The sequence below is a fragment of the Macrobrachium rosenbergii genome, chromosome 4 (assembly GCF_040412425.1).
Source record: "Macrobrachium rosenbergii isolate ZJJX-2024 chromosome 4, ASM4041242v1, whole genome shotgun sequence".
NCBI classification, from domain to species: Eukaryota; Metazoa; Arthropoda; class Malacostraca; order Decapoda; family Palaemonidae; genus Macrobrachium; species Macrobrachium rosenbergii.
In genome coordinates this window covers 19,063,936-19,165,000 of record NC_089744.1, presented here as the reverse complement: position 1 = coordinate 19,165,000, position 101,065 = coordinate 19,063,936, and the positions used below count along the sequence as shown (strand labels likewise).

The window sequence follows — 101,065 nt, the reverse complement described above, 5'->3', positions numbered from 1 at the left end:
ATCGCTCCGCTCGCTGACCAGAGGCGATACCTATGGAGGAGGCGTCAACAGTTGGATCAGTCGCTTTGGGGTGCCAGACAGCATTACTACGGACAGGGGCTCAGCATTCCTGTCAGAACTCTGGGTCCCCCTGGCACGCCTGATGGGTACGACACTTTGTAGCACGACAGCCTACCACCCCGCAGCAAACAGCGTGGTACAGAGGGCACACTGATCACTGAAGGCAGCTCTAATGGCACATTGCACTGATGAAAAATGGAAGGCCCAGCTCCCCTGGGTCTTGCTGGGCCTCCGCACCGCACCGAGGGCAGATGGCGACGTGATCCCCGCAGAAAAAGTCTACAGAGAAACACTAGCTGCTCCAGGGGAATTCTTCCCGCCATCAGCCAACGGCATAGACAACCCCCTCCCAAGGTTGAGGGAACTAGCACAGAAGTTCGCGTCCTGCCATAAGACCTTCATGGACAGAACCAACACCTACAGCCCGGTCAGCCTGGATTCCTGCACTTATGTCTTCGTCAGGATAGATACCTGTCGCCCGCCCTTGACCAAGCCCTACAGGGGCCCTTACTGAGTCATCGACAGGACCCCCAAGGCGTATCTCATCGACATCCACGGCCGGGAGGATTGGGTTTCCATTGACAGGCTGAAACCAGCATTCCTGTTAGACAGTGAAATCCGAGAGGAGGCAGGCAGACGTTCCAGGGTCACCCCTCAGAAAGCACCCGCAGACATACATGCCCCCCCCCCAAGGAGGGGCCATGGGTGCCCCAGAGTTCTCGAAGAGAAGGGGTTGCCTCCTGCTCCCCTAGCGCCTCCATGATTAATTTTCATGCCATCCAATAATTATCTCTGTAATCATTGCCTTGGGCGGGGAGTACTTGTAAAGGCGTCAAGAGAGGCCCTCCTCTCCACGTGGTGCAGAAACCGGATGGCTCCTGGAGACCTTGCGGCAACTACAGGCGGCTCAACCTCGCAACTGAACCTGATCATTACCCCCTACCGAACATGCAGGATCTCACGGCCTCCTTTCACGGGGCCAAGGTATTCTCTAAATTAGACCTTTTAAAGTCTTACTTTCAGGTTCCAGTTGCTCCAGAGGACATCCCGAAAACCACCATCATCACGCCCTTCAGGTCCTACGTGTTCGCCTTCTCCACCTTCGCCCTGAGGAACGCGGGGGCAACTTTCCAGAGTGTGATGGGTAGCATCCTGGGGGACCTGAACATCTGCGTCTGTTACATGGATGATATCCTCATATTTACCAGGTCCCACAAAGAGCACCAGAGGCACATCCAGGCGGTCCTGCAGCGCCTGCAGAACGGCCTCGTCGTCAGATTTGACAAGTGCACCTTCAGCGTCGAGAAAGCTGACTTCCTGGGCCATGAGATATCCCCGGATGGCGTCCGCCTGCTCGCATCAAAGGTCGTAGCCGTCACCAGGTTCCTCACCCCTACCTCCGTCAAGGCCGTCCAGGAGTTCCTCGGGATGGTAAATTACTGCAGGAGATTCATCCCCAGGATCGCACACACCATGGCCCCCCTGACAGAGATCCTGAAGGGCCAACCGAAATCCTTAGTGTGGGGACCCAGCCAGCAGCAGGCCTTCTCCCTGACAAAGGCTGCCCTCGCCGAGGCAACTGCCTTGGCCCACCAGGACCCTAGCGCTCCCCTCCAACTGACGACGGACGCCAGCAGTGTCGCCTGCGGAGCCGTCCTAGAGCAGATTGTCGACGGCGTCCCCCAGCCCATCGCCTTCTTCAGCAAAAAGTTCACCCCCGCAGAGGCCCGCTACAGCACCTTCGACAGGGAACTCTTTGCAGTGTATCGGGCGGTACAGCACTTCAAGTTCCTCCTGGAGGGTACGCCCTTCACAATCCGGACGGACCACCAGCCGCTGGTCCATGCCTTCACCAAGCAGGGGGACGCATGGTCTTCCAGGCAGCAGCGACACCTCGCAGCCATCGCGGAGTTCACCTGCTCAATCAAATACCTCCCCGGCAGGAAGAACCCTGTAGCAGACGCCCTCTCCAGAATCGAGCTCAACGCGGTGCAGCTCGAGATCAACTACACAAGCCTCACCCGGGAGCAGGCTGCCGACCCAGAGACTCTAGCCTACCACACCACCATCACGTCCCTAAAGTGGAAGGACGTGGCCCTCGCCCCCAGGGGCCAAAATTCCTGTGCAACGTCAGCACCAGCCAGCCTCGCCCCCTGGTGCCTGCCTCCCGCCGCCGTCTGGTATTTGACATCCACAGGGTGTCCCACCCCTCCGGCAGGACGATGGCCAAGCTGCTGACAGAGAAATTCATCTGGCACGGGATGCGGAAGGACGTGAGGACCTGGGCGAGACAGTGTAGCCGGTGCCAAACCAGCAAGATAGGGCGTCACACTGAGTCCGGGGTAGGCGAGTTTCCACAGCCGGGTAGGCGGTTTGGTCACATACACATCGATGTCGTCGGCCCTCTTCCTCTGTCAGGCGGGGCCAGATATCTCCTGACGGTCGTCGACCGCTCAACCTGATGGCCTGAAGCGACGCCCAATGAGGAAGCCACTGCCAGTGCATGCGCCGAGGCCCTTCTCTCCAGCTGGATCAGCCGGTTCAGCGTCCCGGACCACATAACCACCGACAGGGGCCCTGCCTTCCTGTCCGAGATGTGGTCCGCCCTGGCATGCCTGCTGGGGACATCTCGCCACACCTCCACTGCTTACAACCCCGCAGCCAACGGTTTGGTGGAGAGGTTCCACAGGTCCCTGAAAGCGTCCCTCATGGCCTCCTGCACCACCGAAGATTGGAAATTCCAGCTGCCTTGGGTCCTCCTCAGGTTGAGAACCACCTCCAGAGCCAACGGCGACCTGTCTGCAGCGGAGAAAATCTACGGGGAGCCCTCGTCGTCCCGGGCGAACTAGTCATGGAAGATCGGCACAACCCGTCAGTCCAGAGGCTTCGCGACAGTCGACAAGTTCGCCCCCTGTAAGCGGATGTACACCGACAGGTCAGTCGCCTTCATGCCTCCCAGCTTGTCCTCCATCACCGTCTTCTTCAGGGACGATGCCGTCCGCCCCCCACAACCAGTCCCTACAGGGGGCCCTTCAGCGTGCTTTGAGAGGACCAGCAAGGCTTTCCGCCTCGCCATGCATGGAAAGGATGACTGGGTGTCGATCGACCGCCTCAAGCCCGCCCTCCTGGAGGAAACAGCAGATGTCACCGCGGCAGCCCGGCTGCGGAGGCAACTGCTCTGGTGGAGGGCGCAGCGCGGTGACGTCTGCTGTTTCCTCCAGGAGGGCGGGCTTGAGGCGGTCGATCGACACCCAGTCATCCTTTCCGTGCAGGGCGAGGCGGAAAGCCTTGCTGTTCCTCTCAAGCATGCGGAAGGGGCCCCTGTAGGGCCTGGTTAGCGGGCGGCCCACACCCGTAGCCAGCCTCTCCCACACACGCCGCACCCCCCAGCTCACTTTGCGGAGCCACGGCATTCTTCAACGCCCCAGCAGGTACATGGACTGATCAGACGTTACCCACATCTTTGGTGGGGGGAGTATTTGTAAAGTCCCCGCTAAGCGGGTCTTCTATGATGATGATCTGTTTTCTATACCGCTCCCATAGTAGCGGGTCAAGAGGGAGCAGCCATGCTGAATTAACCAAACTGATCTATGTAAATTTATACTTGTTACTTATAATGCATATGTTTCTTTTGCACATGTATCAGATTGTTGTTAGCTTGATCATTGTTCATTTTTGTAACTCAAATTGTATTTATTCATTGTAATTATTGTCAAGAGTAATTGACCTCAGGTCACCCTGATTCTCATTGTATTCCTCGGCATGACATCAGTCCGCCACTATATAAACCGCCTGTGTCCTGAATAAATCAGCAGTAACTTTTCTTCTGCTCATTATTTAGCACCTTTAAATATATATATATATATAATGTTATGTTATATATATATAATATACTGTATACAGTATATATATATATACATGTATAGACTGTGAAATATTTTCTGTTAAAACAGAATTCCATCTAATAAAAGGAGCCCATAAAAACTCCAAAATGTAGAAAGCTAATGCTATATACTGTATTTCGGAGAACAACTGTCTCCCTTGACCAGCAAGTAATGAATGAAACAAGAATTACAGAAAACCAGTATTTCTACCAAGAACTCCAGAGGTCAGCCGATATGTCACTCCATTTGATAGCTTTTTAATCGCTGGTTGGAGGAAGATTTTATCTATAATATCTGAGTCTCAGGCTCTTTTGAGAGGTTCATCGTATTTCTTTGTATAATCAGTGCTGATTCTACCATTTGGCTTTTGAACCGACAACTGCTGCTATAAATTACACATGACAAATTCCAGTTTATTCTGTGATTATGGTTATTTGTGGTTAAAAACAGCTGAGCTTTATTGGCTGTACCTCTGGGGGAGTGATTTACCTGTAAAACTGATGTAAGACTGGTCGCAGTCAAGGCACGGGATTTCATATACTCCTGTGTCTTTGGGGCTGGCTGTTGTTGGGCATTAATTAGGGATATGGCTAAGGTATTTGGGTAGGTAAAGGCAAAAGGGTTAGAGTTTCCAAGTGTCAGTGTCTTAATACTGCCAGGTGTGGGATTTTGATTTTGTCAGGCATCTCACTAGTCTTGTTTGGAGGGGGACCGTAAAAGATATGTTTGCTTTATGGATCGCTTTCTCAATTATATGGTCACGGTACTTTAAAGATGGCAGCTGCTTACGGATTAGCTCAATTTCCTTTTCCAGGAAATCCGGGGAGCAAATCCATAAGGCTCGTAAGAATAAATTGCTGGCTACGTCAATCTTGAGAGAAATGTCATGATAACTAAATAGCGAATGTATGCAAGTGAAAATGTTGGTTTTCTGTATATGGTAAATTTGTATTCTGTCGTGTCTCTAATTATTAAAACATCAAGAAAAGGAATTTTGTTGAATGGGAAAGAGTGTTGTAGAGGATAACAAAATTATTTTGGTGCTTGAGCACCGAAAAGAACTGTGCATACTTCAAATTCACTTTCCATTGATGAAGACAATTTGAATGTTCCAGCTAATACTCAAACTTTATCACAAGCTAATTAACAAATACATCCTCTACTCTACCCATATCTACTGGACGTTGTGATTCTTCAGACTCCCAGTCCTAAACCCAGGTCTGGAGCAGTAAAGCATCCAGAATGATACAGGGGATTAAAGCTGGACATCCAATGACTTCTTTCCTTCTTTTTATTTGTACTGAAAAGGTTCAGCTTATGGAAAGTACATTATACGTTACACTTTAATTAATGAACAATGAAGCACTCATGGACTGACTTGGAGCCATTGGCTAAGGGTGAGAAGTGACAAAAAGAAGGAACTGGATATAAGTGTCGAACATCTGAAAAGTGATGAAGACAATGCTGCAATCTATGCAGGTGAATCACTAAAGTTGTGGACAGAGCAGTCTGACAGACACCCTTGGATCAAATTTTTCAGATTCCAATTAGCTCAAGTTATTTCACAAGTAACTGAATTGGCAGCGGATGTGCATAACGATATGCAAATGACACTGCAGGCAAACTCTTGGCCATCTCATCCATTGACTAAAAGTTATGCAGTCAATCATACTGCAACATATCCTGAACATGGACTACTGTATATTCAATGTTCAAAGGCCTCAGTCCACCTACATCATTATACAAACCCTGTAACAAGCATGGAGAGTCTCAACACATTTTAAAGTTTAATCATCGCCAAAGAACAGCAGAGGCAAGGTATTCAGTGCATAGAGACTGTACACACCTGCACTCACAAACACACATGATCAGTTCCCAGGCCTCCATTCCATTCATATGAGACCTAAGTGAGCAAGGCAATGGTGGGCCTTTGCACCCCCGAAAACCCCATTCCTGGGATACACGAACTGTGAGGTTGTGCTAGTGAACACATAACCAACTGTACGTGAGTCATCGGCAATACCGCCAAGTAGAGATAGCTAAATATCATGCAGGAAATGGAAGAGGCTGACTCTTTCCTACAAGTGGATGAAAAAATACTCAATTGACTATAAATTCATCACTTCTCATTATTTAGGAAAGGAAAAAAGATAAGGGCATTTTTTTAAGAAAAACTCATTCTGGCAAACACAGGACTGATGGACTGTAGGATAAAATTAAATGAACTCAAAAGTCCTGGTACTGTATTAATGAAATAGCAAAATTCAAATTGACTGGATTGAATAAAGATGGTAAGAAATAGGATAGCCTCTCCTCCTAATGACAAGCAGTTCATTTCACGATATTAATAATGAGTTACTTCAGGAGTTCAATCTGAGGTTTACCTCACACTGACTGCACAGCAGACCACCACTAGAACCTTTAATAGTATGTCAGAAGTTCTCTCTCTTGTCTTTCAATTATTTTACTTTCTCTCTTGTCTTTCAGTTATTTTAGTATATATCTCTCCCTTCTCTTTGACATTCCCTACAAAAAATCTTGGTAATATCTGAATTTCAGCTGGTAGAATTTGGAGACATTAACATAACTTTGTTTGAAAGCAATGGGAATGCCTGGTAATGTAAAATGGGTAATGAATAACATGGATGAGCTGTGAATTAGTTGCAGCCATACATACACACAGAGAGAAATAATGAACCACTGATTAATGCAAGCAGAAACACCAGACAAGAAGATTGGAGAGAGCTTAATGTGAATGATGATTATAATAATGATAGAGTAGTAAAACAACTGCCTTGACAAATGTGACTACAAGGCAACTTACTTAATCAAATGTTTTAAGCATACTTCTTTTTTATATTTTGATATTTTATTCACTGTCTTTCATGGGAATTGGAGGCAGGGTTGCCAAGTGCATCCATGTACTCTGAGTTTGACCAAGCATTTTTTATTATGTTTCTTTTTTGTGTTCTGATTATTTTTGTGATATCCTACACCAATCGAAAGTCTATATACTGTAACAGCAAGTAGTGCAAGTAAGCCTTAGGCCTGTTATTGAAGGTCCATGATGTAAGCTATCATACAATAAGAGTAGGGATAATCTCAAGCTTGAATTCCTTAACTGACAGCACCCCAAAACAGACCACTGAAATCACTATAAAGGAAAGCTACTGGCATCAACAGGGATTTATGATTCAGAGTTACTTCAACAACACAAACTGAAGGTAACCGACTGGTAACCAGAATGATTGTAAAAATGCAAATACCAGAAAATGAAGCTTTTAGAGAACAAAGCTCCACAGGGCTAAATAATATAATAAATTATATAACAGAATATAACAAATATGAAGTTTTCATAATAAAACTAATATTGTAATACTTACCTGCACACCTGAATTAGCCCTGGTCACTGACCAGCCCGAACTATATCCCCATAATTTCACCCACAAAGTGGGTAATTAACTGTCAGCGTTACCAATGCTACAGGCAAAATCTTGTCAAATGAGTTACCTTAGGTACCGTTGACAAAACTGCTGCAAATACCGGCCGACAGAAGCCGACATCCCCAATTGAGTCACTCACTATCAAATATTGAAGTGGGGAGGAGGGTGGGAATCATTCAGGTGTTCAGGTAAGTATTACAATATTAGTTTTATTATGAAAACTTCATATTGCAATACACTCCCTGAACACCTGAATTAGCCCGATTAACAAAATTTTAATGGAGGTGGGATCAATCATATGAACTTAGGTTTAGTACGTTTCAAGTATCTTAAAACGTACTACAGCCCGACCTGTCAATGGAGAATAAGCAGGTAACTCATTATCAACCTACTATGTATAAATGTATGCGTAAATGTGTGTCACCATATCAATCAATGCTTTTGGTGAAGAGACATGCTGGAGAGTACTTTGATCGAGAGTCAGGTCAGTACTGTCTCGGTCTGTCGACGCCCCATATGCTCTTCAGAACCTCTCTTGTATGGAGGAATACATTGAACCTCCCATGTGGCTATTCAGAGCCTCTCATGTATGGAGGAGTATGATGAACCTCCCATGTGGCTATTCAGAGCCTCTCATGTATGGAAGAGCACAATGAACCTCCCATGTGGCTATTCAGAGCCTCTCATGTATGGAGGGGAACGGAGCAGTGTGCTGAGCCACTGATCCTAAGGGTAACCCATCCAGGTTGTGGATAAGGCCGACGAATCAATGATTGACAAGCGAAGAAGTATCTCAGCGACGACGAAAGAGCCTAGCCTGCTAAAGAACCCCCTTGGACTCAAGTAGGGAAATTATCAAAGACTAAGATAATTAAAACGTACTAAACCTAAGTTCATGTGATTATGCTGTTACTGATGCCTAGGATTCTAAAGACTAAAATGAATTCCTCTGTTAACCTAAGAATTTCCTCACTAAGAGAATAACACCTCAGCTAAATGAACGCACCCTAGATAATAGAGTTAACTGCTACACACGGACTAAGAGAATTGAATGTCTCTTAGGTAAAAGGAAGTAAACGTTGAGAGGACTTCCAAGTAGCCGCCTCCAGAATAGAAGACACTGAACAATTCCTTAGAAATGAAGATGAAGTGGCCAACTCTGAATACTGTGAGCTCGGGGTAATACAGAGCTTGAAGACGACGAAGAACCACCCTGAGAAGCCTGGGAAATCATCTCCCTAAGAAAGTAACTAATCTCATTCTTTGACCACGTACGGGAAGGATTTCACAGAGAGACGAGAAGTGTACGTTGACATGGACAGAGTTTCTCAACCTTTGATAAATAGACTTTTAATGCTCGCAGCGGACATAAAGAACATCTCCGTTGGTTCGCCGGTAACAAACTCTTGCAGATAAAGAACCTTAACCAAATGAAGCAAAGAGTTAACCTTCGACTCTGTCTTCGCCACAAATTCCGGAGAAGAGACAAATACATATCATTTCCCGACTAGGAAACCAGCTTAGAAACTGCCTGAAGCTCGCCCACCCTTCTAGTTGTAGCTAAAGCCATAAGAAAAAGCACCTTCTTATTCAGCTGTCTCAACGTTAGAACTTCCGACAAATCCCACGGAGGAGCCCGAGTCGGCAGGACAGGACGTTTAATCTTAAAGGAACGCAATAAATCATGGATGATCTTACTACTAGAAATTTTCGGGAAGATGGAAACTACATGTACTGCTAAGCGTTGAGCGGCAGCCAGCAATAGCCGAATACGAAAGAACCTTGACTTTCCAAAGGAATAAAAGAAAACCAGCTATTTGGCTATGGAAGGTCTAGAGATGGAATGGCCTTCCTAATGACACCAACTTCTATATGTTGTCCAGCTGACCTGGTAAAGCTTACAAGTTAACTTTCTCATGCTGAAGGAAAACTGTCTAGACAAAGCTTTAGAGAGTCCAGTCTGTCTAGCTGCTCGCTCGGCAGTCGTCTTACAACTAGATTCAGCATGCAAGGGTTTGGATGATAAAGGTGAAAATGTAGTTGTCTGAAAAGATCTTCGCATGGGAAGGAACATCAGAACTTCCGTAAGGAGCTTTACGAGTTCCGGAAACCAAGGGTGATAGGGCCAGCAAGGAGCTAGAGTCAGAGATGTCTCGACACTTTCCTGCAATTTCCTGATTACCTGATGAGACCAAATGGTGGAAAGCATACACCTGCATGTGATTTCAATTTTGTTATGTCACAACGGTGCCTATCGACATGCGGTCCACCACTGGTGAGAAATAAACCGGAAGACGATGGTTTAATCTCATCGCGAAAAAGTCCACAGATGCTGGCCATTTCCAGAGAACCTGACATACTACTTCCTGAGCCAAAGTCCACTCTCCCCCCAATACCTGACGATAGCAACTTACAAGAGTTGGCCAGTACGTTGAGACTACCCAATACAAGTTGGGGAAGAAGAGACACTTTCCGTTCTTCGCACCTTCTCAGGACTCTATGTGTTATAGTACAGTATTGAGTTCTGTTGATCTTGTTCCCCCGGAGTTCTCAGATACGACTTGACAGTTATGTTGTCACAAAACAGAGCCATTACTCTGTTGCGCACTAGGTCTGAAAAACACCTGAGGGCTTCTTTTATAGCCCTCAGTTCCCGAAGATTATGACTCCTCTTGTTCCCAATCCCTCCAGAGGCCCAAAGCCTGGGTTTCCTCCAAGGTTACTCCCCAGCCTTGATCTGACGCATCTGAGTACAGATGAACGTCAGGAAGAAGGGAGTCAAAAAACCTTCCGGGTGTCAGATGCACTTCTGACCACCAAAGAAGATCCGACAGGCAAGAATTTCTCCAGACTATAACTGCGTTCTCGATGCAGAAGTCCCAGCGATTCCTGAGACATACCTAAAGAGAAACACATCCAGAGACGACCCTGGAATTAAAAGAGAGAGAGAGAGAGAGAGAAGACATTCTCCCTAAGAAGCTCTCCAAGCTGGTACTGTCGAAACTTCGACAAGAGAGATTGTACTTTTCCGCAAGTTGTGGTATAAGTTTTATGTATTCTCTTTACATTTACGTAAAGTGGAAATGCGTATTATGTAGAAGAAGGATATTATGTTCGTTGTTTGTATTTAGTAGTAAAAATGTTGTCTTAGTTGTTTCGTGTGTTTGACTGTAAGTATACTTGTAGTATTGCTTAACTACTGGATTGGTTGTCGCACAGTAGTTAGTTGAAGGCTTGATTTCGGTCAAAGAAAGCCGTGAAGGCAGTCGCTTCATAGCTTTAACGTAGAGTGGTTCGAGCTGGTGGGGGATTCAAGAATGCAGCCATAATTGTCGGTGTCTACAAATCCATTTAAGTATTCCTATTCATTTTAAAGTACATTTAGGGAAACTTTCTTTAGAAGATATGCATATCGAAATGTAAGGAGAATTTCTTGAGGTGTACTTTACATGAGGGTAGTGAAATAGAGACTGTGCTTACGCCAGTCCAACTGTACATCGAGCTAGGAACAATTGAATACCCCAATACTAAGTTCATATTGTTAGTTTAGTTAATATACAGAATGCAATGAATTAATATAATCACAATTTAAACTAACATAAAAGTGAAGTAACCCAGGTGTCGTAGCATAAGACTTAGGCTACAACTTGGGTCAGTACGTTTCAGATCGTTTAGGCTATACGACAACACTGATGATTTGAAATGCTACACTTATTCTGAATGAGTCGGAATAGGTACCGGCTGTTCCCTGTTGGACAGGAACATCCCTACTTGCTGAAGGACTGACTGGATCCTCTCCAGGATTGGGAAAAAAAACCTCAATGGAAGAGAGAGAATCCTCATCCCTGAAAGGTTATAGATTGTGTTGGAACCAGGCAACTCTTAGAAAGTTTAGACAAATTCCTAGTATCTTGCATAGACTCAATAAGAATTCCCTTGCCCTTACTAGCTCCTCTAGAGAGGAGGCAAGGATCAGCCAAGGGCTAGACACTTCAACATTCTGTACCCTCGACGATGCATAATTGCCGACACCGGAGACACGAGTTAGAAGCAACAAAGTTTGTCATACTGACCATATCACCTGAACCCTGAGCAGCCACACGAATCAAAGCCATTACTGCTGACGACGACGACATGAAATTGACCATGGAGAAGACATCCTCCTCTCTCAAAAGACTTTTGTAGAGCGCAAAAGGCGCCCTCAACAGAACCCTCTTATGTATGTCCAGATAGTGAGGCAGAAAATTATTTAAAAAGAAGTCCCTCCTCTTCTTGCCACAGAACATTGTACAGCCAGCCGAAATGTTAGCCTGGTATGCCAACCCCATCAAAACCGAAGTGATGAGGTTGTCAAACAGAACAGGATTGGAGGGAGTATATCAATCTTGTTTGAGAAAACCCCATCAACCCCGACAACATCCACACAGAATGGGACAAGGCCTCAGACTGGCTGAGAAAAGTGTCCTCCAAAATACAAACCTCACAAGATGTAACCGCTACCAAATGATTCGACGAAGAAACCTGAGAGAGAAGAGCCTCAAGAGATTCATTGAGAGGAACTCTGATATCGGCAGAAGGGTTACCCGCTACCCTATAGAACCCCTTCCGATTAGGAAGCAAAGTTGAATCCTGTCTACCCGACCTAGAGTCCGGCTCCATCAAAGCCTGCTCGACTCGGCCAAACCAGACCAGTTTACTTGATGTTTGGCAGACTACTGGTTTAGTTGCATACAACAATTCAAACATTGCTTGGTTTGGTTGTGTAAGTTCCTCAGGAACCTGGACTGCAGAGACAGAATGGATAAAGTCCACCATCCGCTTACACTCGCTTTCATTCGCTGGAGAAAAACCTATATCTGGTACTGGCTACTCTTCTTTGAAAGAGCATTCTCTGTCAGACTGGCCTGACTGAACCGGGACAGGAAAAGAGACAGACCGACCACCCGCAAGAGCTGCACCCGATAACCCAGAACTCGCTACATCTGGATGTGCGAGACCAACACCTGACATACCTGACCCCATCATACTGAGCCAACCGTAATCTGGTTGCACAAACCCTGTACCAACTAAAGCCGAGGACAAAACTCTTTGAGTCGGTCGCACTCGACTGTGCAAACCCCGCACCACCCAGTGACGAAGATGTAACACCTGGGCAACAAACGTCCACACCTATGAGCAGAGAGGCGGCAACACCCGATCCACCCAAACACCAGACGAACCAACGCTGCACCAGGACGGGTATCCGGAGCCGAAGTCACTCTGATTAAGGGAGAGGGAGGAAGAACTCCCTGATGACCCAGAACCCAAAGCTGAACCCACCTTGAACACCTTAGAAGGAAGAACAGAAATAGCTGCTGGAAAAGGTGAGAAAGAAGTAGAAGAAGGAGAAAAAAAGAAGCCAAACTCGGAGTAACCACCGGAGCACCTACTGCCGACGTTGGACGGGTGGAGAACACACTAACTGGTCCAGTACTGAAGACAAGCTGCGAGCTGTGGAACCAAGGACCGAAGAAGGAAAATTACCAGCTACTCTAGTGAAAGGAGGCTGAGGACACCATCAGTACTGATACGCTCAACGATGGCGCAGACGAAACACCAACTGCCATAGCATCTGCAAGAACCGCGGTGGACAAATTACGTTTTAAACCCAGTAAAGGATGAAAATACGGAGTTGCAGAAGACTCCGCAACCGCCTGTGAAGCACCTAGATCGGAAGCCTGAGAAAACTACATGACCCGGGTAAAGTGCTAAAGAAGACAGCCCCACCAAAGGTACTGTACACCTTACCTCAACCCCAAGGAGAGAGAGAGGGAGCCACCGAAACTCCAACATTACGGGATTGAACCAATGAAAAATTCTTTGCTCTGCTGAGTTAATGGCAAAGAAAAACAGGATGAGCGAGAGAAGACTCCGAAGAGCCCTCCGAAGAGTGACCCGATAAAGAAGAGTGTGTAAAGACATTGGAAGAAGGCATAGAAGAAACCGGGGAAAAAGGAAAACTCAGAAGAAGCAGAAGAGGCCATAGTTTTTAGCGAAAGAAAACTAGCCCGACTCTGTTTCCCCTTGATAATCTTGACAGACATATTAGCAAACTGAGAAAAATTCTTCAAGATGTGATTGTGAATATTGGAAAACCCAAAACTGAAAAATTGCCTAACTAGTAATTTATAATGCCATGACAAACCCCACAATTCTGCATTATATTGAGCCAAATTGAAAACCGATCAACAGAATTACCACCAATGAAAGACGAACCAAACTCATCCACCAAAGGAAAAGGAACTTTCGAAGACAAAGGACCATTTTTCAACACTTCAGAACCCGACAAACCCGAAACCACACCCGAACGACCAACCACAGACTTAGAAACCTTCTGTTGTAAAGAACTCGAAGCAGGAAATAAAACCAAAGATAGATCCAAAGACGAAGTCATCACACTAGAAATCACAATTGAACCCGAACCCAAAGAAGACAGCACCTTCCACTTCTCCCTGAACAATTCTTAACCTATTTTCCCTACTCGTCTGTGTCTTACCTAACTTTACATCAAACTCAGAACTTACGCCTTGAGTGGGAAGGGGGAATATGCTGCCAACACTGCCTGCTCCGCAGGGGGGGGAGAACCTACCTTCGAGGCTTGCAGTTCTCCATGACCCCCACCACCCATTAGGGCTGGTTTTGTAACAGGCACAGGGGCTGAAAAAGAACAATTAGAATCAAATATGCTATCACTATCACTATCTCTATTTTCTGTTAACTTACTCATCAGGCTAGAAATAGGCTAGACATACTGGATGATAACCTGTCCTCTAACTTCTTGAATAACTCTGAAAATCTAACGCTTCCTTAACTACTGATTGAAACCCTACTAGCTGGTCCTGACCTGTGCTTACTCTTCGAGGTAAAGGATTTTGTTTCATATAATCCTCCATTTGATCTACTGACCAAGACCTATGCTCGTCACATCTCTGACTGATACTACACTGAACCTTCCTACATAAAATACAAACAGAAAGTCGATCGTGTTTGAGGGTACTCATCCTATGCTTGCAGGACGTGCAGGACCGATGAGTGGCAGCATCTGCAGCAGTAGAAGGCTCGGTTGTCGAAGCTGTAGACAAAGTGGAAGCAGCAGCGCTAGCAGACAGCAATGTCTTCTTGTCTGACTTCTCCACATCGAGGCCAAAGTACCGATCCAAAGTCAAAACTGGGAGAGAAGTTCCAAATCCAGTCAATAAAGCATAAATCCAGGAGAAAAGGCGTTGAAAACAGTTCAAAGTCATAATCTGATATCCAAATTCTTTAAATGGGGGTCGGGCTAAATGACCAAAAGTTTGCCTGATGTAGGACACACCCACACAGCACGGCGAACAAATAACAATTGGGGATGTCGGCCTCTGTCGGCCAGTATTTGAGCAGTGTTGTCAACGGTACCTCAGGTAACTCATTTGACAAGAATTTGCCTGTAGCATTGGTAACACTGACAGCTAATTACCCACTTTGTGGGTAAAATTATGGGGATATAGTTCGGGCTGGTCAGTGACCAGGGCTAATTCAGGTGTTCAGGGAGTGTATTGCAATACAGTAATATAACCAATATAAAATAATATAACAAATATAACTGAAAAAATGCTCCCACATCCAGACTGTCTAGCCTACTTGTGGAATTATCTTAAACCAGGAGAACTCGAGAAGCTATAAAGTTTTAATTCTAGACTGCTGATAATCATCTCAGCTGCTTCTCTTGCAGTATTAATGTTCATCCAAAGTTAGAACCCTAAGCTGGTACTATGTACCTGCAACCCTGGAAGATGTGGGGGCTAAAATATCTAGGTTGTCTATTATTCCCTGCAGTTTTGGTTTAGATAGGTACTAATACCATGTACAACTGTCTTCAGTCATTGTTCACCTAAATCCTTCAGCCTAAGGGCTAGCATGTACGCAGCTTAACTCTTTGAAGGTAGAAGAATTTCCATGATTCTCTACTTGATAAGGAGTTTGCTCCCCCGCCCTACCCCCACTCAGATGTGCTATCTTTTCTTCTAATGTTTAAGGTATGCTAGATGACCAGTGCCTTGGAATGTAAAGGATCTACAGCAGCAATTTAATATGATGCCTGGTCAACATGTTGTAATGCCCTTATTTTCACCTTACTCTATGCCTGACTGTACTCAGTAATTCTGAATATTTGACAACACTTAGTTTTACCATTAATTCCAGGTAGCAAATGAAAAAATTTTCCATTTTAAGATATTGCACAATTCATTTATGTAAACTGATAATTTTTGCTTCCAGAAAGATGACAATTTACCATAAGGCTTTGTACAACCTTCTACCTAGACACAGTATAATAGAATCATTGCAACATACTACAGAATATTGTTTTCCTATCTGATTGCCAGTTGGTTCTCAGGATCTTTATTTTTCAGAGAAATTGCTCAAAGTGGTGGTTTCCTTTTTTGCCAACAATAGAAATTATAAGACCACCACCATCAGATTTCACTTTGACAATCTTTTCATAATTTCAAATTGAACAGAACACTCCCACTTTAGGCTCCTCATACCTTCTGTTAATTTATATATTGTCATCTAAAACCAAAACCCACTCGGCAGTATATCAAAAGTAAAACAAGGTTTGTAAACAACTAGAACACCTTTAATCTCCAAAACCCATCATGCACTTTGTATGACCTACAACTAATTCTCACAATAACAATATTGATACAATATTAAAATGTGACAAATTATCTCCATTTAAGCAGCATTTCATGATGATAAATTATTTACTTGAGTTGGCAAGAACCTAGCTTAATTCTTTTAAAGTAACACCACAAAAATAATGTATGGATATGGATAAATTAACACTACATAGTACCAGACTTTCTTAATTCATACAGAGTATTAAAACTTTCTTAGTAAAATGTTGAAACAAACCAGTTAACAAACTCAAATGGTTCTATATCATTGAAGATGTTCTATGGGAAAAAATATTACAATAATGTGCTGATTTCAACGGTAACAAATTTTCTCTAAGTAGCAGCAAAATTCTATTTGCATACAGGCTCAAGATCACGACATCTGTAAATGTAATTTACCCTTGGAACCAAATGTTTCATGATTTTTTGGTTTCTTGTGGACCACTTGATGCTTCTGACGAGCCTCCTCTGTTGTTCCATAATATTCTCCACAGGTCTTGCAAGGCACCATACACTCAAGAAAAACTTTCACTTCCCCACTAATGCCAAAATATTTCCTCCACTTTGAAATCAACATCTTTTCATTGTGCACATACTCTTCATGAGTTCTCTTTAGTATGGATTTCTGATTCTCATTCAATTTACAGGTATTATGCTCTAAGCAACAAAACTCACCTTCTTTTTCAGTAAAAATATGATTTAAAAAATCCCCCCAACTTGAACAATCAATACCACATGAAGTACAACTATATTTTTTTTCATATGGGCTAATAATAACCTCATTTTTCTTTTTTAACTTAATATATGCCTTCTTTTTCTTAGAACTTCCAATCTTGACCGTCTTCCCTGAATGGCCTCCTTCCTCTGGATGGTGGCCTCCTTCCCCTGGATGGTGGCCTCCTTCCTCTGGATGGTGGCCTCTTTCCCCTGGATGGTTTGACAAGCAATGCTTTTTAAGATTTCCTTGACACCAAAACGACAAACCACAATCGTGACATATAAACCAGCTGTCTTTTTCATGTACACTGATGTGAGAAACAAATGCCTGTCTATCGAAGGACAGATGACATGCTGGACACTTCAAAAACTCACTTTTGAACTTTAAGCCATCATCTCTGCTTTGACACAAACGTTCTGGAGATTTACTTGTGTAAATCCTCTTAGACCTTGCTTGATTACAGTCTACATATGCCTTACCTACAACAACATTCATATCTTTACCAGCACTTGTCACCGAGACAATTTTTGCAGTTGTCTCATTACCTCTCAAAGGTACCTCTTTCCTATTATTCTTCAACAAAACACTCTCTTTTGAATGACTTTTGGAGGTATTTCCGTCTACAGTTTTTGAATTACCTATTTCATATTCTGAAACTTTTTGTGTAGCTGGGATTTCTTGGGACTTTGTCATTAAGCAATCTATCAATTGGTTTGCACCTGAGGAATCATTATCAATATGTTTAGTAACCTGACTTTTGCTTGAAGAACTGCAATTATACACACCTTTTCCAGGCTCTTCAAATGATGACTTTGATTTAATATTGGTCATTACGTCAACAACATCCTTTTTGTAAGTCACAGAACCTCGACTTGACTGAGAATACTTTTTTGAACAGAAATCATCTGACTGACACACTGTTAGCCGGTCATCAAAATTTCTTTCTTTTTCTGAGTTGGAAAGTGGCGTATAAGTTTGTTTTACATTATTTGAATTTACTAAGAAAAAAATCTTCTTTGGGAGTGTCCTTGGGCTTATCTCGTCAATACACTGGAGCAAGGCTGCCTTTTCCCAGCTTTTATTATCTAGAGGCAGACTATAGGAAGCTGACTTTTGTAGTCTCTTGTGATCAACAAATTCCCTGAAATGACTTTCGAGGTGGCTAATAACTGCATCTAATATCTTGTAACTTTTCCCACATAGTCTGCAATACATATACTCACCAGAAGCCCATACAACCCATTTTTGTAGCTTTTCTTGTACACAATTTGTCAGTTTTTTGTCTAGTCGTTTATGTTCTATGTTGTGCTCTAATAACTGACACCAATGAAGGAAATACAAGCCACACAGCTGGCACCGAAGTGTCTTTCCTATTGCTTCACTGTTATACTCCTTGTGGGCCACAAAAGATTTGGAACTAAAACTTTTATAGCAATAAGGACAATAAAATTCCTTATGGGGGACCTGCACATGATTCTGAAACTCTACATCCCTTAAGAACTGATCGGTAGCTCTAAATGATGAAAGCTGCCTTCCCTTGTGACATCTTTCATGTTTTTTGAGAGCCGTGAGTGAAAGAAAGTTCTGACCGCAGAATGGACACATATGATTCAGCTCATTTCCATGTACTTTCATGTGAGTAAAAAAGTCCAGGTAAGAATTGCACACTGCACTACAAATCATACATTCATAATAATTTCCATCGTCTAACCAGCAAGATTTTACATGATAATCTAATATTCTTTTCTTGACAAATGATTTCAGACATTTGGGACACTTGTATAAAAGTTTATTGTAACATGCTATACGTTTTTTTTTTCCAAATAAGTCTATACCTAAAGTATGAAAGGTATTTTCTTCGTATTCTTTTAATAAATACAGAATCAATGAGCTTTGCTTTATGGAAACAACAAAATTGACTTTGCATAGTTTCTCCACAATGCATAATGACATGAGACTTTATGAAAAATGCAGTGCAATTTCTTTCTACTAAAGTTTCAAAAAATGGATAGATTAAAATACCAGATCAAAAAGTGAAAGATCCATAACTTCATCTAACATTAATAGCACCTATGTCCTTCTTAACCTAACGACAATAATTACAAGACTAATGGCTAGTCTTTTCATAACCAAATCCATATTTAGCAATGCGATAATTTTTCTACATTTCACAACTTGGCAAGCAATTTAGACTCATTACTCGTTCCATCCTGTGTCTCCTTATAACATGCCACAATGAATTCAGGCATTGATTTTACAGTATACTACAGAGGAAAGCACCTGGAGCAATATGTATGCTCTGAGGTTACATGAAAAAATTTCATAAATGTTGCATAATTCATCCCTAACTGACAATTGTTTGGTAAAACATTCTCGTAAACTGTTAAATACTTACTTACATTACCATGTGGTTTTCCCAGATGTGGTAGAAAGTCTTCCGACAAAGGGAATTGGGGGGGATGGCTTGTGCAAAGACAGGCCTATACTCTCTCACCTTTGTCTAAAATGAAACTAATTTTGCACACAAATTACAACAATGAACTTAGTCTGTGATTTGCATAAATATGGCATAGGATGTTATATATACAAACGACACCACAGAACTAGAAAACAAATCCATTACATGTACATTCGTTGAAGGTTAACAGTCGTTAAATTTGTTTTCCAAAAACCTTCACAAACTTCACTGGCACTTTCCAGTTATTTGAATTTACATCCATAAATAATGAAATCATGAGAGAGGTTTCATAGAGCTGCCTTATAAATCATACTGATATAAATCTATTTCTTTGGCTCAATATTCTACATTAAATATCGAATTGCTTTGACCAATAACCATCCAATCCAGCAAAGTACCTGTTGAAAACAGAAAAAGATCATGTTCATTAAATTTCCACATATGGCATTAAATAATAAGATTTTCCTACCAAAGAAAAAGCTAATTTCTCAGAAAATTACAAGTATTTCCCAATAATCTGAGATCATAAAATCTATTCAATCACTACTTAGAAGATATTTTGGGCAGTACGCACTCCCTACTTTTTCATTTAAAAGTAAGCCAAGTTCATGGCAAATCTGCTAAAGCAATAACCTCCCTTAAAATCAGCCTAGATCTGTCCAAGAGTCAGAACTGGTGTATAGAAAAGCATTAGTATTTTGAGTTCATTGCTACATGGTCCTGGAGTTATAGGGTCACTCAGGTAGACCAATAGGTCACTTGTATCTGGAGATGATAATTAAGTTTACCCACAGTTCTTGTGTAGTGCACAAATCTGCTAAACACTCACATTTGGTTGGAGGAGGAGGAGGAGGAGTAGTAGTCTTGAAAAATAACAACCTGACAAAGGTGTAGCAAACTGTTATAAACCTCCTGAATATAAATACTGTCTCACTTTAGGGACATTCTAAAATGCTGGCAAAAACAAATATCATTGGACAGACTTTTAGCGAGATACATACAATGCATCTCAAGATGAAAACAGTAGACAGAGACATTAAAGAGATTCAACCCCAGCACCACAGTCACCTTCCACTGTTATGGAAGCAGACTCCCCTTCTTAAAAATATATCTCCTCCTCTTCACCTTCCAAGTACACCAACAACTCTCTTAAGTACCGGGAGAGTGAGAGTAAATTTGTCTATATTTCAACTGTTTATTTTGTTGAGTTTCTTGTATAATGTCTGCATACTAGATTGTTAAACTGAAGTTAAAATGCTTTTCTTTTTTCTTATTTTTTTAAGGTCTGGAACAGATTAACCCAATTTACACTATTCCTTACAGAAAAAATGTTAGTATTCGAACATTTCAGCATTCAGACAGCCTTTGGGAACATGATAATTCTGAGTACTGTGATGCCAATATATTTAACAGATAAGTACTCAGCCTTCAGAACAGAATAAGCCTGAGTACTGTGGTACCAATATATTTACTTTATGAGAGAGGGAGAGAGAGCATCTAAATTTCCCTTTTAACAGACCCATTTTCTGAAGATTTTTGTGCTCTTCATTCTAATCATTTTCTCTGAACAGGCACGATGATATTTAATTTTTAACCATTACATTTTTCAACTGTAGAAACATCAGAAGTTTCAAATTAAATTTTTATTAGTTGTGTGTTCTTAATTATATTTTGTTTCTAAATAAACACCAAAATGTTTCCCAAATCTTCCAAAAATCCAGATGTCTGAAGTTTTACTGTACAATACTGGCTAGCTCCTATCATATAATCTTTGCATGGATAGGGATAAGAAATCGAAGGCAAATTTTGATGAGACTCCAAATTCAGATATTCGAACCACATTCACAGCTATACAAGAGATGTTCCAATTTTAAACAGTTTTCCAAATCCATCCTTTTTCAACTGACCAGTCCCTTTAATGCCTACTTTGGTAAGGCTCCTGCACGGTTCAAACCATTTAAGAGCTTCAATTAAATTGTAGGAAAGTATTTGAACTGCTGAATAAGGGAACTTCTTGAACAGTCATTTTAGAGAGCTTACATAAACTTAAAGAACTTCCAAAAATACCTCTTAATTTATGAATTGTGCTTTCCAAGTATCCTGAAAAAATAGAAATTCCTTTTCTTTCACTTGAGAGAGTAAGCACTTTCCAAAAGTGCCCAAGGCTGGAGAATTAAAAAACCAAATGCCTCATAATAGTGAGGACCTTGCCATGAACAAAAAAGGCAGTGAGGCAGTGCAACCACACCTCACTGTAAATCACCCTTACTCAATAATCATCACTAGTACCATAGCAAATCTAATTTCCCTCTAAAAAGCACATCAATCATGCTTAAAATTTTATGATTAAAATGTATTGTGTAAACACACTGGTTTGTAACTTGAAGCATATATCTTCCACCTACTACCATGATACATTTTCATAATGTTTACCATTTTCCCTGAAAAAATAACATTATTTACACAAACGTAAGATATACAACCCTGGTAAAAAAACAAGCATTGATACAAACATAACTAGTCTGAATTTTCTTAAATGCTGAATTATTCCTAATTTATGTATCCTTCCCTCACCTACCATGAGGCCCATTAATACCTTTAGAATTCTATCTCACTCTTAACCCTTCATTAGCCTTTCCCCGTAACCAGGGCTTCACAACAGAATTCAGCTGAAAAATAAAAATGCTAATGCACTACATATACAATACTTCCGATAACCATGATCCCACAATTCATTTAATGCCACGAATACAAATTCATATTAAAAAATATATGAACATTTTCCTTTTAATGCTTTTGAGAAAGATCTTGAGACTAATTCTGTGTAGTATCAATCAACCAATCACATAAAGCACAAAGATGAAATTTTTACTACTATTTTTACCTCCCATTATGACAAACCTCATGTTAAATATTGTGCTAGGAATCTGTAAAATAAATCTATGCCACCAGGAAAATTTACAATATTTATTCAAATCAATTTTATACAGTCAGTCAACAGAATAATTTTCATCTGAAAATTTGTCAAGAACACAGCATATGCATTGAGGATGACTTCAAAATCTACTGGCTCATACTTGTGGAAAATCAAATGCACCATCGACACTGCAAAATGTTGACTTACAGCATTTTTGTCAAAAATAAGTTCTTGTTACACTTCCTTCTCAAAATTCTGGAAACTTCCGCAATTTCAGAAATAGCCTGAACAAAAACAAAAGTTACACTAGCCAAAGATCACAAACTCTTTACTACTGCAATAGAGAACTGCAACCATTTGCATTTACACAACTTCCTGCTATTCCACAATGACGGCAGAACTTTGTTGTCAGCTGTTTGTATATTTTAACTCCTAAATACAATTTTTTTATGTTACAAATCTAAATACCATAGGAGAATGAACCCTAACCCTTCCTACTTTCTCATCTCATAATGATAATAAACATGTCGACTGTCCACCTCAAATTAAAAATGATTGTATTCACAGAAATAAAGAATGAATGCATTTACTGGCAAAATTAAGGAAAGCAATACCCTCTCAAGTAAAAAAATAATGCAATGAACTGAAATACTAATCTAGTTATGTGGGGAATTCGTCACGGAACCTGACATATTTACTGTTCTTTCACAGAGTTTTCACAACAAAACAGCATCCCGTGTAAAGAAAGTATTTCCTTTGGTCCATCTCCCTGTAGGAATTTGATAATAATGGTTATTTCTTGTTGTATCAAAGCCTGTCATCACAGAACATAAACACCATAAAAAATAGAAGTATGGATGTTCTGCATTAGATATACACAACAGTTGTTCAGTGTAATGGGATCTAAAGGCACAGTTTCTTTATGTTTAATCTTTTAACCTTGTTGAAAATCTTCCATATAAATTTAGATAATTAGGAATTCCCATTACTGTACTTCTTTACTACACTTGTTTCCTTTCATATGAACAGGAGCTCCACGGTAACATTTTTCACAGCTTCCATCTAAAGACAAACAGGCTTTCTACAGCAACTTTACACTAGAGGCCAACCTTAAGTCAAGATTTTTAACACAGTGATATTATAAAAGAACTACTTATTATCAATAAAGACAGACTTCTACATAACAGCTGTGACACACATACAAACTTCTCTTTACAATAAGTAACAAAATGCTGAAAATAAACACCTTTCAAGACAGATCTCAAGTTAAAGTAATATAACCCACTTTCTTAACTGTACCAATTTCTTAAGTCAAATATAAAGAAATGGGCTCTGATAGGCAATGATTTTTATTTCATATAAAATCCTTTCATTACAATCATTCTCACAATACCCTCCCAACTAGATGAAGAATTTCAACACTATTTGTAGTGAAACTAAAAGGCATTTTAGATCGACATAATCCCCTGATCAAATGTTGAATGGTTCCAAGAATACTGCTAATCTTTTCACCAACAGATAATACTAGTTACGCCAATAACCTCCAGTGTAATCATTTCACTTCACCTCCAACCACACACAAATTCTATCTGCCTAAATTTCATGATGCTGCCACTGTCTGGTATACATGAAAATAATGCTTCGTTTTTATAAACTATCAATTTTCATTATAATTTGCTCCAGCAAAGCCTTCGTTAATTCTTTCCCATTCAAGTCTCTTCACAAAACTAAGAGATTGTTTTCACAGGCGATTTACTTGAATACATTTCACCTCAAAAGCTATTCTTGAGATGTAATGAAAATGGCAACTTCATCTTAAAACTTACTGAATTATCAAAAACAGCACTTCAAGGCAAAACTGCATTGAAACAACATTGTTTTAACTAATGACTGTTCAAGAAATACACTAGTACTGAAATTATTGGTCTATAAACATAAACTGTATGCAAAAGACTGTGATTAACAGGGTTTACATTATGAAATTCCATTGTTTCAACTCACAACTGTTTATATTCCTGAAATAAGACTGATTGTTCGAATAAGATAAACAGTACCGTATTTAAATTTTTTAAATTTCACAAAATAAGATTATTACATCCTCAACTGAAAACTTTTTTCAAATTATTGAGATTAATGGTGTCTCAACTCGTTCACAAAATATTAATGGGCAACATGTTATTAGCACCCTTTGTCTTTAAAATGAAAATATTTCTACCATATTCCACGAACTGAGTTTCAAGCTGTCAATATTTTCAACCAATTCTTTGGTAATTTTTTCTTTCAGTACAGTATATAAAAATATTCACTTGACAATTTTACATACTAAGAAATTAACTACACTGTAACCATACTGAGCTTAATAAAATATGTGCATGAAACTAGTCTTAAATGAAGACCTAATGGACTATAACCAAAATTTTCAATGTTTATGACAGAACTGTTACCTGGAGGACAGGACCTCAAACAAATTATCAACATACTGTAATATGTACTATGTAATACAATCACTGTCATTTTTAAAAACCAATGAAATAAACACACTAAATACTTATGAAACTAAGAACTTTGCTTCTTTCCAACCTGAAGTAAAGACGTCAGTACACATGCACCTTTATATTCTTACACCACAAATCCTTACCCTCTCTGGCTTCAAAAAAAACTTTATGAAGATCCACACGTTTGACTAGAAAAAGGTCAAGATATTTTCCAGCAAAACCATCTTTGCTTATTCAAATTTCACAAGAACTTGACAATAAAGGCACAAACAATTAGCTCCCTTTCAAGATATCAATCAGGTACATTTTCAAAAATGTCTTTTGAAACACTGCCCAAAATTACTCCAAGTCGATGATATTTCTTGATGTGCTTATCAAGGGAAATTTTGAAAAAAAACTTGGAATCACAACTGAGGCACACAAATTTTTGTGCACTTGAACCCAATAACTTCTTACGATGGTACAATAAATTCGTCCGTTTCACGTTTTTTCGCAGCAACAAGTTTCTGTGAACATGCGAATTTTTACTGCAGAGGGGCCCTACCGATGACTTGAAAATACGAATATCTTTCTTATACACTACACGTTTGTGCAAGCGAGCATCTTGGAACTTGAATAATGAAGATTTCTTTGGATTCACAATGTTCTTTTCCCTTAAACTTATTGAGGATCTTTGCTTCTGAGACGAATGCAAAATTTTATGAGATAAAAGAAGTTTCATATTTTTGAAAGTCCTTAAACAAAGTGTACATTTAAATATTATCTTTTTCTTCTGCATTACATGGGTTGTAAGATGCTTCTCCAAGTCTGTCTTAGATGTACCATAATACATTCCACAAATGTTACATGGTGACATACGTTCAAGAGTTACTTTAACAGTCCTATTGATTCCATGACTATTCTTCAATTTCTCAGAGGTGAGACTATCATCATGTATCTTTCCATGATATTGCCTCTCATGTCTAAGTAAGTTACCCCTATCCCTGTAGCAATTACCACAATCGCCACAAATGCACCAGTTATCATTTTCATGCTGAAGTATATGCTGTTTAAAGGTTTCTTGACAAAGACACTTATCACCACAAACACTGCAAAGAAACTCCTTTACTTCACTTTCAACCAGGGAACCATTAGTTTCTTCAAAAGTATTTTCATCTGTGACCCAATGTTCACTATGCGCATACATCGAATGCTCTTTTAAGCCTTCCTTAAGCCAAAAGCAAAGACTGCAATCAACACATATATACCACTTGGACTTTTCATGTTTAACAACGTGAGCAGCAAAAACTTCTCTACTTTCAAATCTCCTTCGACAAACTGGGCACTTGTACAATTTATTTTTGTTCTTAACTTCTGCCTGACAAGAGAAACCACTTTCCACTTTACCAACCAGTTTCTTTTTCGAGCTATTATTACTTGATGTACTTTCTTCATCCATCTCACCACCTGCATCAACTGTAACATTCTGATTTTCATGGCTGACATATTTCTCCTTTAAGAAATTTCCATGTTTAACTTTCATACATTTGTGATACAGAAATTCATCTTCTGCACTAAATGCCTTCTCACAAACAATGCATGTAAACAACTGAGAATTCTTATGAGACTGCCAATGTAATTTCAACCTCCTCCTATCTATAAATTTCATATTACAAATCGAGCATTGTATCTCAATCAGTTTAAATTCTTCATCCAAACAAATTTTTTTATGACTTTCCAAATGGAGTTTAAGCACACTTTTACATCTGAATATTTGTCTACAATGCCTACATTCAAAATGGCCAGATTTATCATACACATCCGTCTGACTGTCACCATATTGTTTAGGTACATTCTTTCTGATTAATTTATTTGAAAAACTACCTGTTTTTCTAACAGGAACTAATTTTTCTTGTTCAAATTCAAAAACATATTCTCCAAAATGAGTTATTTCACAATGGCGCACAAGATTCCTTTCATTCCTGTAAGCAATTCCACACTTGTAGCATAGATACCAACCAGCATTTTCATGTAACTGCTTATGAGCCTCAAAGGCAGATTTGACAGTAAACACTTTGCCACACAATGTACAATAAGGATTATCTTTCAGATACGACTTACTAGATATCTCTTTACAAACATATTGCAACTTGTCTGATTCTCTAGTATTTTTAATGGTCCTTTTCAGAATTCCTTTTGAAACATTTACATTTTTTAAATCACAACCATTACCAGCTATTGTCCCATTTCGACCGCAATCATCCCCTACATTTTCGGAGAGTTGATTCTTAACATCACTAATACTAATATTACGGTTCTCTAATTTAATTGATAACGGCACAATATTTCTGGAATTTTCTAAGGACATTTCACTTTGTTGTAAACAGTCTTCTTCCTGCTTTTTAAAACATGTTTTAGCATGTGTACTTAGCTTGCAAAGAACCATAATTCCACAACTGGGACATTTTTTGTGAGCATTACGACCCTGCATCTTTCCTAGTTTCCGCTTTCTCGATAAACACCGCCTTTCTACCTTTACTTGAGGTTTTCCTGACTTCTGAATTGTTTTCTTATTTGGAAGCAAGTCTTTAACAACAGCACTACCACTACAATTACTAGCCTCTAGAGAATTGGCTAATGATGACATATAACTCTGTCCTGCAAATTCTGGTTTATTTTCTACATTATACTTTTCCCTTATTCTTGAAGAATGATTCTTTTCCGAATTCACTCCGAGTGTTCTTGACTCTTCAATACTTGTATTTTCCACGAAAGATGAATCCTTATTTGTAATACCTTGACTGACAGTACCTGAAAAAGACTTCTCTAATGAAACAACATTAACAGTATTATCACTTAATGCTGTCTGGGTTCTGTGCATTCCCTCAACTTTTCCATCTTTGCATGAAGGTAATCTAATATCTTTTTTCACATTTGTACCCTGGTTTACAACTTTATTCTCTGTGTCTATTTGGCTATCATTACTGCAAGAATGAAAGTGTTCTAAGCTCAAGTCTCCAACCATTGGGTTATTCATAAATGGATCAAATGACTTGAAATCTTCTCTGTGTTTTGAGCTATCCCTGGGAGCACTCTGGAAACTTGGAACACAATAACTCTCATCCTTGACAACCTCTCCACAAATGTCCTCCGGCACATCTCTTTCCTTTTTATTCAAAGCTTTTGTTTCTGTTTTATATAAGGAAATCCTATCTTTGGGACTATTCACTCTTTCTTCATTGTTTGATGATGGTTTTTCGTCACTCAAAATTAGCCTACATCGACTTAGATTATCGGAACCACACTTTCCACGACTAGCAATTGGTGATTTCACTACAATGCTACTTTTGTAGGTAGCAACATCTCCAAGGGTAGAAGAGACTAAGGGACACACTATCTCCAAACTGCATGGCTCAATTAATGGTTGTTTCATCTTGGATTCTCCAGTCTCTAAATTTTTCTGCGAAATTTCAGCCATCACTGCTTTATACTTAGAAAAAGTTAGACCATGATCTACTTTTGTCACAGAACCACCTTCATTTGAGGATAATGAGTACCCTGATAAAATTACTTTCTTTTCAATGCCTTTAGATGGACTACTGGGCAAATTTTCATGAACTTGAGAGTCATAGCTAGAATGAGGAAGACTTCTGGCGCTAAGATTAACTGAACGATAATTTCTATTCACCTTCAAAGCAATATCTTCCTTTAAATTATATTTTAAAGCTTCTTCCTGAGGTTTAAGGGAAAGCTGCATATCTGATTCTAATCTTGATTCTTTCATTTTTGTAGCATTAACCACTGCAACTATATCTAACTGTTTGGCTATCAAATTGCTCTTCATGTTTGAATTCAAATGTTTATCAAAACCCTGAAAATCATTCACTGGTTCTCTGCTAGTTTTACATACAGATGAAGCCACACTTCTGGTCATCCCAGACTTACTTTCGACATGCCTCTCTATGTGAACAAGAGTAGATGGGAAATCTTTAAATCTCTTTCCACAGATCATACATACATGATTGTAACCATAAATCAATGGGGCCTGAGATACAACCATTTCCGTACACTCAATATACTGGCAAAGATCAGCTTGAGTTCTACAAGTTTTAATATTTTCCAATGCTTCTATATGCTCTTTTTTGTGTTTCTCATACATACAAATATAATCAAAGTGTAATCCACATATTTTGCAAGGAGATACTTCATCAACCAACTCCTTATGAAAAATGTAATCTTTAGCTGAATAATCTTTACCACAATGAATACATAAACGCTTCCCACGGTATTTCATTTTTTCAACTACTTCTTCATGCATTCTTTTGTGTTTCTCATACTGACAAAGATATTCAAATCTTATACCACACTTCTTGCAAAGAGCACTTACTACCTCTGTATGACAGAAATAATCCTCACCAGAATACTCTTTCCCGCACTGAGCACATAACTGTTTACCACGGTGAACTTCCAGGTGGTTCTTTAAAATGCTTTTTTCAGCAAATACCTTACCACAAGTGAAACACAAATATCTTGGGGGTAAATGCACTAGCTCATGATCTGTGAGTCCACCAAGGGATACAAACTTCTTGTCACACTTTGTACACTGGTAAGGTTGTTCATTTGCATGCTGTTTTGTGTGATTTATAACGTCTGATTGGGAGTTAGACGTATAGTCACAAAAAAGGCATTTGTGCTTAGCATTACTTGGACAATTTTTTAAATGATTAACAACAGTTCTCTCACTTATAAATGACTTTTGGCACATTCCACAATAGTAGGCCTTCCTAAAGAAATTGCAAACATGATATTTTTTCCAACAAAATCTGTACCTAAAATTTAACAAATACTTTTTCGAATATTACTGATAAAAGTAATGTGACTAGTGTGTTTTGATTTATGTATCATATACTTAACACTGTTTCTGAAAATCTTTCCACACTGTATGCAAGTATGAGCATTTTGTGATACAGAGCTCACTAATTTTGTTACAGCCATTTACTGAAATGTGCACGAGTCATAGCATTAAAAGGGAGATGCATATCACCTTAAGACAACTACTCAATACTCTGGAGGTATGGCATCATGACTTATGTATCAGGTCCCTTTAATGGAACAGAAGTGCAATCATCCATCATCGTAAAGTTTCACCAATTCTTACTGCACTTCATAATTTCACAACCAAAGTATCAACAAAATTCAAACGGGTGAAGAATTTCACTTTTTTAACTCTTGTTGATAATGCTGCTCTCCTAATTTCCCTGCTGACTTCTTCACTTAGGGCTCCATCCATTTCTCTCATGAAGAGCCTGTTGGATGTAGGAGAACATCAATACAGTACTCTGCACCAGAAACCGAGATGAAGTTACACATCATTTTACACCTTAAGCAAGTTTCAAAGAAAATAAAACATAGCTGCCACATAAAATCAAGTTCAAGAGGATGAAATCTATTGAAAGAGTAAAAGGATGACTTTCCCCTTTATACAAAGCAAATCAAAGCATGTGCATTCATGTGAATTACCACAAATAATAATACAGTAATAAGAAAAAGAACTCAAGCAACTTGCAACTTTTGAAAACTTAAAGTTTCATACAAAGGCATGAATTCATCACTGACCCAAGAAGAGTATCCTGACTCACAGCAATGCCCATTTGGTTCTGGAAACAGTGACATATTGTGGTAAACCACACAAGTTTCAGCACATATTACTTGGTTACATGGTTTAAGGGCTACTGTATGCATAAAATCATAACATTTCCTTCAACTATCTGACCACTGACCTTACTGCGCAACACAATTGCTCTGACCTCAAAGATCTGTGAAAATACGAATTTTCTATTACAGCACCTTCATTCACAAAAGCTTTGTAACTTAAGTGTTAATTTTGTTTGCTAAAAGTTTTTCCTCGCATAAAAAAGTACATACTCTTGCTAAAATCTCTGGCATTCTATAAATATTACAAAATCATTAGTACTGTACTCTGTATGAACTCCAACTGACTACCTGGTGATCCACAGACAACCCTTCCTACAAATCTTAGTTTGCTGGCTGGCTTGCTATCCATGAAACCCTGCATGTTGAAGTATGCGAGACAACGCAACCAGATCTGACCTTTAATTAATTGGCTAGGCTAATGTTTATGTTCTCAAAATCAGCTGACTGAGCCTACTAGAGAAAGAATTAGGAGAAACTACTAGAGAAAGAATTAGGAGAAACTACTAGAGAAAGAATTAGGAGAAACTACTAGAGAAAGAATTGGGAGAATCATTTTATAGCTGCTAAAAGAAATGAATGTATTAAATGAATTATTATTTTTATCTTTGTACATAAATGGTAAAACGGTATACAAAGGTAAACTAGCATAATTTACATTAAAGTAAAATCCCTCTTAACCACAAAGCAGCTGTTATCCAACTTGTTTGTTTACATCTCAGTGTTGTTTATGTCAGGTCTTAGATAAGTGGTTGTTAATTATAAGTTATGGTTGTGAATTGTTACAACAGCCATAATTTGGTAAACTTGTTTGAAAAAGCCTAGCCTAGTACAATCTACTGAAAATGAAATTTAATCTACAAGCATAGCCTAGTACAGTATGATCTTCTGAAAATTAAATTCGTTCAGTTAATGAACTTTATTTTTTACCTGATGTTAGCTTAGCTTTGTATACCTGTTTTAAAATTATGTACAAAAATAAAAAATAATCATTCCAGTGACAGACTCTTTTCTTTTAGCAACTAAAAAATTTTGCTCTTAATTCTTTCATTAGTAGGCTCAAGCACCTGATTCTGAGAATGTAAATATCATCCTAGCCTATGTAAATGTATATGGCAGATGATCGGTTTTTTATGCATATTACGACGGTGATATAACATCATAAAGTAAAAGTGGATTCACCAAGTAAAATATCAGTTTCAATACCATTACCCTTACCTCAAGTACAGCTGTAATAGCCTAATTTGCTTAAGCAAATGGATACTATAGTACATTCACGACGCTCCTGATTGGCTAGTGGTCAGCCAATCACAGCGCTGGAAAATGGCCAGTGTTCAGTCTCTCTCAAAGCTCTGGAGAGTTAACTTCCATTAAGCCTCAGTTTTACCCAAAGAATAGTAGTGTTTCTCAGTTTCATCACTAAACATGTCAAGCCAATGGTTGAAGGATTATAATGATATATGAATTATTTACTTCAATAAACTTAATGGTAAGATATTTGGTAGTGAAATAAACAAGAAATTTTTAAAGATAAAATGTATTCTTTCATTCCTTACATGGCATCGCAGTGCATTCGTCATTTATCATTTTGTGTCTCATAAAATTTCATGGCTTAAATGTCATGGATGGCAATGCTACCTAAAAAGTATAGGTAGGGCTATCAATCAATATGAAAATAACAAGCAAGCAATTTTAAGAATATTAAAATGTGCGGGGATGCACGCAGACTATATATAGCCTATCCTGGGCAACCAGACAGCTCCTTACACATTCCTTACTTCTAGAGGAATCTCTTGCTTTCACTTGTTGTTATTTGGGGCCATACTTGAATGACGCTTGTATGTCAGATCTTGCATTCTAGTTCAATAAATGAGCCTAGGATTATGTAATGACTTGTCTATGGCTGTCTGCAATCACCTACACTACTAATATTGTGAGCTTCCTCACTCCACTACAAAAAAAACTACATACACATATCATACTTTTCTATGTATCTACATATGTATGCAGTCTATAATCATTCATTTACTCATTTTAATTATTTTCCGTATGACAGCCCCTGACAAGGCGCTACCATAGGCCTACTGTCAAGTGCAGCTGGTTGCACCCATGTAGAGAAGTTACCTCTTTATTCGGACGGCCATAGACGAGTCATTACATAATCCTAGGCTCGTTTATTGAACTAGAACTCAAGATCTGACATACAAGCGTCATTCAAGTATGGCCCCAAATAACAACAACTGAAAGCAAGAGATTCCTCTAGAAGTAAGGAATGTGTAAGGAGCTGGCTGGTTGCCCAGGATAGGCTATAGTCTGCATGCATCCCCGCACATTTTAATATTCTTAATTGCTTGCTTGTTGTTTTCATATTGATTGATAGCCCTACTCTTTAAAAATTTCTTGTTTATTTCACTACCAAATACCTTACCATTAAGTTTATTGAAGTAAATAATTCATATATCATTATAATCCTTCAACCATTGGCTTGACATGTTTAGTGATGAAATTGGGAAACACTACTGTTCTTTGGGTAAAACTGAGGTTTAATGGAAGTTATAACTTTTGAAAGACATGTTCCTCAGGTCTCAGAGCAGAGATGTTAACTCTCTGGAGCTTTGAGAGAGACTGAACACTGGCCATTTTCCAGCGCTGTGATTGGCTGACCACTAGCCAATCAGGAGCGTCATAAGGACAGCGCTAGGCCCCAAATGCACGGCTGATGTGAATGTACTATAGTGAGTGTAACACCTACTGCAAGTCAATAGTTCACACATACACACTGTGTATCTTGTGTACAGTACAGTAATACAATATGGTGACAGTACTGTAATACAAGAGCGAGAGAGAGAATTAAGGGTTGCATTTTTTCAAAGAATTTATGCTATTTAGTTTGCTAAAAGTATGATGGAAAAAGGCAGATAACTGATTTTGCACAAAATTTTCAATTTAAAGTGTGACGGGTGTTGTTTAGGTGAGGAAGAGTGGGATGCTATCCTTAAACACCCCTAGATTTTTATACTTGCCCTAATCAGGATTTCATCATTATCTGACAGGCACTTGGTTCTATTAATCATGATAATTGAAGCATTAAATTACATTACATTGTACACACACACACATGCATATATATATATATATATATATATATATATATATATATATATATATATATATATATATATATATATATATATATATATATATATATATATATATATATATATATATATATATATATATATATATATATATATATATATATATATATATATATATATATATATATATATATATAATATAATATATCTATATAATACTATATGTATATATATATAATATATTATAATAATAATTTATAATAATAATATATATATATATATAATTATAATTAATTATAATTATAATTATAATTATATATTTATATATATATAAATATATATATATATATATATATATATATATATATATATATATATATATAATATATCTATATAATATATCTATACATATATATATATATATATATAATTATATCTATATAATTATATTATAATTATAATACTATATCTATATTTATAATTATAATTATAATTTATAATTTATAATATATATACATACATACATACATACATACATACATACATAATACTATATCTATATCTATAATTATAATTATAATTAATTATAATTATAATTATAATTAAATTTATAATATATAAATATAACGGTTGTATATATATATATAGTACTGTTCCTGTAGTATGTATATATATTATGTGACTTCTATACTATGTATATCCTATATAATGGCTCTATATAATATATCTATACCTAATACTATATTTATATCTATAAAATATAATTAATTATAATAATAATTATAATTTATAATTTATAATATATATACATACATACATACATACATATATATATATATATATATATATATATATATATATATATATATATATATATATATGTGTGTGTGTGTATATATATATATATATATTGAGGGGATATATAGTCTCTATATATATATGTATATTATTAATACTGTTCCTGTAGTATATATATATATATATGACTTCTCATACTCTGTATCAGTCCTTATCAATGGCTTGGAAATAAATATATATACCGTCAGGACCTATACCCGTTTATTATTTTTCACCTGTATTAATGTATATATAAATGAATCATATATATATAATTAATATATATAATCATATATATATATATATATATATATATATATATATATATATATATATATATATATATATATTAATATCTAATATATATATATATATATATATATATATATATATATATATATATATATATATATATATATATATATATATATATATATATAAATCATCAACATATAATATATAACAGAAATAAATTTCTGACTCATATATATAACCCAGGTCTCTCATGTATATAATACAGTAAACCACCGTATTCACCTTCTCAAAATTCGCGGATTCACATATTCGCTGATTTCTCCGTGGAACGTATCTACTCATTATTCGCGGAAAATTCGTTCATTCGCTGTATTTTCACAGAGAAATATTCACTGATTACTGTAGTTTCATATCATTTCCATGACTAAATGCACTTTTTGTGATAAAACTATTAAAATACTTACATATAAGCATTTTTAGAGGTTTTTTCTTGTGTTTGAACTATCAAAATAGGCAGTTCTAAGTGTTTATATAAGGGTTTTGTTGTCCTTACTTAAGAGAGTGAAATTATTTTTCAATTATTGTGGAGAGAGAGAGAGAGAGAGAGAGAGAGAGAGAGAGAGAGAGAGAGAGAGAGAGAGAGAGAGAGAGAGAGAGAGAGAGAGAGAGAGAGAGAGAGAGAGAGTCCTTACTTGAAATATCAAGTTAAATTATTTAGGAATTATTACAGAGATGGAGAGAATAACATAATTGAGAGAGAGAGAGAGAGAGAGAGAGAGAGAGAGAGAGAGAGAGAGAGAGAGAGAGAGAGAGAGAGATATTTTAAACAAATATCATTTCCTGATCTTTCGTGTCAAAGGATTTCTGGTACTATCTATCTCTCTCTCTCTCTCTCTCTTCTTTCTTTATTTTTCCTTCATAAATCACGAATTTCCACCTTTCGATACCTAACGTAAGAATAACTTCTCTTTCTCTCTCATGTTATTCTCTGTGTCTCTGTAATAATTCATAAATAATTTAACTTGATATTTCAAGTAAGGACAATCTCTCTCTCTCTCTCTCTCTCTCTCTTCTCTCTCTCTCTCTCTCTCTCTCTCTCTCTCTCTCTTTCTTTTTCCTTCATAAATCATGAATTTCCATCTTTTGATATCTCTCTCATGTTATTCTCTCTGTCTCTGTATTAATTGATAACTAATTTCACTCTGAAGAACAGGTCTGCTTATGCACAGGTCTGAGTCTGACGGGTTAGGATAATGAGCTCACGTGAGCCCCCAAACCTCGACTGGGGGCTCTGGCTAAGCCAACCGAAATCGAAGATTTGGCTTAAAAAAGGCAACCCAAAATTTGTCCCTCTATTAATATTTTATCTTTATCCTGTCTCTAAGGATTTCTTTGATAGATATTAAATTATGTGTAGATTCTAGCACAAAATAACAATTATTTTGTACAATGCTTCATTTGCCAAAATTTCTTCTTGCAGTAAATGTCAGTGTGAAAACATTTTGCCTGGTCAAACAAGTTGTTAAAATATTGTCACCACAATGCCGAACAACTGCACAATTTTTGGCTGTTTTAACACAAAAAAGGAAAATCAACTCTTCAGGTTTAGGCATAAGTTTCTTTTGTTTTTTCGAGAGTTGAAAGTTTCAGAGATGCATGCATACAAGCATGTCGACGATTTGATAAACGTAACCCAGACCATGCTATGATTTGCTCTTCGCATTTTTGCAAGGATGAAAGTACTGGCAACATGAAATCAAGTTACAAGATGGAAGTTTTGTTCCTGATTCTTCCATTTGTCAGGGAAAGGCAGAATATGGCCTTTCTTATAAGTTGAACGGAAGTCATTTTAACTTGTTGGGCCAAGAGAAACAGCGTGTGAACTGGATAACAGTTGTTATCCAGTTCAACTGCAAGTGCAAATGACTACTTAGGTAAGAAAGGTCTCTTAAACAGCAACGATTTGGAAGAAACTGCTAATTTCATTTATGGTGTTGGTAAGTGGTTTGATATTAAGAATTCTTCTTCAGTATATGATGACAGTAACACGAAATACTTTTGGGATTAATTAAGAGGAGCAGAAAAAGGTAGATGCCATGAAAACCATGATAGTAGCAAACTCACAATTTAATTTCCTTTATAGATTTCAAAACTGAGAAATTCTGTCAAGTCTCGTATAGACCTTTACGAAATATTAAGTATATTATATAGCATTAAATTCATACCTACGAGACGATTAAAATCAAGACATGTTGCAATATTCTTTTGGTTGCATACGTCAAATGAATGGACCACATAAGCTAAATTCGGTGAATTTTCAACTTTGCTTGAGAGAGTATTTGTTAGGAAAAGACATTGCACTGTGAAGTGAAAGAAAAACTGCACTGAATGTAAAGACAAATTTGATTTTTAAATAAGTAGTTGTCATCTTTTGCTAGTTCACGGCAGTGAACGAACAGATATTATCAGTAGAAATGTCTCATTACCACTCTCTTTAAAAATCTAACCAGTGTACTTGAAATTGAAAATGAAGGCTTAAAGGGTGATGTTAGAGAAGAACAGAATCTGACTGAGAAAGAGGAAGGAAAACTTGAAAAAACAATTTCTGACGTAATAGAAGAAGTCTCTTTGTTACATTCATGGCTGCATCATAAAAAAATTTGCACCGAAATATCTTAATTTAGGAGTTTAAACAACAGACTGCAATTTATCAGAAAATTCATGGCTGAACACAATCAACATAAGCAGACTACGTCCACCTTCTGATGCTTTCACGTCTCAGTTATCTATTATGAGACATTTATTGCAACTCATGGAGAAACTTCACAGGAAGTTAAAGACTGCATCAAGTCGCTTGATTCTGAATTAGAATTGTCTGAAGCTGATGATCCCAAAGATGTAATATTTAGGATGAATTATCTAAATAAAATGACTGTAATAAAGAAAAGGAAAAAGAACGAGTGCCGAAGCATGAAAAGAAATTATATGAAACTAATAAACTAATACCGAATGGCTATCGAGAAGTTCTTTTTCTTATTTTGTTAAATGAATCTATACAATAATACTTACGATGAAGAGTTGTTTTTACCCTTCTTACTGGACATTTTTATCCTCTCGGACCTTTAGTGGCTCATGGCCTTAATGAATTTGTTTAGCATTAATGTGAAAAATAAGAAAAACTCTTAAATGAAGATAAGATTTACTAAAGGAAACATAAAAAAAAAAAAAAAAAAAAAAAAAAAAGACCGCATAAATGAGCGGTACCTGGACATACGAATCTCTAGCGGGGAGGGGCTCACAAGATTAACTGTGCACAAAAGGTCACACATTTTTTACAACTTATTATTTCTCAGTACGTCTTTACCTGTACAGTAGACAGTTTAAATTGATCTAATTTTACCTGTACCATCTACGAAGTGTAAATGCACTTGTGTGGAATATACGTCCTAAAACACAGACACATAAAAACTAAGCGCTGTATCAGTCAAAATAAAAAAAATGCTGTTTGTTCACGAAAAAGCATTTAAGAACAGAGAAGGAGACGTAGAATAAAGAAGTTATTAAAAAGATGTTGAGAAGACTTCTAAAAATAAGTAAGTTGGAAGGGGAGAGAGACAGAAGTTCTCTTCCAACTCTTATTTTCATGTCAACCATTTATTTCTTTTTTTTTACGGATAATGTATTAAGCTAACTTTTAAATGAAATTACAGCAACTATAATTACATTTAAAAGTTAGCTTAGTAATTTGGGAGTATGATTACCATCATATTTAGTGTTTAAACTTTAGAAATAAGCATTCATTAGCATTTTTAGAGACTGTGCCAAACTTTATATCTATATCATCTATATCTACATATATATATTTATCTGTACATCTATATATCTAACACACATATATATATATATATATATATATATATATATATATATATATATATATATATATATATATATATATATATATATATATATATATATATATATATATATATATGTATGTATGTATGTATATATTTATATATCTAAATATATATATATATATGTCTATGTGTCTATACATAAACATATATATATATATATATATATATATATATATATATATATATACATATATGTATATATTTAATATATATATATATATATATATATATATATATATATATATATATATATATATATATATATGTATATATATATATATATATCTGTCTATGTGTCTATACATAAACACATTATATATATATATACAGTATATATATATATATATATATATATATATATATATATATATATATATATATATATATATATATATATATATATATATATATATATATATATATATATATATATATATATATATATATATATATATATATATATATATATATATATATATATATATATATATATATATATATATATATATATATATATATATATATATATCTAAATATATCTATGTGTATATACATAAACACATATATATATATATATATATATATATATATATATATATATATATATATATATATATATATATATATATATATATATATATATATATTATATTTATATATCTAAATATATATATATATATATATATATATATATATATATATATATATATATATATATATATATATATATATATATATATATATATATATATATAAAAATATATATATATATACATTTGTAAACAAATCATATTAATGATATAAATATAGGAAAATAAATATAAAATTTTATTATATATATTTTTTAATATATATACATTTCTCCATTATTTTTAAGTACAGCTTTATAACCTATCTTGGCATTGAATATGCTAAATCTTATAAATATTGTATATCCATGTCTATATAATATATAAACTATATATGGCATCCTTCAATTTGGGAGGGACGTTTTCTCATCTGCTAGTGCCTTCAGTTTCCGTTTCATGTATGCCCAGCAATTTTCAATTGGGTTTAAATCTGGTGAATTGCCTGGCCAGTCCAATTTCTGAATATTAAATTCCTTAAGAAGGTTTGTGACCTTGTAAATCGGTGGCAAGGTGCTCCATCTTGCATAAATACACGTATGCCCAAAAGTTCCTTGTATATACTAATTCATTTTCCAAGACATTTTCATAAATCTCTCCATTCATTGTCGTATCTCTGGGAGAAAATATAATCCCCACTACCCCCATATCCGAGTTGAAACATCCCCATACCATCACATAAGCTGGATGTTTCACAGTCTTGATGTATTTTTGATGCAGAGGTTAGATCCTTGGAAACCCCAGAGCGGGTGTGAATAATGTGGAAGTTTTCATGATTCATCGCTAAAAAAAATGCTTTCCCAATCCTTTTAAAATCCACTTCAAATGCATTTGCAAAAAGCCATCCTTTTTTTTTCAAAGGCTTAGTGAGGATTTGATGTTTTAATGTGCAAAATACCTAGAAAAATGCATTTTCTGCAATCGATGTTGCAAAATCCTATCAAAATGCATTTCATAAGCAGATCAGGGTTTTGAGACTTCAAAAATTTTTATTTTTATTTTTGTACATGGATGTTCCATAACAATAACTTTTTTAAATTTATCACTTTTTGTAGTTTTTACAAGGCCTGTGATTTCTTCCATTTGATGAATCAAGGTACTGCACTGTTTGGAGATGATACCCAATGCAGAAAATGCTTGTTTAATGATTTGAAGCTCATTTATAAGTTTTCATGACATTGAACTGTAAAAGTTTTCCAAAATTTAAATTTATATTTCTTAACATAAATAAGGAAGTTTTAGCCATTTTCAAAGCTCTTTGTCACAAGGACTTTAAATGTAGCGGTGAGGTTGTTCAGTCACGCTCATTTGATAAAATGACAGCCGACCTTTGTGATAATATCAGAGTATCACTGAATAAGTGCAATTAGAAACTACTGGTTCACCTCGGAGAAAAGCTGACAATCAGGCTGCATGTAATTACAGCACGTTCAGTTGGTTGGGGACAAGATGTATACCCTTAGTTACTGCATTTTTCAAAGATGATACCCTGTAGAAAGTGTATTTAATTTTTAAGTTTTTTTGTTTTTAGGTGTAAAATCAGAATGGAAAATTTGTATTTATATATTTATATATATATATATAAACAAATATAGTATAGTTACTATATTATATATCTCTCTATATCTATCTCTCTCTCTCCCCTCTGTCTCTCTCTCTCTATCTATATTATATATATAGCGCTAAACATATATATTATAACTTATTATTTATATATATATCATTATATGTATATATATATATATATATTGATTGATTTTACCTATATATATGTATATATTATACATGCATGTATGTTTTCGATATTTATGGAATTGTATATATTTGTTGATGACATATATATATGCTATATGCAAAGAAAACGGCTTACTCATATGACAAATAAAATGGCATCCCATGAATTATAACATATATATATATATATATATATATATGCGCATATATTATAAATATTTAGTATATATTTATATCATATTTATTGTATTCCTTTATATAAGCTAAATTTTAAATAAAAATTTTATTTAAAATTTATGCTTATTACCCTAAAAAGGAATATATATAAATATTGACATTAAATATTGAGTACTGCAGTATATATAATATATTTACAGTAAGTGCATATATATACTAATGCTACCCCTAATTCATGGGATGCCGCTATTTTATCATTTATAGTAAACCGCTTTATATATATATATAAAACGTATATAGTCATTATTCCATAAAACATCGAAATATATGTATATAATGTTTTATATAGGTATATAGTTATAGGTAAAATTCAATCAATTTTAAAATTATATACTATATAGGTAATGACGACATATAATAATAATAATATTGTAAATATATATATTGATTTATATATATATATTTATATTAGATATAGATAGAGAGAGAGAGAGAGAGAGAGAGAGAGATATAGAGATATATAGAGATATATAGAGAGATATAGAGAGATATATATATAAATATAACTGTATATTTTTATATATATATTTATATATATAAATATATAAATACAAATTTTCCATTCTGATTTTACACCTAAAGACACGAAAACAAAAATTATACACATATTATATAGGGGTATCATCTTTGAAAAATTTAGATGGTATCACATCTTGTATTATATATACAACTGAATGTGCTGTAATTACATGCACATACAGATTGCACCAGCACTTTTCTCCTGAGGTGAACAGAGTAGTTTTTCACAGAATGACACTTATACAACTCCCTGCAGAGTTACATTTAATTTTAATTAAAGAATTCATTTTATCAAAATTAGAGCAACTGAACAAACTCTCATCTCAAAATCATTTCATTCCTTGTGACAAAGACTCTGCAAATGGAAAAATGCATTTCATGATATTTATGTACAGAAATATAAATATACAAATTTTCCATTTCGTTTTAATGTGCAAAATACCTATGAAAACTTATAAATTTCATTCTTTCATTAAAAAGCATTTTCTGCAAACGTGTCATCTTTGAAAAGTGCAAAATCTGTATCAAAAATTTATTATTTTTATTTTTGTAAATGCATAAATGAATGATGCAAAGAAATTTCAGCATCATATTTGTGTATTTACAAAATGTAAAATTACTACACTTTTGATACAGATTGTAGAAAATGCTTGTTTAATGTTTGAAATACATTTATAAGTTTTCATGATTTTAACTGAAAATCATGAAATGCATTTTTCAAGATTTATTTTCTGTACATAAAACATCAAATGTCCATTTTTCATACAGTTTTTACATAGAAGCATGAAATGCATTTTTCATACAGATTTTACACATAAAAGAATGAAATGCATTTTTCATACAGATTTTACACATAAAAGCATGAAATCTTGTAAAAATTAAACACCCACTTCTGCAGGGTTTCTCGAGAATTTTGTGTCTGTGAAAAAATCGCATATGCCCATTAGTTAGGTTCCAGTGAAAAGTTCGTGTGTGTGTGAATTCGCGCAACTCGAATTGTGTAAGATCGAAGTATTACTGTATATATATTTATCTCATTGGCAAGTTTCAAACTTACACTGTATATGTTGCTTTTCTTGTCCACTTACATACCTACATTGCTGTACTTGAATCCAAACCTTTCAAGGCCAAGGATAAGGCTGAGTTCATTCATCTAAGGTCAAAGCTTTGCCTCAATTTCTCACCATCCAAGGCTATGATAGAGTCTGAATCATCATAGCCATAGTCCAAAGTAGAAGTCTAACCCTTGGGTTCAATATTTGAATTTGCTTCTATGTTGACACCAAATGTTCAAAATCAAGGTCTAGATTTCTACTACAACCAATCAATACATCAAAATGATATATTCAGAAGAAATTCAACCCAAATAATCAAACAGAATACAGTATACACCGATTCTACTTGGGTTCTTATAAAATCACAGGGAATTAATAGTATCACTGTACTCTTTCATTCTTTAACTTCATAACCAAAAAAGCCACACATAATGTAATGTGTGGGTACTAAAAATGACAATTTTATGATAAAATGAAGTTTTATATACCCACCTAGTAATTACATCCCTATAGTTTCTACTCGCACGGCAGCTTGAATTTCGAAATTAGCAGTAACACTTCTTGCTTGAGTAGGTGACTAGACCCCGCCCAGGAGAGGAACAACTCAGCAAATGGCTTAAATTTGTAGACCAGGAGGGCTCTACTCATAATTACTGGGTAAGTATACTGTATATCAAAATTTATTTTGTCATAAAAATGTCATTTTTATATATTCAACTTACCCAGCAACTACATCACTGATTCCCACACTGACAGGAGGTGGGAATTCACAGACATATTCTATTCCAATACATGTTAGATTATGCTAGCATTGATACAATGCTTCTTGTCCCTTACCTGGTGAGAGAGCTACTGCAGGTAGATGCTGCCTCTGGTTGGTGCTCATCTCAAGCTGTAGTGGCGCAGGAGCAGAGCCAAGGAGCACCTCTACTGATGTGGGGACTTTACAGTGAAGAAGTACTCCGATGGCTGAGAAAGTATCAGAAGGAGCTTTGCAGCGAAGGATATTTCCAATGGCCGACGAAGTCCGAGTGTTTGCCCCTGCCTAGGGCACAGTACCACAATTAAAACACCAACCAAAAACACCTAGTTACCTACACCATTAAAATTAAGAGACCACCACCCAATTGCTAAAAAATGGTGGGTACTCAAGTACACAGTAACCCCCCAGACTTCCCTGGGACTCAACACCAAAGTCCAAGACGAAAGTAAAGGAGGCTGGAAGGGGAGCTCCCTACACTTCCTTCCCCAATATCATTCCAGCTGTGGATAAAGGTTGCAGGGTACTGCAATTATCGTATGTCGTTTCAACATCCGCAAACAGTGCATAGCAAATACTGACTTACATCACCAGCAGGTTGCTTGTAGTATAAAGGACAGGGACCAGTTCTGCTTAAAAGCTAACAAGGTGGCAACCGCCCTAATCTCGTGAGCTTTCACATTCATGGAAGGTAAAAAGTCTTCTCCAATCTGGGAGTGAGCTTCCAGGATGAGGTCCCTTATAAAGAACGAGATGGTGTTCTTTGTTGACAGTCGAAACCCTGTCAGGGCCAGAGTACTGTATATAAGTTTTGATAGAACCTCCTGAAGTGGAGCTGTCTGAGAAGCCCTGGTATCATAGGAAGGAGTCTCAGGAAGTCCACAAGTAGAGCCAGAAGGTCTGCAAACCACTCTTTCTGGGGCCATAAGGATGCTATCAAGGTCATTCTGATATTCAAGTTAGATTGAAACTTGTTCAGTACCTCCCTTATCATACTGAAAGGAGGGAAGACGTATAGAACTAGATTGGACCAGTCCTGCAGAAGGGCATCTGTTGCCCATGCATGAGAGTCCGGAAATGGGGGAGCAATAAAGAGGAATACGGTGGTTCCTGGGTGTCGCAAAGAGATCCAGGAGTGGTCTCCCCCCGTTTCCACAGGTCCTTGCAGACCCAACGGTCCAGGGTCCATCCCTCATGAGAATTTGTCAGTTTCAGCTCAACTTGTCCGCAAAGACATTCATTTTGCCTTGGATGAAACAAGTGATCAACTTCGTCCTGTTTTGGTCTGCTTAAATCAGGAGTGGCCTTGCTGTCTTGAACAGGGAAAAGGAGTGAGTTCCTACCAGTCAGCTGATGTACGCTAGGGCCATGGTGTTGCCCAAGTGTACTGTCACAACTTAGTCGCGGACTTCTTCCTCGAAGTGTAAGTCCCAAACGAATTGCTCTCAATTCCTTGTTGTTGGTGTGAAGAAGTCTCTCCTCTAGAGAACAAGAACCTGAAATTTCTTTGTCTCTTAGATGGGCTCCCCAACCCATGTCCGATGTGTCGCAGAAGTCTACATCTGGGTTCAATGGGAGAAGAGACTTCCCTTCTGCATACCTGTCTGCAGGCTGCCACCACCGAAGATCTGCTTTGATCTCTTCCGTTACTGGAAAGACGTAAGTGTCTGGGTAAATTTTTTGGTCCCAACTGATCAAGAAAAAATTATAGGACTCTCATGTGTAGTCTCCCTACCATAATGAACTGTTCTATCAACGACAGAGTTCCCAGCAGGGTCGTCCAATCTTTGGCTGAGCAGGTCTGGATTGAAAGGCAAGACTCTATGGTGGATTGGTGGACGGAAAAACCTGAAAACTCTGAGAGTCTATCTGAATCCCCAAATAATGAATCCTCTGAGAGGGAATCAGCTGAGATTTTTGTAGGTTTATAAGCAAGCCTAGTTCTTGAGTTGAAAGGAGGGTCCTCCAAAGATCCTCCATGCATTGTTCCTTTGTGGGTGAACGAATTAGCCAATCGTCCAGATAGAGCTTGTCTCGACTCCTATTATAATAGATGTAACCACTTGGCCAGCGGGGAGAGAACGCAGGTGAAGACTTGTGGGGCCAACGAAAGAACGAAGCACAGGGCTCAGAACTGGAAAACTTTGTTCTTGAAAACAAACCTCAGATACTTTCTCGATGAAGGATGGATGGGGATGTGAAAGTATGTGCCTTGCATGTCTAGGGAGATCATCCAATCTCCCTGCCAAATGGATGAAAGAACAGAGCGATCCATTTCCACTTTGAACCTTGTCTTCTCAACGAAGAGATTCAGCTCACTTACACTGAAGACCAGTCTCCATCCCCCTGTAGACTTGGGAACCACAAACAACCGACTGTAGAAGGCCATCGGCATGACATATCCTCAGCTACTTCTGTTGCCCCTTTTTTTGAGAAGTGATGAAAACTCCTCTGAGAGGGCCGAAACTTCTCTGAACCAGCAGATAGGCCATCAATGTGACCGGTTTGTTTACTAATGGTGGCCTTTCTTTGAAGGGGATTGAGTATCCCTCCTTCAAGACTTCTACTATCCAGGGTTCTGCCCCTCGTGCACTCCATCTCTCCCAAAAGAGGAGTCTGGCACCCACAGGTGCATGGAAGACTGTCTCCTCACTTCCAAATTGCAGGTTTTGAAGAGGATTGCTCAGAAGGAGAGGCGGACAGTGGCCTGAGGTCTAGAAACTGATCACTGTCTACCTCCTCAAAAGGGGGCTGTCTCTGCAGAGGTGAAGCTGATCTGGGTGTCTTGTGAATTGTGCCAAAAGGACCTGCGTTGAATTCTTCTGTAACTCCCGACGTAATCTTGTTGACACAGATTGTGGGAAAAGATGGTGATGGTCGAGAGTTGAGAAGAGAAGCGCTGACCTCTGCGACACTGTAACACTCTTAAGAGGTGAACGAGCACCAGAGCTCCCTCTTCTTCAGTATCCCCATGGTGAAAAATGAGGCTAATCTATGGAAACTGTCTCTGACAGCCTTATCACCACAGAAGATAACTCTCAGCCAATCTGACGTGCAATCTTCAAATAAGGGGGAGAAATCCTGAATCTTCTCTGCTAAGGCTCCCACGGACCAGGGAAGGAAGCTTAGCACTTCAAAAAACTTAAAAAGGTTTTTAAGATGGTCCAATTCGGTACAGAAAAACAACTTTCGCAAAGGAGAAGGCTGACCTGTGTGCCGAGTCTATAAGGCCTGAGAAGTCCCCACGGGAGGAGGCAGCCACTCCCAGGTAAGGACCTACTCCAGTGGCATAAGACTGGTATCTCATTTGAGAGAGACGAGAAGGCAAATACAAAAGGTGGCCTTCCCTTGATCCTTCTTTTCTGAAAGCCCAACATCAACTTCATCCACAGCTTTTCTCAAGGATGAAGAGAGGACCAATTTCTGGAGTCTGGTGTAATAGACAGGGTTACTCATCATAAACATTGACTGCGGAGCTGCAGGAGTCGCTGGAGAAAAGAAGTCCAGGAAGGACATCAGTAAATATCTTAAAAGGTCAGCATAGGCTGAGGGAGTCGACTGCTGGCCTAAATCCTCCTCTTCCAAGGACATCTGTGATGCTGAAGGGTCTGGGGGAGTATGGACTTCACTGACGACAGAGGCTTCTTGAAGAGATCCAAAATACTACTTAACTGACGTTGAGTGGGAGCTAGAGAAGGATCTAGCTCTTCCTCCACGAGAGAATTAGCCTTAGGCTTCGGGCTGTAAGAAGCTTGGAGATCTGGAATTGGCACTGGGCACCTGGAGGAATGAGTTGAGCAATCAGGGGCTGGCACCGAGCAGGAACGTGGGCGCTTGGGCACTAGTGGGCACTCTGCAGAAAAATATTGGCGCTCCCCGGAGGGCAGACGCTTGGAAGACGACGAAGAGCGCCTGTGAGATGTCGGAGAATGCTTAGGAGCCAAATCTGGTGGCCAGAAGGATGATCTGACGAAAAGCTCTCTGGGCTGTCACAAAAACTCCAAGATGGTTGGGGACTCCGGGAAAGTTCTCTAGACCTTTTGATGGGGAGCGGAGACATTTGATCCAAATACAATTAGCGCCTCTTTAACAGACGAGACTCCTTAGAGAAGCGCCACTGGCGCCTCTTGTCCAGACTGGGTGTTCTGGGACTAGAGGATAGGCAATGAAAGTCCGAGATGCCTTTCCAATGGATCTCCATCGTCACCTGGGACACCACAGGGTCGACCGAGGGGGCAACTACCCATGGGCAAGACCCCACCAACCTCCCTTGGGCCTCCAGTATACCTTCTCCCAGGGTTAGGGGAATTTGGCAGTGCCTTTGCCTAAGAGAGCCGGCAGGAAGGGTAGCCACCTCCTCCTTTATCACTTCACTGACACTTTTTTCATTCATCTTTTCCAACAGAAAATGCACGATTCCTCTAATTGGGACAGAGTGTTCACCATAAGACCAAACTTTTGGTCAATCCTGGTCTCGAGATTGGCGATGTGAATGGGTTCGGAAGCGTGGGAGCCAGGAGAGGGTGGTACATGAGGACTGCGACAAGAGATACATTGGATACAGGTGATAAAATAATAGGTAAATCAACACTTACCGACTTAGGAATCATATCCTGACTAACCAAGGATTTACTCTCTAGTTTTACAAGGTGAGAAGCTAGTCTTCCAAGCCTTTTCATTCCAATCTATGCACTCATTACAAGTGAGATTAATAGTGTATACCTGTCCTCTGCAAGATGTGCAAATAAAGTGAGAGTCATGCGAAGCTTTTTGTTAACCTGGTATTGCAGCCTTTACTGCAACACCAAAAATTTAACGAGCTAGGGTCAGACATCATCGAAAATCAGTCAAGTTACAAATAATCAGAGAAAAAACAAGTCTAAGAAAATCAACAGTTGTAATTCTCGTTAAGAGAACAACTGAACAACAGAAACATCCAACATTCGGCAATTCCCATCAGAGAAAAAGCCAGTCCACTCAAAGTCTCACTCGTTCAGTCTAAGTCTAGAAAAGTCAAATCTAAGTTCAGAATTATAAGATAAATGAACAGTCTCAAATAATAAACTTGCTAAAGGCAATCATAAGCAAAATACTTCACCAAAAAGTTAACAAGCAAAATCCAAAAACCAAGCTGCGCTCCTACAACCGTGTGTAGCCATAGGACGGCAGAAACAAATTGAAGCCATTTGCTGAGTTGTTCTTCTTCCCCAGAAAGTTGGTGGGGTCTAGTCACCTACTCAAGAAAGAAGTGTTACCGTGAATTTCGAAATTCATGCTGCCGTGCGAGTAGAAACTACAGCGATGTGATTACTGGGTCAGTTACAAACATAAAAATGTTACAGGATAGGTAAGCCATATGCTGACTTGGCATTACGTTAACATGTATGATTATTCGACAGTTTGTGATTTCAGCAACTTTATTCATATACTGCACATAATGCAAAGCTGAGAAACAACCGGGCCAAAAACGTTCATATACCCAAACACAACAGATCTAAATGTAACTTGTACAAAAAACGTCCTGGTACTACAATTTCATACTACTGTATCTTGCAAAATATGCAGAATATCATTGACTGTAACCTCATAATAAAAACTAACAGTGAGTTGTCCCTAATACTGATACACATTTTTCCCATGTACTATACACAGATGCACTTTATGAGATCAAAAATAATAACACACAGGCATTCCATGTTCAGAGTAATGGACACTGGCAACATTCGAACTATAAAATTAACACCCTAACAATTGGCATGATAATGAGTACTACACATTTCCACCTTCCTGTAACTGACACTAGAGTATAAAAATTGAATACTTTCCACACCTGTGTCTTGCCATTTCAGTTCCCATACACTGTAGTGTATATCACTAACTGGATATCCTAAAAATACATAAGCATGTGGTTCAATTCAAGAAGATAAGTAACAGCATAAATCCAACCTCTATCAAAAAATTTCCTGCCAAACAACAAAAATAATCTCTAAAGACACAATATATAAAAATTAAAGAAAATTATGCACAAGTCTTAAAATTAAGGTGGTTTGAGGTGGCCTCAGCCTAAGTCACAGGGAAAAGAGACAAGACCAAGTCTAAGGCTGAGCCACTGCATTTTTTGGCTGAGAACAAGACGACCTGACTTAAAAACACTGAACACTATTCAACAACAAGTATGGTAGCTATATTACACTTGAACAGCAAACAGCAAAATATTCTCTCTCATGATTTTGAATAAAAATTTACTAAATTATACTGTATTTACTTTATCATTATTAATAACTTTATTGGGAGCTAACCAAGCAAATGAACCTCAGTGCATTGTCTTTGAGTGTACCATAAGCTGAAGTAAGTCATAAGTTTATTATAAAACTTTTCAAGGATACTTGGAGGCAGAGGGTTGCTCTTACGTCCATTAAATTTCTATGCATAAACTGCTTCTTAGGCCAGAAGATCCTTCACTTAAAAATCCAAAAGATTAGTTACCCAAAGCCCAGATAAATGCATCCACGAACACTGGGACCTCAGGGTCTAGAAAAATGAGGAACTCATTGAAAATTCTCTTCCTGCTGCCAACAAACAAACTCCCATACCATCACAACTGTCATATGAACCAGGAGGTCCACCAACATGTACAATATCTTCCAACATCCTGCCAACTGCAGTTGAGGAAAGTGGATTCTGAAGTGGAGTTGGCCATAAGGCAAGGGCAACAATTAAATTTGATGGCCCTCTCAAGACACTGGATTCTGTCCTTGGACAGGCACAGAAGCTCCTGTAGGACACCAATTCACATCCCCACACACATGGCTTGTGTGGAAAGGGACAGGTGGGACATTTCTAGGTTGACCAGCGGACTCAAGGGCAGTCACATCCTGGAGATGAATACCAACACAATGAGCCCAGGCTGTTACCAGGCTGAATTCTAGTTAAGAACCAGTGTTCAGCAGACAAGCCAAAGCTGATAGTCTGAAATTGGAATACCTTCTCTTACACTAACTGAACTTCCTTGAGGACTGGTGGGCTACAATGTGGAAATATGAATCCCTCAGGTTAATCAAAGCAAGAAAATCCCCTTCCAAATCAATCTCTCCACCAAACCCACTATGAATCCCTCAGGTTAATCAAATCAAGAAAATCCCCTTCCAAATCAATCTCCCCACCAAACCCACTATCATCATCCAAAACAAAGTAAAGTCAAAAAATTTGTTGAGGGAGCTAAGGTTTACATTTGGTCTCCAGCATCATGATGCCTACACTAGTTGCTGTTGAACTCTCATAGTTGCAAGATCACCAAGCCAGAGGAACTCCCTTAGAGGAATGAAGTAAGCCATTACACAACTTCTTTACCCTTCATCCAGATATCAAGGAAAGGTTGGCTGCAAGAAATAGTCATTCGGACACTGAACTAAAAACTCGTCCAGAAGAAAAAGCCTGTGATGAACTTCTCTCACCCCCCGCAAGGTCATCCACTCCCATGAGAATGTAAAAGGAAGTTACTGCATCCTCAAGCCCCCATAGTCAAACTAGAAGCAGATACCGAAGGATGGACAAATGTTAGAAAACCACAGAAGGCTCCTCCCAGACACTTCTCCAACTACCAATCATCCTCCTACTACACCCTCCAAAATTTCAAGAGGCTGCTAAAGGGAATATGACTGCTTGTGCAGTGGTGGCAGAATTGGATATCACCAACCCAGAGTTGAAAATTCATGTAAAACCAAATCTGAAAGATATGATTAACGCCAAAAAATTTTATTTTCAAGATAAAATTAAGTTTCATATATATTTACCACGTAATTACATAGCTAACAGTTTCCCTTCCATGACAGCTTAAATTTTAAAAATCACGGCAGCGCTTCAATTCATTAGTGTAGGTGACCAGCCCCGCCCACTAACGAGAATATTAGGAACGACTTAGCAGACAGCCTCATTTTGTTTGTGCCTTTATGTCCATCAGAGGGGAGGAGGGCGGCTCTGATTCTGTAATTACTTGGTAAGTATATATGAAACTTAATTTTATCATGAAAATAACATTTCCATATAGGTAACTTACCAAGTAATTACATAGCTGAATCCCACATCAATGGGATGTGGGATACAGGGACATATTCTACTCCAAAACATTAAGTCATGGTAATAACTCTGAAACAGAAAAGTTGCTAGCATTGAACACAATGCTTGTCATTTCCTTATCTGGTAAGAGAACTACTGCAGGAGAATACAGTCTCTGGTTGGGGTTCATCTTAACCTGAAGTGGCATGGCGGTAAAGCCATGGGGCGCCTCTACTCTGGTGGGAGCTTTGCAGCGAAGGATATGACCAATGGCTACTAAAGCATGAAGGAATGCCCTTGCCCTGGGCGCAGTACCAATATAAAAGACAACCAGACAACGCTGTCACCTACACTGAAATAAAAACCACAACCCATCCACTAAGAGCAGTAGGTGCTCCAAGTACATTGTATCCCCTGGCTCCCCAAAACTCGATATCTTACTGCAAGTGAAGAGATAAGAGAAATTCCTATGCTTCCTCCCGCAATACCATGCCAGTTACTAATAATGGCCCACAGATACTGCAAATCTTCATACACTGTTTCAACTTTCATTTAAATAGTAGGACACGAAGATCGATTGCACTTCCAGTATGTCGATTGCAGAATGGAAGTAATGGACATATTGTGCCTGAAAGCTAATGAGAGGCTGCTTTGACGTCCTTAATTTTCACTTAAAAAGTCGGCAAAATGGTCTGAATCTGAGAGTGCGTCTCAGAAATTAAGTTCATTTAGGATGAAGGATAATGCATTCTTAGTCAGAGGGCGAGACGGGTTCTTGCCAAAACACCAGAGGTTATGGATGGCCCTCTGATCTTCAGGTCCTGCTCAGGTAATACTTGAAAGCTCTAACTGGACAGAGAGCTCTCTCTTCTTCCTCAGAGCTAAGGATGTCCATTAAGTTCCTAAGGGAGAAAGAACTTATCTAGGGCTTGGATGGGTCCTCATTCTTGGCTAAAAATCCAAGGGTAAACGAGCAAACCGTGTCTCCTTGTGAAAAACCTACTCTTAATCGATGGCTTGGATCTCGCTGATACATTTTAGCAGAAGCTTGCTTGGACGTATCAAAGGACTTGATGAGGTCTTTAAGAATTAGGAACGACAAAATATCTAGGTCTCCGTGCTTACACACTGAGTACGGGATAGTTTGATACCCCTTAATGGTGGAGGACAAGAGGTTCTAGATCTCCTCAGATAAAGGAGAAAATCTGCAATTTTGGTCACAGATGTCTCAGAAGAAGAGTAGTAGTGTCTGAGACACCAGCTTCCGAAATTTGCCTACTTAGTCTGGTACACGGAGCTAGAAGATTGACATCTGCATCTTGCAATAGCCTCTGCGGCACATCTTTAAAACCTTTTTCGTTCTAACAAGCTTCCAGACAGTCTGAAGCCTGTCCAGGGAAGAGCAGACCACCCTTGGTGGTATCTCTTGAAGCGAAGATGTCTGAGTAGACACAGCTGGGGAAGGAACTTGGGGAGTCCACCAACAACTGTAACAGTTTGGAAACCATTCTTACGTGGGTCAGAATGGGGGTATGGGGGTCATAGTAACGTTACAATGAGCCTGAAAATTGTTAGTGCTTCCTTGACCATCTTGAAGGGCAAAAGGGCGAAGAGACCCAAGTTGCAGCATGGAGTCTGTTGCCCATGCTCAGGGTCTGGGGCTGGAGAACAAACAAGAGAGAGGTGAAGGTTCCTTGCGGAGGCAAACAGGTCCAAAGTCGGTCTGCCCCACAGATTCCACAGACCTCAACAGACCAGGGGATCCTATATCCACCCAGTGGGAAGAACTAGTTCTCAGTTAGTTCGCCAGAACTTTTAATTGCCCTGAAAAAATCGAGTGACTAGAAAACTCAATTCTGATCTTGCTGTTTGGTGGAGAGAAAATGAGTAAGGGCCTCCTTGCTAATGTATATACTTTAGGGCCGTTGTCTTGTCTAAATGGACTACCACAGTCTAGTTGTGAACTAAGGTCAAAAAGCACTGAGGCCTTAATTTGCTTCCAGCTCTCTGAAAGTGAAGGTTCCGTTCTTTCGGGGACCATGTCCCCAAAACTTCCCGGTTCCCCAAGCGGGCTGCCCAACTTAGACTCAAGGCATTGAGAAGTCTAGATCTGGGCTCAGAGGATGAAGGGACTTCCCTTCCAAAAGTCTATTATCGGATAGCCTCCACTGCATGTCCGACTTTAATCTGGGGTTATGGGAAAAAAAAATGTGCCCGCCTGCGTTTCGCTGTCCCAGCTGATCTTGTGTTCGAAACCTTCGAGCACTTTTCCTTCGAAGGGAATCGAAGAAATCAGTCGTCCAGGTAAAGACTGATGTTTATGCCCAGAAAATGAAGTCAAATGCAAGAGGAGAGAGGACTTGAGTGAAGACTTGAAGTACTGTAGAGGCCGAAGCAGAGATCCCCAAACTGGAAGGCCCTGTCCCAGAAGACAGACCTGAGATACTCTCTGGAGTCTGGAGAGAGACATGGAAGAATGCTTCCTGCATACCCTAGGTTTCACCTAATCGCCCTGGAAAACGGATGACAGGACTGTCTGGTTTGTCTCCATCTTGAACTTTGCTTCTGTTCGAAGAGAAAAAAGGGGTTGCGGGCCATGCAGAGTCGATGACAACCAAGCAAACTTGCAGATCACTATGCAGGCTCACAGACAACTGTGCGGATTAGCTGCCGACCCTGCGGACTCTTTGACAGCCACGTGGATACCCTTGCGAACTCGACTTCTTATGTGGACTCAACAACACCTCGTACAGACCGAAGACATATGCAGAACTGTATGTGGCGGAAACTAATACCTGGTAAGCTTAGAGCAAGCTTGAAAAAGTCCATAAAAGCCACAAAAGCCTGGGCACAGACATAACAGCGGCCCTGTCAAAAAACCAGACTGTGACAAATTCTTCTGCAGAACAAACACAATTCTCAAAACTGTGTCTTGAGGGAAGAGGTGATGTAGGTCAGGAGGAGAAATAAACAGGCCTGATTTGCGACTGTGTGACTCCCTCAGCAGTAAAGGAGCACCAGAGCTCTCTCTCCTTGAGATTTCAAAAGTAAAGAGCAAAAATCTCTAAAAGCCATCACAATTGTCCTTGTCCGCACAGGACAGGACTCAAGAGACAATCTGAGGAGATGTCTCTCGATAAAACCTGGAAGTCCTTTATCTTCTTAGCCAGTGCTCCTACTGCCAGTCAAGAAAGCTAAGAGCTTCAAAAAACTTTGACAAGATCTTCGGCAAGGAGGTCTTGTTCCATTGAAGCATCAGAGGGATGAAAGTCAAAAGACACTTAGTCTTGCTCCCTTTATGCTGAAAACCAAACTATCAACTCCTTGAGAGACTTCTTGGAGGATGAAGAAAGAGCCAGAGGAGGGAGCTTTCTTCAACAAGCTTTAATCTCAGAACACAAATATCCTTGTCTGCACAGCAGAGGACTCCGAAACACTAACTGTTGCTTAAGAGGGGTCAACGTCAGCTCGTCTTGAACTATAGGAGAAAGTGGAACAGACTGAAAAGAGACAAAATGCTTGTTAGCGAGCCAAATGGTGCTCAGAGGCGGGAGTTAATACTGAAGGGTTGGTGCCAGGCGATCGGGGACTGGCGCTGGCCACTTGAAAACTGGAGCCAGGCAATCAAGAAAATACGACAGTGTGTTCTTTATAGAGCCGAGCGCTCAAGAACTGGCGTGGGGCGTTCGGGAATTGACGCCAGGAGCTCAGGAAGACGCAGAAAAAATTGTCAATGAGTGGGTACTAGGCATTCAGAGGAGGGAACCGAGAACTAGATAGATAATACTGAGTACTCAGGAACAGGCGCCAGGCATTCGGGAATTGGCGCCAGGCACTAGGAAGCTGGCGCCAGGAGCTCGCTGGATCCAGGCATTCGGGAATTGGCACAGCTCAGGAGCGCTGGTCTGAGAGGGTTCATGAAGCTTTCTCTTCTTGCTCGGAAGGCAAGTAAGGGTGCTCAGAAGAGAAGGTATCGCTGTTCCAATGGAAGCTGGACCGAGTAAGAGACAGCGGGAACAGCAGCAAAACTGCAGGAAGGCTGTGGGATGGGGCTAGACTCCTTCCGCTTGACAGGAGGCTGAGAATGGCAACCATCATCTGCATGCATCTTCAGCGGCAGTGAATAACCAAAAAACGTTATGGCGCTTTCTGTCTGTGCCAGAATCCTCGGAACTGGATGATAACTGGAGGTAGAATTGCAAAACTCTCATAAGATGTCTGCCTAACCTGACTAACGTCTCGGTGGATGACATTTGTGGATGAGCCTACTGGGGCTTCCCCAGTAGGCTCATCCACTAATGTTCTGAGCAAGAACAAAAAGGGCTAGAAACCTGCAGACTGTCTGAAAGCAGCTGCAATTCTCTATGCAGGCGGAAAAGCCCGAAAAATCCGAGTTGAGACAGATCTTCAAAAAGAGGACTCTTGCGCCAGAGGTCAATAGGGACTTCTGCAGAATGATGATAAAGCCCAGTTCCTGAGTGAGGAAAAGAATATGCACATCCAACAAGATGCCTTTCCAGTGGCTGTCTGCCAATACCTGGGAATGCCCTACAGGCTCGCCTGAGGGGCAACTACCTAGGGGCAAACCCCCTTGGCCTCCCTTGGACCTCCAATATGTCTCCTCCCAGGTTCAGGGGAGTATGGCAGGGATTTGAGGTGTAGGAGAACTGAAGGGCCGGATAGCCACCTTCTCCACCAATATCCAGATAGACATCTTTTCAGTGGCTGTCTGTCGATACCCGGGAATGTGCAGCGGGCTTGGCTGGGGAACTACCCAGGGGACCAATCCCACCAGCCTCCATTGGACTTTCAGTATACCTCCTCCCAGGTTTAGGGGGGTATGACATTGATTTAGGCCTAGGAGAACCAGCAAGCCGGATAGTCACCTCCTTCACTTGCACAACACTTTCACTGTTACAAGGTTGATTTTTCTGTCAACCCAGATTCAAGACTGGCAATGGCATGGGATGGAAGCAAGGGAGCCAAGTGCAGGAGTAATTGGATTAAAAGTGGGAGGGCTAGTAGCAGGAGAGGAGGGAAGAGGGGACAATTGGCGCCAGGCACTTGGAAGCTGGTGCTGGGGACTCGGGAGCTGGTGCTGGGTGCTCAAAGCACAATTCTCGGCTCTTGAGGGCGCCTGCTACTTCCTATTGCATCCCAAACATACATTCAGCACAATCTGTCTCCTTATTGCATTCCTGCCCTTGCACTTAACTTTTCAGCTCTCTGCAAAACGTATGAGTGATATGAAGATTGTGTAATCTTGGTTGCAACTTCACTGCAGTAGCAAAAATTAGATGAGCTTGAATCAGACATAATAGTAATAAAACAAGAAAAAACTGATCCTGGAAGCTATCAAGCTTGAAGGCTAGTTGAAATAAGCGATAATACTTCACCAAAATCCAGTTATTCAACCGAAAAACAATGAACAAAGCTGCTGCAAACACCCGCTGTTTACATCAAGAGTGGCAGAAACAGAATGAGTTTGTCTGCTAAGTCATTCCTAATATTCCCATTAGTGGGCGGGGTTGGTCACCTACACTAAACAATCGAAGTGCTACCGCGATTTTTAAAATTTAAGCTGCCATATGAGTGAAACTATTAGCTATGTAATTACTTATATGAAACTAAAGATACTGTTATTTTTTTAGCACACACTGACTTCAAACTACTGGATCTGCCTGAATGGGTCAAGAAAGCAGTAAAATGCAAGTACCCAACTTCCATGTTCATGGATCCAATTCTTCAACTCTAGAACATCTTAGAAGCCCAGAGATGCACTGAAAAGCCTAAAACCCCAAAAAAGGAGGTCAGTGCCACCAAGGAAATATACTATGCCAACTTTCCCTTGGCACGTGGGATCTTTCCCTACCAAGGATTTTACACCAGAGATGTTAAAATGCTTCAAGTGCCTGAAATTTAGCCATCATGGTAAAGGAGAGGAATGTGTAGCAAACTACACCCAACAAAGCAATGCTCTGATACCTAAAAGAGAGGGGAAACAATAGGGGGCAAGTACCCCAACTCTTCCCTTCACCACCATTCCTAGAACAAGTGTTGCAGTGCAAACTCAGCAGTGGTAAAGATTATGGGCACTGCTCCACCTTCAAGATTTCAGGCCACCTACAAGGCTGACGCAGCTAGTGGACACAACAAGGATGGAACCACAACCCCCTCTTCCAGCCAGATGACAGTAATCTTCACCACCAAGACCAAGGAAGCAGCAGCACTTGTACAACGAAAAGAAGGGCGAACAACATGCAAAAAAAAAAAAAAATAATTCCTTCCCTTCCTTCCATTCCAAACCCCATCCCTCCCTCAAAATCTGCCCCTCATTCTTCATCACTTTCTTCCTCCCACAAACATTGCCCAAGAAAGTGCCCATACAGGTAGTAACAGTTATATAACTATGTCTGTTTGAGAGACTTGCAGGTATGCCCGTTAACTGAGAATTGGTGCTTTAATGTTTCAAAGCCAACCTTAAACAAATACTCCATCCTGAAACAGCTACTTATCATTTTTGAACAACAGTTGTTCCATCCTTTCTTGTACTATACTTTTATTCTTAATTTCTTAGTAAGTGAAATCTTTGGTGTCTATTCCATAGATTTCTTTACCCTATTTTTTTTATCGGAAAAATTTCCCCCCTTCCTTCCTGGTTCTCTTCAAATAAACCAGGAATCTCTGCTGTCTAACTTTTCCTTCTATTGATGGGTACCAGACAGGGGTTTTAATGTCTTCTCTAGCATGGAGCAGACCTCCTCATCCAGGCCTGAAGCTCTCTGTCCATAATGTTGAATTCAAAGTGGACAAGCTAAAAGACTAAGGAAGTTCCTGTCTCTACAATAAGTATTTTCCTCTGCCTGGAGACTTGGGCTGGAACCATCTGTCTCTCATGGAACAAAAGGTTAATCACAAGCTCAGGCTGCAGAGAGATATAGTTCCCCTATGAGAAGGTAGATTGATGACACTGAGGAGTGATGTACCTGGGATGCTGACTGGGGAATGAGTGAGGTCTATACAGTGATTTGCAGTGAGGGGCAGACTTAGTCATTATCTATAAAGCTGAGTATAAGCTGCACATGATGAAATGCAGATCTGGTGGCATTCCAGGCAAGTTTTTCCTTATAAAATTTCTTAACAATGCCCTCTGGAAGGGGAAATGGACGAAATGGGTCAGAAGTGCTGAACTCTCAAGAGGTCTGGAGCACAGAGGAGGCAGGAAAGGTCCTTTAATGATGCATCCCTCTTACCCAGGACACAGAACAGCTGATACCATGTGACAAAAAAAGGTGAAAGGTGGACAACTGGCACAGGGAGATGATCATATAATGACTGCGGGTGATACCCTCTGGTGACAAGGCCTCATCAACAAAAAGTACACTGACAACACTGAGAGGCCCAGTCCTGTTATTTCAAAAGGACTAAGACTTCACCCTCAGAACTTCTCGTTAGAATCCACACCAGAAAAAGAATCAGCAATAAACAAGTAAAAATCTATCTTCCGGTGGTCTCGGTATAATGCTGTATGAGCCGCGGCCCATGGGACTTTAACCATGGCCCTGTGGCAGCCTGGCCTATATTGTTGCCAAATGCATGATTATGGCTAACTTCAACCTTAAATAAAAAAAAAAATACTGCTGAGGCTAGTGGGCTGCAATTTGGTATATTTGATGACTGGAGGGTGGATGACCTACATACCAATTTGCAGCCCTCCAACCTCAGTAGTTTTTAAGATCTGTGGGCAGACAAAAAAGTGTGGACGGACAGACAAAGCCGGTACAATAGTTTTCTTTTCAGAAAACTAAAAAGGAGAGGCATCCTTTGTAAGACTTCTTTGAATGGATGAAGGGTACACCTGGGAAGAAGACCTCAGGATCATTTAAAATTTCTGAAGGTGTTGATCTCGCATTGAGAACAAGTGAGAGGCCCCCCTCAATCACAACATGGGCAGGAACAACAACCCTTCATCCTTAGCAACATGCCCTTGAGAACAGTTACAACTGATCTGGCTGGGGGCAAGTCAAAGCTAGAAGACAACTTCTTGTCATGCTGTCTGAGCTCAGCAAGGGAGGCTTCCTAAAAGACCAATGTTAAAAATCTTGCACAAAAGTTGAGAACTTTGGAGACCAGAAGAGCCAAGCAATCATCTGAAAGTACCTGAGCTGTCTGACACCGATCATGGATTGTGAAAAGACAGCTGGAATCATGACTATACCCCTGCCAGTGAGTATGGCCATGGTAACTGAGCCCAAGTGCCAAGACATGTAGGCTTGCTATTAGTCTCAGGATCCAGAGATGAAGATTGGTCCACCCTCAAAAGCTTCAAAATCCTACATGGAGAAGGATTTAACTCCCCAACATCATCCTAAATAGAAAACAGAATGGTAGAGTTTGAGTTCACAGGCTGAATGTCCATCAGAGGAATGTCCCAGTGGGGAGATAAATAAAACATACTGGGGGCAGAAGTCATTGAATGAACATTAGCAAGGGCCACAGGAGTCAAGTCACGTTGCAAATAAGGCCCTAAGTCAGGAGGTGTTGGAAGAGACATGGGATAGGACATAGTAGCAGCAAAGAGCAGAGCAGAGCAGAGCAGAGAAAGAGGTGGAGGACGAATGTGAGAAATCATGCCAGCAGCATTTAATTTATCAACATAAACTGCTTGTTAACAGCAGCCTGCATCACAGAGATTACACTAATTTCTAAATGATCCAAAAATTCTAAAATTTTGAACCTTAACATATGAAGTCTATATGATCAATGAGTGAAAGACTGAAAATTTTAAAATTACAATATAATCAGACCCACTTAAACTTCTATTCCTGGTTCACTCTTGATCTCGTGATGAATGAACAGAACTTCTCACACGAGAGTTTCAACGCGATCCATCAGAGATATGAACGATGTTCAGAGTTAGACTTTATTACCCTACTACCACCCCTATACTTGGTAATCCCAAGCTAGTAGGCAGTGCAGGAGAGCGCACGCACACACACACACTGTGATTCACATATCTGCATCAGAAGAGCTCAGTGGAAACCCCTCACTCAAGTGAGAAGCTCGGTGCCAATGTGTTCTGGAGAATAGACACCACACGAGAAGGAGATTCTGGCTCTCATGTGCCCTAAGGAGAGCCTACCCTTGTCAGGACTCACATGGTCTGAAAGCATCAAACACGCCACACGAACGGGTTGCACATGCCCTTCCCTGTGTGTCCCTTTGGAGGCACAAGGGGGAGGAGCTGTCCCAAGCAAACCCAAATGCCCAATCATGAGACCAAGCACATGGCAGAAGCAGTCCTCTCATCTTAATGGGTAGGTGTTGAAGCACACGCTTTGTCAGAGTCTCTAAGATCTTGTACTGGTGATTAAGAGCCACGGTTCCCCCATGAAGAATTGACTGCCCCTTCTTCTTCGTTTACACGTGACGACTAGGAGGACAACAAACATGAGCTCAGCCTTGTTGGTCTTCAACATCAAAAGATGGGCTACAACGAATATTTAATGTCAACCAAATCTTTAACAGGTACTCTAAGGTAGATGTCTTCTTTGTACAAGGAACATCAGACTGAAATAAGCAAATGGGCGAGGCAGCAGCACTGGAATGGGGAGGAAGTAGGGTTTTTTGTTTTAGGCGGTTTTCAGCATACCAGGATTTCTGGACAAGTTTGATCCTTCCAGGGAAATCCTGGGATTTCCCAGGATTAGGCATAATAAATACCCTATGAAACTCATTATCTCCAAAACCATACACAGTGCCGCACACATATAAAATGGCCATAAATTGTTCTCTATCTCTCTCTCTCTCTCTCCTGCGGACTTAATTCAATGGGCTAAAAACGTACAGTATTCACTATAATTAATTTTGAAATGAGGTAAGAATGAAATATAAATCCAGTACTGTACATGTAATCAATGAGCAAGACATTAGATGTAGAAAGTGGGAAAATAGACTAGGAAGCCAGGATTGGTGAACCATAAGACTACTGTATACCGAGTATGGTAAGTGTACAGAACAGCCATTGCAACTTGTAGTACATCCTCAGTGCTGCCCTCTCTCTCTCTCTTTCTCTCATAATCTCAAGGAGCTGAAAACGTACCGGATCCAGTATGAACATATTTTCTTAATGAAATATAAAAATAATAAATTGCAATATATACTGAATTACCTAATTAATGAAAAGGATCTTAGTTTTATTTCATGATGCATATACAGTATTTATCAATATATTTTATTGTCATGGTGTAAGAATGTTGCAAGAAACTAAGCACCTGGTTGTAGTTGAACTTGTTCACTGCAGCTCTTCTTGAATCTTGAAATCTCTCTTCCCTAGACTTTTTTATATATTATTGAACATAAATTATACAAAAAATATGAAAGTGAAAATCCCGGGATTTGGTTGGGATTTGAAACCAAATCCCAGGAAACAAAACTGGGCTAAATATGGCCGGGATCCCAGGATCCAAGGAATTAAACCCTAGGATGGAGGGAAGAAAGAAGCAGAAGGATTTGGTGGGTCACCACTGACAAGGTCAGCAAATGCTTCTTGTCCTTTTCCTCCTACTAAACTTCCCCCATTAATGAGAAACCTTGCAGGGGTGAACATAAATGCATGCCTTCCCCTACAAAAAGTAAAGTACCTGCTGGGTCAGCCACAAGGATGCACATGCCCCTCACAACGGTATTGTTCGTGTTTTCCCTTCATCATAAAGGAAAAACAATACTGGGCAAAACTACAAAAAGGTCAAGGATATTAATCTAGCTACTTGTCAAACCTTCAATGACTGGAGGAGGAGCGAGAGTGCAGCCAGACGTCCCCTCTTTACAGCAGCCGAAGAAAAAATGAACAGTGACATAGGTTGAGCGAGGGTTATTCCCCACTGGGTAACCAACTTGTTACCTAGTTCAATGACTGCTCCAACTTGCACTGTGAACACTCCTACATAACAGGTGGTTTGCATTTCTCTACGAACAAAATTAGCTTTGTGCATTACTTAGATCATAAATTCTTACTGTTGGCTAGAAAAATATTCTTGGTTTACAATCGTTTAACAATCTCTTTCCATCTCATCAATGAGCCCTTGACCTCAAAGAAATCTCATTCTCTCATCCAACCTCATTTCACCTGCAAGGTCACTCTCCTCTACATCACCATTTTGAACACTGAAACACTCACTTTGTTTGGTAAGTGTTCCTCTCCAACCACCACTAAGCTGCAAACAGCTATTCCAGCATAAACTTCCTTACCGATCAATTTCTTCCTCTTTAATTAGGGATCCATTTCCTTTAGGATCTGAAACCATATTTTCCTAAAATTTCTTTCCTTGAGTGAACAATGAAAATAATGCAAAAGCTAAAGGAAAGCAATGACTGACACCAAACCGGCAATATGAGAAACATTCACAACAACGGCTGCTGATGAAAATAATAAGTGCTGTATGGCCACTAACCATAAATATCTGGCGTTTCCTTAATCCAGTGCCTTTCCTACATACTACTTTTCCGACAACTCCTCTCCTCATTACAATCAAACGCCTTAATATCTGATATACTGAATTTATTTTCCAGCCTCTTGAATACTATCTCCGCTAAATTCTTCATTTGCAATATTTTTCTAAACACGCATGCTAAGGATCTCTTCAAAATGACATTTTTATTCTAAAATAATGTTTAACACATACTTACCTGTTAGTTACATATAGCTTTAGTCTTTGACGCCACGGCAAAATTTCAAAACGCATGCAGCAGCAGCCAGTCCGAATATCGGGGTGATCGCCCTTACCTGCCCTCTGTCGGGGTACTAGGAACTATTCCAACATGCTTCAGAATAATTTGCCTACCTGTCCCCGTGGGGAGGAGGGTGCTTTCGATATGTAACTAACAGGTAAGTATGTGTTAAACATTATTTTAGAATAAAAATGTCATTTTAACACATACAACTTACCTGTTAGTTACATATAGCTGATTGACACCTTTAGGAGGTGGGGCAATGACAGCTAAAAAGAGTTGTTGGAAACATTAAGGTTATTAATGTAGAAAATTTCTTAGTTCCTCACCTGCTAAGGTAGCTGATTCCACAGTTACTGCCTCAGTAACCTGCTATCCTCAGAGCAACCGCGGGGTATAATGACCTGGTCGCAGATTGCTTAAGCTGGGTATCAGTCACCTAGGACATGGCCGTGACAATACCACAAGTATGCCCCTGCTCAGGGCGCAGCACAAACATCATGAATTACAAAAGGGGTCACCCAACACCAAAGAAAAAGTATAACCATAAAAACTAAAACCAACTGTGGGGTAAAACTAACCAACACTTACCCTCACAGACAACCATAAAAAACCTTCACACTCCAAAAACAAGTAAGTAAAGGTAGGTTAATCCTCCTTTACCCCTTTTACCCATTACCGTGCCAGATACAACAAAGGGCCCTAACGTGCTGCACTCACAAACACTGTCTGCACTTGCGAGATAATGCAAAGCAAATACAGACTTACACCTCCAGTAGGTTGCTTGCACAATATCTTGAAGGAGAGGTTCCTTTATAAGCGAGAGAGAAGTAGAGATAGCCCTCACTTCGTGAGCCTTCACTTTACACATTTTCAAATCATTCTCCGAAATATTGGAGTGAGCTTCAGAAATCAGATCTCTAATAAAAAAGGACATGGCATTCTTGGACATTGGTCTCAAGAGGGTTCCTGACCGAACACCATAAGGAATCTGAAGGACCCCTAATATCTTTAGTCCTTCGCAAATAATATTTCAAGGCTCTGACTGGGCAGAGGAACCTCTCCTGCTCTCTTACCTACCAATTCCGACAGACTCGAATCTCAAAAGAGCGAGGCCACGGGTGCGAAGGGGGTCTCGTTCTTGGCCATAAAAACAGTTTGAAAGAACAAATTGCTTTTGAAGCAGAGAATCCTACTCTCTTATCCAAGGCGTGGATCTCACTGATTCTCTTCTTAGCTGTAGCTAACAAAACTAAAAAGAGGGTTTTCCTCGTAAGATCTCTTAAAGAAGCAGAATCCATAGGTTCAAATTTCTCAGACATAAGCCACTTCAGGACTACATCAAGATTCCACGAAACAACTTTTAGCATCTGACCTCTTAGAGGTACCGAAGGATTTAATAAGGTCCGTTATATCTTGGTTATTAGAGATATCCAAACCTCTGTGACGAAAAACAGTAGCCAGCATGCTACGATAACCTTTAAGTGTGGATACAGAAAGGTTCTTATTCCCGAGAACAAAAGAAAATCCACCAATCTGCGTCACCGAGGTTCTGGAAGAGGAAATGTCATGATCTTTGCACCATGAACGAAAACATATTCCACTTGGACTCATAGACCTTGATCGAAGATGGTCTTCTGGCTCTAGCGATGGATTGAGCCGCTTTCTTCGAAAAATCCTTTGCTTCTGAGAAGACGTTCGATAGTCTGAACGCAGTTAGCCGCAGACTTGACAGGTTTTCGAAATCTCCTGAAGTGGGGCTGTCTGAGTAAATCTACTCTGTTTGGAAGGCTCCTCGGGAAGTCGATCAAGAGATCCATGAGAACTGGGAACCAATCCCTGGAAGGCCAGAAGGGGCTATCAACGCTATCCTGGTGTTGGAGTGGTGCTGAAATTTCCTCAACACCGCACCTAACATCTTGAACGGCGGGAAGGCGTAAGGTCCAGACCCGACCAATTCAGTAGCATTGCGTCCGCCTGGAAGGCTGCTTGGTCCGGGGACAGGAGAGCAGAAGATTGGGAGCCTGTTCGACTTGTTCGTCGCGAACAGGTCTACCAGAGGTTGACCCAAAGTCTCCACAGCGACTTGCACACTTCTTCGTGCAAAATCCACTCTGTGGACAGAACCTGGTGCTTCCTGCTCAAGGAGTCCGCTCTCACGTTGAGGGCTCCTGAATGAATCTCGTTAGGAGCAGAATCTTGTGCTTTTCTGCCCACAAAAGGAGGTCTCTTGCTACCTCGCTGAGGGAGTAAGAATGAGTGCCCCCTGTTTCTTTTTATATAAGACAACGCTGTGGTGCTGTCTGAATGAACCAGAACTGTTTGTCCCTGCACGAAAGGTAGGAAGTGCACGAGACTCAGGTGGATTGCTTTCAACTCCTTCTTGTTGATGTGCCATTCTTTTCTGTCGCATTCCACAAACCTGAAATTTCTTTTACCCCAACGTCGCTCCCCCATCCTACTTGACGAGTCTGCAAACAGTTCGTGGTTCGGGTTCACGGAAAAGAGAGAGACCTTTCTCTAATTTTCTTCGATCTAACCACCACCTTAGATCCTCCTTGATACGGTCCGAGATTGGAAAGGAGAAGGAGTCTGGAAGCGTTTTCCTGTTCCATTGCTCCCTGAGGTAGAATTGAAGGCCTCATGAAGTCTCCCAGGAGACAAACTTTCTATTGACGCCAGAGTTCCCAGGAGGCTCATCCAAGCCTTTGGAACAGGTATCCATATCCAGAAAGTTCTGGACTTTTGCGAGACAGTCCGAGATTCTTTGATCTGACGGAAAAGCCAGAAAAGGAACTGTTTCCAGTCTCACTCCTAAATAGATCCTGGATTGTGAGGGAGATAGGTGAGACTTCTTCCAATTGATTAGAAGTCCTAGCTTCTGAGTCAAGTCGAGAGTTACTTTCAAATCCTCCAAGCACTGAGACTGAGACTGGGAACGAAGGAGCCAATCGTCTAGATAGAGAGAGATCTTTATTCCTCTGAGATGAAGAGCTTTGGCAACAGTGGACATAACTCTTGTGAATACTTGAGGGGCTGTGGACAGACCAAAGCACAGAGTCCTGAACTGATAAGTCTTCTCCTGGAAAACGGCGAAGAAACTTCCTGGGCGCGGGATGGATCGGAATGTGAAAGTAAGCGTCCTGCAGATCTATTGAGACCATCCAATCCCGGACGAAGAGAATTGAGGACGGATTGCGTCGTCTCCATCGAAAACTGGTTTTCCCACGAAAAGGTTGAGAGAACTTACGTCCAGGACTGGTCTCCAGCCGCCTGAGGCCTTTGGAACAAGAAAAAGACGGGTTGTAAAAAGCCTGGAGAGTTGACTTCTTCCACGATCTCTATCGCTCCTTTTAAAAGCATGGAGTCTACTTCGCACTCAGAACCGAGCATTTCTCTAAGTTGCTGGAATATGCTGTCAAAGCTAAAGGTTCTGTTGCAAGAGGGGGCCTCTTGAGGAAGGGGATAGAATATCCTTCCTTTAGCACGGACGTGGTCCACTGGTCCGCTCCGATCTCCTCCCAAGTTTGCCAGAACTGCTGAAGTCTGGCTCCTACTAGTGCATGGAGGACATGCAGATCACTTTTTAATTGAGGGTTTGATAGCCCTGGAGACAAATCTTGCTTTGCCCCGAAACTAGATCCTGTACGGGTGAGGGGCCTGCCACGAAAGGGCCTATTTTGATTAACTAGAGGACGAGTTTGCGCTGGCAGAGAAGGTTGAGGAGCTTTTGGTTTACGAGAGGATTGCGCCAAAAGGTCCTGTGTGGACTTCTGAGTAAGGGATTTCACACTTCGGCCACAAGTTCTTGAGGGAAAAGGTACTTCTTATCCAGAGGTGCGAAAAGAAGAGCCGATCTTTGAGTCCTAGAAACTCCACGAGCGACAAAAGAGCACCAAAGTTGTCGCTTCTAAGAACTCCTAACGTGAAGATGGAGGCTAACTCAGACGCACCGTCACGAATCCCTTTATCTAAGCAGGACATAACAGAAGAGAAATCATCGAAATGCGCTCGAAAGACCAAAAGACTTTACCTTCCTACCCAAAGCGCCAATAGTCCAGTCCATAAAACTGATGACTTCAAAACTCGGAAAACGTTCTTCAAAAGGTGGTCCAACTCTGAAGGAGAGAAGAAAATCCGAGCCGAGTTCATCGCAGAACGACGGGTAGAATCAAACGAGACTGGAGAAGTCTCCTGAGAGGAGGCAGAAGCTCCCAGAGAGAAAACTTCCCCAGTGTCGTAGCAAGCCTTCGTCTTAGTAGAAAGCTTGGAAGGAGGGAAGCAGAAAGTGGTTTTCCCCTGATCACGCTTTGTCTTCCAACCAGGAGTTCATTTTCTTTAATGCCTTCTTAGCTGAAATAGAAAGCACTAACTTCATAAAGGAAGAGGTAGGAGGTTTCAGTCTCTTGCGTACTGAGAGAGAGGGAAGCCGGGCCACAGGTGCAAAATCCTCAGGAAAATTATCAATAAAGAAGCGAAGAAGCTTCTTGTAATCCGAGCGAGAGGAGTCTGGTCTGCCTACAGGAAACTCTTCCACAACTTCTTCCTCAGACGAAATAGGAGAAAAACCTTCCGCTTGCACACACACATCTTGTGAAGGAAGAGTAGGAGCCTGAATAAGAGCTTGACGAGGAGCCTGAGCCTGAGTAGGAGCCTGAACTGGCGCCACAAGAGGAGCCTGCGCCACAAGAGGAGCCTGAACTGGCGCCACAAAAGGAGCCTGGGATGGCGCCTCACCAGGCGCTACCTGGAGGCGCTTTGAGCCTGAGAGAGCGCTAAATCTTGAGGGAGCGCCTGAGCCTGACTAGGCGTAAGAGCCTGATCCTGAGCCTGAACCAAAGGAGGATCAAGAGACACAGATCGAGGAGGAGCTTTGCACTGGGCGCCCGAGAGCTCGAGACGAAGGAGGAGGCATCAAATACACTTCAGAAGGCTTTGCTGGAGAAGAACCAGGCCTTCCGAGCCCGCCAAGAATGCTTCCAATTTTCTTGTGCACGCTCAAGAAAGTCATGAGTAGACGAGGATCCAACTGGGGAACGATGATCAGTAGAGCCAGGATCGTGATGAGGAAGAGGCGCAGAAGCCACAATAGGCTTACGTGAAACCAAAGGAGAAACACCGGGAACGCTGGGCAATACCGAACGGGAAGTCTTATACCTCTTGCGCACATGAGCCTTGCGCCTGGGAGAAGATTCTTCAGACGACGAAAATCTCTCCGACTCTCCCAAAAACTACAGGAAGGCTGTGATAAGTTTAAATGGCTTCTTCTTCTGAACCGCTGAAGGCGAAAGATTCCTGGACCTCTTCAATGGTCTAGACTCGCGGAAATCTCCAGCCTCATGAATAATCACTGGAGCTTGAAGAAAGACACTTCCTTGAGTCGCCTTTCCAACGGCGCCTGAAACAGCCTGGGAAACAACAGGACTGTTCGAGGGGGCGGCTGCTCGTGAGCAGACCCCACTCGCCTCCCTTGGACTTTCAGCATGTCTTCTCCCAGGAGCAGGGAGCTTGACAGAGGCTTGGGTCTAGGAGAACGAGTAGGCCGAGCAACCACCTCCTCCACCACACTAACACTTTGCACTGCACTTAAATTATTCACAATATTTTGGAAAGAATCCATACGCTCATGAAGGGATTTCACGTTAACGCCAATATCCTCCATGGCGCCCACAATAAGGTTAAATCTGGCGTCCCATCTGGACTTGATACTCAGACACGATGTAACGGGTTCAGGGATATCAGAGTCAGGAATAGGAATATTAGTAGCCACGGGGATATTAATAGAAGTTTCCTGCATAGCTAAGGGAGATTCCGGTTTCTGAGAGAGAAGAAGAACTTCTAGCTAAAGCTTTCCTGGCTCTATCTTTCTCAAGCTTCTTAACATACTTAGATAGAGCCTTCCAGTCTTTTTCAGTCATACTGACACATTCATCACACTTCCTCTCATATGAACATTCCTGACCTCTACAAGCCACACAAATTGAATGAGGATCAAGACTAGCCTTGACCAACCTCGTCTTACAGCCTTTGCTGCATACCCTAAAGGTATAAGACCCAGAATCTGACATAGTTATCAGAAAACCTGACTAAATAGGTGACAAATAACTGGCAAAGCCGCAAACCAACAAGAGAGTACTTCACCAAGTGAAAACAGCTCGATGTAGGCAGATACAATGAAATTTCGCTCGAGTACCGACAACAATGTCGCCGGCGTGACGGCAAAATTATTCTGAAGCATGTTGGAATAGTTCCTAGTACCCGACAGAGGGCAGGTAAAGGGCGATCACCGATATTCGACTGGCGCTGCTGCCGCGCTTTGAAATTTTGCCGTGACGCCAAAGACTAAAGCTATATGTAACTAACAGGTAAGTTGTATGTGTTAAAATAGCATTTTCCTTTTTTTGTACATTCCCAAGTCTCTATTCCACAATGAACAGACCCTAGTCACACATCAATTTTTTTTTTACTAACCACACAACTACTGTTATTTGCCAGAAGCCAAGCTATTACTCTCTTATCTTTTGGGCATCTCAGTGCTTGTACCATCTTCACAAAACAGTATGTAACCCTTTATACATTACTATGTATATTTCTAATCGACTTATGTCTACATATGAAAGCCAGCTATATATTATACCACAGTATTTCTCTTGTTCCGTTTCATTTCATATTTCTTAACTTATTATTGCTTTGCATAAAGAATATATAGGGGAGCTACTCTGATTATCAAATATTTTCCAAAATCAAACATTTCTGGCAACTTTCACATCTATCAACATTTCAACAACATTATGCAAGATATCTACATTTCTCACATCAAGCATTTCTAATGGAACTTTTACATCATACCTCAAAGGAGTTTAATGATGATAAAATAATTCAGATTATATGTTATGAAAGAAACTCATTCAATTAAAAATGATATTTTTATGATAAAATAAAGTTTTACATATACTTACCAAGTAATTACATTACTCACAATTTCACTCGCCAGCAGCTTAAAAAACTTTTGAAATTCATGGTAGCACTAGTGTCGGTGTAGGTGACTTGACCCCTCCCACTTTCAGAGAGCCCAACTGTTTTTGCCGTTCTGTCCATATGAGTGGAGGAGGTAGGGCTCTGATTCGTAATTAATTGGTAAGTATATATATATAACTATTTTTATATTCAACTTTATTTTATCACATATAAAAATATGTAACTTAACATGTAATCACGTTGCTGAGTCCCAAATTGACAAGGAGGTGGGATTTATGGATTTTTTTCTACCCCAAAACATTATGGATGATAATGAGCTAGAAAACAGAAATTATTAACATTGATGCAATGCTTGTTGTTCCTTACCTGGTAAGAGAGCAGCTGCAGGTAGATACTGCCTCCAGTCGGCGCTCATCTTAACCATGTAGGGTGTGGCGAATTAGCCCTGATTCACCTCTACATCAGTGGGAGCTTTACAGCAAGGGGTGATCCTAGTGACTAACAAAGCATACGAACAAACACTTGCCCCAGCCCTGGACGCAGTACCATAAACCAAACGACCAGACCTAAAAACACCAACATCACTTACACCATATAACAAAAAACCACCACCCATCCATTAAAACTAAAATTAACGGGCACTCCAGGTACACAGTAACCCCCAGGTTCCCACTAAGACTTGACACCTTAGTTCAAGGCGAAGAGACAAGGAAGGAAGAAAAGCTTCCTACGCTTCACCCCCAACAACTGACCCAAGGTACTGCAATTATCGAATATGGTTTCCATATCATGAAGATACTGAATCACGAAGATAGACTTACATTTCCAACAAGTTGCTTGCAGAATCGAAGATAGAGATAAGTTGTGCTTGAAGACTAACAAAGTGGCAACAACACTGATCTCATGAGCTTGCCTTTGATGGGCATTAAGACCTCCTCTCCAATTCGAGAATGAGCTTCAGTGATTAGACCCCTCAAGAAGAATGGCAAGGCATTCTTCGACAGGGAACAAGAAGGATGTTTAACCGAGCACCACAGGTTACTCGTAGGACCTCTAATCTTCTCAGTTCTGTGCCTGTAGTACCTCAGTGCTCTCACTGGGCAAAGAACTCTCTCCTCATCTTCTGGGCCTAGGATTTCCATCTGGTTTTTAATAGTGAAGGAACGAGGCCAGGGTTTGGTTGGGTTCTCATTTTTAGCCAAAAAGCCCAGGGTGAATGAACACACAGCATTCCCTTGGGAAAATCCGACTCTCTTGTCATGAGCATGTACCTCATTGACCTGCTTAGCAGTCGCTAATGCCGCAAGAAAGAGGGTCTTCCTAGGAAGGTCTCGCAGCAAAGCTGAACGAAGAGGCTCAGAGAGCCTTTCAGGACTACATCCACATTCCAAAAGACAACATCTAATCCCTTGGGTTTGGATGTATCAAGAGTTTTGGTGAGGCCGGACAGGTCCTGATTAGAGGAAAGATCCACGCCTCTGTGCCGAAATACCAAACTCATCACTGCCCTATATCCTTTGACCCTAGAGGAGGAAAGGCCCCTAGATGTCCTCAAATAAAGGAAGTAAGTCTGCAATGTTTGCCACAAACGTCTTAGAAGACAAGATGTCGTGTCTTCTACACCAAGCTCTAAAGATTGCCAACTTGGCTTGGTAGACTTCATTGGAGGAAGGACGTCTACATTTTGCAACTGCCTCTGAAGCTGCTCTTGAAAGCCCCTTCTGTCTGAGAAGTTTCCCGACAGTCTGAACCCTGTCAGGGCCAGAGTGGACAATCCTTAATGGAACCGCATGAAGTGGGGCTGTCTAAGCAGACTTGGCCTTTGTGGTAACAACCTCAGGAAGTCTGTCAGAAGACTGAGGAGATCTGACAGCCATTCCTACCGTGGCCAGAATGGGGCCAGTAGAATCATCGTGACATTCATGTGGTTGCAGAACTTGTCGAGAACTTCCTGTACCATGCAAAATGGCAGGAAGGCATAAAGATCTTAGTTTGACCAGTCCTGTAGCATGACATCCATTGCCCATGCTAGAGGGTCTGGGACTGGCAAACAGAATATTGGAAGACGATAATTCCTGAACATCATGAAAAGATCTATGAAAGGTCACTCCCACAGTTTCCACAATATCCTCGCACAACTGCGGATGAAGAGTCCACTCTGCGGGGAGTACCTGACTGTGACGGATCAACACACCTGCAAGAAAGTTGAGTTTGCCTTGGATGAGCTGAGTTACTAACTTGGTCTGGTTGTGGTCAGCCCATAGGAGAGATATAACTGCCTTGCAAACGGAGAATGAATGAGTCATCCCCCCTTGCTTCTTTATATATATCAGGGCCATAGTGTTGTCTGAATGCACGGTCACCGTTTAATTATAAACTTCTGTTGCAAAGTGTTGTAAGCCCATACGAATTACTGTCAGTTCCTTGAGGTTGATATGCCAGCGACTCTGTTCCCAGGAGCATATTCCAGACACTTCCTGGTTGCCTAGAATAGCCTCCCATCCTAGATCTGATGCATCTGCAGAAAAGTCTAAGTTGGGGCTCAATGGGAGAAGGGACGTCCCCTCTGACAGTCTGTCTTCTGAACTCCACCAAAGGAGATCCTCCTTGATTTCTTGAGAATAGGAAAGACAAATGTGTCAGGTAAAAACGAAAGGGTTCTCATATGGAGCCTTCCCAGTGAGACAAATTGCTCAATGGAGGCTAGGGTACCGAGAAGGGTCATCCATTGGTTGGCAGAGCAGGTCTGACGGGCAAGGAATTCATTCACTTTCTTCAGGTTTGACTGAATTCTTTTGGGGGATGGAAAAACCTGAAAACTCCGAGAGTTTATCGTCATCCCCCAATATTGAATCCTCTGTGACAGAATCAGCTGGGACTTCTGGAAGTTGATTAACAGGCCTAACTCATTTGCTAAACGAAGGCTCTTCTGAAGTTCTCCCATGCACCTCTCCTTCAAAGGTGATCGAAGAAGCCAATCATCTAAAAAGAGAGAGATGTTGATCCCCATAAGATGTAGCCAACTGGCGAGCGGAGCACGGACTTGAGCGAACACTTGCGGAGTGCTTGAAAGGCCGAAGCAGAAGGCTTGAAACTGGTACACTCTGTTGCGGAACACAAATCTTAGGTACTTCCTGGGTTCCAGGTGTACAGAAATGTGGAGGTGGGCATACTGCATGTCTATAGTTGCCATCCAGTCGCCTCGATGAAAGGATGACATGACATACAGCGTTGTTTCCATCTTGAATTTTGTCTTTTCGACAAAGAAATTCAAGGCGCTGACATCCAGTACAGGCTTCCATCTCCCTGATGCCTTGGGGACTACAAAGAAACTGTTATAAAAACTGTCCAACCTGATTTCTTTGACCTCTTCGATGGCTCTCTTCTTGAGGGATGAGACTTCGTTCAAGAGGGCCGAAAACCTCTCTGAGCCTACAGAGCGGGCGGTCAACATGATGGGAGTGTTGACTATGGGGGGCTTCTCTCTGAATGGGATGGAGTAGCCCTCCTTCAGCACTGTCACAGTCCATTCCTCCACTTCCCTTGTACTCCATCTCTCCCAGAAATGAAGCCTGGCTCCTACAGGCGCATGGAGGAAAGGGTCCTCACTTCCGAGAGGAAGGTTTGGAGGGGGACTTCTTAAACGGTCAAGACAAGAATCGTAGGTTCATTCAAGGTCTTGAAAGGGTCCCTGTTCTGCCACCAAGAAAGGGAAGTGGCTGAAGGGGAGACAGTTCTGGTGCTAGCAGTCGAAAGTTCCCTGGGGCACCTAGATGATCGAGACAAAAGGTCCTGTGTACTCTTCATCTGAAGCTCCGAGATGTTGCTGACTGTAGATTGTGGGAAGAGGTGTTGGTGATCAAGAGGAGAGTATAACAAGGCAGACTTCTGTGATGCAGTGACGCTCTTCGTGGTGAACAAGCACCAAAGCTCTCTCTTTTTCAGCACTCCCATGGCAAAGAGAGAAGCTAGCTCTTAAGCGCCATCCCTAATGCCCTTACTGGTACACGAAAGGACATTCAGCCAATCCATAATGATATCTTCATGTGACGAGGAGAAGTTCTTGATCTTTCAAGCCAACTCACCCACTGACGAGTCTAAGAAACTTATTACTTCAAAAACTTTAGAACAAAAAGGTTCTTAAGAAGGTGGTCAAGTTCTGTAGGGGAGAACATAGAACATCACCTTAGCGATGGCGAATGCTGACCTCTGAGACAAGTCAACAAGACCGGAAAAGTCCCCCTGGGAGGAGGCAGCCACTCCCAGCGAGGGAGCTTCCCCAGTGGCATAAGACAAATACCTCCAACGTACAACTAAAAGAAATTTCCCTTACTCTCTTTTCTCCGAGAGGCAAATGTCCAGCTCATTCAGACTTCCTGGCGGAAGATGATAGCACCATCTTCGGCAGCCTGGCGGAGTCAACAAGCTAGTCACTCATGAAAAAGTCAAAGCCGGGGAAACAGGGACGCTGATGAGAAAAACCACAGGAAGTTTTGCAGCAAGTACTTCAATAAGGCTGCATAGGATGACGAAGCGGAGCCCTGTTCCACATCACCTTCCTCCTCAAACGAAACGGGAATGTCAGCAAGCTGTCACTGAATAGGTGCTAATGACGGATCTGTAGCATCAACAGCGGGAAGCGATGAACAAGTTAGTGCCAAGCATTTGGCATCTGGCACCAGACACGTCGTAGAACGTGACGAAAGCTCCATGGAAGGTAAAGTACATCCGTGTACTGAACTCTTGGGTGCTGCTGGGAGCTCAGGCATTACTGGAGGCTCGAGCACTACTGGGTGCTCAGGTGCTACTGGAAGCTCGGGCACTGCTGAGCACTGGGAGTTACTGGACACTCATGAGAGGAAAGAGAGTACTTGAAGACGAAGAACGTCTTTAGCAAGGAAGAATCCCTTGGTTCCAGCACATGGTGTTCTGGAGAAAAACATTCTGGGGTATCCCAGAAACTCCATGAAGGTTGCTGTGGGGGTTCTTTGAATCTCCTGCAAGGCACTGGAGGGGAGAGAACCATATCCACCACAGGCCTTTTCAGTGTCCATGATTCATCACTTAAGTGCCACTGGCGCCTCATCTCAGGGCTGAAAGCCTTGGAACTCGAGGACAGTCTACTCACTTCTGCCTGGACGCCTTTCCAATGGCTGTGCATTATCATGACCTGGGACGCTGAAACAGGTCCGACCGAGGGGGCAACTACCTGTGAGCAGACCCCACCGACCTCCCTTGGGCCTCCGGTATGACTGCTCCCATGTGTGGGGGAGTACGCCAGTGACCTTTGCCTAGGGGCATTGGCAGGACGAGCAGCCGCCTCCTCCACTGTAACATCACTAACACTCCTACCATCCGCTCTGTCCATAAGTGCTTTCACCCATACCCCTAATTGGACCACTGTATCCACTATAAGACCCATCTTTGGTCAAAATTACACACAATTTTCGACTCGAGGCTGGCAAAGGGGTTGGGTTTAGAAGTGAGAGAACTGGGTAAAGGAGCAGGTGGAATAGTTGATGGACTGGGAATAGGGGACACAGTGGGAGCAGGCACAGAAAAAACAGGAATAATATCATCAGAAGACTTCTTAGAACTATCTACTGTCTTACTCTCGGCTCTAGCAGCTGCCTTCCGTTTCCTGTCCCTATCCAGTTTTGCTAAATGAGACCCCAAAACCTTCCACTCTGAACATTCATCACAAGTTAAATCAACTGAACAATCTTGTCCCCTGCAAACCGTACACATAGTGTGAGTCATACTTCTCTTTAGAGAGTCTCGTATTGTAGCCTTTGCTGCAACTGCACTGAGTCAGACATAAATGTAACAAGTCAACAAAAACACAAGTCTCAATAACCATCAAGTCTAAGGAAAAAAGTCCTAATCTGTGATAAATGGTCTTGCTAAGAAAACCTATCATAAACACAAAGCCGTAGGCTACCAATACTTCACCACAGGGAAGAATCTCCAATGGAAAAATGCTGAAAATCAAAATTTAAGTTGACCCCTCACAATTGAACTACAGTCGAGAGCCAGCAGAAAACAACTGAGCTCTCTGCTGAAGTTGTTGCTCTCTTACCCTGAAAGTGGGCGGGGTCAAGTCACCTACACTGACACTAGCACTACCACATTTTTCAAAAATTTATTAAACTGCTGGCGAGTGAAACTGTGAGCAATGTAATTACTTGGTAAGTTACATATATAAAATTTGTGTTTTCATATGTTTGACACAAAATTTTTGTTATGTAGTTTTAGATCCAAATTCTCTTTAGAAATGCATAATTCTGAGAATATAAAAGACAGGTATGCATGCTGAATCACATCCAAATGACTCACCATGATGTGTACTAAAATCCAGCTAACATAAGGCTGATGACCAATATGTAAATTAAATTCTTCAGAGATTCGAGAGACAGGGATGCTGCTTATACCTGTAAAGATTACATTGAAGACATCACACATACTGGGGGAGTAAATGATCACAGCTTTAAATTAAAACTCCGTTGTACAGTAAACACCCAGTATTCGCGGGGGATGCGGTACGCATCCCCACCGCTAATAGCTAAAATCCGTGAATACTTAAAACCCCTCTAAAAACACTTATGCGTGCTTATTTTGATAGTTTAAACACAAACAAAAATAAAAAATGCTTATACCTATTTTAATAGTTTTATCACAAAAAGTGCATTTAGTCATGAAAATTATATGAAAATACAGCAATTAGTGAATATTTCTCAGTGAAAAATACCACGAATGGGTGAATTTTCTGCAAATAATGGGTACATACATTCCACAGAGAAATCCGCAAGTAGGCAAGTCCGCGAATAGTGAGACTGCGAATACGGGGGTTTACTGTATTTTGGAAATATATTAAAAATGTTAAAATTCACTATACTCTCAAGACCAACGGGTCTCCTCTTCAGGTGATTACAGAATAATAAAGCAATTAAAGTTACATAAGTTAAGAGAAAAAAAAATCAATAGCCACCTTCGGTCATTACCGAACTACCACTATAAACAACAATTATTAAATGTTCAACGAACTGACAATATTGTTAAGGTTGGCTACTATTATTACATAATAGGACAACAAACTGTCAAACTTATAGTTACCCTCATTTAGGTTAAAATTAGGTACATACTGCCCTCATGAGAGCAGCCTCAACAATCTTCCTTTCTGTGTATTGTTTTTTAAATAACAATTTACTGTTTTGCCAATCAACACTATGGTTAGTTGATGATATGTGCATGAATAAAGCATTATTAACATCTCCCCTTCTTATTGCATATCTGTGTTCCCACAACTATTAATCATAAAGAAAGCATTAAATTGTCAGTTTTAACGTCCCTATTTTGACGCGCATACCGAATATGCAGTCCATGTTTCTTGGATGAAGAGGTAATTTTCATTTCTTCGTGATTTAAGAAATTGGGGTACTCTAATCGGTTTACTGACAGGTGCATTCTCAAAGCACACAAATCATTTTACTCCTTAGCTGTTAAAAGATGAAATTTATAGAAAACCTGATGTTACCTTGCCGTACATATTGCAAAAGTAATGATGGACTGGTGTCTAGGAAAAATGTAGATTTTTCCTAGACACTGCTCTTAAAGAGGATAAAAGTGACCCCATTCACTGAATATTCATACCCTCAGACTTACACTAAACTAAGTACTCAGGTGACATACTTTTCTGTTCAGTCCTAGCTTGGTGCCTACACAACTTGTTCAGCAGCCACCAGAGGTCCAATAGAGAAGATATCAGAGACTTGTGAATGAAGGTATATGAGAAAGTCTGCGATTTGTTAAACAGATGCTCTGACCGGAGAGAAATGCCTTCTGCCACACCAATCACAGAAGGATGGTCCCAAGGAGTGGGTTTCAAAGACTTATGGACTTGTGGATAAAGATGACCCCAATCACTGCACATTCATACACCATGACTTAGACAAAGCTAAAATACTCAGGCAAGAAACTTTTGTTTAGTAAGAGCTTGGTGCCTATACAACTTGTTCAGCAGCCACCACACTTCCTAGAAGACATCTGAGATTTGTGAATGAAGGTGGATGAGGAAGTCACTGATCTGCAGAACATATGCTCTAACTGGAGACACCTTTCACACCAAACACAGATGGTGCAGTTTCCCTAGGTACACATTCACAGAGGAACAGCTAAGGTATACTGTCATCTCCCTCAAAGCCCTGCCTTTCTTGCAAGATACACTGGATAACTTCCGTGCATGAAGCTGGAGGGAATGTATGCCTTACAAACAATTGGGCCACAAGGTTATCTCTCTTGGTACCTAATCTCTCTTGGTACCTAGACCAGATCTGAGTGCCACTTGGCATGAAGCCAAGGATCCCTCAGTCATCCTGAGACTGGGAGTGATGAGCACTATTGATCACCCTGTAAAGTAATCTGAAAGGAAAAGGTGTAAACTTTAGGACTGTGCCAGGGGTGCTGAAAGGCATCTTCAATCACTACCAACAGATCTGGCAATGGAGAGCTGAACATAGGAAGTTTCCTGTTCAGCCTGGTGGCAAACAAGTTGAGCATCAGAGAAGCCCAGAGTTTGAACAGCCTTTCTGTTATATGAGGGTGTAGAGACCACTGCTGTCCCTTCCACCTGACCCTGACTATGAAGTTGGTCTGCCTTGATCTGCCAGGATATTCTTCCTGCCAGGAATGTAGGCTACCTGGCAGATCACTACATGGCGTGGTGAACCACTCACATGTTGATCTGCAGTGCCAAATGACATAGGGTCCACGACACCATCCACCCCATTTGTCGACTTAAGACACTAAAATTGTTTTTGTTCACTAACACTCTCCAGTGGCCTGTCAACTGTTCTTGAATTGCTTACAATACTAAGAAGGCTACCTGCATCTCTTGAATGTTGTGTAGATGTCTGCCTGTCAATCTCACAACTTGAACAAATGTGTCTTTCAGGCATCTGCCCTCACCCTCTTTTGATGCTTTGAAAACAAAAGTATTTCCAGAAAATTAAAGTTCAACAAAGCTCCCAACAAGAGGTTCCTATTGTCCGCCTACCACAAAAGATCCTACACTCTTAACTCAGGGTCACATGTTGAAAAGGAGGACCTTGAAGAGCTGACCAGTGGAGCTTCAGCTCCCACTGAAGCAAATGTAGGTGGCTCTCCAAGGACAACAGATGGCTAAGAACCACCTGCCAAAGGCAAGCTGGCTGTTCCTACCAAGCCAGGAAATGCTCACTCTTAACAGTCTGACTGGAAGGCAGAATCTATGAGCATTCCCAGATATTTTGTCTGCCGCTTGGGAATGAGATCCAACTTCTCCCAATCTACCACAATTCCAACTCACAGCAAAAGGAGAAGAGCCAATCTCTGTCTTGGAGCAAGCATGCCTTGGAAGATGTCAGGGCAAATCAGCTGTCCAGGTAACAAGACAAGCACGTAACCCCAAGTGGGCATAAGCCAAAAACCATGATGAAAAAAAGGCTAAACATTTGCAGGGGCTCTGCAAGTCTGAAGCATGGGACTTTGAACTTGTATATTGTCCCAGGGAGCAGAGGAATTCAGTGTCTCGTGATAGAAAGGTACTTGAAAGTACTCAGCTTTTAGGTCTATAAAAAGCACAAAATCACCCTCCCTGAAGAATTCCAGTACCAAATGTGCTGTTTCCATCTTGGAACAAGTCTGAACGACAAACTAGTAAAACAGAAGGGACCAAGGAAGAAACTAAGAGAAGACGCCCAATCTGTATCTCATCCGACTCCAGTGATGTGACGGTATTATTATGTACAATGCCATCTACTGGTATAACCATATCTTTAAAAAATCCTACTCAGGATTTCCTCCACTCAAATTATAGACAAGCAGAGCTGCATGGGCACTGCAAAATGTAGATATCACAAAGATCCGGGTCACAAAAGAAAATATCACTACGATGGAAAAACTATCTTCTCAACTAATCAGATCTGAAAGCAACATTCCAAACCACGAAATAATGCCAGATGCTATGAAGGGCGTAGAGGAACTTAAGAGAGAGAGAGAACATCTGAGACCTAGAAACAGATGAATTAAACAAGGCTGCTCATGTCACGATCAAAAAACTAAATGATTGCTTCTCTTTACTGGAAGAGTAGATGAAGCAACTTTAATAAATGGCAACTAATCATCAGGAACCAGCTACATTTCAAGGTCCTACCTGTTCTCCATCCTGTGGAACTTTTCTTTTGGGAGATACTAAGCTTACTGCAATTCACACATCTGATCTGAAAAATCATCGCTCAGTCCAAAACAATGTGGATGCAAACATCAACTTTATCAAATGCTGAATTTCAGAAAAACTGTTGTCTCTAAGATATAGCCTATGCTAGACAAAACTCAGGAGATATTTTTGATAGATTAGGTTCTCTTGGTGCTAGTCTGAAGAAGGTAAACAAGGACATGAGCAATCACCACATTGTGAACTCGTACCTGTCCTGAGAGCCTAAGAGTTTGATGAAATTACAACTTTAATAATCAGTTCACGGCTTGGACTGTAACTAATGCAGTATCAATGATCAAAATTTTTAATTTAACTTGGGAAACTTCCACAACAGATTTGGAGTTATGATATTAGTAAATATAATCTTGAAGCAAAGTTCTTTCTTCAAGTTACATGACAGTTGGAATACTATTATGAGTCAAGAGGTAACTGTTCCAGCTTCCACATGCCCTTGAGATTCGGAAATATGGACTAGAGCTACCAACATATCAGAAGCTATAGAAATTGCCTACATATGGCATTTTACAAGACAACAAGAGGTACATGGAAGACAAAATAACATATCTGCTATTGAAGGTAACCTTTGTGACCACAACTCTTCCTCTAATGAGGACCGACAACTGAAAATTGGCAATAATAGCGTCAATCCTCGGTTATTGGCGCCGATAACTGGGGATCAGCGCTGCCAATAACCAGGGATCAGCGCAGATAACCAGAGATTGGCACCGATAACCAGGAATCGGTGTTGAAAATCCGGTTACCATCATCGCTAGACAAGCGCCGTAAAACCGGATCGCTGATAACTGGGGACTGCCTGTATAGTGAGATGTTTATCCCCATGAGATGAAGCCAACCTGTCAAGGGGGGAAGAACCCACATAAAAACTTGAGGAGACATTGCTAGTCAGAAACACAGAGCTCGAAATTGGAAGATTTGGTCCTGAAACACAAATCTTAGGTAATTCCTTGAGTCCGGGTGTATGGGGACGTATAAGTACGCGTCCTGCATGACTATTGAGACCATACAGTCTCACTGACGAATAGATGCAAGAATGGAACAATTTGTCCCCATACGAAACTTTGTCTTTTACATCCAGGGCCAGTCTCCATCCTCCTGTTGCCTTGGGGACTACAAACAGCCAATTGTGGAACCCCTCAGAACTCGGATCTGTGACTACCTCTATAGGCCCCTTCTTGAGGAGGGAATGTACTTCCTCTGCGAGAGCCAAAACCTCTATGAGCCTACAGAGTAAGCAGTCAAGATGATGGGCTTCTTGACTAACTGAGGTCTTTCTCCGAACAGTATTGAGTAGCCAAACCTGAGAACTTCAACTATCCATTGTTCTGCCCCTTTCTTCCTCCAACCCTCCCATAAGAGAAGGAGCCTGGCACCTACTGGAGCACAAAGGACATTTGCTTCACTTCTTCACTGAAGGCTTGATTGACGATTTCTTGATCAAACAGGGGTGAAACACGTTTATACGACTTCTTGGTTGAGCCCTTCGCCTGTTCCCACGAAAGGGAAAGGGCTGCAAAGGAGAGGATGTCTTGGAGCTAAAAGAGGAGAGCTCCTTAGGGGGCCATGAGGATTGCACCAAAAGATCTTGTGTTACTTCTTTTGTAAAGCCGAAGCAACCTTATTCACCACCGACTGCGGGAACAAAAACTCACGTACCAGAGGGGAGACGAGAAGGGCAGACTTCTGGGCTGTGGTGACTCCCTTCATGGTGTAAGAGCACCTACGCTCCCGCTTTTATAAAATCCCATGGCGTAGAGAGAGGCCAATTCACGAGAACTGTCACTAATCCCTTTACCTGCACAGGAGAGAACACCAAGATCTGAAGACAAATCCGTTGGTACAGAAGGGTGTTCCTGAATCTTCCTAGCGAGAACGCCCACCGTCCAGTCTAAAAAGCTGACCATTTCGAATATCTTGAACATATTCTTAAGCAAATGGTTGAGCTCAGCTGAAGAGAAAATTATCTTGGCCGCTGAAAAGGCTGACCTACGAGAAGAGTCACTCAAACCGGAGAAGTCCCCCTGCAAGGAGGCAGGAACACCCAAGGAAGGGGCTTCTCTGATGGCATAACACTGACATCTTCTATTTAACAGTCTTGTAGGGGGGTAGCTGAAGCAGGCCTTTCCTTTCTCCCTCTAGTCCGAAGCCAAGTCTCAACCTCGCTCCGTGTTCTCCTTACAGAGGTGGAGTGCACCATCTTAGGCAACTTGGACAAGTCGTTTGGAACACTGCTCACCTAAAAGGATGACGCAGGCGAAGACGGAGCAGCCAAAGAGAAAAAGGTGGGAAAGCTGCGTAGAAGAAGCCTCAATGGTGCTGCATATGCAGTAGGAGGAGAATCTTCCTCTGACCCTTATCCATCTCCTCCTCGACCGAAAACACAGGAGACAACGAAAAATCTCCAGAAGGTTTCACATTAGAAGGTTTCTCTAAAAACCCCAAAACATCATCCAAACACTACTCAATGGGGGCGAGAGACAGATCCAAAGCTGACAACGTCTAAGCTTGCTGCAGATGAGAAGGCGCCGCTACCGTCTGAACTGGAGCCGAGCACATAGAAGAGCCTGGATGACTAGTCGCCCCCATATGATGATTCTGAGCTACAAAACTTCTGGCTACTCAGCAGCCACTGGGCACTCGGAAGTCACGGGGCACTAGGCAGCCACTGACCGCTTTGGTGCCAATGAACACTCAGGGGTTACTGGGAGCTCGGGAGCTGATTGGGGCTTGAAAACTGCTGTGCTAACTGGTGCCACTGGGCACTTGTGACTGGAAACATCGAGAGAAGGTTCAGGAGAAAAGCGCTCGGACAATGCTGCGCTAACTGGTGCCACTTGGCGCTTGCGGCTGCAAACATCAGGAGAAGGTTGGAGGAAAATGGTGGCACAGGAGAAAAACGCTCCGATACTGCTGTGCCAACTGGCACCACTTGGTACTCGTGCCTAGCAACGTCAGGAGAAGGTTCAGGAGACAAGCCCTCGAACACTGCTGCGCTAACTGGTGCCACTTGGCGCTTGCATCTGCAAACATCAGGGGAAAAGCGCTCCGGACTATCCCAAAACCTGCAAGACAGAACCGACTCCTTCACCACTTGCAAGATACCTGAGGTGAGTGAGACACATCCACCAAACACCTTTTCAGTGGTCTAAACACTTCACCATAGCGCCTCTGAACTAGAAGAAAGGCAGTGAGCCTCTGAAAAGACACCTTTCCAATGGCTGTCATGAACTGTCGTCACCTGGGACTTTACAACAGGTGCGACTGAGGGGCCAACTACCCGTGGGCAGACCCCACTGACCTCCCATATGCCTCCAGTATGGCTTCTCCCAGGTTTAGGGGAGTATGCCAAGGACCTTCACCGAGGAGAACCGGCAGGACAGGCAGCCAGCTCCTCCACTAACACTTCACTATTATCACTAACTTTACACTCCATAAGGGTTCACACTGAAGCCCCTATCTGAGCCACTGTGTTCACTAGCAATTCAAACTTGCGTTCGAATTTAGAATCCAGACTGGCAATGGCATTGGGGTCAGGAGCAAGAGAGCTGGATAAAGGATCAGGCGGTGTGACTGAGAGGTGGGACTGGGTGAAATTACAGGTAAAGATACAATAGGCACTTCTATAGAAGACCTAGAAGATTACTGACTAGCTACAGTCTTGTCATGCTTAATGGTAGCTTTTCTCTTCCTATCCCTCTCTAGTTTTGATTGATAAGTATTTAAAATCTTCCACTGCTTTGGATCCCAATCCTCACATTCAGCCCATGGTTTTTCTAACGAACATACCTGACCCCTGCAAGTCGTGCACAAATTATGTAAATCATACCTAGCTGAGGTTAATCTCATATTGCAGCCTTTGCTGCAACACAGAGTACTAGTCATACTTGTGTCTGACATCATCGTTAAACAAGTCGATAAACAAACTTCAAAGCCACAATCAAAAAGCCAAATCCGTGATAATTCAAGGTTTTAAGTAAAGATAATTCAAGGTTTTAAGTAAAACTCTATTTAAATTGCCGAACGACTACAAAAGACAAAAATACTTCACCGATCAAGTTACAACCAGAAAACCAGCAAAGTATTGAATTTCAAATTCAGTTGCTGCTCACAACCTCATCGTAAGCCAGCAGAAACAAATTAGAGCCATTTGCTCAGTTGTTCCTCTTCTTCCCTGAAAGTGGGCGGGGTTATTCACCCACACCATAACAAAAGAATCGTCACCGCAAGTTTCAAATTTTAGCTGCCGATACTAGAAACTGTTAGCTATGTAATTACTTGGTAAGTCACCAATATAAAAACAAAATTTTCTCATTAACAATGCTAACAAAACCTATGCCTATTGACTACGTAATCGTAAATTTTTACTTTCAACCATAATCACATTTCTGATGTTCATTACTTAGCAAATAAGTAACTTTTGAATACTGGACCCCCTTTATTTCCAACAACTATGAGGATTACAGTGGGAAAGGGGGTTTTTAGGGTGGGAGAAAATATGAGTGAACTAAAAGGATGTGTTTAATCTAACCTGACCGCATTCGGGTCGTTTCGGCTGTAAGTCAATTAGGCCGTAAGCACGTTTACGTGCAAAATGGGCGCCGTGTTTAGTACCAGCCCCTTGGGGATGTACGTAAAACATGAAATAATAATAGTAAATACCATAAACATAATGTCTTACATTGTTTTGGATAAATACCATAAACTTATCCAGGACTTAAATTGTTTGCTGGGTCCTTACCTGGCCAGCAGGGGGTCTACCCCACTAGACATCCTCACCTAACATAACAGGGACTGAATATACAGTATTACTCCATGCCTGTTTTTACCTTTTCAACTGGTTTTTCTACACTTTTACGGGTTCTGGGTCATCTGTTTGTGTCGCCAAATAGAATGTCCCTTCCCCCCTATTTGGGTACCCATACATTAACAAGTTATTGCACTTGCCGGACGGGATATGAACTGTTCCAAACAGACGTATACCGTGCTCTATCTTGTGAAGATCGCATATGGAAACCCCTTGTTGGATGGACTTCAGGGTTAATTACAGGTTAATTACACTGAGCACCAAAAATTAAAGGTAAATTTATAATTAGCAACCAAAAAACTATAGAAAAAGTTAGTTTAGAAGGCAGTCACTGCCGCGGAGCTACTATATAGTTCTACCATAAAAATAAAAAGGGTTGCCACCAAACACAGGGTCCTTCCACGAACCAAGACACTTTGCCCCCATGAAACCACCACCTAACTAAGTTATAGCACTGCACATTAATACGGCCTAAATAAGGTTGCAGCCTAACCACACCTAACTTAAACTAGGGTGCCAGATCCTTAACTGACCAAGGGGGTTTTGGCCCCCAGGCCTCCCACCTAAAATAACCTAAGCATTGTACATTCAAGTTAACAGGGCTGCAACCTAACCGTAGAGTGGCAGCGATTTCCATCTAACTTGACTTTTTCTATGGTTTTTTGGTTGCTAATTATGGATTTACCTTCAATTTATATTGCACCAATGTAATTAACCTGTAATTAACTCCTGAAGCCCATCCAACAAGGGGTTTCCATACGCAATCTTTACAAGACAGAACACGGGTACGTCTGTTTGGAACGGTTCATATCCCATCCGGCAAGTGCAATAACTGGTTAACTTACAGGTAGCGGCCCCCCCAACCCCATGGCCAGAACTAAACATGGCAAAGGGACATTCCATTTACACCGCCAGGATCAGAAGCACGAAAAGTGTAGAAAAAACCAGTTTCCAAGGTAAAAACAGGCGCGGAGCTAGTACTTAGAATTACCACCTAACCTAAAAAACGTTTCCTAGAATACCATGCCCTGACCTAACCAGATCTTACCTTCCTAACCTCACTTGGGGCACCACGCCGACCTAGCCAGGGAGGGGGGGGGCTTCGCCTCCCTGGCACCCCCAAGTAACACTATAAACATCATAAAGTGTTTTACAAAATTATTTAGGATATGCCACTAGAGTTAGAAATCAAGTGGTCTGTCTCAAAAATGATAATCAGAATGTATAAAATGCAAAATAAGCGTACTTAGCAAAATTTATGGTTCGAATTCGTGTCATCATGACCTCACAAAATTTCTAACAATAACATACAAATCACGTTAACATTACAGTATCTATGAGAAAAAACTGTCGATATATATATACAGAGAAGAGTGAAGGCCTATTTTACTCAAATTTAAGCTATTCATTAAGCCTCTACAATGAAGGTAACCTGACATGCCAGGAGAGCACATTTGAACCGATGTCAACCGTACCCGATATCTTGCTATATTACACTTCTTGAAATTTTGTTTGTTTCTTGTGAATCTCATCGAGATGTTGACACCACTTCTTTGCTTGCGAGTGTGTAAATTGAGAGCGAATGATTATCTTGAATTATTTGCCTTCTGAGTTGACCATTTACTTTCCTTGCGCCAGATGATCCTCTTCTTCTTTCGGAATTTGTTCTTAGAGCGAGCTTGTCAACATTATTGTTTATTTTCAGCAAGTATAACCACTTCATCACAGTGCTCCTAGATTATCAAGTATTGTCAATTTTACATGGTCTACTGTATCACGTTGTGACGGAATATATTACTTATAACTTGGTTTACACGATTTTTTTTAATTCAATGCGACTCTGTGGACATACAGCGCCATCTGTAACTAACACAAAATGGAGGACAGAGAAAAACTGTCCAAAACAAAGGCCTGTCGGGTTACGGTGTTTTTTTTCTGACCCTTTCCTTTCATATGGTCAAAGTCATCTATGCTATATCTAAAACTGCTACACATAAATCAAGTTAAATTTTACTAATTAGAGAAGAGCCGCTGAGCACTGTAGAACATATTCTTTTCTTTCACCATCCACGAATTCTTGTATCACATTTTACTGTATGTTGTTCATCTATAGTCGAGATTTTCACAGACACTAAAGATATGATTTACTCCAGTTATCAAGTATTTTTTTTATATCATGTCAAGTTACCTATCATTAATTTGTCAGAATTATTTTCTATATGTTTATACTGCATACTAAAAACATCATTATCTGATTCAGTCAAATGAATGGACCAATATTCATATATACAGTATTAACTCTCGTCGTTTTTCACTTGTCAGTGGGTTTCAGCTGAAGTCATTTAGTAATGTTAATTTAAATATTCTCTAAAGATGAGAGGTCTACAGTAAGCCTCGTCAAAGCGTTGTTCTTTGTGTCCACATGATAAGCAGCAAGTTTTAGACATTTTTACTGTCCTCTATGATGAAACAAATAATCACTAGACTAACACCAAGTACCAAACTAAGTTTTGTAAAGCTTTGCCAGATTCGTTGCCAAAATCTGGTTTAGCTGCTAGTTTCAAGAGCCACTTATAAACTATTTGTCATGTTTATTATGCACCAAATTTACCTGTCACCAAATTTCTGTCTGCATGATCAGTCAGTTACCTTTCACTGGTTTTCCATCCACTTGCTCAGTCAAAACAGGTCAATATCTGGCTAAGAAGTCAGTCTGACTCAGAACTCCTATGTGTCTTTACCTTACACTAATGTCCTCTCGAAGGGACCAGTAGACCAGCATGGTATCTGCCCCAGCAATTAATGGACTCAGTGTGGCCATGCCCTACTACTATAAAAAAAAAAAAAAACACTAACAGATTAGATACAATGCCCAAGATCTGGCTTTGTTTTCCTGTGAGAGCTTAAATTAATCCTCCACTAGTCCAGTAGACCCTGCATGCTATTTACATAAACCCCACGTAATTAACCAACTCAATACTGCCATGTCTACCTCTGCAAAAAGCCACTAATGAACTGGATGTGGCACCTAAGTAATCTGGTTCTCCCCACTGAGAGCCCAAGGTCATCCTCCACTAGCCTAGGAGACCCAGCATTTTTTGCATAAACCCAGTGGTGGTTGTATACATTTTAAAGACATAAGATATGTTGTTGATTGTATGGCGCTACTAATGCAATTGCTCAATGGAATACGTGTAACAGCTGCGCAATACCAATGTTTGCCACCAATCTTTTGGCGGGACACTGTTGCCCCTCATTCACCGTGTAGCACTTGTGGTGCGTAGTCTTAGTTAATAAACCATCTTACATGGCGCAGTGATCCGGACTGACCTATGACACAATGAGCAGATTTGCAAGGCTGTAAAGTCCCCGTTCAACAGGTTTTCTATGAAGAACCTCCCGTTTTCTATGGTGCCTTCACAGCTGAACCTAGGTCACAGTACTCAGCCTTTATTATCGTTATGTAATTGAACACTTATTATCTATTCATTTTTGCCCTGATACACAGTGTATGTGCCAGAGTATTTTTGTGTCTAATCTGCTATTGTTAATTATCGCGTTATCTGTAAGTACCTGTCCTGTTTTATGTAGAGAATAGTTTTGACCTCGGGTCACTTGTATATTTTTTGTATTGACGTCTGCGTATATGCCGACGTCCACACGCCGCTTCATAAGCGGGCCGCTTCCTAAATAAACTAGCAGTTCTTGTCTACCTGCTCTTTCTTTTGCACCCTCTCACAGTGGTGACCTTCGGAGTGGTTCCCGGAGTCATTAAAGGACCCAAACGGTGACTTAGTCTTGGCCCGATGAACCACCCCACGCCGCTTACAGACTAACTACGGCACTCTAACACAGCATTCGGTCGTTACCAACCTCGTCGGCAAAATCACCGGCGTCATTAGTGGACTCACACGGCACGCTCCCAAGCATGTATTTACGCGAGTGTTAACTTACACTCCAAGTGAAAGTGCGGAATGAGCGTGGACGCAGACATCCCCTCCCACATTCATATAACCGCAAACTTCTCAGAGACAGACACCTCCCTCATGCAACCCCCTCTCGAGTCCTCCCCCACACCGAAACCCGCACGCTCCTCCACGCCAGTACCCACTCCTCGCGCGATGCCCCTCCTGACGGACCAACTGAGGGTTGCCCTCAGCATAAAGCTGCCGCCATTCACCCACCAAAACCCGGCATCATGGCTCTACAGGGTCGAGGGGCAATTCAGGGTGGCAGGCCTGACTGACGAAATGCCCAAGGCAGACATCTCGATTAATGCCCTACTGGAGGAGATATACAGAGAAGTCGCCCTGTGGGTGACATCAACCTCGAGCCCTGCCACCTTCCAAAAACTTAAGGCCTCTCTCGTCGAGACCTGCTCCCTGCTGGTCTCCGAGAGGGCCGCCCGCGCCCTCAACCTCGCCATCAACCCCCAGCGGGACACAAACCTCCTGGAGAATTATGGACAAAAGCTTAGGTTATTAATGATGAGATTAATGTTGTTCCTTGCCTGGCGAGAGAGATGCTGCAGGTAGATACTGGCTGTGGTTAGTGCTCATCTCAATCTGTAGCAGCGTGGCAGCATGGCCATACGCACCTCTACTGAAGTGGGACATTTCACAGCAAAAGAGTACTCCGAAGGCTGACAAAGTATAAAACCAAGCTTTACGATGAAGGTGTACACTGAAGGCCAACAAAGCATGCATCATTGTCTAAGTCACCTACGCCATAATTTAAGAAAACTAAATGATTAAAAGATAAAAAAACAAGAACACTACCCAACACTAAAATTGGTGGGCACTCCAGGTACTGAGTACCCTCCCAGGCTCCCCAAGAACTCAACACCATGTTCAAGGTGAAGAGAAAAGTAAAGGAAAGGACTCTTCCTATACTTCCTCACCCATCACTACGCCAGCTACGGACACAAGTCCCAGGATACTGCATTTATCTTAAACTGTCTCGACGTCCCACAAATAGTGCATCACGACCACTGACTTGCATTTCCAATAAGTTGCCTCCAAGATCGCAGAGAGAGAGAGAGAAAGGTTGTGTTTGAATGCTACCTAAGTAGCAACTGCTCTTACATCGTGAGCTTCAACTTTCAATAGCTATAAGTCAGTCTCCGCTATTTGCAAGTGTGCCTCAGTGATGAGATCCCTCAAGAAAAAAGAAATGGCATTCTTTGACAGGGGTCTAGAGGGATTCTACACCAAACACCAAAGATTACCAAACTGACCTCTAATCTTCTCAATCCAATGTAAATAGTATCTGAGGGCACATATTGGGTACAGCTCTCTCTCCTCCTCTTCCATGCCTAGAATATCCGTTAAGCTTTTAATAGAAAAAGAACGGAGCCAGGGATGCGATGGGTTTTCATTTTTCGCTTAGAATCCTAGCAAAAAGGAGCAAACTGCATTCCCTTGTGAAAAATTGATCCTTTTGTCTATTGCCTGAAGTTCACCTACTCTCTTAGCTGTTGCTAAGGCACTAGAGATTGAGTTTTCCAAGTCAGATCCCTTAAAGAGGAAGAACGCATAGGTTCAAAACGAGGGTCAGAAAGCCACTTAAGAACTACATCAAGATTCCAAGGGAAGGACTCCTCTTTCTTGAACTTGGAGATATTGAAGGATTTAACTATGTCGGACAAGCCTTGATTGTTCGAGATGTCTAGACCTCTATGGCAAAAAACAGAGTTAAGCATTGTTCTGTAACCCTTAATTGTTGAGACAGAAAACCCCTTAGATGATCTCAAACAGAGAAGGAAGTCTGCTGTCTGAGTGATAGATGTTTCAGAAGAAGAAACATTGTTTCTTCTACACCAACTCCTAAAAAGTGCCCACTTGGCCTGGTAGACATTATTGGAGGATTTGCGTCTACATTTGGCAATAGCCTCCGCTGTCGATCTACAAAATTCTTTCACTTTGATGAGTTTGTAGACAGTCGAAATCCTGTCAGGGCCAGAGAGGATAGACCTTGATGAAACTTCCTGACACGGGGTTGTCTGAGAAAACTTAGAATCTCAGGAAGGAGCCTTGGAAAACCTACGAGGAGATCAATCAGATCCGGGAACCACTCCTTCTGTGCCCAGAAGGGAGCCACGAGTCATCCTTAGTTTGTGGTGTGAGCAAAACTTCCTTACCACCTCTCGAATCATCCCGAATGGAGGGAAGGTGTAAAGATCCAGGTTGGACCAGTCCAGGATCATTGCATCTGTTGCCCAAGCTAGATGGTCCGGAAAAGGGGAGCAGAACAGAGGAAGGTGGTGATTCCTGGAAGTTGCGAATAGATCTATGGTTGGTTGACCCTATAAATTCCAAAGGCTGGAACACATGCGAAGATCTAGCATCCATTCTGTGGGCAGAATTTATTTGTGCCAGCTCAACTCATCCACCAGGACATTGCACTTGCCCTGTATGAACCAGTGACTAACCGAGTCTGATTCCAATCTGCCCAGTATAGCAGGTCTCTTGCTACTTTGCAGATGTTTGATATACGCTAGGGCTGTGGTATTGTCCGCTTGTATCGCTATAGCGTTGTTGTGAATCTGAGTCACAAAGTGTTGCAGACCCGGATGCATCGCCTTCAACTCTCTTATGTTGATATGAAGTCCTTTCTCCTCCAAGGACCACCTCCCCAAGACTTCCAGATTCCCGAGGAGTGCTCCCAACTTAGATCCGATGCATTAGAAACAAAGTCTAGGTCGAGGCTCACCAGAAAGAGAGATTTCCTTTCCAAAAGTCTTTCTGTGGATCCCAACCACCGCAGATCCTACTTTATCTTCAGGGTTATCAGAAAGAAGTGACAGTCCTGATGCACTTTCCAATCCCAGCAAGCTCTTACACAGAATTGGAGTGGTCTCATGTGTAATCTCCCCAGTCTTACAAATTGCTCCAGAGAAGCCATTGTCCCCAAGAGACTCATCCACTGGGTGGCGGAGCAAGAGGGAAGTGAGAGGAAGAGGTCTACCTTCCTCAGGCAGTCTTCTACTCTCTTGAGTGACAGAGAAGCCTGAAAACTCAGAGTCTATCTGAACTCCCAAATAAAGAATTTTCTGAGTGGGGTTCATTTGAGATTTCTCGAAATTCATTAACAGTCCCAATCCCTGGATTAAAAGAAGAGCCTTCTGCAAGTCCTCCATGCAACATTTCCCCATGGTCAAACAAATCAGCCAATCGCCTAGATATAGTGCGACACTCACTCCGCTAGATGTAGCCAACCCACCAAAGGAGCCAACACTCAAGACCGACTGCATTGACCCCGTATCTACCAGCAGGCGCCGTTCGGAAATTTCGTCTCTTATGAAGAAACCTGCTGGTCGGGGGGACTTGGATTTCGCGGCCACAGCTGTTACTTGTGGCCACTTTTGTCGTTTTTTGTGAAGGGACAGGGAGGCCTGCAGTTTCTGGTATTGGTTCCAAACTTTCTGTGGAAGAAGCACCATGCTGGGTTTGACCATGTCCTGTGTTCTCTGAGTGGTGTCTTCTTTCTGAAAACGGCGTTGATGTCTCCATCGTCGTCGCTGTCGTCCTCCATCAGGCTGCAGGCTCCCAGGGTGGCAGCTGCGAGGGCGGCGGCGTGTTTCAAGGCCTTGGTGGCCTCGTGTAGTTTCTGGGAGGCGTCGACTAAGGCATCCATGTTGAGGGTGTCTGCATCCCTTATCTGGTGCCTAACTTCCTGCGGGAGGCGCCAAAGGAAGATTGCTTTTGTTAAATCTACCGTCCCTCTCTTCTTGTTTTCATCGGGGCCTGGCATTGTTACCAACATTGTAGTTCGTCCCAGGCTTCCCTGGGTGATGCTTCTCCGAGGGGCTGGTATAACAGGTCGAGTGCGCGCTGCGCTCTCTCGATCACAGGCATGGAGTAAGATTGTTGCATTAGTTTATCTTTCAAGGTCGTGTATGTGACCTTGTCCAGTTGCACGTCAAGCCGGGGGAGATTCTGTTGAACACCTCTTCTGGGAGCGCTGTCATGGTGATGTCGGATTTGATAGCATCGTCTGAGATGCACGCCACGCGAAAGTGCGCGTCTGCGTGCAGGAACCATGATGCCGTGTTCTGCTGCAAAAACAGGGAAAGTTTGACCACGTCTGGCTTTGTTGGCGAGAGAGGCATACAGACGATGTTCGTGGGTTCGCACTGAGGTTCAGCTTCCGACATCTTTACTACTCACGCACCAAAACTCGGGAAAATGCGCCAAATTGAGTCCGTTAATGGTGCTGATTGTTTGAGTGGTTGAACGAAGTGCCAAAACGTGCCCTTTTTGGGTAAGCCGTATTTAGTCCATTAATGGCACAGTTTCCGCCAGGGAGGGAGCTATCAGAGGCCTAAACTTTAGGCGTAGTTAGTCCACTAAAATTGTTGAAAACATCTCACAGTCCAACCTCTCCCGAGTCCAATCCCATTTTGAATGACTTACCAACAAGAGGGCAATTTCTGAGAGCCGCTCAAGAAACAAATAATATGGCCAAGAACGTCACCTAATCCACACATTCGCTCTTCTATGAAGACATTTCTCTACTTAAGAATGGGTAATGGGTCGATAATATGCAAAGTGCCAAGGGGGGAATTTAAGCGACTTTTCAGACACCATGCCAGACTTCTGTGGTTCCCATAATGTTGTTCCTTCAACCTGGAAGAAAACTAGTAGGTCAAAGTCCATGTTAACTGATATAAAGAACCTGGAATACAGAAAGAAGTCGCAGAAATAAAGTAAATGCTTCTAAGAATGTCTTCAGGCACATATGAAAATGTCACAGATCTTCAATGTTCAAAGTACATTTGTAAGGATGTTAACATGGAAGGGATACAGTCTGTAACTCGTCCCCGACAAGACACCAAAATTCTACAATACTGCATCCTATAAAACAGACATAAAGGTAGCCAAAACTGATTAAATTATTTAGTTTCCTAAACAGATTTTACAGCCATATTTCAAGTCTGAACTCGAGTAATGAGCAAATATGCCCAGAGCCATACAGAAACAGCATTTGGAGTTATAGCTTCAAATTCGAAGATGTTGTAGGGGACAAGTTTCTCTTGAGGCAGGTATCCAAAATTCTCATGTGAAATATCCAGTTATGCAAAGACCCCCTTCTTCAGATTTCCATCTAATCGGTGCAGTTCAGCTTCCTTTGTCTCTTCAATTCTCTCTGACATATTTCAGTGCCTCATATTGTTTCCAGCCCAGGATTTATGATGGGCAGTGACAAAAGGTCAACCGTATGTGTCTTATCGATATGTGTATTTACTATAGGTGTTAAACTTAATGCTAAATTGCTTAAAAGTGAAAAACTACCAATAATTGTGAAGGTATAGATGTATCAAATTATAACTGGGAACTTTATATACGTTTTACTTTGATTTTCTAATTGAAAAAAATATCTTTCAGCTGAGTTTAAGTATTTGAGCATAACTAAATACATTGCATAATTTGGGATCACAGCTCTTCCTGTTGGTCTCTGGGCAAGAACGCACGCCAGCGTATCGCCAGCTTAATCTGAACAAACGAGTATACATTAATCAATTTATACCCTAGTTTTTGCTACAGTGGTAATTTTTTCATGGACTACGAGAAATAAGATTATAAATTGCTTGGGAATTTATGGTGCTATCTTCTAGGAGATCAGACTAATATTTGTCTGAGAAAATTTCAAGTATGTTCTTTCTTACTAGCAGCTCCAGCGTCCTATAGACCAAGCACCAACGTGCCTGTTTGCTTCTCAGAAACCATCACTTGATTCTGTATGGATTCTACTTCAGAAGCAATTATGATCCTCTAAGCTGTCAACTTCTGCCTGTAGATCAACAGATTTTATTTAGGCATCATTCCAAAAGAAAATTGTGCTCTTTACAAATCCCAAGGGGAGGTTTTGGTATCTGGCTGCTTGTCGATTATAGTTCCTGAAACACGTGGAATCAGGTAATTTGTTTTTAGTTTACAAAATTATAAAAATTTGCAGTTTTCCCTGCTGGTACATCAGTAACTAAACCTTTCTGACTTTGTGGGGCAGCATGTTGGAGGGTGTTCTCTAAAGTTTTCATTTCAGCTAAAGAAATATCTACAATGAAATTTTCAAAAAGCAATTTTTTGATCTGAAAGTCTAACAAGTAAACTGCATCTGAACTTCTTGTATTATTTCCCAGGTAAGTGGGATTTATCCTCATTCATTACATTGTTATTTTTCTTTTTTAAACACATTTTTCTGATAAATGGAAATTATGATGTACTGTTTCTAATTCAAAAGGCTGAATAAATGCTGACCACAGCAATCAGAGACCAATCTCAAATTTTCTAGCACTATGAAAAGTTGAATAATTTAAGGTACCTTGAACAGAGACACTAGTGGAAGCATTTGACCACTAGTAATTTTACATCCAAGCCAACCTTGACAATAGATGAAACTAAGCACTTGTAATCTTGTAATCAATATAACCTTGACATTGGACATGAATTCAGAATTTTTCAAATTAACTTTAGTGCTACCTTCGACTTGGTTAACCAAACATCTCATATATATAAAGTTTGTAGATTAGATGCTGAAGCCAGTACACTTAACTTAATACACCATCTTTCATGTGACCGGTAGCAGGGATATCGTGACTGGCGTTTATCGTTAGCTTAGACCTATCATCTTTGGTGTTCCAAAGAATAGTGTTATGGGTTCATATTTGTTGTTAGTCTTTATTTGCTATGTGACTGTCGGCCCTGGATGGTATAGCCTGCAGACGATGCAAATCTTATTGCAGCGATGCAAATCTTCTTGTGACTGCCATCCTTTGTAGTGACTGCCATCCTTTATAGAGATTTAAAATGGATCAGTGGTATCGTCAGCGGGGAATGAGGCAAAACTCCAAAATTGAAATCATATTGATCTGCCAGCCCTCCACTGTGTTCACATCTTATGATTCACTATGTTTAGGTTATACTGAACATTATTCTGAATATATGTGATGATGCTTGGTGTTACATTTGGCTCAAAGCCTTCTTTCCATAAGGCTTAAGAAACTTATTACCTAACTTTAGCAGAAAACTTATTACTGTTTGTTAGTCTCCCTATATCTACAGAGATGACAGTGTCAATGTAAATTGCTTCAGATCTTTGATTTCACAATTATTTCAATATGCAGCTGGCATAAGGTAAATGTGGTGAGTTATGACCACTATCATGAATAGCGGTTCTCTTTCTGTGTTGACCATTAGTGATAAGCAGTGGTTAAGTAATCTGTGTTCAGTCTTGAGATGTTCTTTAAGAGCAGGAACAGTGCCAGCAAACCAACGGGCAGCAGCAGCACCACAGCAGAGGTGGTGACTGCATCCATCAATACATCTGGTGAAACTGATAAGTGATGAAGGCATGTCTTTGATACCTAGCTTAGTGAGTTGTAGAGGGTCTTCATTGGCTTCATGACATCAGACATCCCGTATGATTTCATCCATTTCTGTATTAGATCTGGAGGGGCTTGTCAAATTATTCAGTATCACATGCAACTTGAGAAATTATGCTAAAGCCATCACTGGAACACACATTTGGTGAACACACTTTTGTTACCCCAAGCTTGTAATTGTCTGAGGGTATACAGTAGATACTATCTCCTCTTAACAGGTTCTGCATCTACCTGGACAGTTGGTTGCAATTATCACTGATGAAGCAAATTGTTGATTTCTTCCTTTTACCTCTACACCATCCCTTCAAGCATCCAGTTTTCTGAAAGTTGTGACTGTTTTTTACTGAGGAATATTCTGTTAGGGGTGGTTCTTGAAGGGAATACGCCAGCTGACCCACAGAACTGCAGCAACCCAGGGCTCTGCCCCTGCCTCTGTGACCCCACCCTCTCAGCTTGTTTCCTTGAGTGCAGTGGAGAGATCAGAGGTGGCTGGATGACAGGAACCTCTTTGGGGTAGCTCACTGACCTTCCCCTCCTGAAATACACCTGTTTACAGGAAAATTGAAAATAAGTCGTGGGGCACACCTGAACAGGTCATTCATCTCAGGTGTGTGGGCAAAGAATGAACTTCATCTGAATATCAACATGGTGGAAATGCAAGTAGCATTGCTGACCTTGCAAGCATTCCAGACATTGCTGATAGGTCACTCAGTAGTGTTGATGAGTAATAAAACCACTATAGTAGCTTATGCCAACAAGCAAGGGGGATGTTTTCCATTTTCATCTGTCAAGATATACGAGCGTTCACTTGGTCATGCTGTCAAGCTGTCAGCTGGGTATATTCCAGACAGGTAGAATGTAGTGGTGGATCAGCTTATTGCCAAGGTCAAGTTGTGGAAGCACCTTACAGTAGTACCTTATCATTTCTTGGAATCACTATAATTCATCTAGTCTATGCTAAGGTAGACTGGCATGGAAAAGCAGCAGATGGAGGAGTGCTCTTGATCACATTTCATGGGGACTTTTGATGGTAAACCTTGATTTGCTTGATGCCAAACCACCTAAGAAGTCAGGAAAATTCTTGAACAGCAGTTATAAGTAGCAGACAATGCTTTCCCATTAACAAGTCATATAATGGAACCTTACCCAGTGAATTTGATAGGAGATAGTTCAACATGTATTCAGCTACAGGTTATCAAGGGCATGCCATATTTCTGAAAATGTATATTTCATATTTAAAAGGCTAACTCGTGACTGACCACACTGAACGGGTAATCTTATCATTACATGTTTAGAGATAACATGTAATCATATCATTACATATTGAGATTCAGACCTGCTGGTTTAAATATCAAGGCTTGCCAACTGGCCTTATGACATTTTATGTAATATTTAATGAAAAGGTCATCTGTGTCATTATTCACTCTGGTTACTGAACTCCATAAAGTTTTATGGACACATTACAAATACCAAAACCTTGCTCCATAAAACAAAATTACATAACATTCAGCAGTGCAAAAAATATCTAGAATGTAGCTGAGAGGCCAAGACTGTGAAGGCATTGAACCTTACTGTCCTTATACTTTGAGCTTTAATTAACTTAAACACTGTATGAGCTTTAGGGACTTCTAACAAGAGTCAATTTGTAATATTGGAAAGAAAGAGGTCAAAGGGAAAGAAGAATGATCTTTCATCATGGACTTACCTGTAAACAGATTCAAATAGTCACACTAAAGAAAATCGCTGGCATACATGTAATAGTTATGCTAGATTTCTCAGACACTTTAAAGAGATAAAAAAAAAAAAGTTTACACCAGGTTAAAAAATTTCCTGATCTACCTGAACATATATATCAAAGAAGCTCAAGGGTTTTCAATCATTTGATACCCTTCAAGAGTGTAGAGACCCTTAACAGAGACATCATCTCAGTGAGGACTGACTTCATCTCAGTGAGAATTGACATGAAAGCCAGGGTGCAGTTAGCTCGAATAACTCACCACGCATTACATGCAGCGACGCGAGACAAGAACAGAATGCTGGTCCAACCAACACCACACCTGTGGAACTTCGGCTTGAATCACCATCGATACAGAATATCATTCCCAGCAAAAAACATTGTCTACCACAACCTTAGTTTTGACAAGTGCGCAGGCAGGCAGAGACGCGTGACGTCACAGAACTGACGGCCGGACACAGCCATGAGAATATCATGTCAGTCAGAATTTCGCAAATAGAACCTAAAAATTTAATGGTTTTAATGAATGAATGCTATTTTAAGTGTTCTTATTTGTTATCGATGCTTTTTCTACTAACAAAAGTCCAAAATTCTTTGAATAAGTTCAACATGCGTGATTTTCACAATGAGTAATTCCTATTTGAGTTTCGTACTCACCACAATTATTGCAGATTTATGAATCAAAGATGATAAAACATAGTATCAGTGTGGGTGTTTAATGAATATTTGTCTTGGATTTTATATTCTTTTATTACGAAATATACAAAAAGTTTATAATTTTTGACATCTTGCGTTTGTCTTTCCCCTCGTGAACCATAATTTTATTTCAAATTAATCTTTCCTCTGATAAACATCCTACATTCAACCAAAATGGTTATTACCTCTTTAGGCAATACCACCAAGGTAGCAAATGTCATCTGGTAGGGATTTAATTAAAATTTTTTCATCCATTAAAGTTTTAGCTACAAGAAAAGTTCAGATTAATTTTTCCATGAATTCACCCACCGGTTTTACTAATGCATCCAATCCATGTGTTATCTTCAGTTTTTAAATTTTACCCAAAAATGGATAGTGAGGAAATTTTGGGGGGGAATGTAACCACAAAAACATCCTAGCCCTTCTTTTTCTACTGTTTCAAATCCTATTTCTGAATCTTTAAAAACCGATTGAATTTCCATTGGTTTCGCCGTTCTCAGAAAAATTCCTCGTCATTTGAGTGAAAAAGCATTACCCTAGACTTGTTATCAAACCACTTAACTACTAGCAACATAAACTCGCTTGTATCAGACTAGCTCTTACATTTAAGAAAACCTTTGGTAATTCTAAGGAGTTCGGGTCGTTTCGGCCGTAAGTCATTTAGGCCGTAAGCACGTTGACGTGCAAAATGGACGCCGTGTTTAGTACCAGCCCCTGGGGATGTACGTAAAAAATATAACGGTAAATACCATAAACATAACGGTAAATACCATAAACATAACGTCTTACATTGTTTTGGATGTTACGGCCTAAGTGACTTATGGCCGAAACGACCAGGACCTGATTCTAAGCCGTAGTTCCGGGGTGAGCTAGACTATGGCAATTGACGTTTTCCTAAGTTATTTTACTTGCTTTCCAAGAATTTAAAGTAATATATTGTCGGCAATTGACCTTTGAAGACTACACTACCGACAGGGTAGATCTAAGCCGGCATTCTACGGCGAGTCCCCCCCACCCCCTCCATAGCTAATACGGCAAAATTGTAACCAGTAAACACCCCTAAAAATACCAACCTAACGAACCCTAAACACTCCTAAAAATACCAACCTAACGAACCCTAGGGGTGTTACTGGTTACAATTTTGCAGAATTATCTTTGCAGGGGGTGGGGGCACGCCGCGGAATGCCGGCTTAGATCTACCCCGTCGGTAGTGCAGTCTTCAAAGGTCAATTACAGTTTAGTTACAGCCGGCCGACAAAATATTACTTTAAATTCTTGTAAAGAAAGTAAAACAACATAGGAAAACGTCAATTGCCATAATCTAGCTCACCGCGGAACTACGCTTGGAATTACCAAACCTTTATTTCCATTGAAAAAATTATAATCTTGTAGTTTCTGACAATTTAGCTGATAAATTTACTCTCTTGTGGTTAACTCTAGAAAGTAACACGAACTTCTGATAAATTGAAAGTTGTTTCCCATCACTAGTACTTCTGCTAATCTCGCGAACACATCCACTTTCAATATCAACATTATTTTCTAAAAGTAGTATTGTCTTTCCGCATTATCACTTTGACAGGATCAAGGTCTTTCACTATTCCAACAACACGAAACCAGACTCCATCCACTTTATAACGATGATGAAACAAAATATCTGTTGCCATTTTTGTTTTAAAATCATAAGATACAATTTGCTTCCATGAAATAACCCCCCTAACATTACACAGAGAATCATGCTTTTAGGTCTGTGCAGAGAATCTGCTCCTTTATCATGAGACCATTCATGTGCAACACTCATCCCATCAAATGACACCACACAACGATCCCGTTCACCCATGGATTCAGCCTTGTGTTTTAAAAGACGTAAAACTAATAACATCAACAGCCCAGATTCTACGCTATTTTTTCATAAGTATCAATGCAATGCACTTTTTGATGGAAGAGGATACTGAAGTGTATCACGAAAATAACGATGTGCCTTGGGGTTTAAATACCAATTCTTGACTAATAC

The 101,065-nt window shown here is 40.6% G+C and overlaps 2 protein-coding genes across 2 annotated transcripts; both read right to left on the bottom strand.

Annotated features, from left to right (window-relative positions):
• Positions 1–5,606: 5,606 nt before the first annotated feature.
• Positions 5,607–18,436, bottom strand: LOC136837000 (zinc finger protein 850-like). Its single transcript, XM_067101532.1, has 3 exons — positions 16,483–18,436; positions 14,016–14,083; positions 5,607–5,693 (listed from the first exon to the last, which is right to left on the bottom strand). The coding sequence occupies exons 1-3, from the start codon at positions 18,434–18,436 to the stop codon at positions 5,607–5,609; spliced, it is 2,109 nt and encodes a 702-aa protein (XP_066957633.1).
• Positions 18,437–22,212: 3,776 nt separating this feature from the next.
• Positions 22,213–87,122, bottom strand: LOC136830791 (zinc finger protein Xfin-like). Its single transcript, XM_067090716.1, has 3 exons — positions 86,716–87,122; positions 76,503–76,597; positions 22,213–29,956 (listed from the first exon to the last, which is right to left on the bottom strand). Exon 3 carries the CDS (start codon positions 29,413–29,415, stop codon positions 24,964–24,966), a length of 4,452 nt encoding a protein of 1,483 aa, XP_066946817.1. The 5' UTR covers positions 29,416–29,956; positions 76,503–76,597; positions 86,716–87,122; the 3' UTR covers positions 22,213–24,963.
• Between the last annotated feature and the right edge of the window lie 13,943 nt (positions 87,123–101,065).

Coding starts and splice junctions, on each gene's coding strand:
- LOC136837000 (XM_067101532.1), bottom strand. CDS start 18,436: ATGAAAGTACATGGAAATGAGCTGAATCATATGTGTCCATTCTGCGGT. Junction 14,084..16,482: donor TGAAACATTTGGTTCCAAGG/GTAAATTACATT, acceptor GTTCTTTTTCAG/CCCCTGTGCCTGTTACAAAA. Junction 5,694..14,015: donor GAGAACTGCAAGCCTCGAAG/GTAGGTTCTCCC, acceptor TGCTTGTTACAG/GGTTTGTATAATGATGTAGG.
- LOC136830791 (XM_067090716.1), bottom strand. CDS start 29,415: ATGTGCCAAAAGTCATTTATAAGTGAGAGAACTGTTGTTAATCATTTA.